The 140665-nt window shown below is 38.4% G+C and overlaps 13 protein-coding genes, 1 long non-coding RNA gene and 1 pseudogene across 16 annotated transcripts in view; 10 read left to right on the top strand and 5 right to left on the bottom strand.

Moving 5' to 3' along the window:
* Positions 1–941: 941 nt before the first annotated feature.
* On the top strand, positions 942–1971 carry LOC131790932 (uncharacterized). The gene has a single exon (XM_059108217.2). It carries the CDS (start codon positions 942–944, stop codon positions 1947–1949), a length of 1008 nt encoding a protein of 335 aa, XP_058964200.2. The 3' UTR covers positions 1950–1971.
* An 18238-nt stretch (positions 1972–20209) lies between these two features.
* On the bottom strand, positions 20210–21511 carry LOC131783050 (uncharacterized). The gene is made up of 3 exons (XM_066167340.1): positions 21368–21511; positions 20788–20841; positions 20210–20428 (listed from the first exon to the last, which is right to left on the bottom strand). Exons 1-3 carry the CDS (start codon positions 21509–21511, stop codon positions 20210–20212), a joined length of 417 nt encoding a protein of 138 aa, XP_066023437.1.
* A 4558-nt stretch (positions 21512–26069) lies between these two features.
* On the top strand, positions 26070–27666 carry LOC131783042 (uncharacterized). The gene is made up of 3 exons (XR_009340087.2): positions 26070–26393; positions 26644–26719; positions 27344–27666. It is a non-coding gene; the product is annotated as an uncharacterized lncRNA (long non-coding RNA).
* Positions 27667–28722: 1056 nt separating this feature from the next.
* LOC131783049 (uncharacterized) lies at positions 28723–30233 on the top strand (annotated as a pseudogene).
* Positions 30234–31136: 903 nt separating this feature from the next.
* LOC131783026 (uncharacterized protein C2orf81 homolog) lies at positions 31137–38738 on the top strand. Of its 2 annotated transcripts, XM_059099771.2 has the most exons (11): positions 31137–31442; positions 31798–31960; positions 32608–32677; positions 32854–32992; positions 34071–34203; positions 34444–34638; positions 35688–35792; positions 36589–36692; positions 37083–37311; positions 38064–38135; positions 38434–38738. In XM_059099771.2, the coding sequence occupies exons 1-11, from the start codon at positions 31336–31338 to the stop codon at positions 38608–38610; spliced, it is 1494 nt and encodes a 497-aa protein (XP_058955754.2). In that variant the 5' UTR covers positions 31137–31335; the 3' UTR covers positions 38611–38738. The 2 variants fall into 2 exon arrangements, with proteins under 2 accessions (XP_058955754.2, XP_058955756.2); XM_059099773.2 differs by lacking the exon at positions 35688–35792.
* A 2664-nt stretch (positions 38739–41402) lies between these two features.
* LOC131783020 (E3 ubiquitin-protein ligase TRIM71-like) lies at positions 41403–44768 on the top strand. Its single transcript, XM_066167243.1, has 2 exons — positions 41403–44408; positions 44672–44768. The coding sequence occupies exon 1, from the start codon at positions 41550–41552 to the stop codon at positions 43845–43847; it is 2298 nt and encodes a 765-aa protein (XP_066023340.1). The 5' UTR covers positions 41403–41549; the 3' UTR covers positions 43848–44408; positions 44672–44768.
* An 877-nt stretch (positions 44769–45645) lies between these two features.
* LOC131783021 (serine/threonine-protein phosphatase 2B catalytic subunit 2) lies at positions 45646–53481 on the top strand. The gene is made up of 12 exons (XM_059099763.2): positions 45646–45839; positions 45943–46143; positions 46267–46391; positions 46589–46700; positions 48073–48218; positions 48602–48741; positions 49219–49296; positions 49447–49541; positions 49634–49759; positions 50413–50569; positions 51295–51392; positions 51792–53481. Exons 1-12 carry the CDS (start codon positions 45791–45793, stop codon positions 51917–51919), a joined length of 1455 nt encoding a protein of 484 aa, XP_058955746.2. The 5' UTR covers positions 45646–45790; the 3' UTR covers positions 51920–53481.
* Positions 53482–54208: 727 nt separating this feature from the next.
* LOC131783019 (meckelin-like) lies at positions 54209–59980 on the bottom strand. Its single transcript, XM_059099761.2, has 4 exons — positions 58472–59980; positions 57047–57814; positions 56222–56480; positions 54209–55875 (listed from the first exon to the last, which is right to left on the bottom strand). The coding sequence occupies exons 1-4, from the start codon at positions 59978–59980 to the stop codon at positions 55445–55447; spliced, it is 2967 nt and encodes a 988-aa protein (XP_058955744.2). The 3' UTR covers positions 54209–55444.
* A 71-nt stretch (positions 59981–60051) lies between these two features.
* LOC131783028 (DNA-directed RNA polymerase III subunit RPC1) lies at positions 60052–83835 on the top strand. Its single transcript, XM_066167239.1, has 42 exons — positions 60052–60169; positions 61553–61688; positions 62101–62250; positions 62693–62852; positions 63486–63640; positions 63851–63904; positions 64455–64576; positions 65321–65420; positions 65911–65988; positions 66371–66508; positions 66719–66766; positions 67356–67459; positions 67944–67989; positions 68249–68344; positions 68921–69061; positions 70433–70502; positions 70868–70995; positions 71721–71856; positions 72164–72276; positions 72616–72667; positions 73123–73207; positions 73411–73498; positions 73655–73766; positions 74260–74373; positions 74562–74657; positions 74956–75017; positions 75472–75627; positions 76212–76333; positions 76508–76576; positions 77165–77190; positions 77461–77649; positions 78030–78181; positions 78314–78400; positions 80015–80083; positions 80499–80615; positions 80730–80838; positions 81050–81122; positions 81572–81671; positions 81764–81832; positions 82069–82132; positions 82415–82484; positions 82868–83835. The coding sequence occupies exons 1-42, from the start codon at positions 60126–60128 to the stop codon at positions 82959–82961; spliced, it is 4194 nt and encodes a 1397-aa protein (XP_066023336.1). The 5' UTR covers positions 60052–60125; the 3' UTR covers positions 82962–83835.
* A 2119-nt stretch (positions 83836–85954) lies between these two features.
* Positions 85955–86972, bottom strand: LOC131783040 (neurogenic differentiation factor 4). Its single transcript, XM_059099794.2, has 2 exons — positions 86434–86972; positions 85955–86275 (listed from the first exon to the last, which is right to left on the bottom strand). The coding sequence occupies exons 1-2, from the start codon at positions 86863–86865 to the stop codon at positions 86198–86200; spliced, it is 510 nt and encodes a 169-aa protein (XP_058955777.1). The 5' UTR covers positions 86866–86972; the 3' UTR covers positions 85955–86197.
* Positions 86973–94959: 7987 nt separating this feature from the next.
* On the top strand, positions 94960–97103 carry LOC131783039 (transcription factor ATOH8). The gene is made up of 2 exons (XM_059099792.2): positions 94960–95787; positions 96766–97103. Exons 1-2 carry the CDS (start codon positions 95015–95017, stop codon positions 96803–96805), a joined length of 813 nt encoding a protein of 270 aa, XP_058955775.2. The 5' UTR covers positions 94960–95014; the 3' UTR covers positions 96806–97103.
* A 652-nt stretch (positions 97104–97755) lies between these two features.
* Positions 97756–100061, bottom strand: LOC131783044 (transcription factor Atoh1-like). The gene is made up of 2 exons (XM_059099798.2): positions 99543–100061; positions 97756–98960 (listed from the first exon to the last, which is right to left on the bottom strand). Exons 1-2 carry the CDS (start codon positions 100036–100038, stop codon positions 98851–98853), a joined length of 606 nt encoding a protein of 201 aa, XP_058955781.2. The 5' UTR covers positions 100039–100061; the 3' UTR covers positions 97756–98850.
* A 12326-nt stretch (positions 100062–112387) lies between these two features.
* LOC131783029 (prolyl 4-hydroxylase subunit alpha-1-like) lies at positions 112388–125968 on the bottom strand. Of its 2 annotated transcripts, none has more exons than XM_059099777.2 (12): positions 125585–125968; positions 123615–123946; positions 123132–123183; positions 122347–122546; positions 121993–122163; positions 116889–116959; positions 115451–115550; positions 115215–115268; positions 114830–114892; positions 114389–114457; positions 113645–113741; positions 112388–113241 (listed from the first exon to the last, which is right to left on the bottom strand). In XM_059099777.2, the coding sequence occupies exons 1-12, from the start codon at positions 125928–125930 to the stop codon at positions 113171–113173; spliced, it is 1626 nt and encodes a 541-aa protein (XP_058955760.1). In that variant the 5' UTR covers positions 125931–125968; the 3' UTR covers positions 112388–113170. The 2 variants fall into 2 exon arrangements, with proteins under 2 accessions (XP_058955760.1, XP_058955761.1); XM_059099778.2 differs by lacking the exon at positions 116889–116959 and adding an exon at positions 120109–120179.
* Positions 125969–127151: 1183 nt separating this feature from the next.
* LOC131783038 (prolyl 4-hydroxylase subunit alpha-1) lies at positions 127152–136248 on the top strand. The gene is made up of 13 exons (XM_059099791.2): positions 127152–127721; positions 128417–128557; positions 129131–129321; positions 130015–130066; positions 130152–130318; positions 130583–130753; positions 131003–131073; positions 131417–131516; positions 134530–134580; positions 134779–134841; positions 135088–135156; positions 135243–135339; positions 135866–136248. Exons 1-13 carry the CDS (start codon positions 127373–127375, stop codon positions 135934–135936), a joined length of 1593 nt encoding a protein of 530 aa, XP_058955774.2. The 5' UTR covers positions 127152–127372; the 3' UTR covers positions 135937–136248.
* Positions 136249–137438: 1190 nt separating this feature from the next.
* The window catches only part of LOC131783037 (enkurin domain-containing protein 1), a 6854-nt gene continuing 3627 nt past the window's right edge, over positions 137439–140665 (top strand). The window contains exons 1-3 of the mRNA XM_059099790.2: positions 137439–137850; positions 138331–138500; positions 139551–139706. Of these exons, the coding sequence (XP_058955773.2) occupies positions 137643–137850; positions 138331–138500; positions 139551–139706 (534 nt within the window). The 5' untranslated portion in view covers positions 137439–137642. The remainder of the gene's footprint in view (positions 137851–138330; positions 138501–139550; positions 139707–140665) is intronic.

Below are 140665 nucleotides of genomic sequence, written 5' to 3' on the forward strand. Positions count from 1 at the left end.
TTCCTTTTTGCAAAGGAAACCGCTTTTTGGTGCTCTTTTAACCGTGTACCAAACTGACGTTTGGTCTGTCCGATGTATTCGTTGTCACAGTCATTGCAAGGAATAGAATAAATGGCGTCGGTTCGTTGTTCTTTCGTGACAGGATCCTTAGGTTTGGCGAAAATATGCCCCAAAGTCTGAAAAGGATATGTCGATGATGTTATTTCTGCGGTATCCGGAAATGAAGCGGAGCGACTCTTATCGCATTTGAATTCAGTAGAGACGTCGCGGACAAGCGAGTGGGTTTTGGTTAGGGTCGGGTTGGTTTACGACCCGACCCAAGCCTTCCTCGTTTTTCACTCCTGGCGAGTCGCGCGTGACGCGCCGTTTACTATTTCGTTCCATTTTATAAACTGAACTTCTGAAACAGGCTACTGGTTGAATCAAGAACCAAATAAAAGAAGGTTCTAGCCTGCAGAACAGAGGTGATTTTTTATTTTACTGCGTTTTCCAGGCGTGTAGGGGCAAAAGCGCGTCACGCGCGACTCGCTAAGTCGCGCTAGCCTCGTGCGCTCGTTCTGTAGGGCCTGGTTGGTCAAAACACGAGGTACCTACTACATCCACAGTATACAAGTAAAAGGCTATTTACACTTCTACAAGTGATACATCCATCTCGGTGATAATCTCAACTCGGATTCGTTTCCAGTCGTTTCCCTTGAATTTTTTATTATTTTCCCAAACCAAACTTGTGAGTCGCGCGAAAGTAAATATAGTTTCAACCGATATTTACATCATCCACTACTGCTAAAGAAAGCTTTCTGACTAGTATGCGTGATGGTCACTTTGCAAGTTGGGAGGACATCGTTTCTCGGTTCCAGACCCCTCTCCAAAAAAAAACAAACAGGTAGGTGACACGCGGAAGTGAAGCTGCATAATTGACGAACAAACTCACAGTAAACAAGATGGAGCTCCAGAATTTGAAAGTTGCCTGTGCGATTTTGATTTCTCTTCTTATAAGCCAGAATGTTATTGTCTTGGGGTTCAAAGTGATTCAAGACAGTGGCTGTAAAAAAGTTTTGCTACAGGCACCAAATCATATCGTAACTAAAAAGGGCAAACTTCGCAGTACAAAAGTCGCAGTAGGATACGAGGTCTGTGCAGAAATAGGCGATTACACTTATTACTGTCCAGGAGGTGAAATATGTTGCTCGCCCGGAAATCCAAAATCCAAATGCTGTCCGGCAGACCATCCTTTATGCCTACCTGAAGGATGTTGTCCAGAAGGATATCCAAAGGTGTGCGGTCGGTATTGCTGCGAGGAGGACAGCTTCTGCTGCAATGGCGAAAATTGCTGCTCGAGTGAAGAAGCTTGTTGCGGGGAAGACAAATGCTGTACGCAAAAGGCTCCTTGTTGTAAATACGGTGAGTCCAAAGAATGCTGCGACGAGAACCTTCAGGCGTGCTGTGATGGCTATGGATGTGTTGATCCGTGCGCGTCTCAGTTCGACGCTTTCGGATGTCAGTTGGCTGGTCGTTCACTTTCCTCCAATAGCATCTCTGGTGTTTGTAAATTTGGGAGAAAACTTTGGCGAATATTGCGACCTGACGAAGTTCCCAAAGTCGGACTTATAGCAAAAGATCCCCTTGAGTCTAAAAAGGTTAGATCACACGTTAACTGCGGAAGTCGGGAAGGGTACAAATCGCAGTTCATATCAACAACAGCGTCTTACGATGTTGCACTGCATTATAAGGCAGAAGGAGAGAAAAAAGGCTTGACCGGATTACGAATCGCCGAGATTGACCTTGACGATTTGCCTGAGACTTGCAAATTGGAGATAGTGGACTTAACAACTGCGGAAAACCGAGACAAATACTTAGGAAAAGCTGTTTGTAAGAATTTTGCTAAGGCTTCCTGTGAGGTGCTTCTTCAATGCGATATGCCAATCCCATGCCGTGTCGTTGATCCCTGAAGAGAAAACATCTTCGAAAGACTCTGGAGAACTGTGAGAACAATTTTAGCAGTTTTAGTTTGATTTTTTGCAAAAATTCTGCTTTTACTTTCATTCGTAAAAGTTTCTTTAAAAAATTGAACATTGGAGTATCAGAGTGCATTAGGTTAACATCAATTCTTTCAATGCGATCATCTTTTAGTTTTTCCGTCCTTCATGTAAGTGTCTTTCCTTGTCCAATTGTATTTCCTCTGTTGTTTTGCATTTCCTATTCCTTCTACTTCACAATAGCTTGTAATTATTTGTTCCTTTTAGCAACCACAATCAACCGTAATGTAAATAATTTTAAAGTGTTCATGTGCTGAAACCTGACTTTGTTGGCAGTCACAGGAGACATTTAGACATATCTTAGCTGCATGATGTACCTTAATTTTATTCTGCAGAGACATCAAAGGTAGAGATGAGGTAAGGGCACATGTGGTTGGGGTGCCTTACTGTGAGGCCAAAGAGCAGGAAAAAAGGGTGTAGACAAACTTTGGCAATTATTCTACAAACATTTGAAGTTTTCTTGTAACTATTGACCAATGCCCCAAATCTATGGTTGTAACAGATAACTGACATTCAGTTTGTCAGCTTGCTAGCATGTATACATAAACTGCACTTGCATTCATGAAAGCTATTTTTCTTCCCTCCCATCCTTCCTAGAATCTCATTTAGCTGGTCTTAGTATCTGTTCAAGTTTTCTTCCAAACAGTCTTCTGATTTTTTTTTAACTCTTTAACACCCAAGATCTGATTGTTAATTCTCTCCTTTAGCTGCTACACATTTCCTTGTAAATTGGCTGCGAGAATTTGGTGTTCAATCAAGGTAAAATCTTGTACCTGATGAGTTTGAGTATTCTTATTACCTGTGTGCTGAATAATGAATAGATATTATAGGAAGAATTAAGTTAAAGGGTTAATAACATGTTTGAGTATTATTTTATTTTTAGCTTATATATATATATTTCATGTAAGAATTGTGTAGTTGTGAAAATATTAGTAATATCAGTAATCTTTTAATAATGACAGCTTCGGTAATGTGGGGAGGTAAGTTTTAGCACTCTTGCTTTGAAGCAGTCATATTGTAAACAAAGAGTTGAAAACAGAGGGGCTAAACTTCAGAATACCCCGCAACTCTTGTCCGCCTCACTTACATGTGTCGGGAGGCTTCGAAGATCGAGGCATAACACAATAGACGCTATTCTTATTCAATGACATGTAAATGAGTTGCGGGGTATTCTGAAGTTGCTCCAACAGAGGTTATTCATTTTCAAGTACACAAATCTCAGCCTTGACCCTTAAGGAATTTGAAAGTTTCTCTTTTGTGATTCATGGAAGTACTTTAAACATCGACGTAAGAACTCAAAAAGATAATCAGGACCAAATCAAAAATCATACATTGCAGTATGTTTTGTTATGCAAACACAAATATAACAAAGCAATAATTACAATTTGAAAGAATAAGAAAGGAAAGTGGTTGAGAAACATGAAAATTACATTACTTTCTGAATAGGAATTATACATAAATGTAATGGGGCGGACGCTGACATAAATCAAATCAAACTTGAACAACGCCGGAACCTCCTTAAAGTCTATCAATCTCAACTGGTGTATTAATCACTGGAAAGTTCGTAAAAACTGAAATACAATAAATTAAAATAGGCTATTACCATGCAATAAACGCGAATCGAAATGTCCTAAACTCGAACGTGCAGGGCGTGTATGTAGATTAATCAAACAACACAAATATCTTAAGCGCAACAAAACTACCTTCGATTATACACGTTTCGGTTTGTAAATACAAAAGTAAATAAGATGACATACCTCTTTCCCCGCTCTATTATTCTAGTATATCGACAATCCTTCGATCTGGCTATGCTTGCGACTAACATGTGTCTCATGGCCGAATGAAACCTAATGCCGACAGTTCGAGGGTATGTCTCACAAAACAAAACAAAAGGGTATTGAACGTCACGCAAATCATAACCAAAAATAGCCTTCGTTACAATAAATAAATCAATTCCTATTTTCTCCAGCTTGATCCTTCTCTTAGTCTTTGTATTCTTCTTGTCTGCATCCTTTCTAATATGGTTAACAAACACGATGCGAGTGAATTGTCTCTTATTTCATAATAAATAAATGATTCAGAAGTGACACTAAGAGGAGGAAAGTTAAATATCAGTAATAATTACCTCATACTTTTTTTTTCTTCACTTTTTCGTTTTTCTTCTTTCATTTACTCTTCATTATTAACACTTTGTTGCCAACCACCTTGAATCTAAACATTTTATAATGGTTATAGTTTTTTTGTCATTCTGAGTAACCTTTTCCAATCCCTGTCCTACCATCATATTAATTAGTAAATATTTTCTTTTGTTCCTCCAAGAGGTCGATTTGGAATAAAAGACATAGGTCCAGTAAAAAAATTAGGTGTGGCAGTTGAGGAAGGGAATGAAATTGAACATGGTTTAGCTGTTTTGCCCAAGATGATGATATACTTTGATGATTACCTTGTTTTCAAGCTTTAATTGCAGAAGGGAATCAGAAGCTGGATGTATTTTTGCATAGTAAATGTTTAAGTTTAAATACGACTAAGAAAGGAATGTATGTCAAAATTCACATTTATATTAATTTTAGTATATACCACAGGTGAACAGAAATAGGGGACCAGGAGTGTTATTGAATCAAATCAATAACTGTGTTTAAGTCGAAGCGAACCGGATGGTGTGACTGGTGAAAGCCAAGAGGAAGATCTGCTGAAGTGTCAATATGCGCGCGCCATATTTCGATTGTGAAATCAGCTGTTCTCTTGATCTACAAATAAAAACTGCCTCTTTTGTCCGCGGACAAGCGAGTGGGTTTTGGTTAGGGTCGGGTTGGTTTACGACACGACTTAAGCCTTCCTCGTTTTTCACTCTTGGCGAGTCGCGCGTGACGCGCCGTTTACTATTTCGTTCTATTTTATCAACTGAACGTCTGAAACAGGCTACTGGTTGAATCAAGAACCAAAGAAAAGAAGATTCTAGCCTGCAGAACAAAGGTGATTTTTTATTTTACTGCGTTTTCCAGGCGTGTAGGGGCAAATGCGCGTCACGCGCGACTCGCTAAGCCCGCGCGCTTGCCTCGTGCGCTCGTTCTGTAGGGCCTGGTTGGTCAAAACACGAGGTACCTACTACATCCACAATATACATGTAAAAGGCTATTTACACTTCTTCAAGTGATACATCCATCTCGGTGATAATCTCAACTCAGATTCGTTTCCAGTCGTTTCCCTTGAATTTTTTATTATTTTCCCAAACCAAACTTGTGAGTCGCGCGAAAGTAAATATAGTTTCAACCGATATTTACATCATCCACTACTTCTAAAGAAGAAAACTTAAATGCCGTCATTAAAAGCATCAATCAGCAGTGCGGTATCATCTGCTACAAATATAGTGTGTATAGCATGCTCTGCAGCCTCGCTTCCAGCCTTTTGCCCGGCGCATAGTTGCCTCTAGCCACTAGCATCAATCACATCCCTCTTAACAACATTAATATTGTTTATCACACACTTTCCGATGATTTACCTCATTCATTCATAAGCAACATTCATCCTGTTGATTACACACTTTCCGATGATTCGACTCATGACCTACCTGACTCCCATTGGTGTCACTGCATCTTTTCCTTTATCCACGGCTCGCCACTAGAGGCCACTTTATGGTCATGGGATCGATGTACTGTGTATATCGAGTCTTGGTCATGGTGGCTGTTGCCTCGCTCAGCCTCAAGAATGACTGTTCAGCTACTTGCAGACGAGCATTCTTCTTAATCCATTTGCATCAATGCAACCCTAGAAGGACCGCCAGATCCCTTTGTTCGCCGAGCAGCTTACTGACCATATCGCCGTTGATCTATGAGTACACGGATTATGGAATCTCAGTTGTCATTCATAAGCCCAAAGAGTTTTGTGGCTAGTTTTGCTAGTTGTGGATTGAGATGTTTCTGTTTAATCTACGTCATATGCCTCGTCTTTTAGCGCAATCACACCACCGCCAGACGATTCGCTCAGGAAACGCAACATTGAGTTGATCTGGCCGTAATGCACGAGCTTAGCAAAAACCTTAGATCTGTCAGGGGAGTTCGATCACTTGAGTTTTCTAATACTATCTTGAATAATTCCCCCTGTAACGGCTTATCAATTCTGCCCTATTTCCAGTCCACTATAGGCACTTAGACAACGTATCTTGGTAGTCTTTTGTCTAGGACTTCGGGCTTGGCTTTTGGAGGCTCACCGCCATTAGTACAAGAGCGGCTTTCAGGGGTGCGCGCCTATTTTCCAAGCCGTTATTCTATTCATTAATATGCAACGTGTTACTTAATCGATGGAGTCCCTCCATATTTTCCCATACGGCACAAGAAATACATTCTTTCGCCAGGTTACGATCTCATTGTAACCCCGGTTAAAGAGTTTCTCCTATTTCCCGTGCAAATGATGGAAAACGTAACTTGACCTACGACCATCAAGTTAAACATCATGTAACTGAAATTGATCCAAGTTTCCAGAGTCTAAATCAAAGATTATGCCAACAGACAGTTAGTCCACTGAGGGTATACTTCGGGAAGCGGTGAGAGGAGTTAGGAATTTAGATGGATGGCATGTCTTTGCCGTTCCGTAGAATGGTTAATAGGATAGTTTCAATCTTGTCATACCTGGCGTGAAGTATACGTACATAATTTGCCTAATTTAGCCCTTTACACCCTAACATCAGTATGTATATTCTCCATACTGTTCTCTTCTTATTTCTTAAGGTGCTGACAAGAAGAATTTGTTTAACAATTTGAGAACACATTTAGTTGGTGATCATTTCCTTTATTTTCATAACCTTAATGTTTGATTCAGGGGAGATATTGTAAGGAGAAATTAGATTCTAGTCACTCTAAGAGGTCAAAGGGTCAAAACAAAAGCCTGTGAATCCTCCAAAGCTAGCTTCTTATAAACTCAGAGAGGTAACGCTCTCAGTATTGATTTCAAGCCTCGTCTAAATGACAAACCCTCACAACTGAACTGTTTTAATCTCAGACCAGTTGAGGTGTTATCAATCAATTACAGTCTTTACAAAGAAGAAGTATTAATTTTTGTCCCACAATGTAGTCACTGTATTCACTGTGCCGTATAAGCCACAACCTTTTTTACGATATCGGAAAGGAATGTTTTTCCGTTTTTCAAAATTATTACCGAATAGCTGACTTTTTTACATCGCCAGAGCACTGAGTTACTTTCATTGCAAATTTACAGAAGGGTCATCAGATGTACAAATGTATATAACTGTACATGTTTGCTCTCACAAAACTGGATTATTGTGTTCGACACTGTTTTCTCAGTTGCGAAGACACCAAAATCCTTAATTGAATGAAACAAATATGTATGTCTAATTGGAAAGGAGCTTGCGAATGCTCTTGATGGGATCTTGGAGCTGCAGCGCTCGTTTTTCCTAAAGAATTTTTCAGGTTCTAACGTAGTTGTAACTCCACCGTATTTTACTGCGGAGAAAACTTGCCAACGTTCAGAATGCTGACAAACCACGAAGGACGAGGCACCCACTGGAAGGTTGCTGGTCAAGTCCTCACAACTTTCCGAGAACACCTGTGGAAATGATATTAAAAGATCATCAGTATTGTTGGCAAACTATTGAAGTCTTTTCGTGCAAACCGTGAGAGGATTGAAATATCCAGAAGAATGTGCTCCCTAGTCCTAACAGATAAACAGAGGGGTCTACAGACTGTGTTTCAGTTCGTTTATCAGTTTGAAATGGGCTCTTCTTTGCAAAACTTCATCGGAGAACGATATGCTTCAATTTTTTATCATTAGCGAACAGAAAGAATTCATTCCTCATGAAGAGGAGACAATAAAGACAGCAATTTTTATTAGCTTTTCAATTTCCCCGAACTCAGGCCTTTCATAAACCTTCAAAGAATGTCTATGCTGTAATTCAAACAGACAAAAACAAATTAGTAGTAAAAGAAAAAAAAAAGCATTAAAAGAATTCAAATTTCAAAATAACATGTATTTTACATCATGATTACCAAAAGGAACGTGAGGTTTACAACTGAAGAGCTACGACTCAGTATCATAGCACAGTTTTGCTGTTCTTATTTAACTAATTTGTGTTCATTGAAAAAATTTCTTTACATTAACACTGGCATCTTAACATCAACCATGCTTACATAAGCCCCCCCGAAGTACAACGTTATCAAAGACAGAGGAAAGATTTTTAATGTAAAAATAGCATGCTGTTTGCCGTTGATATGTTAGGAGAAACTAAACGTCTTTCTTTTACCTTGCTCATGCATTATAAACCATAAGGCACGTTTAAACAAGAAAGATTTCCTCGAAAAGTTTCCCCGTGCAGTGTGAATGGAAAGAAAAGGGTGACATAAACATTTCTGAACGCGGAATAGTTTGTGAGGCACAAAATTTGCTTGCCAAGAAAAATTTGTCGTTAAAAAAAAACATTCCCCCCACAGGTTTTACAGGAAAAAGTTCTTGGCAAATTTCCTTTAACACCGCTAACGCAAGAGTTAAACCACGAACGAACTAGCACCGTGAGGAAGATAAATACACAATTTAGAAGGACTATCCTACGGGAGCCCTCCTAAAGCTCTTCACTACACTTTTGAGTCCCATAGCATTGACATTAAGGTAATCATCAGGCACCAGGCATGCTGCGTCACCCTGAAACTGAACTTCAGTAAAAACCTGCCAAGGCTCTTCTACCGTGATCACACAAGGCACCTTGAGGAAAACAATTCGTCAAATTCTCGCAGCTTGTCCTGAAGTCCTATAAAAAGAGCTTTATAAATAATTACTTTTACAGTGAGACAGATCAACAAATGACATCAGTTTGTAGCATTTAACCTATTGCGTAGCGTATGCTTGACACAAAGTAGCTACCGACCGCGAACTGAATTTGTTAGGTCTGAGGTAAAAAGTCTGTCTTGGGACTCATATTTTTTCCCCTCCCTTTTTCTTCATTTTCTTGTTCATGTTAATCTTCTTAAAAATATTAAATCTCGAATATAGAATAAATACTTCATACCCTTTTAATCCTCCATAGTCGGCATTTTCGAACAACTGTAGTTGTACTTTCTGCGATGAAATCAGGGGAAACGATTCTCCTGTTATTCCTGTTTATCCACTCAGTCAAACCGACAGCATCCCTATAACAAAACCTGTTTAAGCAGGTTCAGCGGTAACAGGCAATTGGCCACCATATGAGGCCCTGTAAATAACACTTACAGAAACTGCAAATTATTCCGTTCCCACATTTCCGTTTTGGAAAAAATTTTTGCTTAGTAGCAGAGACAAGCAAAATTAACATGGTCATCATAATGTGACAGATCCTAAGCACGCAAATAAACCGGAAGATTTAGAAAACCAGATGGAAATTACGCACGCTAATCAAAAAGATTAACTCGGGAAGTTTTTTTTTTGATGACTTTGGCCAATATCACCAGCCTGAAGCACTTTGTAGCTTTGTAGTGTTCAACATGTTGATATAAGTAAAGCGTTAAACGCTTTAGTTGCAGTGTAGTCAACTGAGCTGAATTTGAAGTAAGACTGTTTATCGCAACGATGTGAAGAATCGACCCATTTCTTAGTCCCCACTTTGTAAAAGAATGAAGTTTTCGCTTACTATACAAATGAACAGCACACTAGTTTTCGAGAGAGCTTTTATTTCCTGTGCGTATATCTGGTCAAAATCAACAGATTTAAAAGTCTAATAAATTAGAGTAATTCCGTTTAGGAAATGAACGAAGAAAAGAGAAGGAAATTAGATCAGAGTTGTCATTTAGTTCAAGAAACAAGGTAAACAAGCATTGTTAGAGATGCAAGAAGACAAAAAAACAAAGGAGAATGGGATGGGCAAGTTAAGCACAGATTGAAACGACAGACTTGAAAATTCAAGCTACGATTTGGAAGATTGTTGAATCAGCGCTTCTTTGATAAAACAGGCCGGGTATCACTCGCGCGTGCAATTTTGCATTTTGAATATCTACCTCGGTAATACACGAAACTTGCTGTTAAAAACAAAGCACTTTTCGTAAAAGAACAGCGGATGCACAGATACTAACTTCCTGCCTTTTTAAAGAAACAAAACGAGATGGTAAAGTAGTTTTGTTTTGACTACCCCGGATATGACGATCCACTTATATAGGCGCTAATTAATGGTGGTCACTGGTTTTTACGCATGACTGCAAACGTTCACCCTAATGGTGTAATTTCGTTGTTTTGATGTCGGTGCAGTGAGCTGGTTCCAGCTGAATGGGCAAAACTTATCAAACTTATATATTCCCCTTCATCGCAAACACTTAAATCGTGTTTTTAGCGATAGATAGCGTTTCTATTTTGTTTTAATGAACGAACGAAATGAACGGTTCATCCGTTTTGACCTTCTAGAGGATTCGTAACTTGTAACTGCCCTACAAGCACGTTACAAGCAAACTTCACTTTTAGGGAACGTGGCCGACAATAAAAACTGCATAGATCGCTCGTTGGTGTCAAGTCATTCCGCTTGATTTTCCTAATCTCTGCTAAAAGGCATTTTCCCGGACAAACTTAAAATCTCTAAAATTATTCCCATCTTCAAAGCAGAGGATCCTAACTTTTTTGTAAACTGCAGACCTATTTCTTTGTTGTCTAATTTTTCCAATTTTTCGAAAAAGTCATGTACAATCGCTTGGTAGAATTTGCCGAAAAACACGATATACTTTACCGCTGTCAGTTTGGATTTCGGAAAAATCACTCGACATCGCACGCACTAATTCATTTGGTAAATAAAATAGCTTCTGCAATCGACCAACACGAAACAACGGTGGGTGTTTTCCTAGATCTTTCCAAAGCATTTGACACTCTCGACCATCATATCTTGTTTGCGAAATTGGAGCACTATGGTATCCGTGACGTGGCTTTGCAGTGGTTCAAAAGCTACTTTTCTTGCCGCCATTCCGGGGTATTAGTTCGTGTAAAGTATTTTCATTAGACCGTCTGTTGATCAAGACATAGCGCCCCGATGTTGCGGGTTTTGATTTGTTAGCTTTAATTTTATAATACTCCACAGCGATTGATTTCAGCAACTTTATTCGTTGTGATTTAGCTGATATTCAACGCGTGTTGCGCTTCTCCGGTGATGTGGCACCACAGTTCATTCAGAAACTCAGAATTGCACTAACCTCTTTTATTTATTTTCATTGCTGATTAGTGAATTACATGCATGAATCGGGTAGATAAACGCTTTACATTTTATTCCCAGATGGCGCTTTTTCATCCCGCATTCAATATTATTACCTTGTTATGATACATTTATCTTTTATTAACGAAATACATTGTGAGAAGGAGCCTTTCTAAAACTCTTGAGAGGACATTCAAGCTGCATTTCTTTTGTGTTTTTGTATTCTCCTCCGGGTTTCAAAGTCACTGTGTCTCCTTGAAATTGGACCTCGGTGAAAACCTGCCAACGTTCTGAATGTTTATTCATCATAATTGACGAGGCTCCTTCCGGAAAGTGACTGCTCAGGTCATCACAGCTAGCCCAGAACGCCTGCGAAAACCATGAATTGATTTACAGATTAAATTTGTGACAGACGAGTTACCTATCATAAAAATGCCCGGCTACATTTCCAAAATTACTACCAAAACAAGGAAGGATACGGCGAGCGTTTTCTATATTTTTCGCCTTCTTGTGACACATGTTTATTTAACAGCGCATTGGATGAACAAAATAATTATTTCTCTTCAAATTCGTCGATTTGTCCGAACTTTTAAGTCGATCAACAGGAAATTTCTGGCGGTTCTTCAAGCTTTGTTTGCAGACGATGCTGTTGAGAGTGGTGGAAGGTGAATTCATTCAAGGGTTGATGTTCAAAATTGAGCTTTTCTTAAGTAATATTTTACGAAATTTGAGACTTTGTGAGACGATTTGAGTCTGTGTTAATTTTGTATTAAAATTTGTTCGAACTCATCTTTTAAAATCATCCACCGAACAATATCTTTATTATCACAAAGGTGTTCTCTTTCTTTTAGGGGCGGTGGAAAATTTTTCATCCTCGCTTATGGGTCAGTGATCCTGATATTTATTTTTTTATCTCATACATTTCTTTGTAATTATTTCTCCTTCATGTTTAAAGATGAAATATGATCGATGTCTCGGATTTCTGGTAGCGGGGCTTTTAAAACAGGAAAATAGGTTTGACTTATCTTTTAGCAAGGATCGAATCTCGGGACATATTGTTGTTAAAGTTTAGTAACAGTGCATTTTTTTACCTTTTTAGTTCCTCCATAATTTTGTTTTTCAAACAACTTCAAAGCGAGCTTCTTCTGCAATACGATGAAACAAATAATCACCGACAAAAACCGGAAGGTGAGAAGAACGGCTGAGATTCCTATAGCATGTAGACAAGTTTCTCTGAGGTGAAAATATAACAAGTCAAAATATTTAACAATCCTCATCTTTCGATCTAAAAAGCAAAAACGTACTTTGAAAACAATGAACATGAGTTCCATTCGGTTTGTTAGGATCAGTTTGCCCAGTTCCGCAATCAGAAAATGTGCTTTCAGTCGTTATTGCATTGATCTGCACGGGAAGAGGAATGCCATTTTTTGAAAGTACATATCTATTGGAGGAATGGTGCCTGTATTTTTCGGACTTACTTTCAACACTTTAATGAATTGGGACCCCACCCGCGAGGATCGTATTTTCACTTGAATAATTGTTAACTCGGCCAGCCGAAAAGGACACCTCTTTTGCGTTTTCCAGGCGAGCAGAGGCGAGCAATAGGTGAACGTAAGGTTGTCGTGGAAGCTATGGCTAACTGTTCTGATCAAATATGTTATCAGAGACAAACTTACCGGAGCTGTACGAAAACTTTTTACGGGTTTTTATGGGTTTCCCTCATAACGAACTTCAGTAAAAACTTGCCAAGGTCCTGAGTCTTGTTCTACTATGATTGACGCAACACCATTGGGAAAGTAGCGTGTTAAGTCGTCACAACTTGCGCTGAAATTCTGTCAAAAAAAATCGATATATTTCAATAGAGAAACATTTCTGGCTTTGATAAATCGTGCACACAATTTTTTTATGGTTTATCATTTGTTACAGGCATAAGCCAACCCTGGCGTCGGATGGATACATTAGATATGTAGATGATATGTTCTTCAAGCTTTATGTGCAACTAGTTATCTACTACTGTACCTTCCTATCCCCTCCAAAACTGGGATTACCGAACAAATGTAGTTTTGTTCCCTGCAATGTAAATTAAAAGGGAAACAGGAATTGAAGTGGTCGTTGAATTTGCATGAACGATCCTGATAGATCAAATATAACATCATCATGAAATGACCTGAGCAAGTCTCTTTAATTCATTCAAGTTTGATGTTTGGCGAAAATAATTGCCTTAGGTGGTGCAAGTACATTTTGTTTCCAAGGGAAACCTAGATAGATATGCGCGTTAATCCAATTCGATTAGGCTACATGTAAAATTAAACACTTATGCAGATTAATCCCAGAGATGTACAAGATTTGTAGTACATTTTAAAGGCATTGCGATCTGTCATCCATGACACTGAGAAACTTATTTTGGATCATCCAAAATTTCAATCACGGAAAACTTGTCTAAACTATAACCGGTTTAACCTGTGCTACGAACCATCCAATAAACAACTAAGATCATCGAAAAAAAAGCTATTGGATGCTAAGGATAGGCTTGAAAGGTCACCTATTCAGAGAGCTGTTTTCTTGTACTAAGGATTATAACGTGGATTTAATGACACCTTTTTACGTTGACGACTCTTTCATCCCTTGGTAAATGTATTTTGAATATGAATTCTTTTTTGAACTATTGAACATATATTTTGAGGACGTTGACCGCTTTTCCCGTTGAGCCAAGCTAGTCTCTCAATAATGCGGTTTTCAGTACTGGCAGGATATTATCAAGTTTGGCCTAGTTTAAATATGAAATCAGCCGTAGGAGTCTTGACATCTAAGACATCCAAGACATTCGAAGGAATTCTATCCTTCAGCTGAATGCTGATATTTTAAGAATGCTGATATTTTAATATTAATTTTTTTACTTTGGGGTAAATCAGCTGAAGCGGAGAGAAACGATATTACTTAAGCATCATTTCATAACAGAGATGCGTACGCCACTTGTATGCTTCACTCAGCTTACGTTTTGGAAGCCAATATCGATTTCCTCAAGCAGTCAAAAAAGGTAAAGTACTTGTTCTTGATGGTGACTGTCGTTAAAAAACGATTACACCATCATTTATATAATGGCTTCCGACAACAGTACTCGTAAGGACCACCCTCTCGTGGATGATTAAATGACAAATAATGTTTCGCCTGAGTTCAACCCATGTGTTGTTAGGAAGAAAATTTTGAAAACATTTGAAAATTGTAGGGTTTCAGCCAAATTATAGTGGAAAGGTCACTACTGGTTGGCCTTGTTCTCTTCTCAAAGTACTTGAATAACAAATGAAATCAAGGACAACCTATGGCCAACTTGTGGATAAACTAGTATAGAAATGAAACATGTTTGTCAACTTGCTGATAGCGGTCCTGTAGCATGTAAGGTTGCGTTATTAGTATGGAATATTTAACTCACTTTCCGACCATAAGTCCTTTAAAGTGGTTAACCAATTTGGGTTGGTATGTTCTTGGAGACTCGAACTCTTTCAGAAGATGTGTTATTTAATTGGAGAAGATCAATCATTTTGATCAAAACTTGCGTTGTAAAAATTAAAGTGACTGAAAGAACTCTAAAAAAGTCTCGAGGATTTTAGGTTTCAATTTGTGACTTACTCGAGTCACGGAGAAATCCAGAATGATGGTACTGAACCATCCAACCCCGCAGAATAGTAAACACATACCTCAGGCGTTCTACAAAACCAGTACAAAATAAAATCCCACGTTTATCAAATTTCTGGTTGCAAAATTCATCAAATTTAGTCGCTGCGATTCAAATCTTTCTTTGCCTACACGAGCCAAATCCCCCCCTTTTTTCCATTCCTCTGTCACGTTTCCCCCCACCCTCAATAAATGTTTGCATTTTGAACGCGATGATCTTTGTTTACAAGGTTTTCTCCCGCTTACATCTGATAATAAACCTCCTAAGTTTTCTGCCTCGGAACAATATACCACTAAAGAGAGGAAGAAGTCTCGCAGTAAATCTGATTTAACTTAACATCTTACTACTTCTTCTCCGCCATATTCTGTCTCCTCAAACAGCTGTACCTTCTCTTGTAAGTCACTCATCTCTGGAAAACAGAACGTAAACAATCTTTTAATCACAAAGGCAAGTATATTACTGCCGAGTCATACGGGTCTAAGTAATCCACACCGCCAGAGCTTATCCCAATTTCCTTAGAAGGAAGCCTCTATAGGAGTGTTAATACATCTATGGTACCCCCAATGGTAGGATATCTCACCAATTCGTTAATTTTTCAAGACTTTTTGCTGTACCAATTAAGTCTATAGAAACAACATAATGTGTGCACGAGGGACATAAATGAGAAACACAGATAAGTTGGGAAGACTTTACCTTGAATTTTCACTTCTCAACAGGTCGATGTAACTTCTTTGGCTTCTTGTCAGGTTTGAGGTTGTGGGAGTTTTAAATTTTCTCTCAGTAAGTTCCTCCACCGATTGCGCTCTCCGCAATTTATCACGTATAATGACGGTGATGAACGACTTCCAGATATGGTCATAAATCCAGAGACCTGTCACATCGTAAGAAAGAGTTCGAGTCTCCAAGAACATACCAACCCAAATTTTGGTTTTTCGTGTTATAAACATAACCACTTCAAAGGATTTATGGTCGAAAAGGGAGCCAAAGATTCCATACTAATAACGCAACCTTACATGCTACGGGACCACTACTAGCAAGTTGACAAACATGTTTCATTTCCATATTACTTTATCCACAAGTTGGCCATAGGTTTTCTTTGATTATGATTAAATTGTACAAAACCCCTTAACGTAAGATTTTCTCTCAGTATCTATTACTTACTCGATAAGCCTTTCGACAGTTTTAGGAAAGGATGATAGAGTTTTCTATAGTAACTTAAGCCGTCTTTTGTAGTACGTTTAAAGCTTTTTCTACGCCGTGATGCAATTGAATGGGCAAGACATATAAATTCCCTTTCATCGCAAACACTTGAATCGTGTCTTTAGCGATAGATAGCGTTTCTATATTATTTTAATGATTGTGAACTGTTGATCCGTTTTGAACCTGTAGAGGATTCGTAACTTGTAACTGCCATACAAACGCGTCACAAGCAAACTTTACTTTGCGTAATTCAAGATTGTATCGCCAGGGAACGCGGCCTACAATAAGAAGCAACAGAAAATACAAAAGAAAGAATAAAACACAAGAATAATTAGACAACAAAGAATTTCTAAAAAATTCGCGGAAGAATTTACTTCTCGTGGCTACAAATGGGTAGTTGGGTTCGTTTTTGTTGACATAACTTGGCTTGTGTTTATGTCAGTATCCGCCAGAGGTTTTGCTCTGTTCACGCAAGAGGATATCGGTCAGTCCAGGAAAGGGCTTGAACTTTATCACAAATTAAGTAATACTAGTAACAAAATACGACAGAAACTACAACTGGTAGGATTTTCATACGATAAGAAAAGCGCAAATGTTGTTCTGTGGAAAGACAAGGAATATGAGTACATCTCAAGCACATGGAATAAACGACAATGGGGAGCTCACCATTCTTCGCTTGTGACATGTCAACCGAAAGTAATGTTCAACAATCGTTTTCGGTGTGGGGAAAGGCTCCTTGATCAGCATTCCTTTTAGCTGAATTCGAACTGAATTCGTTAGGTCTGAGATAAAAAGTCTCTCCGGGAACTCACATGTTTCCCTTCCTTTTTTCCTCATTTTCTTCATGTTTATCTTTTTAAAGTTATTAAATCTCGAATATAGAATAAATACTTCATACCCTTTTAATCCTCCATAGTCGGCATTTTGGAACAACTGTAGTTGTGCTTTTTGCGATGAAATCAAAGGAAACGATTCTTCTGTTATTCCTGTTTATCCACTCAGTCACAAACCGATAGTCCTCAGCACCCCAATAACAAAACCTGTTTAAGCAGGTTCAGCGGTCACAGGCAATTAGCCACCCAATGAGGCCCTATAAATTATACTTACAAAAACTGCAAATTATTCCGTTCCAACATTTCCATTTTTGAAAAAAATTTACCCTTAGAAGCAGAGACAAGCAAAGTTAACATAGTCATCATAATCGCTGCGACGGATTCCAGGCACGCAAATTAACAGGAAGATTTAGAAAACCGGATGGAAATCACGCACGCTAAACAAAAAAATTAACTCAAGAGGTTTTTTTGACGACTTTGGCCAATATCACCAGCCTGAAGCACTTTGTAGATCTGTACTGTTCAACATATTGATATAACGCTTTAGTTGCAGTATAGTCAATTGAGATGAATTTGAAGTAAGACTGTTTATCGCAACGATGTGAAGAATCGAGCCATTTCCCAGTCGCCACGTTGTAAAGAATGAAGTTTTCGCTTACTATACAAATGAACTACACACCAATTTTCGAGAGAGCTGTTATTTTCTGTGCGTATGTCCGCTTAAAATCGACAGATTTTAAAAAGTCTAATAAATTAGAATAATTAACAATTGGTTCATACGTCAGCGTGCGTTCATCGAGATATGAAGCACGCGGGAAGTTTGGAGAGCACGAAAGATGCGTAAGAGTTGCTCGAGGCGTAGCTGAAAGCAACTCTAGCTTCTTCTTCATTGCAAACGCTTAAATCGTATTTTTAGCGATAGACAGGGTTCCTTTTTTGTTTTATTGATTGCGAACGGTTCATCCGTTTTGACCCTCTAGAGGATTCGTAGCTTGTAGTGAACTGCTATACAAGCGCGTCACAAGCAAACTTTACTTTGCGTAATAAAATATTTTATAGTCAGTTGCGGCCGATAATAAGAAGCGAAGACCGCTCATTTGTGCCGAGTCATTCCGCTTGATTTTCCTAATTGTAGCTTTCACTTCCTGCGTCTTTGCAAACTTTACGACTTCCTTAGTTAAGAAGTTATTCATCACATTGTTTGAAAGTAACATAATGTTTCCGGCGAACATTTAGATCGAGAGAGAGAGAGGAGCGAGTGTGGACACACTGCTCTAGAAAGTTTATCGTACAATTGCCAAAAGCTGCAATGTTGTAATAATGGAACAATCAAATGCAAAAATAAAAAGATGCTAGATTCTTTAATCGAGCTAGTGATATACAGGCATATGTGGACCTTAAAGAGAGGGAAAACAAGAATAATTCACACAACGCTATTGCTTATTGACCGATAAAGTAAAGCACAATCAACACTAGATTAAACACAAAAGTCATCTTGAATGAAAATAATTTGGTTTACGAAGGAAAAGAAATCACATTTGATCAGTAGTTTATGGATAACTTTATTCAGTTGGAATTAAATGCTACGAAATTAGTTTAACGTGAGTGGCATACAAGCTCTGAAGAGGCAACAAGAGACAAAAAGGAAAAAGGATGGAAAAGTTTAGCGCAGATTTAAATTGACAGGCTTGAAGATTTTAGTTCCTTTTTCAAAGGTTTTGAGTCATCACATATTTAGCAACACAAAGTTTCCCTCACCAAGTGCAATTTTGCATTTATAACATCTGCTTTAGAGATGTGTGACACTTCCTCTTAAAACGAAAGCGCTCTTCGCGAGAGAACTTCAGCGGAACACAAATGTGCATGGGTCCTTACTTCCTCACTTTTTATGGAAACAAATCGGAATTGTAAAGAAGATTGTTTTGATGCTTTTAAGACGCAGAAAACTATTTAACTTGCTGGAAAGAAGCACCAAATAATTGGAAAGTAGGCACAGCGTGCATTAACAGGCTCTCCAGGTTTGTTATATAATATATTATCCGTTTTTCGAACCCGTTAAGGAGATTTTTCCCTTACCTCCTCCGCGGCACGCACCCCTTTGTTGAGAACGATTGAGGCGCCTTTTCAGATCAATGCAATTCGTCTGATCTTGCGGACAAACACTATAACCTGGCCCTCTTCTGAAAGAAATATCGAAATACGTGCAAACATTCGTGCTTTTCAGTTAGAGTGGCTTTGTCAATTGATTAACAATGGCGCTGATAATCATTCGTATACATGACTAAGATTTCTGCGAAACGACTTCACTTTAGTTAAGATGGAAACTTAGAAATGAAGTTGCTATTATTACATCAATGTTTTGTTATAAACAAAATCCTGACTACAGTGCAATGTATACATCCAACTTACTGAATGTCTCTTTTCCTGTTTCAAATGAACGACTTATTAAAATTCGCTCCGTCACCATTCCTTGCAAATAACTTGATTTCGATCGTCATTTTCAGTTAATGATCAGTTTCCTGGAACTTCCAATTTTTATTTCCCTAAATTTCATCTTTCGACTGGACGAAACTGCATGAGATCATTTCACTTGTTCAAGCTTTACGCTCAGCAGAAGTTGAGTAGGATTTTTCATGGTTTGATTTGAATCAGTGCACATTTGGGAAACATTCTAGACTGAAAATTAATCAAAATGTATAATTTTCCGATATATTCATGACTTTATTTCATTGATAAGTTTAAGTCTAAATTTCTAACAATGCACTTTCAAATGAGTAAGAGAAAAATAATAATCGAATAGACCAACTGATCACACACGATGCTTTTTGTAAAAAAATGTTTTCATTTGCTGCGTCGCCAGAACACCAAACAATCTTCGTTACAAATTAGCTGACGAATAATCAGGTGGAAGAGAGAACAACTGTTTCCACAGTGTTTTTCAAGCCTTACAAGTCATTGTTGTATCGCTAAAGCACTAAAGTATTTTCATTTGACTGTCAGTTGATCAAGACATTGCGCCCCGATGTTGCGTTGTTAGCATTAACTTCATAATGCACCACAGCGATTGATTTCAGCACCTTTATTCGTTATGATCTAGCTGATAGTCAACTGAGTGTTACACTTCTTCGGTGATGCGGTACAACAATTCATTCAGAAACTCAGAATTACAGCCAGTAACTTTTTTTGTTTATTTTCATTGCTGATTAGTGGATTACATGCATGAATTGGGTAGATGTTTGTTCCCAGATGGCGCTTTTTCATCCTGCATTCAATACTGTTACCTTGTTATGATACCTTTATCTTAAATTTTACGGCAAAGAAATTAATTGTGATAAGGAGCCTTTCGAAAACTCTTGACGGGACATTCGAGCTGCATTGCTTCTGTGTTTCTGTATTCTCTTCCAGGTTCCAAAGTCATTGTGGCTCCTCGGAATTGGACCTCGGTGAAAACCTGCCAACGTTCTGAATGTTTATTCACTATAATTGACGAGGCTCCTTTTGGAAAGTCACTGCTCAAGTCATCAAAACTAGCCCAGAACACCTATAAAAATCATGACTTGATTTACAGATCATGTTTGTGACAGACTCGCAGTTTCCACAAACCAAAATGCCTGAACGAATAGGTCAACGTATCTTAATTTCTGTCTTTTTCATAGCTTAAGAATGCCAGACATGTTTTGACCTAACCAAAATTAGGTATGTACGCCGAGAACTGGAAATATTAATCACGCACGGCGTACATCTCTACCAAAAGGCTAGGCATAACTCTTCCGAAAACTTCATGTTAGAATTTGCTTCACAATCTTCTGAAACAGAAAATTAGGTTTGACTGATCTTTTATTAAGGATCGATTCTCGGGACATATTGTTGTTAAAATTTAAAAACAGCAAATTTTCTTACCTTTTTTGCTCCCCCACAATTTTCTTCTTCATACAGTTCCAAAGCGAGCTTCTTCTGCAGTACAATGGGACAAATAATAATCACCGACAAAAACCGGAAGGTGAGGAGAACGGCTGAGATTCCTATAGCATGTAGACAAGTTTCTCTGAGGTGAAAATATAACAGTTCAAAAGATTTAACAATAAGATTTAAAGCAAAAACGCACTTCGAAGACAATGAACATGAGTTCCATTGGGTTTGTTAGGATCAGTTTGCCCAGTTATGCAACCAGAAAAAGCTGCCTTAAGTCGTGATTGCATTAATCTGCACTGGAACAGGAATGCCATTTTTCATAGTTCATATCTATTGGAGGCACGAGTTCAAATCTCGCTTGTGCCTGTATTTTCAGCACTTTCATGAATTGCAACCCCTCCTGGGAGGATCGTATTTTCACTCGAATAATTGTTAACTTGGCCAGCCGAAAAGGACACCTCTTTTGCGTTTTCCAGGCGAGCGGAGGCGAGCGATAGGCGAACGTAAGGTTGTCGCGGAAGCTATGGCTAACTGTTCTAATCAAATATGTTATCAAAGACAAACTTACTGGAGCTTTAAGAAAACTTTTCACGGAATTTTCGAGCCTTAGCTCGTTGAGGTCCTCGTAGCTACCGGGGTACAAATATATTGAGTTTCCCTGATAGCGGACTCCAGTAAAAGCTTGCCAAGGTCCTGAATCTTGTTCTACCATTGATTGACGCAACACCATCGGCAAAGTAGTGTGTTAAGTCATCACAACTTGCGCTGAAATTCTGTCAAAAAAAATCAATATTTTTCAATAGAGAAACATTTCTGGCTTTGATAAATCATGCGCACAATGTTTTTATGGTTTATCACTTGTTACAGGCATAAACCAACCCTGGTGTCGGATGGATACATTAGGTATGTAGATGATATGTTCTTTAAGCTTTATATGAAACTATTTATCTGGGATTACCGAACAACTGTAGTTTTGTTCCCTGCAATTTCAATTAAAAGGGAAACAGGAATTGAAGTGGTCGTTGAATTTGCATGAACGATCCTGCTAGATCAAACATATAATCATCATGAAATGACCTGAGCAAGTTTCTTTATTTCATTCAACTTTGATATATGACGAAAATAATTGCCTTAAATGGTGCACGTACATTTTGTTTACAAGGGAAACCTAGATAGATATGTGTGTTATTCTTATTCGATAGACCCTTACCCAGATTAATCTCGAAAAGCGATGTAGAAGATCTCTAATAAATTTTAAAGGCATTGTGATTTGTCATCCAGGACACTTAGAAACTTATTTTGGATCAACCAAAACTTCAATCGCGGAAACTTGTCTAAATTATAACCGGTTTAACCTGTACTACGAACTATCCAATAAACAACTGAGATCATCATAAAAAAAAAACAACAAAAGCTATTGGATGCTTAGGATATCTATATTGATAAATGTGTTTTGAATGTGAATTCTTTTTTTGAGCTATTTTTACTATTGGTTATGTAAGAGGATAGTGTTAGGGTTACATTTGTCAAGTATCGCAAGCAAGCAAAGCTCTTAGTGGGCAAACTGAGAAAAGAAAACAAACTTCTGAATAAGTATTTCAGCATCGTTAATAACTTGGTTACGTTTTGAATTCCATATTTTTTTCCAGTAATTAACACATAAGAAATACGTGTCTATGCATGTTTATGAATTACCGGAACATTAAAATTGAAGGGACGAATTCACGGACGCTTAAGCTAATTTCTCTTATGATGCCGCCTAACAAAGACTCAAGAGGTTTGTTCTGATGATCTTAGCCAACACTGCCTGCTTTAGGACTTCCTAGTCTGTAATTTTGCAATAATAATTGGGTATATAAACAGGAATTTGCTGTAAGACCTTTGAACACACCCCCTACGGGGAACTGAGTCATCATCGTGCCACTTCTCGGAACAGAAAAATATCTAGTGATTGGGCGGAGCCTCAATAATCTTGACACTAGGGCTACATTTGTCAAGTATCGCAAGCAAGCAAAGCTCTTAATGGGCAAACTGAGAAAAGAAACAAACTTCCGAAAAAGTATTTCAGCATTATTAGTAACTTGGTTACTTTCTTTAATTCCATACTTTTTTTCGATAATTTACGCATATGAAATACATGTCAAGGCATGTTTATGAATTACCAGAACATTTTAAATTGAACGGATGAAGCCACGAACGCTTAGGATAATTTCTCTCATGATGCCGCTTAACCAAGACTCAAGAGGTTTGTTTTGATGATCTTGGCCAACACTGCCTGACTTAGGACTTCCTAGTCTGTAATTTTGTATTAATAATTGGAAATGTAAACAGGAATTTGCTGTAAGACCTTTGAACACACCCCCTGGAATAGAGCCATCATCGTACCACTTCTCGGAACAGATTGGGTGAAGCCTCTTTAATCTTGACATTTTGACAGGTCTCTGGATTTATGACCATATCTGGAAGTCGTTCATCACCGTCATTATACCTGATAAATTGAGAGCGCAACCCTCACAACCTCAAACCTGACAAGGAGCTAAAGAAGTTACATCGACTTGTTGAGAAGCGTAAATTCAAGGTAAAGTCTTCCCAACTAATCTGTGTTTCACATCTATATCCCCTATGCACACATTGTGTTATTTCTATAGAATTAAAAGGTAGAGCAAATGTCTTGAAAAGTAAACGAATTGGTGGGATATCCTACCATCCGGTTGGGGCCCCATAGAAGTATTAACACTCCAATAGAGGCTTCCTTCTAAGGAAATTGAGATAAGCTCTGGTCGGGTGTGGAATACTAAGATCCGTATGACTCGGCAGTAATATACTTGCCTTTGCGATTAAAAGATTGTTTATGTTCTGTTTTCCAGAGATGAGTGACTCAAAAGAGCAGGTATTGCTGTTTGAGCAGCCAGAATATGGTGGGGGAAAAGCGGTAAGATATTAAGTTAAATCAGATTTACTGCCAGATTTTTTTCCATAGAAAAGCTGGAAAAGCTGCGATTACCATGGTTGCGATTACCATGGTTACGATGGTTACCATGATCATTCTGGATTTCTCTGTGACTTGAGCTGAGTCACAAAGTAAGACCGAAAAATCCGCGAGACTTTTCTAGAGTTCTTTCAGTCACTTTAACCTTTAAAACGCAAGTTTTGATCAAAATAATTAATCTTCTCCTGTTAAACAACACATCTTTAGAAAGAGTTCAAGTCTCTAAGAACATACAGACCCAAATTTGGGTTTTTGGCGTTATAAACATAAGAAAGTGAGCCAAAGATTCCATACTAATAAAGCAACCTTTCATGCTACAAGACCACTACTAGCAAGTTGACAAACATGTTTCATTTCTACATTACTTTATCCGCAAGTTGGCCATAGGTTTTCTTTGATTATGATTAAATTGTACAAAACCCCTTTAGAAGTCTCTAAAAGGTAAAATTACCGATGAGATCTTGGGTCCATTTGGTTTCTCGCCATAGTTTCTTACCGAGGACAACCCGGACCTAACTGTTGCTCCAGTAAACCTTCCCAAAGGAGCGTCCTCCGTGAAGATCGGCTCTAACCAGAGGTCGTGGCGGGTGTTCACAGAAGTCAACTACCAAGGAGCTTCCACCGTTTTGCCCGCTGGGAAAGATTATCCAAGCCCGGAGAAAATTGGCCTTGCTGGCCCTATCAAGAGCATGCGTGTTCCATAAGCAATTCAGAAGAAGACAGCCTGGAAGTGTTTGAAGCAATCTAGCTATATTTAAGAAGTTAAAGTTAAGTTAAATTCAAGGTTGCAATTTTGTGTTTGACATAAGCTAAGCTGTCCACGGTCTAATAAAAGAATGTCATTCTTCAAGCTATGAGTCGTTTTTGTTCCATGTATGATTAACAGTGCCATTCAATGGAGTGTAATTCCGTGTTAGCAAAGACAAAGCGTCACCCAGATCAGAGGCATTTAAATAAACTAATTAGACAGAAATTAAATTGGTATGCTTCCCAGCCAGTCTTTGGAAGGAAGATTGAGTTTGGTAATCCACCCCGTCGCTTCCATGCATTATTTTCTCCATTTTTTCTGTCTAATCTCTCCTCTTTAGTCAAAGTTTGCGCGAAATTCTCACCCAAATGGAATATAAACTCACGAAAATGTTATGTTATCAATCTCAGCTCTGATACTGACAAGACTGAAAAATATAACGTTATATTGGGCACTTAACTTCGTAAAACAAGAGGCAACATATATTTGGAGGACGTTGACCGTTTTTCCCGTTGAGCCCAACAAGTCTCTCAATAATGTGGTTTTACTGGCAGGATATTTTCAAGCTTGGCCTAAATTAAATGTGAAATCAGCCGTTAGAGTCTTGACATCTAAGACATCCAGGACTTCAAAGACATCCAAAGGAATTCTATCCTTCAATGAATGCTGACATTTTTATACCATTATGATATTAATTTTTACCTAAGGGTAAATTAGCTGAAGTAGAGAGAAACGATACTACTAAAGCATCATTAGATAACATTACATGACATTACATAACAGAGATGCATGCGCCATTACTCAGCTAATGTTTTGGAAGCCAATATCGATTTCCTCAAGCGGTTAAAAAAAATTACTTGTTCTTGATGAGGACTATGTCGGGAAAAAATCGATTACACCATCATTTACATCATGGCTTCTGACAACAGTACTTGTAAGGACCACCCTCTCGTGGATGATTAATGACAAATAATGTTTCGCGTGGGTTCAACCCATGTACTGTTAGGAAGAATTTTTAAAAACATTTGAAAATTGTTAGGTTCCAGCCAAATTGTAGTGGAAAGGTCACTACTGGTTGGCCTTGCTCTCTTTTCTAAGTACATGAATAACAAATCAAAGAATATCTATGGCCAACTTTTGGATAAGTTAACGTGGAAATGAAACATGTTTGTCGATTTGCTATTAGTGGTCCTATAGCAGGTAAGGTTGCTTTATTAGTATGGAATATTTAGCTCACTTTTCGACCATAAGTCCTTTGAAGTGGTTTATTTAATTTATAACACGAAAAACCAAAATTTGGGTTGGTATGTTCTTAGAAACCTCTTGAGAATTTGTTAAGCGGCATCTTGAGAGAAATTAGGTTAAACGTCCGTGAACTTCATCCGTTCAATTTTAAATGCTGTGGTAATTCACAATCATGCCTAGACACGTATTTCATATGCATAAATTAACAAAAAGAAGTATGGAATTAAAAACGTAACCAAGTTATTAAAGATGCTGAAATACTAATTCAGAATTTTGTTTTTTTTCTCGGTGTGCCTATCAAGAGCTTTGCTTGCTTGTGATACTTGACAAATATAACGCTAATGTCAAGATTACAGAGGCTCCACCCAATCACCAGATATTTTTTTGTTCCGAAAAGTGGCAGGTCGATGGCTTGATTTCCGGCAGGGGGTGTGTTCAAAGGTCTTACAAAATTACCGAAAATGAAGTCCTAAGTTATGCGGTATTGGCAAGGTCATCAAAGCAAACCTCTTGAGTCTTAAGATTCAGAAGAATATGCAGACGTCAGAAGAGCTGTCACCATTGCACCACAAAGACACGGGAGGAACATTTGTCTATTCTAGTTGGGCACAGGTATTTCTTGATATATTTTTGTCTTTGGCCAAAGAGTATTTTTAAATTCCAGGAACAACGGTATGCCGAGTGCCGATTTTTAACAACTCTCTAGTCATAGTGGGAGAAGTCGCCCATATTTTCCCCCATTTCTTATTGCACAAGTGTCATTTACAGCTTTCCTTATAGAAATGGACACAAAGGACAAACATAGAATAAAGGAAGTTAAACTTAGTGATCGTATTGATTCTTTTCGTTCTGTCTCGCACAGCTTTCCGAAGAAAATGGCACAGGAATCCGTCAAGTTGATATTCTTTGAACGTGAAAACTACGGTGGAAATTACGTGGTATGGCCTTGTCAATTTAAATGCTTTTTTTTCGTTATCAGCTGTTTAACTGTTAACCTTTAAAAAATGATCCTTGTGGCAATATTTACAGATTTCTGAAATGGGTGCGTCCTACATTTTCCAATGAAATTCTTGTGACGTCCGGATCAAATCTGATCGAACATGATCGAACGCATTCGTTTAGATGTTTTTCCCAGGCCTACGATCCATTTGACCAGCTTCATACCTCGACTCGTGGCGCTGACCAAAAGGATTGTATCACATGAGTAAAGACTGTCACACTAATAGGTGCATGCTGATAGAGGGAAATTTGAAGTGAATTCTTACATCCGTTGCATATCTCTGCTGTGCTATGAGAGAGCTTTCAATATACCTCCCGACCTCGGGCGAGAATCTTCCTCACTTACTGTTAAGGTTTTATGGCTGTATCCCCCTAGAATAAGATTTTACAAGATTCTTAGGCTTAAGCTCGTCAAAAAAAAAAAAAGACTATCCGTACTCGTGACCAACAACTTCTCTCGAAGGCTTAACCCCTCAATCCCTAAGAGTGACTAGAATCTAATTTCTCATTACAATATCACCCCTGAATCAAACATTCAGATTTCTGTACAAATATCACTGCAGGAACTCAGTGAGGGCTCCAAAGACTTAACAAAGATGCTTCCGTGGGGAGGTTCGTCTATAATTGTACAGGAAGACGCCGGTCGATGGAGGGCTTTTACTCAAGTAACCTACCAGGGTGCATATGCTATTTTGGAGCCTGGTAAAAGATACAAGTCTCTTGAAGAAATGGGAGTAGGAAACCCTGTTAAAAGCTTTCGTAAAGAGTTTTGAGATGTCCTACAAGTATTTTGATTGTAAAAGTTTCAGCATATTTAGTTTGTTACTGATGTTTGTATACCTCTGAGTGCCTGAGAAGAAGAATAAATTCGCTTGTTTTTTCTGAATGACAGTATCATTGTGCTCTCTTTCCTCTCTCGCCACTATCACAACACTGTCTTGTTACTCAGCACTAGACTGATTCTCCCATTCCCTGTTTTGAAAGTATTAAGAGCGTATGAGTTAATTAGAGCTAACCTGAGATCATGATCTCTCTCCTTAGACGTCTTCTCCTTCGTCTTCCACTATCGCAGATAAAAATTCAGCAAGGTTGTATTGTTTATAACGATTAATCTACTGGGGCTTCTAGTGAATTTTTGATATGCTTTAATAGCTTTGTAAACAGTTTTAATAATCATGATTGTTCCTCAAGCTTTGTCCCCCAAATTGTTAAAAAAAAAAACAACGAAACACGAAACCTTACATAACGTTTGGCTAACTAGACAATTTGCGTTCGACGTTAGGAAAACGCATACTATTCGTGTGGCTTCTTTCTAGATGCTGTGCGATGTCATGGTTTGGGCGCCATCTTGGACAGGCTCATCACTCGCCTCGATTTCATGCGAGATCCCGCGGTGTTGATTCGCTTCTGTCACGATGCCATGAAATGATATGTTGATAAATTGGAATCAATTGTTCGCGTGAAATTTAACGTGGAATTCACTCGTCAGGCAGTGAGTTTTTCTATACGGTATTGTTATGATTACATGTGTTTTGATAAATACCAACTAGATCAGGATTTACACAGATGACATTTGACTAAACGACTTTGATTTACTACAAATCCGAACCGTGATCCACGGCACCATTCGTAGGTTTATATTATGCACTAGATTTTTTTACGCCAAGTCAAAAAGATAAATTTTTAAACTGGATCGAACGCACTTCACCAATCCATGATTATTGCGGGCTTAAGACGCCTAATCGGGGGACGGGTGGGTGAGTGCGGTTGACTTTGCTTGGACTGTTACAAACGAAATGCTTGATGGGTAATGAATGTTTGAAATGGCGGAGATACTCTTTGTTCTGCTTCTCGTTGGCGTAATGGGAATTTCCTATGCAGGAGGAGTTTTCTTCGTGAAAATAATCAAGACGAATACTCTTTAGCGATGTTGGTAAGTCTGTTTCTGTGCCTCCGTGTCGATATAAAAAATTATAATGATTATGCAACGAAATCGTCACAAACAGATAGCTTTAGTAAAATTCTGCCAACTTGGAGACTGCCAAGAGACTGGATGTCCAGAAAATTCTCAAACATGGTGTCCAAATAGAGTCGGATCTTTTGGTTAGACGGCCTTGCAAGAAGCTGCAAACGTAGGTCACTCGGCTTCGGTATCACTCCTTAATGCTTACAAGGTGACCGCGACCTCAATAATTCTTTAGGTTCCGAGGGAGAAACTGCGCCTCTCAAATGTATAATCAATAACGACGTGAAAATTATGAAGGTTTTGCTATTTTCGGGATGTGAGGTAGATGTGAGGTAGATGTGAGGAACACTGGGGGGCATTCTACTGTTCATGTAGCTGCCTGACTTCATTGATAATTTTGAGGCAGCAAGGTTGTTGTTGAGTTATACACTATCACATAGAGCGGCTTTTAAGCTAAGAGAAAAAGAAACGTTGTGTGGGGAGGGGTTACTTGTTACGTTGCCCATCAGAAACTCAGCCACCCCACCGCCATATAAACTTCGTACATCAAGCATTACAACTTCTCAGAAAATCCTAAAGTTGTATAATAAAATTGAGACAGAACTTGCTAATTAGATAAGCCTATTTTTTTGAGAGAATACTGTTAATGATCAGAGTCGTTTGTCATATCAGCATATTCCTGTCAGGTACCCTTTATTAGGGAATACTCTTAAAACATCAGACCTAGTCAATTGGGAATTGGTTTCTCTTGAAAATCATTTAAACAAATGGTAAGCACCATTTCTTGTCTTCCAGTCTGCAAAGAATGATGGAGAGGAAAGGTAACCCTCAGTTCAATGGTGGGTAAGAGAAGAAACACTTGTCTGTGGATTCGCACAGATGAACCAACCAGGAACTTTAGTAGGACCCTCCAGGGGGGAGTCTCTTAACAGGGAAACATACTCCAGAAGGATGGAGTTGTCATACATAAAAAGACCCCCTTCTCATCTCTCTCCCCCCTCTTAAGCTTTAAGGCCCATTTATTTTTGATTTGTTTTTATTATTGTTTAGCCAGGGGTAGTACTTCAGTAGTGGACTTCAGTAGTACTTCTTCTTGACAATGGAAATGATGTCTTGCTCACAGATGACCAGAGTTACACCTCATTGCACCTTTCTGCAGCATGGGAAAGTGCACCAACTGTTAACTTACTTCTTGCTGCTGGGTCAGATATTAATACATTGAACAGAAAGACAGCTGCTGATGTTGTCAGGCAGTCAGCAGAAGTCTACTTCATGCTATTGCTTGTCAAGCACCTTAGCTACAATACTTTTGCATTTCAGTATCAGGAAATTGCTCTCTTAGGATCCTGTTAAAAAGATCAGTTGGCCTCCAGTGTCCAAGTTTTTATCAAATTACATTGAAAATATTTTTCTGGTGTTTTTCTTTAATTCAGATTAGTGCTCAGATGCAGGTTTATATGTCAACATTGTTATTCTGTATGCAGTAGTGTGAGTTGTAAGAATTTTAGGTCTCTCACCTAAAGAACTTTTATAGATATCATAGCTACTGCTGATGTTGTATTTATAGTGCATTAATTTTTTTTAGAAGCAATTTACTTTGTGAAACACAGGCTTTAATGCTATTTGATAGATTTATTATGTATTTGTTTATTAAATATTTAAAATTCTGCAATAGATTGATTGTATCATGTTTGTTTAACTGTGAAGAGTGACTAACATTGAATTTCTCCTTAAAAATCATATTACCCCTGAATCAAACATGAAGGTCAGGAGAATAAAGGAAATGATCACTAAAGAAGCTCTTGATTGTTTAAAAAATTCTCTCTGAGAATTCAGAGGATTCTCTCTGAGAACAGTATGGAAAATATGCATACTGATATTGGGTGTAAATTCTATAGGGGTGTAAAGGGTCACGATAAAACAAGTGTCCTGTTTTGTTGTTTTTAATTCCTATTCTCCAAATAATTGCCTTCTTATAATCCCTTTTCTTAATCACCCATTTGTTATTATCATAGCTGCGAAACAAAAGTACCCCAAAATAGTGCTTCTCAAAATGTTAGAGTAAACTGAAAAATTTAGTAGTAGTGGCTCAATTCCCCAATTCCCCAATTCCCTCAATCAATTCCCTCCACTCAATTCCCTCATTTCCTCAAAGTAGCTCAATTCCCTGATTTTAATGAGTCAGGTCTGGTAAAGGGGAGCGAAATAGTACTATCTTACTGTAAATTTTAAGAATAACGAGCCGCTATCGTTGCTGACGGACTTCTTTGAGGACTTCTATGTTTGGAAATAGAACGCAAGAGACTGAGCTAAGAAGAGATACCAGCCCATTGATCATCCGCGGGACTGGGACGAGGGCATGAAAGCGCCATGGCAACGGGCTGCCTCAACTCGACGAAATCCGCCATTTTAGTTACGGAAAAGCAGAATGAACTTGCGATTCTACGAGAGTTACCGATGAGATCTCTGCTCTTCTAACTCTTTATGGCCGATAGAAACAAGTATTTAACCTTTCTTTCCGTTCTTATCCCTTGTTTTGGCCATTGATGCGAATCTAACTAATAGAAAACTTCGCCATCATTTGTAAACATGTCCAATAAAAGTCGTCAAGATAAAACAAAAACTCCTGCTCAAACGTCCGCTCCACCACCTACCAGCAATGATATTATACCGGGAAGATTTACAGAAGCTGACTGGTAAGAATTTATCTTGATAAATTGTGATGTTTCCTTCACCAATTTTCTTGTTGAAAGAGAGATACTTCTTTTTTTCTAATATGAAACACTCGGAAAGTGTAGAGGGCATGAAAGTTTAGACACCTTAGGAGTTGCTCGAATTGTAACTTAGAGCAGCTTCAGCCTAATGAGTATTTTCTAAACTTTGAAAGTGTTTTATATCGCAGTGAACGGGCAGCATATGCATGGAAAGATTATTTGGTAATATTTTCAATGCGGTACTTTACTTGACGTATAGTTTCTTACCAGATACCGATAGAATTCCTTCTCCAATTCCTCTGTGTGTCTAAACCAATTTTTTTATTTTAATGTTCAGGTATCATATGGTGGACCAGGAGGACGGGGAGGAATTTGTTGTTGATATAGTGAACGAAATTGTGGAATCCACCATGAAAGTCCTTCATGATCAGTATATCATCAGTCAAACATTGCCATATACTATACAAGAGTCTAAAAATTTACTTCTACAAATCATTGAGGTGTGTGTAGTAATGAGACTAAATATTATAATTATTTTGTGAAATTTTGCGCAGGTATATGGGTACAAATTTTAATACAGTGAACTTTGAATTTAGACATCAGGTTTGATAACCAGAAACCTCTATAAACCCACCCCCAGCCATTGTATTGTTTATAACGTTTATCTACTGGGGCTTCTAGTGAATTTTTGATATGGTTTAATAGCTTTGTCAACAGTTTTAATAATCATGATTGTTCCTCAAGCTTTGTCCCCCAAATTGTTAAAAAAAAAACAAAGAAACACGGTCACCCTATATGGTACTCCATACTTTTTGTAAGCTTTGAGTTGGAGGTGATCATAGACTGATTTTCTACAGAGTGTAAATTTTTTTTTTTTGTCAAAATAAGTTTTAACCACGATTTGTTGGTTGGAGTCGAAATTCCATCCAGTTGTATAACTGTTTAACATAGCCATCAGATTTCTAGTTTTTATATGTTACAAGTAGGAAGGGTGAAGCAAAGAAATTACACTGGTGGCTGAAATTTCAAGTGGAGTGGCTTAATAATAATGTTCCATATCGAATGACTGTAAGTTACCAACAGCTGGTTCTCAGCAGCATCCCTGGAATAAAAGCTAATTAGTATCTTTGAATTGCTTATTTTCTAGTGGCAATTTCTTGCCTGTGATGGGGGAGAGAACAACCCTGCTTGCGATGCAACATGGCTGGAGGAAGATGGTATTGTGTCTAACTGTTTGTTATAAATATTGAAGAGATGCCTTAATGCATATACTGAGTATGATGGTTTTTTTAGCATTAGATCTAGTTGTTTGTGAAAGCATTAGTTTTTTAGATGCGTTGTGTTTCTTTATATGGATTATCTTTTTTTTATAAATAAATATAATTTTATTCAGAACCTGTAACGCCTTTAACTGATTCATGGGCTCAGGGGTCAGTGCCAATCATGTTACGGCCATCGTCAGCATCATCAGTAACATCTATCCAATCAGATCAAGAGTCTGAGCTCTCATCCATTGCTGAAGAAAGGCCAGGGTAAGTTTTCATAAATATTTTACATACATTTCTGTATTGACTTGGTAGAGAATGTACTGAAATTTTTTATGCTTCAGCTTTTTGATAAGCTCTAGGTGGAGTTGTTAATTTATTGAATTACAGTCAAGTTGCCGAAGGACCAACTTGCCCATGTCAACTCTCCCACACTTAAAATTACTTTTCTATTGCCTTCTAAGTAGTGTTCATCACTTTGACGATCTTTCTCGGATCCATTTATTTTAAGTAGAATTCGTAGTTCATACAATTTATATGATTTTTATATATTCAAGTCATTTCTAAACCAAAGTGATACAACATTAGCAGTACCATTACAACAGTAGTAGATGCTGAGATCCAAATCCCTGAACATTTGCTGTGATTCTTTGGCTTATGATATAACACAACATACACAACAACAAGAAACTGTAACATATGAACTTTCTTACTGAAGAAATCCACATTGCCATAGTGTAATAAGTGTCAGAAAGATGTTGAAAAGCATCCATAGCATCTAAGTGTATGCATGTAATGACAAATGAATGAAGGGGTAAGTTTCTAAAGAAACTGTAGTGCTGCGTCGGTGGGAGAGTATAGCAGGTAATTTAGTGTTAACAACTGGATTGAAAACGTAAATTAGCCACCGTAAAGAGTAAAAAAGCTGACGTTTCGAGCGTTAGCCCTTCGAACGTTAGCCCTAACGCTCGAAACGTCAGCTTTTTTACTCTTTACGGTGGCTAATTTACGTTTACAACCCAGTTGTTAACACTAAATTACCTGCTATGCATGTAATGGTATGGCCATTTCCGAACACTTTGGTTCATATTGTTACAGCATACAGTTAATGAAACATTATAACAAATGAAACTTTAATTACTTTTTTATCATTCTGTAAGACTAATTCTGTGATGAGCTTATTGAAGTGATTTTATGTGTGGGAGAGTCAGTCTGTTGGTGAGTTGGTCAGATACAGTTATATTATTAGGCTTATTATGTTCTTTGTCCATCTTTACCTTGCGTTTAATCTCTTGATACCTGTTCAAGATGCACTCCAATCATTCATGTTTAATTTCCTAATTAGTGCCCCAGAACCACCATTTGAAGCTCTGGATGTGCCAGAGACTCCCTTGTCGATAAGTAGTCCAGCACAGCCTACACCAGCTACTGCAGAGAAGAGAAAGGAAAATAAACCTCAAGAGCTTTCAAAGAAGCAGGTATTTAACAATGAACAATTGGAATGATTATTATTGAAATCTTATTATAATTTTTATAATTTGTCTTATCTGATGTTTCTGTTGCTACCCATGTTAAATGTTCAGTTGTGTGCTTGCAAGGTACTGGAAAACTGTTGGACAAACCTAATGTAATGCTGGGAGGGGAGGGTGGTAATCATGGATTGACTTCCCCCTTCCCCCTCCTCTCCCATTCGATTCTAACTGATTCTCACTTTTAAGGTGCAAGGGAAGAAGAAAACATATTCACCATTCAGACCACACAAAGGAAAACTGCCTTCATTTTCTGGAGTAGATCTTACTCCCTTAACTGATGAGTACAGCTTAAGAACAGCAGAAAGATTACAGGAGGCCACAATAGGACACAGGGATACCACTGGATTAACTATGCTGTCATCTTCTACTTCTATTCTGAAGGTATGGGTTAAAAATTCCAGCATGTTATGTGATGAAAAAATATTTTATCTTTCATTATTCTCAATCCTTCTGTCATCCCTAATCATACCTGAAATCTAGAATATCATGGCTTCAAGAGAAATCATCTTTAATTTAGCCATTGATTTGTAGACTTGGATTATGACATGAAAATAATTCTGTAGTGATGGAATTCGTAACATTTCTAGAAAAGAATTTTATGATGGAAATCAAACTGAATTTTCTTTTGTAAAAAATTGCATACCTTTTATTTACTTTACAGTTTTGGGTGACTCTTTATAAGCTAACAAATCAACAAATAAATAGGAAAATAAAACTGGGAGCTTGTTGATTGTAATAACTTAACAATGAAATTATAGTAATATTCAGTTAGTGGGATTACTGTTGACAAAACTCATTTTAATGAACACCAGTTTTAAAATTCTCAATCCATGTTAATTATTAATTGCTTTGAAAGTATTTTATGCTTTAAAATCCCTGTCATCCTAAAAATTACATTATTTTCTATTTCTTACTTTCATTGACAAAATTAGCCTTTCAATTGGTCACCTTTGTTAAGTTAAACACTCTTCTGTTAACTAGGGATTAACCATTAATGATGGATGTTTTGTTAAACCACATCACACAGTATATTTAAGTTTGAGACATTTCCTTTTGAGGGTATAAAAGCCAATTGTTGTCCAGGCAAGAGTAATCCTGAAAATCAGGTATGTCTGTGACAAGGACAGAGGATTAGCAAACCTGAAGGAACTTAAGGATGTCAAGATATTGACTCTGATTGACTGGCTTCTGCAAACCTCAGTCACTAACAGTAACAAATGTTGTCCAGGACAACTCAACTGACCCATATAATTGCATTACATAATCAGTTATTACTCCTAGGTTAACAAAGATGCATGTTGATGTATGGATAGATAAACCTGTGTGGCCATAAACATCTCTAAATTCTCCCCTCTTTTGTTAAACTAAATATGCAGAGGCTTGAAAGGAGAATTTTTAATTTGACTAAATTTTGATTTTGGACCAAACAGTTTCCTTCAGAGAACAGTCGGTTGGAAGAATGTTACTTCTGGTCATCAACACCCTCTTCCTATTCTCAAAGTTGGAGAACTATTAGTAACTACTCTAAAAGTCAGGTAACACAGTCAGAAACATCTACTGTTTAAACTTGAATTAAAATGAAATAGTAAACGTCTGAAGACAATCCTAAAAAAAGCTTCCTTGAATTTTTTTAATCTACACTTTTTTAATGACAAGAATTAACTACGGAAAGTAGCTGCCTCAGAACATATTAATGAAAAATAAAAACAGTGTAAAAAATTATGTAAGTAATGAATAATGCACAACTTAGTTTTTCACATCATTGCTGAAAAATGATATCTACAGCATAAAATTTCTGTGTGAATTACCACACTCTGTTAGCACTCTGTACTGAGATTTTTAAAACTCTACTATGACTTGTCATCAACATCTCCCTCAGTCTTTAGAGTGGGTAGCACAAGTGATATCCTTCTCAGGTAGTCTTCACAGCTAAACTCATCAATTCACTGGAAGGGAGGCAGGGAGAGGAGAACCTTTTGCTTTTGAAACGTGCTCTCCTGTCTTCGTTCCTCTGACTCCTGTCACCTTCCACTTTTTGGAAAGCAGTGCAAATGAATGAATTATTTCCCTCATAGATTCCCTGCTTCCTACCTTTTTACTCTCTCTCTTTCTTCCCCCCCCCCCCCCACTTCCTCGAAATGTTGCCGTGAACAGTAGATCCATTGTTGCATCTTTGTACCTCTGTCCTGGTTAAAGTGGACGAAGGGGGGGAGTGTCTCTATCTTGCCTGAAAAAACGCCCCCTCCCCCAAAAATAAATGACGTCTGCCCTGCAGGTTACAATCACAATTGAACAGAAGTCATTTTTGCTATGTACGTTATCTCTGCACAGGCACAGTATGGCCGGCCACCAGGCATTAAAGATGTGCTCTATGATGAGAGGGGAAATGTAGTAGCCGTGATGAAGATTTCACCGGATAAGCTTCCATCGCACAGGTAAAATGTTTTACTTCGAGTTTTTTTCTTTGAGAGAGAGAGAGAGAGAGAGAGAGAGATCAGGCATCCCTGATTCCTGATTGAATACACTTGAGTGGCATATTTCATTTTATAAACGCATCCCCTTTCCCTCCCCCCTTTCCTTTCCTTTGGAGAACAACCTTTGGCACAAGGCCTGTCTGAATACTTTTTTTTCTAACAGAAGAGCCTAAAATTAATTTGAAGTAATTGGATGCAAACATCAAAGGTGTCGACAACAGAATACGGGGGTGTTGAAGTCTGACCCTCAATGGGTGGAGGGGGGGGGGAGGATTAGATATAATGCGCAAAGCTCCGAGAAATCCTTTAAAAACATATTACACTCAAGCCATTTACCCTTTTTCTCAACAGGGTTCGAACCAAATTTTCAGTAGTGGACGATGATAATGACATGCAGGTAGTGCGTTCTCGGACAAGACCTAGGAAATACGGCCAAAATCCCCGCAAGATGGAAGCAACGAAGGACTTAAAGGCTTCCAAAAATGCAAGTCTCAAACAAAATATCGATGCAAGTTCGATAAATAACGCATCATATCAGACGGAAAATGCTGGCTACATAACACCCTTACCACCTCCGTTGGTAAGCACTTGTCGGTGTTTGAATTCGATAAAGAAATGATTTTCTTGTCTTTGCACGAATTACATTACCTCGCTCTTCAGTTCTCCCTAAACAGGAGTGCATTTGACCAAAGTATTATCGGCCAATGAGAACTAAGGTTTAACCCTTTCACTCCCACAAGTGACCAAGACAGGATTTCTCCTTACAATAGTAATACAATATCAAGCAGGTAGGTGATGCGAATGAAGAAAAATATCATTTATGGGATTATTAGATGATCCAATACCAAATTCTCTGAATTAACATCATAAGAATTGTATGGAAGACAGTAAGGAGAATTAATTATTATATCTTGGGAGTGAAAGGGTTAAAATCGTAGGGAACCAATGAGAACGCAAAGTTAAAACAAGTGAACTTCCCGAAGTGCAGGAAACCTCGGAGTAACTGAGGCACGCGATTGGTAAATTTTCGAGTAGTTTTCACATCGCAAGACACAACCTTTGGGGCGAGCTTTGTGTATTTCATTTTGAATCGGGGCGTAAAACTGGAAGGTTTGGAATACTTGTGGGGAGCACAGATTTTTCGTAGCCCGCGCCTCTGACAAAACGACTGACAACTTTCTACAAGGCTTATAACCTTCCCGACCCCTCTAGGAAAGGTCAACGTCTGCCAGGAGCTTATATTTCTCTACTTGAAGGATTCACAAAGGAATCATTTGATTTAGCCATATTTATTTTCCACGTATTTATTTATTTATTTATTTATTTTGTTAGGTGGACGCTATGGACATATCTGCTGGTGTTCTCGTGAGGGAAGGGAACATTATTAGACGCGGGCCAAGACAGGTAAAGGGCGTTTTATCGAGCGTAATCCCGCTTTGAATCCCCTTAACGTGATTAGGGTCCCCAAAGTCTATTGGGATTAAAATCCTCGATCGAGTGTAATCCTGCTTTGTTTCCCGAAACCCGATCAAGGTCCCCGATGTGCATTGGGTATTAAGCGCTTTATCGAGCGTCATTCCATTTTGTATCCCGTAACCCGATCAAGCTCTCAAAAGTCTCAAGAGTGAAATAACAATGATAAGTTTCCCTATACAAAGACCACCAAGAACTATTAATCTTGATTTGCCTACTGATGTTTCAGATTCCACGTCGTGCGGAAAAGACTCCCTCCTCAGCTTGTCTGCAACCATTGGACAGCACCCGTACTGCGGGACGGGTCATTGATGACATTCTTACCCGCTCGTCTCCCGTGATCAGACCTCTTCATGCGACGGAACCCATTCCTCCGATAACTTCCCAGCCTCCCACTTATTCTTGATGTCGTTAACATTGTGTTCGATTTCTTTGCGTGTAGATATTGTAAGTCTGTACGAGACAAGGAAGTTAACGTTATCGTTTGTCATCGTAGTATGGCAAGACGACGGATTAAAAACGAAAAAACATTTATTTAACCTCTCAGATTGCTCATTCAATGTTGTAATTTGGAATTACTCCCTTTCAACCTCGGAGTCTAACCACCAAGCAGCAATTTTCATGAATTGCTGTTCAGAATAGTTGTGTTAAGTTTGCCTCATGATGTGATAAAGTTTGTGTCATGATGGAAGTTGCAGAGCCATACTTTAAAACTGTTTTTTTTCTTTATTCTTTTCGAGGTGAAGGATTTGTGCCTTATGAAAGCTTCTTTGGAAAACGTTCGTTAGTAATTGTTGATATTTCAATATTGTTAGTTGTGAATGATTGTCATTTGAAAATTTAAAAATTGGCTCCTTAGACATGAACGTGTTATGAGATGTATGTCTCTCAGATGTGGCACAAAAAAATTCCCATTTGTAAATACTTCATTAACATGCAGTATTTGTAAATATAATTTGTATCAATTTTTTAACGCTTGTGGACTTCATTTCACTATTTGTTGTAAAAAGAGTTCTATAAGGTTCTTTTCAATCTGTATTTGGAGTGGACGTGACGTAAAGAGGACCTTTTTTACGAAAGAGGCAAAAGAGCCAAAGGAGTCATCATCGTGATATGCCCAGCCTGCATAGCGAGCGTTTTTGCGCTCTTTGTAACATTCAGAGGTAGGCCGAGAAACGGAGGGGTAAGGCCGCGAGAAACTTGGGACGAAATAATTCCAAGCCCCACTCGTTTTCGTGGCTCAGCGGTCATCGTTTTCATAGTGAACGTAAGCAAGCCTTAAGTTAAGCAGGCTATGATAGCTTAGATTACCACTCCTTGAAGAATTTATTCGATTAAGTCGTAGACCAGTATTCCATTTTTTATTCTCGCCCGAAAATTATTTCCAAAAACCCTGTTAGTTTGCCTGTAGTTTTCGTTCATACATGTACTCCCAAAACCTCAACATATCAAACCCATGGGGTACAAATAGTCTTAACATGAATATAGTGACCACGCCCACTTCAACGCCCCACTCAAATCGAGTGTAATTTTCGAATGTTTTACCATCGTGTGGATTCTCTACGGAAAAAGCACTCAATGTACCTCTGAAATATTAAACTATAATATTGTGGCTTTCTATTTCGCTAATTTTCTAACCTGAAGGTAAAGTTTTTCCCTCGTCATTTTTACCTTTTCTCCAAGCGGTTGCGTGAAATTAACAAGGCGTTTTTGATCAAAACACGACCGAGCGAAGGGTCTCGGGCGATATCTCTTTTACGCAGGCGCATTTTAAAAATGTACCGCCAGAATCAAAAAGAGGAACTAATTTCCTTTGTTTTGATATGTAAAGTGTCGAAGAAAAAGCAGATTTACTCTCGTCAAATGGCGTTTCAAAACAGCTGTATCTTCCTCCTTTTGATTTTTTCCTGTTTTATAAGCGTGAAAGCAGTAGGAGAGGGATCGGGATACTCAGAAAGCGCTTCGGGAATAAATCTGCCATCGTTTACTTACAAGATAAACAAGTAAGATTTGTGAAGTTCGTTGAAGTATGAAGTCTAAATAAATGCCTTTTTTAAGCTTGTTTGCTGGATTTTTCGTAAACTTCCCTGATTAATTTTTCGTTTCAGCTTACTAATCCATACTATTTCAAAGCAATGCAAAGACGAAGACGGAGAACCATGAGTCGGTCCTCTCAACAATCGTAAACAAAGTGTTTGAGCAATCAGGTATACGAGGAGTAATAATCAATAGCTGCATATCAGAAGTATTCAGAAGGAAAATATTCTGTCTTCAGAAAGCTGTCAAGAAAGCTAGTAATCGTAGTGGAAGGCAATTAAATGCACTTCTTAGCAAGTTGGAAACGGGCCGACGGTATCGATCTAATATCATATCGATCTCAATATCATACAGTTTTGTATCTTTCTTCCGTGGATTCGCCTTTCTAACGGGGGTGTATGTTGAGTATTCATTGCAAAAATCGCTTTGTTTTTTCTATTTCCCTCTTTGGTCTGTTCGCAACGGAGAGCATGCGCATTACGTGGGGTTAGTGGTTGCGTACACCTGGAACCGAGAAAAACAAATGTTCGTCGCACTGGGGAAAGAGTTTGAAATGAAACTGACATCAATTCAAAAAACAATTCGCCGGCTTTCAGTTTATTTTAATGTGAATTTCAAAACATCAAAACCGAAAAGGTACCCCCTGCTTAGCAAATTTCCACGAATAACTATTTTTTATCAAGAATGTAAAGTAAGTGCATTGTTTGCTGTTTTGAAAATTTACTTTTTGGGAATATAAATTAAATTAAAGGTTAAATTTCTACAATCACAACGAGAAAAACAAGAGAAAAGGCAGATTGAAAACTTCGCTCACAGTTGTTGCATAAAGTTGCCGTAGGGCTGTGCTTAACGAGATTTGACAGCTTTGAATGTTTTGTTGGTAAAACATGCGAAGGTAGTTTATGATCATTTGAAAATAAAATATTGCCTTAAAACGGAGAGCTCTAACCCTTCGACAAATTGTTTGTAAAAAAGAGTGACTTTTAAGTCACTAAAACAGTTACGGATGATTAAGTCACTTAATGAAAGAGTTATTGTATTCTTTGCAAAGTTTCGCCAACTTGTCAAAGAGAGTCCTTTTGTTTTTACTGTCAAAAAAACAAAATTTCAATATAGTTGACACTTGTCACGGATGATTCGACAAACAAGCGTCGAATTTGTTTAATCCCTTCTTTGATTAGCTCTTAAAATATTTTTAAGGTTTGAAACCGATAACGTTGAGATCGCTTCTAAACTGGAATCGATAAACTTGTCGAGAACTCTGTGAACCGAATAGGGAGCGGTTGTAAAAATTCAGGATCATCAGTGATGGCGAAGCCGCAACGCATGAAGGTAAAATTCGCCGACGAAATGCCGAATTCCAGCGATTTGGTCTGTCCTGGTTGTCGGAAAAGATTCGTGTCACCATTATTGCTTCCTTGTCTTCATACGTTGTGCAAAAAGTGCATTGATGGTGAAAAGATTTCGCCAAGAAATGGAAGCTTACCAAGTTGTTTAGTATGTTCAAAGGTACTGGATGTGCGCGGTGAGTTTCCTATCAATTTTGTCGTTAACAACCTGGTCAATAAGGCAGCCGTACAAGATCACACTCCGCTGGAATTTGTCTGTGATAGCTGTGAAGCCGAAGGAGAAAGCGTTACGACACGATGCAATGATTGTTTCCTATTCCTGTGCGAATTTTGTTCTACAGCACATCGCCGAATGAGTGCTACTAAAACGCATACTTTACAGTCAGTAGAGGAGCTTAGGGGACAAATTTTTAAAGGAAATTATGTCCAAAGACAATCCTCCTGTTCCATCCACGTGAAAGAGCGATTACTTTATTTCTGTCAAACTTGCTCACAAATTGTTTGTCGATTATGCTCGCTCGCTGAACACGAGCAACATGAATGTCGCAGAATCACTGATACCACAAAAACGTTCAAAATTAACATGGTAAATCTTGCCGAGCAGTTGAAAGGAAAGCAGAAACACATCACTGAGCAAATATCTCTTATTCAAGAAGATATTTCGACGGTTGAAAACAAGAAGAAGCAGATTCGACTCAGTATTGAAGAATATTTTCAGAAACTGATCGAAGCGATGAAAGATCGCATGTGTGAACTTGTAAATGAGGTCGAAGCTCATTGTTGCACCAAGTTAGAGGCTTTGTTTTCAAAACAAAAGATACTACAACAGACTGTGACACATGCAAACAGCTGTTGTATGTTCACCGATTCCGCCGTAAAACAAGGCACTGATGTAGAAATATTAAGCATCGGCCAGATTGTTACTCAGCGTTTAACCTCTCTTATCGACGAAGTTGAACGGAAATCTACTACATATCATCCTGGAAATGAAATGCGCGCCTCGCTTGAATTTGTGGCAGAGAGCGAGAAAATTACTAATGATATAAACCATTTAGGTCACGTAAAAATGCAGTCCTCGAGTACGCCTTGCGAGCCTGCATTATGCATTTTGTCTCCCGCCAAAGAGACCCAACAAGTGATGACTGGGGAAGTCAATCGGATGTCTTTGACTTCTGTCAATCAACAAGGAAAAAGACAGCAACGAGGAGGGGATAAAGTGAAGCTGTCATTCTCATTGGCTCGTTCAAGGGTGACGCCAGACAACGCCGGGTTTAAATATGGTTGCCAGGACAACAAAGATGGGACGTACTCCTTAGCTTACGTCATCAACAAACCAGACACCTACTGGCTGCATGTTAGTATAAATGGGAGTCCTGTGGCGGATAGTCCTGTCACAGTCACAGTGAGACCAAGAGACTGGATTGGCAGTCAGCTTATTTTAAAGAGCGAAGACTGTGGAGGATTTTCTCACCCGTACAGTGTGATCGCTGACTCCCACGACCATCTTTTGGTAGCAGATTCTCATAATCACAGAGTTAAAATTCTTTCTTTGAATGGAGAGGTGCTCAAATCATTTGGATCTCAGGGAATGATCGAAGGGCAATTTAACTTCCCGTACTGCTTGGCGCTAAATCGGCGAGGAAACCTAATAATTGTTTCTGATAGTCAAAACCATCGTGTGCAGATTGTCACACCATCGGGTAGACTCGTGAAATGCTTCGGAGGGTTCGGCGATGAAATTGGAAAGTTTAAAAATCCGCTTGGTGTCGCTATTGACTCGGATGACGTCATCTACGTGGCCGACTCCGGTAACAGCAGGATTCAAATATTTTCCCGTGAGGGAATCCCTAGGGGGATGATTGTGTCTAAGGAAATGTCATGCCCGTGGGGTTTGGCTGTAAGCAAAGACAGTCATATTGTAGTGACAGACTATAATAATCACCGGGTGTGTGTATTTAACAAGGACGGTTCAGTCGCCCTCCAGTTTGGCTCTCGGGGGAATGCCGACGGGTTACTGAACAATCCGGCGGGTATTACCGTAGATGACCAGGGTCAATATGTCGTTGCGGATCGAAGTAACCACCGGGTGCAGATGTTTCATCCAAATGGAACTTTTGCCACTAAATTTGGTGGAAAAGGTCAGGGGGATGGATTAATGATGTTCCCTGCAGGAGTTGCTGTGGACAAAAAAGGTCATCTTTATGTCGCGGACACGTTCAATGATCGCATCCAGGTGTTCTCATTGGCAGCAGTATAAGAAATATATCGGATCCATATGTTAGGCGGCGAGCAGGCTCTCATTATCAGCGCTTCAGCTCGAGCGTTTTTCGCCCGCGGAAAAGTTTGAAGTCTTGAGCACTGGCACGAGCCGGCGAGAGGTCTGCAACATGCGAGGAGTCCAACAATCATCAGTTAGTTACACCCCGTGGAAACCTCTCCCCAACTCGTCTCCAATCTTTCCGCGGACGGAGAAACGCTCGTCCTACTGCGCTTATGATAAGAGATAATTCAATAAAACATAACTCTTCTTCACAAAAAATACAAAAATGAATTCCTAAGTTTCTGCGCCGACGCATCTCAGTAAGGGGGTTCAGCGGGCGTCCCGGTGCGATTCAGTTCAGTTTCTCATTTTTCTATTTTTTTCTGACATAATTTGTATATTCAGTTATATTATATGACAAGTTAGTCCTGAAGTAAATCAGAACGTTCTGATTGGTTCTTAGCTGGTAGGGATTTTGCCATACGGACTGTTTCCACGGAGACGGTCCTAAGCCATGTGTTTTCGTTCATGCAAGCGGGCAAATTCAAAGTAAAGAAGGTAATTTATTGTTAACAACTGGGTTGAAAACGTAAATTAGCCACCGTAAAGGGTAAAAAAGCTGACGTTTCGAGCGTTAGCCCTTCGTCGGAGCGACGCTCCGACGAAGGGCTAACGCTCGAAACGTCAGCTTTTTTACCCTTTACGGTGGCTAATTTACGTTTTCAACCCAGTTGTTAACAATAAATTACCTGCTATACTCTCCCACCGACGCAGCACCACAGTTTCTTTAGAAACTTACCCCTTTATTCAAAGTAAAGAAGTTTGGTCCAAGTGCTGTATAGTGAACTATTTACTAACTTTGCTTGCTCGAGTGGTACTGAGGAATATTGGCTCTTGGTTGTTTTAGTACGGACCTCGTTACGTTATGCCCGGTCCGTACTTTCAGTACGGCCCTCGCGTACGTTTAGTAAGAAGTTAATGTCCTCCATTATAATCCAACAATTGTTATGCGTGCTCTCGATTGGACCAAACGCATCATGTGATTGAATATGCCATGGCTAAAAAAATTGGGAATATCTTGTGATATACTCCAAATGATATCCTCCAATATTCCCCTGTAGCTCATCGTTTTCTTAGAGCTTGGTCCTCAGGAAAACTGTTCGTTTCTCGTAACAGGTCTACATAATGTTCGCGGACAAATATCCGAGCATATTTTCGCGAGACCAATGTTTCTCATATTACCAACCCCAAAGAAGGTTAATTTTATTGGCGTGAAATTGGTGTTTAATATTTCTTTGGTTTATTTACACGTTATGGTAATATAGGGAACGAGTACCCCTGACAACAAGAAGCAAACGAGTTCCTCAGATCTTATTACACGCCAGCGAAAACCACGATTTTCAAAGTCACCAATGGCTCTGCTTTGTGTGGTACCCTAAATTTAGCATTTAAATCGTTGTACGCGAAATAACCTGTGAAAATTATTTCTTGACTCTCAGGAAAAACGGCGATCATTTTTTTCCTTGCGCGGTTGCTGGTCATTGTCAGGTCGGGACAAGATGATCAATATTTGCGGCGTCTTAATTAAGACGCCCGCCGTTTCGCTGAGAACAAAGCTTCATTAGAATCAACGAGAAAAATTTCGCAATTTTATATTTCTAGTTTTGCACTCCTTTGCAAATCGGATTTTTATCAAATTTGATGCAAGGAAAGTTTTTTTGGTAAATTTTATTCAAAAGGGTGAGGCTTCAGCATGAAAATGAGGCCAGAGCGCGCAGCCGCCGTAAGCAACTTGCTGCATTTGTTGTTTATGTGTCGCTTCAGTGAAGGCCGCAGCTGAGAGAGACGAAGGTGACAGGCGAAATCTGGTTCCATCTTGGTGTGAATGATCGCAGCTACCGGCCGTTACTCTCAGTCGTATATTTTAGGGTCTTTGGAAGATGGCAAGCCAAGATGGGAAGTTGCCAACGTCGGATAGAGTACTCAAAAGTAAGCTTCCAGAAAATCGCTGATCTTGCCAACCGTTGCTTCGATAGCCGCCATTTTGCCTTGGTAATACATGTTTTTTAATTCTTCTTCTTTCTTATTATAGCTGTTCCTATGCCACCGATCGAACGCCTCGCGATCAGCGATGTTTTCGACTCGAATGGAAAACCAAAAGCCGATGTGTTGAAGAGTCATTTCTTAAAAGAGGGAAGAGTAGAAGAAGAGGTTGCTCTTAAAATCATACAGGATACCACGGAACTTTTACAAAGAGAGCCTACGATGCTGGATGTCGAAGCACCTATAACAGGTAGGCAAATTAGCCGTTTGTATTTTGCCGGTATTGACTCAAAGATCTGGAGCAGGTCGCACGCGTAGATAAGAGTTCGAGAAGTAACCATCGCTGTTTTATTTGTCTTTCCATCTTCTGTAGTTTGTGGTGATATTCACGGTCAGTTTTACGATTTAATCAAATTATTCGAAGTCGGAGGGTCACCAAGTTCGACAAGATACTTATTTCTTGGAGATTACGTGGACAGAGGGTATTTTTCAATCGAGGTAAGCGTATTACCTTCTAAAACTGTTACGTTATCAGCTTGATTTTGAAACGCTTAAGTACACTTTCCCTTCGTTGTTCGTAACAAAACATAAGGTTATCCTGCATTAGACAAGGCCTGCCTCCGTTTTATCGCCTTAGAGATATAAAACGCTATCAATCTGTATTTAATATCATTTTTCCGTTGTTTCTTCTGCAGTGTGTTTTATACCTATGGGCGTTAAAACTCCTTTATCCCAATACTCTCTTTATGCTCCGTGGAAATCACGAATGTCGTCACTTAACAGAATACTTCACCTTCAAAACAGAATGTAAGTGTCTTTGTTCTGATGTAGAGAAGCTTAAAATTCCCTTTAATTCCCATTTTAAGATTTCTTATTGCACGATCTGTAACCAACCGAGGCTTGCAATCGATCAAAACGACGACGCCTTCCAGAACCCCGCACAAGAGTAATTATTTTATCGAACAATCAATCGTCGTTCCAAGGTAGAGCTTCCTTTGAAGAAATTTCAAGTGTCATTTGTGAACAAATTCACGCCGCCTGTTTCTGTTCTGTTCTATATTTATTCTTGGTCAGGTCGCCGTGGAACTTTGAACCTTTCTTGAGATTTTTGCTTTACATAGACCCGTTGGATTTTCATGAATAAATCATTAAGTTGCGCTTTTAAAATTTACATCTTTATTGTGGCCAGCGATGGTTAAGTGCGAAGTAACATTAAAAAGATCCTTTTTTTCCACGAATTTAGATGTCAAGCAAAGGGCGAGAAATCTCAGTTTACCCGTTTGTTATTGATATTTTGATGTCACGAAATATTTCCTCGCACGAATTCGAGATTTTTCATCGGAGTACCTAGCTGGAGTGCTTCTTTGTTGTTCCTCACTGTTCACCTTTTGTAGTAGTATATTGACTCTGCCATCATTTTATATTTTTCTTCCTTAAAATTTTTCCTTGGCAAGAATTTGCAACTATGAACTTTGCAGGGTATGATTATGACAGTATTTAATCAGACGGGATGCGTGAATTTTTCTGTTGATTGAAAAACAGGTGTTAAATTGAAACATTGTTTATCACATATCTAGCTTGGGACAGCTTGAAGTATCACAACAACAATTCTGCTCAGCAGTACCTTCTTTGTGGAGGCGAACGTGACCCAAATTGAGGTTAAATTCGTTTTAATCACAATGGATGCAATTCATTCAGTGGTCTTCACAAGGTTCTTCCGAGAGAACTCTTAAATAATATCAATGATAAGGAATATTTATGCAGGGTAGCCCTTCATAACATAAGTGCTGTTATCAAAGGGATCCTGTTCAGATAAATATAAATGAAAACTTAAAATGTGATGATAACTTTGTAACTTATGCCAAAACAGCTGAGGCAAACCTACATCCATTAACTACGCTTTACAAAACATTCACAACAAAAGTTCCTTACCTGAAACTTACTGTTATTCTACTTGGTCGTTAAGGTAAAGAGTTAGGGATGAAGTAACTAAAAATAAATAAAAAATAAATCTGACAAGCTGTCATATTAAAGCCTGTTAGTTTCTTGAATGTAATTAAACTTGAACAAGTTTGATATCTTGAAAATTTCACCCCAAATTTTTGACAAAATGATTTCTTTCTGGCATTCTGTGTTCCACATATTTTATGTTTAACTTTGAAACACTATCTTCTTACAGGCAAGATCAAATACACAGAAAAAGTGTATGATGCTTGCATGCAGTCATTTGATTGTCTTCCTTTGGCTGCTCTGATGAACAGACAATTTCTCTGTGTGCATGGTGGATTGTCCCCAGAGATCTATAGCCTAGATGACATAAGAAAGGTGAGAGCATAGCTAGATTTATTAGTAATTCTCATTACTGTCTGTCGTACAATTCTAATGAGGTTAGTTTGGAGAATTTGGTTTTGGATCAACCATTCATTCCCCAATATTGAAATTGTTCATTATTCTCATCACTTGTGTGCTTAATATTGTTTTGATATTGTAAGACAAATTCTGTCCTGGTTGCTCATGGGAGTTAAAGGGTTAAATATACTGATCTTTCAAGTTCTGTTGGAAGTTAGTCCTTGGTATCCTCAGTTTGATGCAACAATATTATTCTGTTTTGAATCAAGAGCTCATTCAAGGGTTAATTGAGCATCAGGGAAAGCTTTTTGTGTCATGAGTAGCAGTGGAATGTATTAACAGAAATGAACTCTTTGCAGATTGATAGATTCACCGAGCCCCCAGCCTTTGGTCCAATGTGTGATCTTCTGTGGTCTGATCCTTTGGAAGATTACGGCAATGAGAAAAACAGCGAGCATTACAGTCACAACACAGTCAGAGGGTGTTCATACTTCTACAGGTAATTTGTTCTGCTTCAATAAATGGGTAGAAGATCCTTTTAATTGAAGAGCTTGTAGTAATTTTTTTTGTCTTTTTAACCATGATCTTCAACTCTTGCATGCTCAAGTTCCATCTAAAATTATAAAGTGAGGCCTGATGGAGGTTTTATCATAGCATTATTCTGTTGGGAAGTACAGTACTTCTGCACTTGAAACAAAGACTCAGTGTAAACATTACAGGAATGCAACCATACCATAAGCTTAATGACCTGACCTGAGTAATTTTTGATATGTGTAATTGGGTATTTGACATATCACAGAGAGTTTGATAACAGAATAGATGTTCACATGATTTAGATTTTGTTTGAGGACCAAAGTGTTAAGATTCCTTGTGGGCTAGTCATTGAATAGACCAGGAGCATTTCTGTTGTTTCTTTTTCTGTTGAACTTTGTATCGCAAACCTCTCATTGTTATTGTGTTTGTGCTTTATTTATAGTTACCAGGCAACCTGCGATTTCCTCCAAAAGAATAACTTGCTTTCAATAATCAGAGCACATGAAGCACAGGATGCTGGGTAAGTAACAGGAGTTGTCATCTCCCTGAGTTTTGTCATTGTCCTCTCTAGCATTATTTATTATTCCAGAAGATATTTATGTGACTAAGGACTAGTCACAAGAATCCTTTAACATTTCAAATTGCTAATCAAACATATTGGAACATTCAGGTACCGAATGTACAGGAAAAGTCAAGAAACTGGGTTTCCATCTCTCATCACAATTTTTTCAGCTCCCAATTATCTGGATGTCTACAATAACAAAGGTTTGTAAGACGATAACAGGTGAACTTCAAGTTAAGAAACTGTTTGCCATACTTTTCCATGAATATGAATTTATTGACTTGTTTATTTTCAGCCGCGGTATTGAAATATGAAAATAATGTGATGAATATCCGACAGTTCAACTGTTCTCCTCATCCTTACTGGCTTCCAAATTTTATGGATGTTTTTACATGGTCTTTGCCGTTTGTTGGTGAGAAAGGTGAGTCTTATGTTGCCGAAATTTTTACACTTGTTGATGATGCATTGTCATTACTTTCACATTGCTTCTCTTCACTCTGTGGGATGAATGGATTTTGGTGAACTGTCAGTGAACTTTAAAAAATGCTTGTAGGTATCTGCTGTGGAGTAGCATCCCAACTGGGGTGGTAGATAGAACCTGAAAGGGTTGTCACTAAGTGTTGGCTGCCAGGAAAATTTTGGTGGACAATAAAGCAGTGATCATAGGCTGGACTTTTTGCTATAAAGCTATGCACTCACAGTTGTACAATATCAAATACTATAGTTTCAGTGAAAAGTTTGAAATTTTTGTCTTATGAACTGGAGTGTTAGGAACCACAAGCACAATAGTTGAATTAAGAGATTGTTTTGAACACTTGTTTACTGTGACTGGTTTCCCTTTATTGCATCTACCATTTTGTAAACAGGACGCTTAGTAGCCTTGCATTCAAAACATTGCAAAAGACAGTTCAACTGAATTTTCAGCCACCAGCTTAATTTCATAGCTACAACCTTACCTCTAACCATTTCATGCTATGAAAATTGGGTTAAACTCCAGAATTGTGAGTCAGAAATGATCTAAGAGGTTACATAACCTTAAGCTGTGTTTCTTACCTCCTCTTGTTTTGTTTTCAGTCACCGAAATGCTTGTGAATATTCTTAATATTTGCACTGATGAAGAACTTGAAGGAGAGGAAGATGAAGAACAAAGTGAAGCCATCAAAAGGAAAGAAGTTATACGCAGCAAAATACGAGCCATTGGTAAAATGGCAAGAGTGTTCACTGTGCTCAGGTACTTTAGTGAAACACTTGGTTTACTTTTTGACCAAATGTTCCCAACAGCTTTTGAATTTGTAAAGGTAATATCATGATTCTGACTGCAATGTGGTGTCGATAAGTGCAAGTAGTGCTAATTACACCAAATTGCATGAGAAATCATGTTATTGCTGGTTAAAAATGTACATGAAAAAATATCACAGAAAGTTAAGACAAACATGCCCAATTTGTAATATGCACTCATGTTACAACTTTGCACTCATGTTACATAAGAATGCACACATTTTCAGCCAATCAAAAGCACTTTTTTATTTTCATGTTTATTAAAATAATAAGAGAATTCATACGATGTATACTTGCATTTCTCCTATTGCTTAATGTTTTTGTTTTTTTTTTCGGTTTGGTGCACTGTTTTGGATCATCTCCAAGGGACTATTTTGTGGTTTATGCATTTTGAAAAAATTGGCAGAAACTGTATTAGTTAATTGTTTGCAATGTGTTATAGGGTGATGGCAAACTGTCAGGGGGGTGGTAAATGCAACTTGTGATGGATTTGAATTCCATCCAGGGGATCCAGGGTTAATCACTTTGTCCATCTGAAACAATGGATTGAAGTAGTGGGTATTTATGAGCCTTCCAGTACTAAGACTTACATGTAAGAAGATAGCTATGCACCTTGTAGCTATTCATTTCTTGGTATCTTGTAGCTCATTATGTTAATCAGCTGTATTTGTGTTTTAGAGAGGAAAGTGAGAGTGTAGTGCAACTGAAAGGACTCACTCCTTCAGGACACTTGCCTGTTGGACTTCTGTCTGGTGGCAAACAAGGGCTTCAGAGTGGTAAGCTGTGTTAAATTTCCTTCTTTAAATTTGGTTCAAATTTTTAACATAACATGTGCTGAACCTGAAAAAGCTCATTTTTGAACCACATACATTGTTGTAGCTCTGATAGTTTTATATTTGGGTTGATCTGCTGCTCTGTCAAACTGGCCTTTTTTCATGGGACAGTTAAGAGTGAGCTGGACTTTTTATGGTGTGATGCGAATTTGGGCAATGTGTTGATGTATCAGCTAATATAAAGAGGTCTTTGACTGGCCAAAAAGACAATCTAGATGCAAGGTCTGTTGAACTTTAACATATTCCAACAGAATATGTTATCCTTAAGGAAAAAGGATCACTCTGAATGCATGTTTACGATGCCCCTGAGCATTTTTTTCTTTTTTATAATCTTTTCTTTAGCTTTACAAGGGCAAGTATTTAGCCCCAATCACAAAATCAGTGGCTTTGCTGAAGCCAAGGGACTTGACCAGGTGAATGAAAGAATGCCACCCAGGAAGGACTTACCAGTACAACCAGGGACAAAGTGATACCACAGACAGACCAAACATTCCCAAACCTTGGAGACTCATCATCAACCATTAGTATTGTAGTATAATATTATTATTACCTATGTGAATATCTGTATAAAATAGTAAAATCTGCTTTACAAAAAGCTCACTAATAAACAATGTTTGGATGTAATATTTAAGTAAAATTTGTGTTGCAATGATAACTAGGTTAGCCCCTTCCTTTTCGTGCTGGCATTTTCTGCTAGGTTGGCTCAGCATAGAAAGTGATAAAGAACTATGGAGCTCTGTTCTGTGGTATTCCTGTCTTTTGGGATGTCCCAGTGGCTAGTATGTAATCATTTCTGCTCCAATCATTCATACAAACTCCAAGGCTATGATTTCCTGGTATATAATTATACAGTGTATAAATCATATCTATTGTAGGTAGGATGTGGAGATGACTTCGTTCAATTTTGTTTTTTATTTCATTTTAAGGTGGCTATATTTTCACCTACTCAGCCTCAAGACCATAATACTGATTCTCTTCCCACATTTCTGTACAAAAACTATCTCATGCTGTAAGAATTTGTGGTAAATCAGACAATATCCCCTTGTTGCTTATAAAATAAGTTTGCCATTATAGTGTCCTAGAATGTAAAATTTATTGAGAAATTGTGGGTTTTGATTGTAATTTTTTGTATTTATATGCTTTGAAATTTGTCTTCTGGAAAGGAGAATTTTTTCCACCACTAGTTTTAAATCTTTACAAGGCAATATTCACGTGGCTGTTATATGGAAAAGAAATGCTGCTCATGGAGATATGTGTGACAGTAGTGGTGAGTGTGGCCCCCCTGTCTATAAAGGGAGAAACTTTGTTTTGATCTCATAAGCCAGGTACCTCTATCAACTCTTTAACTACCAAGATCTGATTGTCAATTCTCCCTCCCAGCTGTAACAAATTTCCTTGTGAATTAGTTTTGAGAATTTGGTGTTAGATCAAGAGAACTTCACTTGGAGCCTGACAAATCGGAGTATTTTCATTATCTGTTTGTTAGGTTATGTACAGATATTTTAGGGAGAGGTTACATGTTCATCATCTCTGGGAATTAAAAAGCTAAGTGACTAGTCAAGACTTTTATTTATGGAAAATCCTCCAACAGTTTGCTACTCGCAGTTTCTTTGATCACATCGTCCATATAATTTTGAGATTTGTTGGATACTTGTATAAAAAAGAAATGACACTTTGTTTCCAGATATAATCATAAATAAGTGATTTCAGAGCTTAAATTGAAATCTCAATCATCATCCCTGAAATTAAGCTTCAAGACAGTATGGAAACAGCTGCCCACTATTTAGCAAATACAATTTTCCACGTCAAGTCCTCCTGTGTATTATGTTTTTAATCGTGGAAGAGTAAATATGTTTTGTGAATGTTATGCCTGATGGGAGACGATCTATGCTTACTTATATAAAGCTTTATGGCCCAAAAAATAGTTGTAATGGAATTATGTAATGTAGGCGTAGACATTTTATTTATGATTTTAAAGCGAAGTAAAACTATAAGTAACTGGTTTGAATTAAATATCTTATGATGAAGAAAATATTGTTATTACATCCATAATTGACTGTATCCTTCTCTAAGTTGTTGATGTCAGAGGGCGATGTCAGAAACTTCATTTAATCACGATGGTATCAGGAACGAACCGTCGAGGACCATGAAGCGAGACACTGACAAATGTCACGTTGTATTTAAGCGAGCGAACTGAGTAAAAGCGGAACGAAAATGATAATAAGCGTACACCATCCTATGCGTGCTTTGATGAAGAGTAGCTCTTAAAAATGGTAGATGCATTTGATCGATTATTTTTACTTGCGCTCATTTCACTTTCACTAAAGTCTTCGCCACTTTCCCACTTTTAGGGCCCAACCTAGGGGCATTGGTAGAATCTTAAGAGGTGGGGGGGGGGGTCGTCGTCTACACCGGCAGTGCAAGAATTCGAGGGCAAACCAAGATGGTTTTCAAATTACGAATGTGAATAATTTCGTTGGTTACGTGCCCAAAGCCTCACCCCCACCCTGACGGTGCTCTTGACGATCAACTTTAACGTTACGTAAGGCTCCAGTTAGGCATTGAATGGACAACGGTGTTAGAAACAGTTTGGAACTAGGATTCACCTTTATCGCTCACTGTCAAAGGTCTCTTTCAAGGTCTCACTGTCAAAGGTCTCACTGTCAAAGGTCTCACTGTCAAAGGTCTCACTGTCAAAGGTCTCTTTTTTTTTTTCTCCTGAAACACCCCCATGTTGAAACAGCAATCACAACTTAACATTTAATTTAATATTTCAACCGGGAACCCGATAGGCTCCTGTTTCAACTAATTTCTTTTATTTTTTGAATCTAGACTTAAGCTTAATTACTTGTTGCACAAGAAACTGCGTTACGTAAGTCTAAGAGCGAACGAATAAACAATGAATGGCCAATGATATGAGGCCTTTAATGGTGATAACACGATATAAGAGAGAAAACCGAAATTCTGATGTAATTCCACGAGGATTTCCGGAAAATGACACACGTTTTCCTTTGACCCCCATGAGTGACTGGCATCTAATTTCACCTAGCAATGACAACCCCGCATCACACATATGAGGTCATGAAAAAAAAAATGATTACCAGTTAAAGAAACCCTTGGTTGTTAAGTAACTTCTAGTCAGCAACTTAAGAAAAGTGTAGAGAACAGTAGGGAAAATATGCATGCTGATATAAGTAAACGATTAACTGAATTCGTTTGACGTGTTTTCGACAGCATTTCAAAATATAAAAACTTTTTTCAACGACTAGCAATACTAAGCAAGCATACCATGAAAGAAGGCCAAGGACTACCCAGACTAAAAACTATTCCTTTTTTCGTTACGTTTAAAACTATCTTAGTGGATTTCAATTGCTCTGTCAGTGGTCAAGAAATCTTCTATACTACGGCTAGATAGATCGACAGCTTCGATTGAACTTTCCCGAGAGTAACCTTCCTCTACATCTGCGTGGTAAATTTGCTTCCTTCTTTGAAACGGGTTTGCGTGTTAGAAAAATACAACAATTCTCGCAAAATTGTTCAACTCACGATCTCAACACTGGCAAGCAATCGAATTAAGTTCCAAACAAGGCTAATTTTCAACTGAGTGTATAGAGTAATCCAGAATTATTTTAGTTCTGTTTTAGTTCGCTCGTGATCGGTCAGGAAAAATCGCGCTACGTTATCAACCAATTCGATGCAAAACTAAAAGCAATAAAGACTAACTTGACGCCCACGTTTTCTCGCGCTTTGGGCGGTTAAACAACTTAGAGCTCTTAATGGCTGTTGGAGGCATTTTTCCTGTCTTCTGTTTGGTCGTTGTGTTTTATTTTTAAGACACTCAATCGAAAAGCACTCTAAAAGCGATCACGATTTGCTTATTCTCTTATTTGACAATTTACGTTCTATTCTAATTTTCATCGCTTTACGATGCTACCTCTGCTCGCATCTGCCGATGTCGATGCTTTGGTTTCAGTGTTTTACGAAACTTAGTCACACTAAATCAGAAACCTTTCATCTACAAGTGTCTTTCTTGTCAGATTTTTCCTCCCGAATGTATTTCTGGCAATTGTTAAGCCTTTACTGAAAAGATAGGCCATTACCCCAGCAAAAACAAAATTCGGGTATATCAAATCCATGGCGGCGAACACCAACAAGTCGAAGAACATCAGTGTCCACTCATTGCCATAGAAAAGAATCGAGTTAAACGATCTGCCATCGTCGTTGTAAAAAATAGCCTTGTCTGGAGGAGGGACTTCTTTTAACTCCATGTTTAAGATCCTTTCAAAAAGGAGCTTGTCCCTTACCAGGTAATCAAGGTCCTTCAGTGAGTGATCGATGAAAGCAGAGAGAAAGCGGTTTAGCGTGTTGTAGGCTTGCAAGCGCTTCTCCACTGCCACAGGGAGGCGACTTGGGCGACCATCTTGACCTAAAGAAGAGACGAAACACGTGTTAAAACCAAGCGAAAAAACCTATCACAGGTTCTGCTGATTCCAATATACCAAATCCTCCTTGTCGTCTTCGTTCTCAATTCCCTTTCATTTTAATCCTTATCCCAGGAGTAGCTCTTTCCAGTTAAAATTCTCTATCCCCGGGGCAGTCTCTGTCGTGTTCGCTCTCTACCCATATTAATTCCTATCCCAGGATCACTTCTTTGTATTTTCAATCCCCGTTCATTTAAGACCTAATCCCAGGGGTAACTGTCACGAACTTTTGCTCCCCCCTTATTTACCTCCCCTATCCCAGGGGTAATTAACCAGACGGCAAGTACTAACCCATGGGAGTATTAGGCATGTTTCTCCTCTGCTGCTGAACATTTCCTTCACGAAGTGGTCGGATAATTTCTTCATACTGTTCACGGAACTTTGCTGGTACCTCCATTTCAAATGTCTGCCGCTCTGTGTTGGGTTCCAAGCCTCTTCTCCCGCACAAGTCATCTTCTTCTCTCTTCAGCTGTTCGTTCATCTGCCACATGTTTGTGTCTGCGCGGCCATGAACAGAGCGACCATGAATGTAGTAACCATACCGAGTATTCTGCAAGAAAAGATTGTAACCTTAGGAGTTATGAACAGCATTTACAATTAATCTTTTAAGGGTGTGATTCAAGGTTGAATTGTTCTGAAACAAAAAATTTGCCAATACATAATAGATAGAATTTGGACCAAAAAAAAACTTTTTAGATGCATTTTCCTGAGAAGTTTACCCATAAGCCTTCTCTTCTCGTGACTAACTCAGTTTAACTGTTAGTCCAAACCTATCCAATGTGACTTGTTGACATTAAGCACAGGGTCCCCACTGTTGAAACTACCTTGTTGTTAACCCTTTAACTCCCAAGATCTGACTGTTAATTCTCCCCTCCAGCTGCTACACATTTCCTTGTAAATCAGTTACAAGAATTTGGTGTTAGATCAAGATAACACCTCCTTGATACGTTTGATAATTCTCTTCCTGTTTGCTGGATAATGTATGGACATTATGTGGAGACATTCGCGTTAAACACACCTCTGAGAGTAAAAGGGTTAAGAGCAAAAAGAGGATGTGACAAAATGTTTTCCTTGATTCTATGCTAAATTCATGATCATGTTACTAATTGCACAAACCTCTAAGACAAAGATGCTCACGTTACTCATTGAGCACAGGTCGATAAAGTCACCAAGAGAATCTCCAAAGAATCGCTCATAGATGAATGCAAAGAAGAACCACTGGACAGCCTCCACAGCTAGGAACAACATTGACAAAACTGCAAATCGTAACACTTTGCTGAACTCTCCAACATATTCAGTTGTGTAGTCTGCCGAGAAGTTACTCTGTGGGTCTGTTGTTGCCAAATACTCAAATCCAAAAACCTTCAGGAAAAACAGCACGACGAAAATCTGTAACTCTGGGTTGATTTTGCGAATGGTTTGGATTTCATTCCACTCGTTTGCAATGAATAGAGTTCTCCAAATGCTGACAGGGGCATCCAAGCCCCCTCCCTCACCTCCCTGAGTAGGTTGGTTGACTCTCCCCTGTGGTCGTTCCCAGTCGATAAAAAAAATTTCAAATGAGATTTGTGACCACAGCATATGAAGCACATCAATAATTTTGAACACAATGACAACCACCACAACTTTGAGGAACAAACCCTCCTGACTTTGTGTGGGCAGAAGTTGAGACACTGTCTTTTGTCGTTTGAAAAAAATTAGAAATGACATAGACAACCCAAAGGCAACCCAAAACAACATGGTGGAGAATGTACTGAAACAAAACAGGATAAACTTTAAGAAGGAGGCTGCATCAACTTCAATGCGGCCCTGTCGTCTCCTCCATGCCGAGACTTTGATGAAGGCCAAAATGGCAGCTAGGGCAGACAGGCATCCAATAGCTATCTGTCAACAAAAGATCAAGAAAAAAATTTCAGTGGAATATATACAGAAGGAGTATCATTATGTTCAAAATAGCATCAGTATGCATATTCTCCATCCTATTTGTCTTGCACTTCCTTAGGCACTGAGGTTGTTAAACAATCAAGAGCCTCCTTAGTTGGTGATCATTCTCTTCATTCATGTGACCTTAATTTTTGATTCAGGGGTGATATTGTAGGAAGAAATTAGATACTAGACATGGGTCATGGACACTCCCCTTCCCCCCCTTTGCTATCCTTAAAAGGACAGCAAAGGGGGGGGGGGGAGAGGGGAGTGTCCTGATCCTTTTTCATGCCCAAATTTTAGAGATTAATCCAAGCATCAAGTTATAAATTTAAGGGTAAACTTCAAATCTCTCTTCTTGCATAAAAGATTTCAGAGAAATCTTGAGGTTTTCACAGGTCACATATATTGCAAGAGACAGATAATGCCTCACACTGGTAAATAAATTCACCACAAAGAATCTTCCCTTTCTGTAAAATTCACCAAATTCTTGTAACTGATTTATAAGAAAATGTGTCATAGCTAGAGGGGAGAATTAACAATCAGATCATGGAACGTCACTTGTAAACCCTTTGCCATTCTCCCTTAATTGGAGGAATCGTGACATTAGTAACTTACCTCAGTGTCCTTCTTAATTTTTGTCAAATCCATTTCATAAGTGACTGCAAATGACATTTCTATGCTGCTTTTGGCTTTATCTTTTACCTCTAATGGTTCGTATCTTATTCTCAACATGGGGGGATATATTTCTCCATCAGACGATCGCAGCCTAATGTTCACCTCTATCTTTGAGGAATAACGGATGAACTCTAGTTCTTTGGATTCAGGTCGAATCCCAATCTTATTATCGACAACAAAGAACCTCCTTGTCAGTTGCCATTTGGTTCTGTCACTGTTCTCATTCACTTTTTCATTGCCACTTACATAATTTTCCATGAGTACTGGCACAGGGTAAATCTTGTCACCAAGGACAATAAACATGTCATACAGAAACATTGACATGTTTTCCAGATCATCAACTGGAACTGAACATGATGACTTGTAAGTTGTGGCAAATTTTGATGCTGAAGCCATTTTTGAGGGTCTATCTTTGCAGATCTGTATAGAATCTAAGCCGTTTTCATAACCAACAAAGAATCCATTCAGTGTGTAAACCACAAGGAGAAATTTAATATCTTCATTTCGTTCAAATGTTTTTGTTATCTCTTTTTTGTCTAGGATATCTGGAGCCTCACCAGCATTTTTTTTATTGTAGAAAAGCCAAGGCATATATGCAGGCCAATCGGAATTACCATTAACAGGGTTACCGACAGGAGTATCGACAAGTGTCTCGTATCGGTCGCAAACTTCACCAGTGTAATCGTGCAAAACACAGAGGTTTCCAAATAGCTGACACGCTGTAAAGTTTGAGTATTTCTTACAAAGAGCTTCAGCAGCACGTAGATTTCTCTCATAATAAGACGACTCGATTGGATTATCCTCGTCTACATATGTTACTTTGTATAAGTTGTTCTTCTCTTCGATCAGATCTGAGTCCTGGAAACATATACCACCCACAACTGTGAAACCTGAGTTTTTCTCGCCGTTAACGCACTCCTGACGAACTGTCGCATTATTATCCAACAAAAAGCTAGAATGGTAGCGTCTACAAGCTTTTTCCTCCGCTCCGCTCGGTTTTGTATCTTCTGTACATGTTACGCATTGCCTCGTAGACAACCTCACTCCATTTGCACCACGATCTCTGGCAAAAGAGTTTTCAGGGCAAATACAAGTGCCTGTATTCCCAATAAAACCACCCGTCGAATTGTTTTGACATCTGATGCAAAAACTTCCATCAAGGGAACTTGTCTCGTTTAAAGAGCCACCGCATTTGACGCATTTAATGTCCTTACTTGGACCACCATTATTTAACACAATCTTGTAACCACTCTTGCAGCTGCAAGATATGTAATCCTGACTTGGCTTCTGGCCAGAGCCACAATCTTCACAACTCAGCGACGAGTACTGAAAGTACTTATTTTTATCCGTGCAACCTTGGGGATCGACATAGGTCATCTCATAGTTAATACTCAGAGACAAAACACACCATAACAACACAACAAACAATATCGCTAACACGCGCGCCATTTTGAAAATTATGCACACCGCTTGAACTGTACTGTGTGAATCCGCTGGTATCTCCAAATCGCAGCGATTTTTCCAATATGGCGGAATAAAAAAAGACGTTTCAAAGAATCTTCGTAAAAACTGTTACAACTTTTATTCCTCCATCATGGTGAAAGAGCAGTTTAAAGAATCTGGAGTCACCAAGAAGATGTAAGAATTTGTACTTTGTCTGTGTGTTTAGGAGCGGTATTTGTGGTTAAAGCAGTATGTATGTAATGTTTGTACGAGAACTTACAACAGTTTTTTTTTCACGGCTAAAATTTGCGGCTTGGATCGTTAATTGCTCCAGTAATATGGATGAATTATTCTACGTTTCTTTTTTATGCTGCCTCTCTGGTCTACTGATGTTTTAACGTTTTATGTGGTGTGCACGTAATGTGCACGTGTGTTGTTTAATAGTGCAACAACGGCCAGCACTCGCAGTACCAACTAGCGTCAGCTCACCACTTTCTTCTTTCCATCACCCCATAATGCCTCCAAACTAGCTAGAGCTACGTAGAGAAAAATACTAGTTTTAAATTCAAGGAGAGATTAAGGAAATAGGGATCTGCAAACAGTGCAGGGAAAGCTGTTTAAATGCAGAAGGGGGAGGGGAGAGTAACCTGTAATAGACCAGCACCTCTTCCAGGGCAAATAGCATTATGTACAAGGGTGCAGCAAGGGGGGGGGGGGGGGGTCTAATGTTCTTGTCAAACCTCCCTTTGTAAGCCTTCTTTAAGCAAACAGCCTAGAATATTCTGGTTGTGAAAACTAGTGAATACCCTCTGTTTGACAAAGAGTGACCCCCTTTTGAAAAACTCCTGGCTATGTCCCTGATAAACCATGGTGACTGAGGATTGTATATGTTAAATATATGTTAATTGGTGTGTGTGTAGACTTCACAATAATGATTCCAATCTGCTTAAGAAGAGGTATTTTTATTAACTCTTCTCCCAGAATTTATTAACATGTAACTTCTCCCTTTGATATGCACACATTATGCAAGAAATGAGTAGTGAGAATACTCAAAATTATCACATAAAAGTTGTTAATGCAATCGATTGCCAAATTTTGTCGCTAATTTATAAGAAATGTGTAACAGCTTAAGAGAGGAGAATTAACAATCAGTTCTTGAGAGATAAAGGGTTAAAGCAGGTAATTTAGTGTTTACAACTGAGTTGAAAACGTAAATTAGCCACTGTAAAGGGTAAAAAAACTGACGTTTCAAGCGTTAGCCCTTCATCAGGGCAATTGACAAAGGGCTAATGCTCAAAACGTCAGTTTTTTTAGCCTTTACTGTGGCTAATTTACGTTTTCAACTCAGTTGTTAAAACTAAATTAGTTGCCATACTCTCCCACCGATGCAGCACCACAGTTTCTTTAGAAACTTACCCCTTTATTTAAAGGGTTAAAGCCTACGCACATGAGGCAGTGAACTGTAAAGGAAAAAGCATAACATTTAAGAATCCATGTTGTATGTTGTGTTGAGGTCTAAGCAAGAATTAAATCTAGTTTCATTTTGTGACTAAACATATTTTCTACCTCTGTTTACAGAAGCCATGTCAACTTCGGACTGTTTTCACCAGAACAAATGCACCAATATGCACATATTCATTGTGTCAGCAAAAACCTGTACAATCAGGATCAAAGCCGTACCCCTGTCCCTTTTGGGGTGCTAGATTCACACATGGTAACAAAACAGTTGCCTTTTTCACTGTTGTCTGTTTACCACCTTTTTTAAATAATTAGCTGAATTATATATTGGGTACTTTGATTGTTTAATACTTGTGATCTGTTGGAGCACAGATGCATTGGTGAGGTCACCATAAAAAACTTTTGTATCTTTTATTAAATGAAACAAATAGGTTCCATTTTGCTGTGCATATGTGACAAGAATATCAATGACATGCTGCTGCACCTTGGGTGCCACTTTTTTTCTCTTAACACAATTTGATGTCATCTTTGATTTATTGATGACTGAATAGTTGTACAGCAATATGGAATCTATTGGTTGAGAAAATAATTGAGTGTGTCCTTTCAAAGACAATATTTCATGGGAGATTAAATGAAGCTAATTTATTTGATATTGTGTGTAATGATAGGGCACAAGCACTAAAGATCGGAGCTGTGAGACATGTGGCAAACCATTGGCTGATTGTGTAGGTCACTATGGTTACCTTGATCTGGAACTTCCAATCTTTCATGTTGGATTCTTTAGGTCAACAATTGTCATTTTGCAAAGCATTTGTAAGGTAAGTCTTTTTGGATATGGGATCGCGAGATTTTTACATGCAGAGATATAGCAAATAAAGAGCTGGAGAATCAATCCCATTTACCCTATAAAATGTCATGTAATTTTAGGGGAGGGCTAGTCTGCTGAACTTTGTGTAAACTGGAATGAGACTGGCCTCACTGGGGCCATTGTGCTGTGTTCTTGGGCAAGCTAATTAACTTTGATCATGCCACTGTCTGCTAAGGAGAACAAATGGTACCAATGATGGTCTGGGGAACCTGATGAAATACTTGGGGCTGGCTGCAGTAGACTAGCATTTCATCCTGGGGCTCAGGGAGAACAATTCTCTTAATGGCTTTGTTCTAAGTAAGGTTTATTATTAATGGGTCATTACATCTGTAAGATGTTTTGTTAACCTATAAGTCACTGCTTTATGGTAAATAGTTTTTCCTTTCACTTAGACATGTGCCAGAGTACTGTTACCACCTCAAGAAAAGAAACAATTTCTTGATCAACTAAGCAGATCAGGTGTCTCATCTTTAATGAGGAAGAGCTTAAAGAAGAAGATTGTGGAAAAGTGCAAAAAGATTTCTCATTGTCCATACTGTGAGGCATTAAATGGTAACTCACTTTTGGATATCTTTTATACAAATCCTTTTAACTAAACTGTGTGTGTTTGTGCACCAGGGGTATTTCTGGCCACAACCAGATGAGAGAAAATTGTCTTCCTTTCAGCAAGAGGCTTCTAAATGACTGGTCTTCACTGTTCTTTTCCTATTCTTTCATCCTTGTTATTGAATGATATTTTGTGTGTGAAAGTATATCTCAATGTAGCTATGCTGTGCATGTGTTTGGGAAAAGGGAATGTGGGAGAAGTTGTTGTCAGTTTCATTGTGTAGTGGTAAGGTTTTGGTAACATTAAGTGCTAAGGACTAACATTACTTTCACTCCTCGTGGATGGGTGGCCAGAAAAAATGGAAATGAAGTTATCACAAATATTGTATATCCTTGGATAAGGGCCCAGATGCTCACTTAAAATTTCAGCTATAAGGAAGGGCACCTATCAGAAAAAGGGCTCTTAATTAGGGGGGTACTTGTTAAGAAACTATCAACCTCTACTGATTGGCTGTAGTTGAAACTAAAAAAGGTTTCCCTTGTATCTTTGCTATTTAATAAAGTGAGGAAGGTGGTGAAAGGGAGGTGCTCATTTGAGAAAACTTTCAATCAGTTTCTTTGTTTTGTTTTTTTTTTCAGGTTTTGTACGAAAGAGCGGAATGATGAAAATTGTGCATGAAAAGTACAAATCAGCCAGGAAGTACATTGATCCTGTTATCTCAGAGTTTCAAGCATCCTTTGGCTCGGCCATTGAATACAACAAAGAACTGGAAAGTTTGTTGAGCAGAGCACAGGTTTGTATGAAACAATTAATGGCAACCTGAGTCCTGTTTCCAAATTTGAAGGTTCGTGTGCAAAGGCTTGTTTAATTGCAGTTACAGAATTGTTTTAGACTAAAAATTCAATCTCATATTGCTGGAAAATATGAAAAGATGGAAAATGATTATGGTAGTTTTTATGGAGCAAATTTATGGTGATTTTGTATTTCTTTCCTCATTCAACAGGAAGTACTGAATCCATTAAGGGTTATCACCTTATTTGAACAAATCCCTGATCAGGTTAGTGTAAAAGTGATTGTCATTTGATTTTGATAAAAATAAAGTCAATGAAAGGAACCTATATGAGAGATCAGTTCAAAGTGGAAATGTGACAAGGAGCACTTTTGAAGTGATTACCATACAATGGTAAAAAAGGCTTCAACATTAGTTACTCAGCCTGTTTAGAGAATGCTTATTTTGTCAGGGATTACCATTTGGCATAAGCCCCACTAGGGCCCCACTGAAAACAGCTGTAGCAAGTTGGGTTCCCCTGTTAAATATTGATATTATTATTATTATTATTATTATTACTTTTCTTGCTTCATTCCCCTCCCTCCTCATCCTCCCTTTCTCCCATATTGTGGGTAAGTATTCTATCTGATTACTCAACCTTATGTTGTGCCAAGAGATGATCTGTTGTTCAGTTGCCATGGTGATCTCTTTACCATTTAGGGGACTGCTGCTTGCCTCCCATTCTCCTTATGCAGCACCTAGCCTCTGATAGATAGAAACATAGATACTTTTTTATCATTGTTTTATATTACTGCTGTATTTTCTTTATCATCTCCAGGACTGCCCTTTATTAATGATGAAACCTGAGCTGGGTAGACCAGAGAATCTTATTGTGACACGCTTGCTGGTTCCACCTGTATGCATCAGACCATCTGTAATCAGTGATCTACAGAGTGGGAGGTGTGTAATTCAGTGATGCAATTGGTTACCTGATGGCTATTATTAATTTGCGAGGCAACAGATTGAGCTTTCTCAGTGGTGCTTTATCGGTCAGGGTCTTTGTGCTTGGTTCTTGAAAGTTTCTCTTTGCTGGAAATGTGGTGACCTAGCAGATACATTGACTCTCAATTGAATGACTTCAGTTGCAGCTGTGGCTGCTTTATTGTGACTTGTTCTTGTGAAAATTACTGGACTCGTGCATTGCCTCTCTCTACCCAGGAGTTTAAATTGGTGCTGACAAACTGTCAGGGAAAGTTGATTTAATAGCGAAGAGTAATCTGCAGTGGAATAGCATTCCATCAAGGAAGAGAAGCTATACTTTGTGTTACGTAATGCAAAGGAAACTTGGAGGAACAAACTGTACAGAAACAAAATGAATTGGAGGGGGGTGGATGGAGAGTGTGGTTAACAGTGATATACAAACATCACCTCAAGGAGAAAGTAGCCATTCTTCTTGTCACTAAATATAAGTGAAAAATGGGGTGAACTTGGCTAGTATTACCTAACCTTAACTAATGATTCCTATGAATTGTCATGGAAAAGAATAAAATTGAGGGTGCAAGTGAAGTGTCAGGGAATCCTGTTACAATTTTGGTTGGTATTTGTAATCTGTGAAAGACTAGCACTCCATTAAATATTCTTTTAATTAGCTTTTGTATGTGACCAAAAAATAATCATGTCAATTTTTTTCCTTGTCACTGATAGCAATGAAGATGATCTGACCATGAAGCTCACAGAAATCATTTTCCTCAACGATGTTATTAGTAAACACAGAGCAACAGGGGCTAAAGTACAGATGATTATGGTAAGTGTGGAGTCATTTTTGGCTCAAATGATTGCACTGGGGAGCTATCAGTTCTGACTGTATATCACTTATATTAACCCTCTAACCTCTAAGAGTGACTAGCAGCCAATTTCTCCCTATAATGTCACCCCTAAATTGCATGCAAAGGTCAGGAGAATAGAGGAAATGATCACCAAGTAAAGGAGCTCTTGATTGTTTAACAAATTCTCCTTGTTAGCTCCTAAGGAAATGTATAGAGAACAGTATGGAGAATATGCATACTGATGTTAGAGTGTAAAGGGTTAAATAGCCAGCACAGGCTACCTGTGGAAGCAAAGGTTAACTGTAAGATTCTTCTTATAAATTACATACAAGATCTTGAATAGAAAACCTACTGGATATGTGGACTCAATTGCCTGACTTATTTTATATTTAGATGTGGGAAATATTATTTTATTACTTTACACACTTCTTACTTAGAACCATAGATATTTGTTGTTTATATCCATAGGAAGACTGGGATTTTCTCCAGCTTCAATGTGCTTTGTACATTAACAGTGAAATGTCAGGAATTCCTCTGAGTATGCAGGTGGGTGTGGGTTTGATTTTATATTTTCTACTACGAAGATTTCTTAGTTTTAAAGGTAGTAAGTACATCAGTCAGCCATTCAGTTGGGTTTTTATTAATTGAGTTAAGTTACTAGTTTTAAGTGAGATGGTCTGTTGGATGGTCATTCTGGCGGTTAGTATGTGGGTTGGTTAGACACTCCTGTAGTTCTTTTCTAAGTCATGTTTATCATCAGTTGGTCTTTAGTCAGTCAGTCAGTCAATCATTTGGTCAGTCTCTCAGTCAGTCAGTCAGTCAGTCAGTCCGTCAGTCCGTCACTTTAACCATCGAACAGGTTACGTAGCAAGTAGTTTTCAGAGATCTACCTCATAATATATTTCTGTTTTATACCATATTTCATTAGCCCAAGAAAGGCTCCAGAGGATTTGTGCAAAGACTAAAGGGGAAACAAGGTCGGTTTCGTGGGAATCTGTCTGGCAAGAGAGTGGACTACTCCGGACGCACGGTCATCTCACCCGATCCTAATCTTCACATTGATCAAGTAAATATTAAAATAAGTTAGAAGTTGATACTGTTTATGTTTAAGGTGTTATTTCATCACAAGGCAGAGTCCATCTCTTGCAACGTTTGACGTTTGTTTCTTTCTGAAGTTTCAGTTTTAGAATCTGTCAAAAAGCTAGGTTAGGCCCCTACAGGTAACTTCGGTTATATTGATTGAGGAAAGAATGTTATTTCATTTTTATTTGTTTAGGTAGCAGTTCCAGTACATGTGGCAAAGGTTCTCACTTACCCCGAACGAGTAAGTATTGTGTTCTATCTTCACTTACCCCGAACGAGTAAGTATTGCATTTTATCTCCAAAGCTATCTGAGATTTTTCCTTACTTTGCTCTGTGATTGGTCCAGAAATCTCGCACAACTTTCTAACCAATCAGATACAAAATTAAACCCAATCACGGCTTGGTCTCCCTTGTTTTCCCGCGCTTCAGGCAGTTTCCCTGTTTTTATTTTGAGTTCTCATTGGTTCTTAAAGATATTTTCCTTTTCTGATTGGCTGTTGTGATTGCTTTGGTTTTGGTTTTAATATGCTCAATCGAAAAGCTCTCTATTACAGCTCACTTTGATTGTTGTAAATAAAAGTTGTTCAAAAATGCTTAAAGAACTGGAAACTCAAAAGACTAGGTCCTGTTGGGTTTTAATTTTGCTCAGAGTGAAGGACAGGAAACCAGTGCAATTCTGGATTACTTTTTGACGTTCAGTTGAAAATTGTTCTATTTCCTTATCGTCCGTGTAACGCCAGTCACATAAGCTGGGAAATGTAGGATTGTTTTTGCAGTTAGTCAAGATCTTCATATGTGTTTTTCTGCAAAGTTTTGTATTATTCTCACAGGTGACAGAGGCCAACATACAACTGATGAAGCAGCTGATATTGAATGGAGCTGATAAACATCCAGGAGCCAACTTCATTCAGCAACGGCAAACAAACATCAGAAAGTTAGCTGATTCTATCTTAATTTGTCTCATTGTGTAGCATGTAAGCAGGCTTTCGATTGCGCTGCAACAGGAGCGGCCAAGCTCGCGATTTTCGAGCCGGCGAGCAATTCGAGTGTGCGAGAAGACGGCGTGGTACGGTTGTACCAGACCTCTCACAGAACTCTCGCACGCTCGCTTCGCGTGCTGGCTCGTGGATTAAATCATGGATTAAAGAATTGGTTTCTATGAGCTGCCAAAAGCGGTTCTTTTAAGCTAATTGACACTTCCACACTTTTGTGTTTGCATTTTTAAATCTCCCTCGGCTCTTATCCGTTCTCGCTTTATAGACAATGGTCTTGGAGAACGTAAAGGGAAAAAGGACAAGGCTTTTCTACAATGTCCATCGGGAGCCACGTCTCTCCTCTTTAAGTAGCCTGGGACCCACATTTAGTACATAGTAAATGGTTACTGACTGCTAACGTATTTTTCTTTTCTTTTCGTCCAGATTTCTCAAGTATGGCAATAGAAAACAGATCATTAAGGAATTGAAGGTAACCAAGTTTTCAAATCTGATATCCTTCTGTACTTTTAGCTCAAATAGAAGGAAACTTTAAAAAAATAGTTCTTAACGTAGTTTGGTTTTAGCTTTGTATCTGATGGGTCGAGACCTGGGTACTAGTTTTCTCGACCGATCACAGAGCGAAGTGAAGCGAAAGCAATGCGATGCCAGGTTACTTCCAATACTCAGTTTTGAAATTTGTCTCAGGATAAGGTAAATATTTCATGTTGTAATTTTGTTGTCTTCTTCAGTATGGAGATATCGTTGAAAGGCATCTTATGGATGGAGATGTAGTACTGTTCAACAGACAGCCCTCACTTCACAAGCTTAGCATCATGGCTCATCAGGTTTGTTAAGTGATGAAACCGTAACTTCCCCTCTCATTTCTTTTTAATCAGTTTGGTAGAGACGTTTTAAACAACGCATTCGGCTCAAGTGCATCTCCGTCTTAGCCTGATTTTTTTTTTCAGAAAATTGGTGCTTGCCGACTTTTTATTTCTTCCACGACTAAAAAACAAACAAACGAAAAAGCATCTGCACTATTTGTAACAAGTACCTCTGACGGTGCCTCAGGAAAACTTGACGAATTATTGGGAGTTTCTTGTGAGAGGTTGCGGTCATATTCAGGAGGTCATAAAGCACTCTAGGTTGTTATATGATGGTTGAGGTTTTGCAGGAAGAGGCTTACAGACTTGAAAGACTGAACCTTTTATGACCCACCACTCGAAGAATTAACTATGTTATCAACTTGGAAAGGCACATGGGCAAAAAAAAAAACCCAAACAAAAAAAAAGAACGAACAAACCTCAATGGGCATAACTGAAAATAAGCTAGCTTAAGATCTGGTTGGTTTTGGATGCTGATTTTGACTGAGGTATTCCGCTTAGTTACATGGTGATTCTGTGTTTTCTCTTTCCTTGTAGGCGGTGGTGAGACCTCACCGAACATTCCGTTTCAATGAATGTGTATGCACCCCTTACAATGCAGACTTTGACGGCGATGAAATGAATCTTCATTTGCCACAGACAGAGGAAGCGAAAGCTGAAGCGCTGACACTTATGGGGGTAGATGCAATAAATACATATATAAATCTTAGAACTTAATGTAACGCACGTATACAGGATGTTATAGAGACCATCTGAAAGTAAATTCCTGGGTCACGGCAGGGAAAGGGGTTGGGGTTACAGGCGACAAAAGTTTAGAAGAGGGGGAAAGCCACACTAAAAATTTCGAGAAGCGAAGTGCAGACATGCGGCCGAGGTGTTAAATGAAATGATTTTGATGAATGAGCTAAATCAGGGACACGTGCTTTGTGGAAAAACCGAACGAGAGAGTGATGACATAGGTTCACATAGGAGCTATCGAAACCAGTGTTCAAAATCGGAATCTAGCATCTAAAATCAGACACTTGAGTTTAAAATCAGACACTGTAAAGTTTAAAATCAGACACCAGTGTCTAAAATAATAATAATAATAATAATAATAATGAACGTTCTTTAATACGCATTTAAGAATCTCAATGCGCTTACAATTTTTACTAAGGTTGAGATCGGACGTCAGCATAATCAGGCGCCTCTGGCAGCCGCTTTAGTCCATGTAACGACCTCACCTTTTCCCCCCCATCCCACCCCAGGGGAGGACATCCATCACACAGTAATCTCGTGCGTGGGAAATTAACGTCTCCTACCCCTAACCCTGCAGGAGACGGGACCTCCATTTATTCGTCCCTATCCGAGAAGACTAGAATATCTAACCATTTCTTGATGTTGAGAAAGGAAGCATATTCTTCTCAGTTAATTTTAAGACCCTGAGTGTTGGTCCGGCCGGTATTGAACTCTCGACCTCCCGCACAGCAGTCCGGCGCTCTCCCAATTGAGCTAACCAGGCGGCGGTTTAGATGGTGATTCAGACGGCAATCAGACAGTAGAATCTAAAATCGGACACTAGTGTCTAAAATCAGACACTGGTGTCCAAAATCAGACGTAAGTGTCGAAAATCTGACGCTAGCGTCACAAATTTGACACTGATGTCCAAAGTCTGACGCAAGTATCTCAAGGTAAAGTCAGATAGCAATGTCCAAAATCAGGCATTTATGTCCAAAATTGGAACCTTGCTTCCAAAATCGGACGCTCTTGTCCCAAATCGAGTATAAACGTTCCAAATCAGATAAGAGGGTCCGAAATTGGACGTAAGCGTCTGATATCGGATGGAAAAGGCATGTGCACAGATTTTTATGGTTACATGAGTTTGAAATCCTCATGAAGACTCTACCTACATTTTGCTTTGACAAGAACCTAAGCATAGGTAGATCCGCCTTCTTTTTTAAAGAATTTGTTTAATATGGTCAAAGGCGCCATCGCCTTGATTTTGTTCGCTAAAATTTCCTAAGACCAGAGAATTCATCAACTGATAAAGTTTTTTTCTTTGTTCCTCAGGTCAAATCGAATTTAGTAACACCACGGAATGGAGAACCTCTCATAGCCGCTATACAGGATTTTATCACAGGTGCGAAAATTCAATAATAGTTGTAGAGTAAATCTTCCAACACGGTTTCTGTTTTATCTCTTTACGATGCAGGAATTCAGGGGCGAAGGAACAAAGCTGCTTTACGCGCGCTCAGTCAACTACGTCAGTTATACTTTTCCCTAGACAAAGAATAAGTCGCTCGGGACGCTGAGATCTCGAAACCCATGGGATGTTCGGGTTCCATCGGGTCACTCGAGTCACTCTGGATCAACGAGTTGTATAGCAAAGGAAGCCAACGCTGGTTGGAGCCCGAATTCTTGATTTATCTACCACAACAGAATTTTATCGGTGACTGCTTGGAAAACTCATTCATTGTCTACCTTTTAATTTCCGTGCTGTTCCAGGGGCTTATCTGCTGACACAGAAAGATGTTTTTCTTGATCGGAGCCACATCTCGCAGCTGTTGGCTTACATCCTGGCTGGGAAAGACGTGAATATCAGAATCGATCTCCCGCGTCCAGTTATACTTAAGGTGAGACTGTTGTTAACGAGTTGGGTTGTGTTTTTTGAACGAAAAGTAAGAAAGCACACTGTGACCAGAGAGGTTTCCCCAACAAATATGTCGTATCTTTTTCGTCTTTCCTTTTTCGAGTGGTAGTGACAAGCTTTTCCTCGACAATTCCTGTGGTCCAAATGCCAACATGCCAGTTTTCGAACAGGGAGACTTGTCAGAAAAAACTTGTTAAAGACGAGATTTGCTAAAGTAAATGCCGTGACATGAACACGAGCCATGGAAATATTATAGGGAAATTCTAGGGAAGCAAATGCGCTTGACAAGAAAACAATGTCACCTGTCGTTTTTAATGTGGTCTCCGCCTCGCAGTCGTTCTTTGGGATGTCACACAACGCTTCAGGGAGCATTGTGTGATGTATTCTTAGTTCTAAAGTACAAGTTACTTATAGGGGTGTACGAGTATAAATAAAGTGGTGAAGAGTGAGTAAATAAGAAGTCTGAAATACTACTTAGTTGTTTATCGACTGTTAATAGAAGTTGGAGTTAAAATTTTCCCCAGTGAAGGGTTAGCAACCTAAACGGTGGCTTTTCAAAATTAAATGCGGCAGTTTATCTTTATTTATCAACATCTAGTTGAAGACAAGCGACGCATTTCACTTGCTTACTGACACAGCACTACATGTTTATTAGAAATTCACTACTTTGTTATTAAGATGCGTGTTTTGAATTTGTTTATTTGGCAGCCAGTGAAACTTTGGACTGGAAAACAGGTGTTTAATGTCATACTAAGACCGAATATGGACATGCCAATCAAAATGAACCTTCGCACAAAAGGAAAACAGTACACGAGCGGAGAGGATCTTTGTTTTAAAGACTCTTGTAAGTAAAGTAGTTTTTTTAAATGCAAGGAGGGGGGGAGGGAGGAATGGGTGGGGCTGGGTCACGTGAGATGGATAACAATGCTTCTCTCAGCGCCTCTCTCCATCCAGGAGTAGGAATGGGTACCAACGGACTGTCAGAGAAACTTGACTTGATCTGTAGTGAACTGACTCTCCATCAATGGCAAAATTCCTCGTCACTTCACGCTGAAGGAAATCGGAGAAGCTCAGGCAGTTATTGGATTCAGTCTCGTCTGAGAATTTGTCCAAAAGCGTGAATTTAGCATATGTTTCTTTTTCATGGACAGATGTGGTCATTCACAACAGTGAGTTGATGTGTGGTGCATTGGATAAAGCTGTGCTGGGTTCTGGCTCTAAGAACAGTATCTTCTATGTGCTCCTCAGAGACTTCGGTGGTCAGGTAACTACAGTATTTTCTTTTACTACTGTTGCTTAGCAGCAAGGGGCCGTTTATTATCTATTCCCTTGGGTTGGGGGGGGGGGGTGCGTTGCGATAATATTCACTTGATCTCCCCCAAGGATCTGTAGTATTCTAGTGATCCCCCTTATTCACCCCTCCTAGTCCCCCATTTATATTGTGTTAGCGACGACTGACTCTCTTCCCCCCACCTCCCCGTTCTCCAGACTGAATGAAGAATTCGCTAATTGTATTGCTAGAATGGAAACCGTCTCGATGTGACGAGAGAAGAAAATGAAAGGGAGAAGGTTTGGAGAGTTAATATTCTGATGTTCTTTACAGGCTGCCGCAGATGCTATGTGGAGAGTGGCAAGGGTTTGTCCATTCTTTCTGAGTGAGTAGTAGATGAACATAACAAGGCTGCTGAATAACCATCAACATTTGCCAGTTAAACGTGACGCTTTCCTTTTGCACGCGACACCATAATTACTTTGTTAAATGTCAAACGATGACACAAAAGGTGTTGTTTTGTCAATTCGTGGATCAGGGATGGACGCTATAAGAGTACAAGCCTTCTATCGCTGTGGCTCCGGTTCGACTCCCATAATTTATTTCCCTTCTTCCCTTCCCTTCCTTCCTCCTTCCAAATCCAAAATTGAACGTTCCAATCCGACCTGAAATTAGTGAGCAGAGAGCCCGCGTGGGTTTGTTACAAAAAAAATCTCTCCTAACATAACTCCTTTTGGCTCAAGTTAATGTCAACACTGATATATGAAACCTCTGCGCGTCATATTGGGATAATCTTTTAGAGAAAAATAATGAAAATGTGCTGATGTAATTTTTTTATAGGTAACAGAGGGTTTTCTATTGGTATTGGTGACGTCACGCCTGGCCACGGACTTCTGCAGGCAAAGGATGAACTTCTCGATAACGGGTATGTGTATTATAACTTTCAAACTTGTCTTTCTTCTGCGCCATAAAAAAGGGCTGAAGAAGACCAACGGTATCCTTGAACCATCATTCGAAATCCCATCATGATGGCCAAGCTCCATTCAAGTATCCCATAGTGAACTTTCCGCTATATGCATCCAACCCGCTCTTACAATTTTTTTTTTGTAATTTGGTATGGTTTTTTAGTTATTCCAAGTGTGACAGCTTCATTCAGGATTTTAAAGAAGGCAAGTTGCAAACACAGCCAGGGTGTAGCGCAGACGATACTCTTGAGGTGTGTGATGATAAAAACGAACTTGATCGATGAATGATGTACGCCGCAACTGTGTGCCCGATCTAAAATGGCTACCATTTAGTCACCTACTACAACCAAATCATCATCCTTAAGGACAATTTTATCTTTTGTTTTTGTGGTGTGTACTCTTGTTAGGCTGTTATTCTGAAAGAGCTTTCTGTCATAAGAGATCACGCTGGAAAAGCTTGTCTACGCGAGCTGCACAAGACCAACAGTCCTCTAACAATGGCAGTATGTGGTTCAAAAGGTTTGTATAAGCTATCCACTGTCACCTCGTAAGAAAATTCAGTATGATCAGAGTCATGGATTAATAAACTTATGGGTTTCACTAAAAGCTAGTTGCTGGCGGTCTACCGCTGCCCATAAGACCTCTTACCGTGGATTGTTTAGCCTGAGTGCACACTCTCGTGTTTGGGCATCGCTTCACTACAGTGGCCTATGGGTAAAGTTATCGAAACCTTGAAACTGTTAAGCTAATAAATGAAATCGCGTGCATGACAGTATTGGTCAGCCGCTTTCATTTGAATTATGGCACACAAGGCCTGTTGTCGACAGACTGCAACTTTTGCGGCTTAATGAACAGAATTAAATGAAAGACTGCTCAGTGGCGTAGTTTGAATACTCACATTTCAGTTTTTTTCACTCCTGTTATTTTGTGCTTATTATTTCATAAAGAGACACTAATCGTTCTTACTTTTTTAAACATGTTTTTGTGATCAATTTTTTTATTCTGTTTTCAGGATCGTTCATCAATATTTCACAAATGATCGCCTGTGTTGGTCAGCAGGCCATCTCAGGCAAGAGAATCCCAAATGGATTTGAGGACAGAGCTTTACCTCACTTCAAACGACATTGTAAGAAATGTTTTAGCTTTGCCAGAATGATTACGATCTGTAAAAAGCGAGCCAACAAAAATAATGGACAAACAAAATACTGAACAACACAGACTGCAAACGAACATAAAAAGAAAATATATCTTTTTTTTTTTTTGATTTTGATTCTTTTTTTTTACACTATCCATTTTCCGTTCTTTACATCACAGCCAAGTCTCCGGCTGCCAAAGGATTTGTCAAAAATAGCTTCTACTCCGGCCTTACTCCCACAGAATTCTTCTTTCACACCATGGCTGGCAGAGAAGGTATTGAAAGCGAAATTTTGCTAATTTTTTTCTTGAAGTTTTGGTGACTTCAGCAAAAGTCTTGGTCCTCATAATATTTATAAAAAAATGTCGAAGACCTGCAGCTCTGATGGATCATAATGTCATCGGAAAGAAAAGAAAACAGTTTTTTTTTATTTTGGCCAATATGGTATCAATGTAATTATTGTTATCGATATCTTTTTATTGTCCTTGTCATTGTCAGTCTCATTGTTATTTTCATGCCTGTCCTAGAATTTGTGGAGGTAGTACAGATATATAGATATTTCTTTCATTGTAGGACTTGTGGATACTGCCGTTAAAACTGCTGAAACTGGATACATGCAAAGACGACTTGTTAAGGTACAAAATAACGAAAAACAAATCAACAACAAGGAAGTTTGATTTGAAAATCGTGGTAAGCGTGTTGGACTCTGCATTAAATGCGTCGGGGCCCAGGCCCTGTGTCGTGTTCCGGGGAAGTAAGTTCTTTTCTCACGTTTTCCCCGTACTTCCGGGTATATTTATAAATGGGAGACAGAAATTTGCCAGGGAACTTGACGAAATGTTGGGAGGAGGGAGAGGGGGTCGAGGGGAAACCAGGAGTGGATTAGCATCCCTCTGATTTAGGACGAGTTTCAATCAGTTAGTCACTTCTTGCTAAAGAAATCCACATGAGCTTAGTCAGTATGAGTCACTCAGCTTAGAAGACTTTACCATTTTGATTACTTGTCGTTACAGTTTAATACCTTGTGGTTGAGAGAGAAAATTGTTATCACTAAAAGAACAACAATTCTCGTTTTGGGCATATTTTTAGTCGTTGGAAGATCTCGCCACGCAGTATGACTTGACAGTAAGAAATTCAGTCGGGGACATTGTGCAGTTCATGTACGGTGGAGATGGACTGGATCCCACTGACATGGAGGGAAAGGATAAACCGCTGGACTATACGCGCGTGTTCAGTCACGTTCAGGTGAGTATAAAAAAACCGGCTTTTGATTGCATGCATTGTCCATCAGTTAAGTCCTTTATCATAGATTGTGGGGAGTTACAATTCTTCGAAAAATCAAAATATCAACAGAAAGTTTCGATAGCGGGCATTTTATGCAAAACATTTCGTGTGACAAAGCGTTAACTCTGTCAAATTTAGCGTGGTCCGAATGGACTGAGCGTCTTGTTATTGAAATCATAATAATTGTAAACGTAATTCTACTTATAATGAATGCACACTCTGTCTTATCCAAAATGAAACTCAGCAACATATATCAAAGTACCACAATTCACAGGATAACGAAAAGATATGCTTTTTGGTCTTATGGAACAACAGATAGACAACCATATCTTAGTTCAGCTCATATTGTAAATTTTTCTGTGGTGGTCCCTTAAGAATTTGAATTTTCTGTAGTCTAATCCAAAACGATCCTGATAAAGGAGTGTTTTGTTAATTTTCTTTACACACCTGCCATCAAAATGTTTTAGTATATTTCAAGACCAGCTAGTTTGGTAAGTGAGGTTGACTCATGTGCTCAAGTATTCTTCGTCTTGTTTTGTTATTAGTGTTCATTCCCTATGAAAGACGAAGAACCTCTCAGTTCAAAAGAGATTCTCCAAGTGGCTTTACCAGTTTTAGACGGCTCGGACTTTAAACACTGTGGCACGGAATTCACGAAGGATTTAAGGTAGCTCCGTAAATCTTACAATCGAACAGGATGGGCCGTGGGTCATCATTCAAATTAAGTGCTCACATAATTCGTCAGAGCTGGTGGCTTTGCAACATCTTTCTTTGTTCTGGTTGTTATTACTGAAGTTTTTTGTTTTTACGATACTCAGTCAGTTTTTTGTGTCTTCCACAGAACATTTGTTGAAGACATTGCCAAGAGAGTTGAGAAAAGACATCTGCAGCTATCTCCCTCCCAAATGAGGTAAGAAACTGTAGCTTCTCTGCAGTTTTAAATCTATGGCGAAGACGTTTCTTTTTAGGAGTGCTTACAACTTAGCTTAGCGAATTGATAACTAAGATAGAGTATTAATTTTTTTCATATTAAGGATTGTTATTTTCTTTTAATATTGCACTTACTCTGATTTTTTTTCTTTAGATAATATAAATTGTTTAAGAATTTGATAAATTCATACTGTAAACTATTCAATATTTGTAAAGCGCCACTGGATTTTTAGTAGAAGTGGTGGTATGAAAATCCAATATTATTATATTATTATATTGATTTCTCAAAAATAGCAATGAACAGACGCTTGCCCCGTTTGAATTTTATCATCCTTTACTGAACTTCCGAGATCAGATTCGTGACTCTCTTTTCCTATAAAAATGCCCGGGTAAATTAGTTAAAAGAGCTTATTTTTATATCAGGATAACTTCCTTAAGCTGATCAATTTGCCTGTTCCGATAGCCAGTTAGCTTGGTGATAAACGTATCATGTTTAAAGCGATGTTATAAGCTGATCAATTCTGGAAGTGATTTGGTAAATTCGTGTTTGTTCTCGTCTTTCCCCTAGTGCTTCTGAAACAAGTCGATCCAACGGTATGTATTTTTTACGTCCTTGTAGAAGTTTTTAAAGCCAATTATAAATAACCCAGAAAATATTTTGAGGTCGCGAGTTTTCAAGGGAGAGTCAGAAGTTAAGATGTTCGTGTGTGAGAAACGGTGGTCTGGTAGCCAACGCGCCCTACTTTAGATTTAGGGATCTGGGTTCTAGCTCTAGCCAGGACAGTGTTGTGTTGTTGAACAGGTAGATCTTCTACTCTCACAGTGGGATGGGAGATACGTCAAACTATTTCTATTTCCTTTCAGTGTTTTCATGGGTAGACCGCTGCACCAAGTCACAGCTGACGCACTTCCTGAACCTTTGCAAGGAAAAATACTCAAGAGCTAAGATTGAACCGAGCACTGCAGTGGGAGCCCTGTGTGCTCAGAGTATTGGGGAGCCTGGTACGCAGATGACTCTGAAAACATTTCACTTCGCTGGGGTAGCTTCAATGAGTATCCTTTTATTCGTTTCAGAATGGTTTTTAAGAGTTACAGCATGGTTTGTTACAGTACTCCCAGTGCTTCCAGAAGAGTTTATTTTGTAAACACTACTTTTTATAGTTTTCGAAATAATAAATTAGTGCTCTTAGAAAATCTCTGTCGTAAAATCTTGATTGATGAAAGACCAATTTGTTCAGAAATGATCAAGTAAGCTGTTACTTCTTTAATAACTTTTTATACAGTTATTCTAAGTGTACGTACATTTATAGAATACTGTTAACTCTTTAGCAACAAGTTTGCCCCCGCAGAGTAGGTCTTTTAGCACTCTTTGTCTTGATTCTTGTGAATATTTTCTGTGTCGTACAATACCTTTGTTACCTTAACTAAATCAGACATCACTCTTGGTGTTCCTCGTATCAAGGAGATCATTAACGCGTCCCGATTCATTAGCACACCAATTATCTCTGCTCCTCTGATGAATGACAAAAATGCTGACGAGGCCCGTGGGGTTAAGGGTCGCATCGAGAAAACACTACTTGGGGAGGTATGGGTTATGATCTATTGTGTGTCGTCGTACAACGCTGTTGTTTGATAAGGCTGAGCTAAAATAATTTAAAGTCGAAATAAAATCTTTCGACGCTCAATATTCAATTTCATAACTTGTTTTACCTGACAGGTTTCAGAGTTCATCGAGGAAGTGTTTCTACCCAACAGCTGTTTTATTCTTGTCAAACTGGCCATGGACAGGATTAAATTACTCAAGGTAATGAAAATTCGGTGGTATGAATGAATTTTTGCCCTAGTTATGTTAAGCAGGTTAGCACCAGTTGGTGATAATTGTACTTCGGAACACAAGCTTAAATAAATCAGAGGAAATCATGTCACAGTGTTAACTCTTTAACTCCCAGTAGTGATTGACATCTAACTTCTCCCTGTATTGTCCTTACATCATCCAGCAAACAGGTAATGAGAGTACTCAAACTTATCAAATAGAAGTTGTTGTCTTGATCTAACACCAAATTCTTGTCACTTATTTAAAAGGAAATATGTAGGAGCTAAAGGGGAGAATTGACTATCAGATCTGGGAGTTAAAAGGTTAAAGGCGTAACGTGTGGCTGTAACGCGGGGAAACTAACATAGTGAGACTTGGAAAGTAAAATGCATTAGGCAAAATTGCTTCAAACCTTGTGAGCCCCGGATATTCGTCACCTTAGCCCTAGGCTTAACCGCTGGGATATCGGGGGCTCAATTGGTTTGAAGGAATGTTACGTAGTGTTGTTCATGGAAAGCGCGGAAAACTATAGGGAGGAAGAAAGTGTGGGAAAATTAAGAAACGGGTGGCAAAAACGCGGGAAAGTATTTGTGATCAAAAGTTAAAGCTGTATAGGAGGCAAAAAACGCAGAAATAACATTATGTGGGATCGTAAAAACGCGGGAAATTACAATGTGTATTCAAAGAGCGTTAGAATGCTCGAAAACATTGAGTGGATGAAAGAACGGGAAAAGGAAGACATTAGAGGCAAGCGTGGAAAAACCTGGCGTAGGTGAAAAAGGCGGGAAAATTGGAAACGGCTGGAAAGGGCGGGAAAACACATAACAGTTGTGTCAAAACGGTCGAGAAAGCTGGGTAACGCGTAGGAGGCTGCAGGTGGCAAATAGCTGCAAAAAAGAAAAATTAAACAATGGGAAACGTGCTCTAAAATATGTTACGACGCAAAGGCTAAGTACAGCAGTATGTGCAATTATGTGGGATGTGGAGCAGTATGTGCAACCTTTAAGAAGAATTTATACGAATATTTATAGCCCTAGAAAAGTCGGGAAGTGGCAAACGAGAAGCCGTATGACCAGCGGAGGTGATTGGCGCTTAATACGGCGGAAAGCGATAGAAATATTAGAAGTGAATTGTATTCTGTCTTACAGAATGTTTTAGGCATTTTATTCATATTACGCATTTGGTTGTCACGATTGAACGACCTGCAGCAGGTGGGAAACCCTGCGGGGAAGCATGAAACTAACAAAAGATACCTGCCATGGAACGTGTTATTCGGAAATTCGTAAAAGCGGGATACTTTAAACGAGTAGCAAGCGCGAGAAACTTCAAGGGCGGGAAAATTTTCAGAACATTGAGCGCAGGAAAACTTTGTCGGATAATAATCGTCAAGATCCATTAAACTGATAGTAAAAAATCGAAAAATTTGACGGGTGGTAAACACTGTAAGCTTTTTTACATTTGTTAAAGACAGAAATACGGGAAAAATTGTGTCGGATGACAATTTCGGGTGAACATTGCGTTGATGGTGAGTGCGGGAAAGATATAATAGGCTATTTCCTTATTGCAGAGAACTTATTGTATAACGTGTTTGTTTTCACCTATCAGCTCGAAGTAGATGTTGATTCCATAAGGTTTGCAATTTGCAATACAAGAAAGCTGAAATTAAAACCTCAGGTATGAATGACCTTGGGGCTTTTATGTGTGATATACCAAGTAAGGTTTTTCACTAAGATTAACGAGCCTTCTTAGTCACTAGTTTCTTAACCATTTAAACCAGTTAGATATGTGCAATTATGATAACGTTGAAAATAGCTACATCTGTTGGAAAATTTTTTTGGGGAAGTTTTGTTATTTCCATTGTACCCAAGGTATTATCCGGTTCTCTGAAACCGAAATCAATAGGGGACTGAAAACAGGGATCAAAAGCACAGCGAAACCAGGGGCTGAAACCAGGGGCTGAAGACAGAGACTGAAAACAGGGACTGAAAACAGGGACTGAACACAGGGACTGAACACAGGGACTGAACACAGGGACTGAGGAACGGCCAAAGATTGTGATCTGCTGTGATAAACTTAATTTTCTTTGCAGCAAGTGACCGCTCTTAGCAAATCAGAGCTGTGTATTTATCCCAGTGAAAGCAGCAAGTCTTCCCTTCATTATACAATGCAACAGCTAAAATCTGATCTTCCCAACGTACTCATTAAGGTAACAATGAGTTTACAAACATTTTGAATTTTTTGAAGTTAATTTTGCTTTTTTTTTCCTTCACAGCTGACATTATGATCTTAATTTTGATTATTTTACTCTGCATTTTATTAGGGACATAAAAATGTTAACCGCGCCATCATCCATGTTGACGAAGCTCAGGGAGACACTTACAAGCTGTTAGTGGAAGGAGATGATTTGCTCTCTGTTATGTCCACAGTTGGTTAGTTCTGAGACATTCTTTGTCATACGAAATTTGTGTCAGAGCAAATTCCAGTTTTATACTGAGAGTTCTCTGTATTACCTTGGTTTTGATCGTCTGTCCTGCAATTGGTCTAGAAAACTCGGGACAATCCTTTAACCAATCAGATTTGTAGTAAATCGTAAAACAAACACGCCTCGAGTGATTGTTCTCTCTTTTTTTCTGTCTATAGGTGTTAAAGGCACAGCCGCCACTTCCAACAACACAGCTGAAGTAGAAAAAGTTCTTGGAATCGAAGCTGCCAGGCATGCACAGTAGTTCCTTTGAATATCTGCGGTAGTGCAAATAAATTTCGCACGCTGTACGGGATTCGGGAATCTCATTGTTTTTTGCAAGAGCGTTGACGACCTATAACGCACGATTTTCAGTATTTCTTTTTTTTCTCTCTCTAATAAATGCCCTTAAAGAATCCCATGTGTTCGGTCTTGAGATACCAACCTGCAAAATGCTCTGCATATGGACGCTTGGGGTGGGGTGGGTGGGTGGAAATTGGGACTTAAACCTAGTTGCTGTACGTCTTTGAATACTCTTACTTCCTGACTCAAATGATATCATTGATGTTGGTTTTGGTGTCTGACAGTTTTCCGAAACTGGTAAATTTAGGAAAAACTCTTAGCAATGTTGATTTTTTTGTTTTTAAATTGTTAATATTTTGACTCTGTGTCGTGACGTACCTCTCTTTCTCTGTTACTAGGGCAACGATAATGAACGAAATCAATGTGACCATGAAGAGTCATGGGATGAGTATCGACACTCGTCACGTGATGTTACTTGCGGACCTCATGACTTTTAAGGTGAGTGGAAATCTCTGGAGTTTTTTTTTGTTCTCATGATGGAAAAATGCATTTTTTGTCCATCTCCAATGCCATTTATTTCCTTCTACTAGGGAGAAGTACTTGGTATTACAAGGTTTGGTCTGGCAAAGATGAAGGAAAGTGTCCTGATGCTTGCATCTGTAAGTCATCTTCTTACATTGGGTTTGTCTACGTTATGGGGGGGGGGATTCCAATGACATTGGATGGGGAGGGATGGAGTACTTTTTATCAGAGGAGAGGGGAAATGTATTCGATGCCTCCTCTTTCGCTACACTGCGAAAGCCACGAAGGATAGGATAGCCATCTGACCATAGTAAAATGAGCGCAGCTGATTTCTCAGCTGTTCTATTTTGATATTTTATTCTTTCCGTTGTAGTTTGAAAAGACTTCGGATCATTTGTTTGACGCAGCTCTGCACGGTCAGACAGACTCCATTGATGGTGAGTGCAAGATAGCATACCTCATGTTATAACACCAAAAAGGTTTCACGTCTCAGGCGTGTTGTGATCCAGAAATCTTGAAGCCTTCGCAGGGTTTCATATGTTAACAAAAATATTGGAAAATTTACAATCCCAAGCGCATGATTTACCCAAGCGCGTGATATCATGATATGACACGCGATACGGGGCACGTATTATGCCTAGCACGTGGTATGGTGCACGTGGCTCGTGATATCGTTAGCACGTAATATCTTCGTTTGTTTGGTTTTCCTTGCCTTGCAGGTGTCAGCGAGTGTATTATTATGGGAATTCCTATGAGTATTGGTACAGGAATGTTCAAACTCCTTCACAAATATCCTTTTACGTGCTTGATGTTTTTGACGTTTTTGTCGAAGCTTCCATACTTCCAGTGATCTTTATATCAATTCTCATGAGTACTCTGGTGTTAACGTCTGTTTACTCCATCAGGAAACATTTATTGCTCTGTGAAAAAAAAGCTTGACTTTCAGCACTATTGTACTTCTTGGTATTAATTGAGAACAGATCCTTTGACCTTAGTTTAATATTAAATGATAACAATAAAAACACTTATGGAGCGCTGTGTCCACCAATCGTTCAGAGCGCCGTACAACAATGGTTAAACTACAAATACAAAAGCTAATAGCTGTTATAATGAAGTTAACTGAACTAGTTTAGACGAACTATTTCATGGTTTATCCTTAATATTATTTGTACGCCAGAAAAAACAGGTCCACCGAGCCGGAGAAACTTAATTTTTGACAACCCTGCATTTCATTTGCCGGAATCTGCCATGGACGTGGTGAGGTAGCAAAAGGAATGAAAACGAACTTTGCACTTATATTTGAACTGATTGCGGTTATAAAGTTGTATATACAATTAAGAGCAATGTAATTAGTCTCAAGACTGTTCTTATCGACAATTCATCCCCAAAAACATTCCTTGAAAGATCCTTAATAGGCCCATGTCACAATGTGAAATTATTAGCAAAGTTAGCTCTTACACCAAAGTCCAAATTCCAGATACCTATATAAAAATCTGCTTTCTTACATAATGATGGGGAGCCTTGATCGTCAGAATAAAAAAAATGCATATGTTTAGAAAGAACGTGATTGATTATCATCGTTTTGTGTGATTCTGGCGTAGTATGTAACCCTTTACACCCTCACATCAGTATGCATTTTCTCCATACTGTTCTGCATACCTTTCCTGAGGTGCTGATGAGGAGAATTTGTCTAACAATCAAGAGCATCTTTCGTTGGTGATCATTTCTTTTATTCTTGTGACCTTCGTGTTTGATTCAGGGGTGATATTGTAAGGAGAAGTAAGATGCTCGTCACTCTTGGGGGCAAAAAGGTTCCTCCCCTTCAATCGAAGATCTATTTAATTTAGACTTTCGTCTTGAAATACAATCCCCTTTTTGCACGACTGCTCGCTCTGACATGTCAAGAATGATTATAACATTGACTTCTATTGAACCCAAATGACATTGATTGTCGATGATTTATTACTAAACGAAGATAGAGGACCCCATTATCTGAGCGGAGCCTGGGTGAAAAGAAACAATGCTGTGGCCAAGTTCACTTGAAAACAAGCTGACATTTGTTAGTAAAGCTGCAGATAATTATTTTTGTGTGTTTATATATTTTTATACAACTACAAACCGATACAAGTTAACGAAAATTTCAACATGTTTTTTTAAGTTGTTTATCAAAACAAATAATTGATGTTAGCAAAGTTTTTCATCCAATAAGTTGATAATTATCAGCCCTAGCCGAGACTGTTAATTAATAAAAGCGTCTGCATAGGAATAGCTCTTGTTGCATACGTGTGGACGTGATGAACGCGTAAATTTTCAAGCGCCGAAATCGCATGCTTTCCACATTTTCTAAAGTTTTTTTTTTTGACAGAACCTGATTTTCCAGTGTATGGCCGTTGCGTGAAAGATCCGAAAAAAAAAACGGAAACCAGCGACGGCAGAATTTCGATGCGGGTTGTTAAACGCGGTTGGCGCTCAAATTCAGCACGTGTATATTTCAACTACTTTATTGAGAGAGACATTGATCCCACGTGGAGATAATTACAACAGTAATTTGCAGACATCAAAGTCCTTGCTATGGAACCCTTAATGCAAAATAACGCCTTGATTTCTCACGCGTGTGGATGATATTGTACATCCGAACTTACACTGTGCCTTCCCACCCTTCTGGGAGCCTTGATATGTTGTTTTATTTCCCTAGGCGCCAGCTAATCTATTGATAAGTGACAGGTATTTTGTTTTGTTCGTACCATCTTCAAATTGACGTGTTAAAGAGTTGGCTTGAAACAAGTGAAAATTTGCATTCGCTTGGAGGTGTGGGTTACTTTTCACTTGTTCCTATTAGTGAATTATTATTGCTCTAAAATCATCAGCGCTGTTTTGAGCGATGTCAATTAAAAAAAGGCATAAAATAGATGACGAAAATTCAGTTGATTATGAAATTTTAGTTTGTGGAAAAGATGCATGTTAAAATGAAGGTTGTGTTTTCTACTTTGATGTTGAGCTCTTAAAAAGAAATTTAGCCGGCGTTGCATAGTTCTAAGATATTCTATACAGTCGCGTGAAATCCAGATTGATTTTGTTTTGAATGTCAGTTTTAAAAATAATAGTAAGGTTTTACAGTTGGCTTCCTTCAATTTTTTTTTAATGTTCATTGAATTGACAACAACATGCGGAAATTCTGTTTTAAACCAAAATGCTGCGGTCACTTTCTTAATGAACTATAAAACTGTGTTTGGATTTCAGTTTTCAACCTGAAATAATTTTGTTGCTGTTGAAATTCACACCAGACAATCAAATCACAGCAGAAACTTGAATTAACTCATAGGATCTGTTTTATTCCGTACTATTAATGCAAAGTTGCTAAGGAACAGAGTAAAGAATGAAGTTTCGTTAAATAAGTGGACATTGTTTTGTGTATCCCATTACTTTACCACGTGGTTTTAATTCGTGGACGCACGAAAAGTAAACTAATTTTCAAAAATTGTAGAGGTTAGTTCTGTTTCACTTTATCTTTAAAACTTGTTCGTAAAGATTGCACTCCTGTATTTTGCAACCTGTCTTTATTTATGCATTTAGTTTTCGGAGCAGCATCTTGAATCAAACTGTGATCGCAGGTCCTATATTGTTTAAGATACTGGTGATTAATTCATAGCCGACCCTAAAAACAACTCTTGGTTTGAATTGTTATTCTTGAAAACTGCCGCCTATTTCGAAATGTGCAATTTGGCATAAAAATTTATCATGATTTCTGTTGATGTATCAGCCGCCTTTTTGGCCATTGAGCCATATTTCGTGTTACTTGAACGTAACAATTCATAATCCTACACGTGGTCCAGAGACAAAGGGCGGTTAATTTAAGCAGTTTTAAAATTTAGGTGCTTTGATAAGCCTTTTCAATTGTCGCTTGCAACGAACCGCTTACAAAAAAATTTATGTTTTCATGATTTCCCCGCGAATTTAGTGAATAGGTACCTTCGATAAAGCCGTGGAGTTTACATGGGGGAATCTTGTGGTATTGTACACGAATTAACCAACAAACCAAGTCTACTTATGTTACAACACAATTACCGGTCAGTTCTGTTTGTTTTGGTCGGTGGGATTCGGTGTGGCAACTGTTTGCGAGACTTATCGCGCGCAAAAACGAGATGGGGGAAGAAACAGGTTGAACTGTCTGTTTCTTGTGCGTGGCTAGAAGGACATTAAAAAAAGCACGGATGCGTTTAAAAACTAACACGAAATCCACTACAGCTTGTTTAAAGACAATTTTTCATAATTGAATCTATTCCAGTAATATATTGACTCGGCTACAGCTGTACAGAATAATAAAGATACTTTCATTAATACAAGCTGTTGCATTTTACTTAGAGTCAACGGCAGTAGTATAAAAGAATTTAAAAATTCCATCCAACTTTTGAGTCTTTTTATTTTCATAGAAAAAGAGATAAAAACTTACGCGGTATCTACAAATTTGATTTTTACACAGATATAAAGTTATATAATTTTCATTAATCGTGAGCAAAGTCTTGGAAGCCTTTCAGGTATACGTCCAGCTCTGAGCTTTTAATACCATAGTGATCTCCCATCTGCGAAACGACAAGAAGAGGAAATTAGACCTCGCATTTCATCTCAATGGAATGTGCTAAATCGAGAAGTTCTTGTGACAAAGTACGTTTTGACTTAACTAATGAACTCCAAGCGGGAAAAATCATTTTTTCGGATTGTAACTGCGTAGTGAGTTTACCTGAAATTGATCCAGAGTTTTTGGGACGACAATGGTGACCGCTTGGTCGTGCATTAGAACGCTAGGAGTTCCGCTTCGATTTGGTGTGATGGATGCTGCAACTTCCACTTGTGGAAGCTGCCCCGCTAACATCGCTGCAGACTGAGATCCTTTCAAATAACAACTTAACATGGCTATGTAGTCGATAGCCATACGTAGTACTTCAATTTTGGAAAGTTTCTGTGGGTTTTGATCAACACACGGGACCTTCTTCCGTAAAAGTTCCAAAGCGTTGTTCAAAACATGTCGCCGTTTTCGTTCTCTGGCGCTTGCTTTCAACCGTCTACTTCGATCCAGCTGTGCCCATTTCCGATATCTTGAATTATCTGCCGCATTCACTTCCTTACTTGAGGGAACAAGCTGGTCGCTTGCGTTATTTTCTTCTTTTGTCATACTTTTTTGCTGCACAAATGCTCCGCTTCACAGATGCTTTCTTTTCTTCCCGGTTCTAGTGGCTGGACCCTTCTCCTCTCACTGGCTCCTTGCCTATTGTTGCCTGTAACTCATCTTTCTTAGACTTTTCTTTGCAGCACGCGTGTATGAGACGTCTTTTACATAACAATACGTGCACACGCTTGCCGCCATGCGCGTGCTCCGCCACAAAGCTTTTGTTGCGGTGTCAGTCACCCGAAATTGATGTATATTCTGACACTGAATAGGTTCAGTGGATTTATATCTCGCAATTACATCCATTTGAAGCTTTGATATGATTTTAAGCAAGCGAGCAGAAGTACTGGAATAAACAACACACAATTGAAGAAACGCTTCGTTAAAATTACATTCGCTGTGAATGATTCGCTACTTTTTGTTAAATCAGTAATTGATGTAAACTGGCACGAATTCGAGTCATTTGATAACTTAATTTAGTTTAACCGTTTAGTGGAAACAAAAGATGAGCCGAAACAGTATCTTTTTCCCTGAGTGTGGCCTAAGATTTTCCCGACTCTCGTTATTTCCCTCGAAGTTTATCAATGCTATCAAGTGAGGGACTTTGAAATAAACCTGTTAAAAGGAGTCCTGAATTTGTTTGAAACTTTTGCCATGTCATTGATTGATCAGAATACTGCCTTTATTTTCAACTATTTGGGCCTGTTTTGCTACTAAAACAATCGCTGTTTAGTAGTTCTTAAACAGGTCTTAATTAGAAAAACATTAGTTCCTCGCGATATTTAGTAAGAGAAGTTGTATTAAAAGTGTTGGAGAATTATTAATCCTTTGCGGAAGTTAAAAATATGTAGGGAAGTCTTAGCACGAGGTGCCCGGAAGAATTAGCAACTCTCAGCTTTATATTCTGTAAAATTTCTTTGTTCGAATACGCTTTGTGCGGGCTTCTCAAAATTAACAGCTAGTAAACCCCACGTGTTTCAATGACAAGCTAGCCATGATCTGGGTTAATCAACTGATAACACTGTTTACTTAAAAAATCGGCATTTTTGTGATATTGATATTAATTCGCCTTATACTTTTATCGCGTTTTGACTGAACACGCCATGAACATCAATAAATTACTGATTAACTATTGTTAATTGTCAGCATTTCAATTTTCTGTTCAATGTTTAATGCAATGTTTAACGCGTATGTGATGTGCATTCGAAAAACTCAGAAATAAATGAAGAACATTATCGTGTGGATGATGTGGTCTTGATTTAAGGCCAAATATTCAAGAGTCGCCTTTAGAGAAATACTTGATCGTTGGTTCAGAGACTTCGTTTTTGAAAGAAATAATGGTAAAGTTTTCTTGTCTCTGTGGATTAAAACTTTGTTTTGGTTTTAGAGGCCATTATTGTATATTTTAGGTTTGTGATTACCTTGGCGCTCCGCAGTCGTCGAGGTCCCGAAGCGTATGGGTGATCGTAAGTTTTTCACATGTACATGAAGGCTTTGAGAACTAATTGAAAGTGATAAAATTGTTCACGTGCCTGTCACTTGGTAATTTTCACATGCATATGAAATTTTCAAGATAACTTATTGTGGACATTGTAGGAAGGAAGTGATAGGATTTAGCCGTTATCATTGCCTGGGTACATGCACAGATGGCCTCTTGTCGAGTTTAAAGTTGAGTTCCCGTTGACTTCCCACATGTTGGGAAGACAATTCGCGCAAAAGCTCTGCTCAGACTGTTTCTCGACCTTTAAAGTTTTTCTTAGATTTATAATTGCGAGGTTAGCTTTCCTTTGACTTGAGTGAATTTCTTTATTCCAAGACAAAGTGTACCATTGTCTGTTCCAGAAGTACTCCGGCACAGAGCTATGATAAATAATGGTAATTGAACCTCGTGTCGGGCAATTTTGTTCTGAAATCATACTTGCGATTTCAGCCCAAATTGCACTCAACTCAGTTCAATTACCACTTTATTACATCCATTTTGAAATCGCCCAACTACAGGACTTAGTTCAATTATTTTATTGATGCAGTACTAAGCCGGTCTGAAATTAAATTCATGTCCCTTTTTTAGGGGGGAAAAAGTAAGAGTTTTGGAAACAAAAGTTGCAAAATTTGCCACATGATACTCTTTGTCTTTCGTTTTCTTGCAATTTGATTGGTTACTTTAAACAAGCCTTAAAATCTGATTGGTTGTTTTTTTTTTAGTGTAGCCTCATTGGCTGGGAAAAAGATGTGATTTAAAGCAAAAAATGGTGCGATTCGTGAATAAATCTCATCAATTAGAGCCAATCAGATTACAGGGACCACCAGTGATTTCAAAATGGGTGTAATAAATAGTACAATTGCTTCCCGTGAACCTAAATCATCAGACCATTTGGTTTTGATTTTCGCACTTTTTTGGTTTTTCAGTCTGGTTTTCGTGTCATCGTGGAACTTTTACCTTGAGAAATTTTATTTTGCCTCGATATGATGGTGTTTCAGTGGAAACATCTTTTGCGAGCTCAAAACAGATTTCTCACTTCTAATGTCCGACAAAAAGGGGGCTTCATTAAGTTGCCTATACGAATTAGCCTGCACAACAAAAAATAGAAACGTATCTTTGTTTCATTTCTGAGGCTGCTATTCTTTCTTTTTTCTGCTGACTGAAGGTTGAAAGAATTTGCTTTCATGTAACATTCTTGAATTAGGCACTGAGTTTTTGACTTTGAAATAAGACTGATGTTCTGATAAATATGCCTCTTAATTAGGACTCTATTATGACTGTGTCGATATTTTTTGCGTGAGTTTTATCGTATTGCCGCATAACTTTGTCAGACTTTGCAGGGGTTGAATGAATTTCAGTTGTGACTTTCATCATATTTTGATTTCCACTGATGAACATGCACACACAAAATTATGTTTCTTTACAAGATATGATCTTGTATTTTTTCGTAATATTTTTCTTAAACTCCGCTATTTGCAGTCATAATAATCCTGATCAAAAGATTTTCGTTTAAAAAAGTATGTATTCTTCCCGCCAGCCATGTTCAGGAGAACTACGTTTTCTATCCCACGTTGCCAATTTATTTTGCCCGGTGTAAAGCTGCCTTCGACATTCCTGTCATCATTGTTTTCTCGTGCAGTATACCCTCTCATTTCGAGTTTTCGTAAGCCTTTTCAGATATGTGTTTCAAATTTGCGACAGCAAGGAAAGTGGAACACAGCTAGAGCTTTGGTTGTTTTCACCCTGGAAACGTTTGAAAAGATTTATGTTCACGTTTAAAGTCGAAGGAAATGTCCAGTCCCCACTGTAGCGATCACCGGCGGCCCAACGGTTAAATGAAGCATATTTGGGCATGTACCTCCAAAATGTGTAAATAACAGTGACCTTCGTTTGTTCGAAAATTTCCTTTTTAAGATGTTTTCCGTCCACATTAGAATTTAAAGTTAGCTTTTTCAAATGTATCCTCTTTGAAGGGTGTTTTTGTTAGTGTTTTCGAAAAGCTTCAGTTTTCAGTATTCCATGTAGCCGCCAATCCATCAACCACCTCCAAAGTTTTTATTTAAGCTAGCACGAAAAAACTTCATATTTTGATTTCGAATCAGTGATCGTTTAGAAAACGCTAAGAAATGATTTGATTGTTACATAACTCCAAGAAATTCCTCGATTGTTACATAACGTTTTTGTCAGCCAAGATATATTTCTATTTTCCGCATTACAAAGAACCCAGCTGTCATTTAAGTCGGATGTAATTGCCCAACAGAATAACTGACGTACTTGTCGCACCTGAAAACATGACAACCTTTTGATCAGTTACCTTGGTAACATGGTTCAACAATCTATTTCTATGTCTAACTGTGTGCCTGTTGACGTTGGTCTTTTTCTCCGAAGGTAATGTCAACAACCTGTTTGTTTTTTAAGTGCATTTCAGGCTCATTCCATAACATGTTATTAGGTTTACCAAAGAAATTTCTGATCAATTCATGGCAATTTCTGTCATTATTTGCATCAGGTGTCATCTGTCTTATTATGACATTCCGTGACGATCACATTTCAACATTTGCCATTCAATGCAATGTTAAAAACATTGATTTATACTTGCCATGGTTACTAGCCGTTAAAGCCGGTTATTCGTCACTTTATATTATTTTTGCTGATCAAAGACCCCTTTAAAAAAAAAAAGCAGAAAAACATTCTGTCTCTGTGACCTCACCCTGTATGGAAAAAAACACTCTCCCCTTGATTTCAGGACTTTGGTCTGTTGCACTATCGTTTGAGTTTGCTGAAATTCTTCGCAAACTATAATACAACTACGCCTTCAAACTCCCCGCCCTCCCTTCTCTGGCAAGCTGCCCCCACACAAACGCGATTAGCTTACCAGATCTTGGGAAGGGGAGAAGTTTTGTTTGTTGGCAATCATTGTGTTGTCGTGAAAAGGTTTGGTAACCAAGATAACAATACAAACATGTTGTGTTTCCCTTGGCAAAGAGAAAACACGGTAACCAAAACAAGGTATGTTCTTACGTTCTTATGTGTCAGCCACTCAATAAATACTACCCAATTATTTGCCAACCGAAGATCAATCTTACTCAGGTCCTCAGAATCAAGGAATTTTTTAGTGCAATAAGTCGACAGTCGAAGAAAGACTAGAATGGGTTCTGTCGTTTCACAGCTAAATCAGCATTCTAAGAAAAGACAGGCACTGAGGCAACTACGAAAAAATATGCGGCATGTTCAAAAGTTCAACGTAAAGAACTTGACAGGGAGAATTCCTCCTCGATGTCCGATGGTAGTAATGAAGGAGATGGGAAAGGAATTGCGAAGACTTTATCCAGATGGATCGAATTGATGAGGAGCTATACTTTACGAGCCCCATTTTGTGACTAAAGCAGCCTGAAGACGACTAGAAGTTCGTTTAGACCGTGGAAATGAACTGATAAACTTTATAAACATGCCACACAAAGATGTAAAGTCGGATTGGTTAAACTGATGACGAAAAATGTACGTTTCTGATATCATGTTTATTAAAAGCACTAGTCACTTTGATGTTCAATTTGTCATCGTAGTGAATTGTTGCCTCCGTTATTTTGCTTTACACGGAATAAGAAGTCGACTTTAGAATTCAATTTAACACAATGACTACCAGTTTTTGTCGATCATATCATCTTAGTTTGATAAGATAGAAAAACGCTGAAGAGGCAATAGTAAACCAAGAAGGAACAACGAGGGCAAACGATGGAAAACACTGGAAAGAATTAAAAACGACGAACGTATAAAATGTAGATTAATTCTTAGACTAAAGTATAAAACCTGTTCCTACCTTAAAAATTATGAATTCATTTCTTTCCAGTTTTACCAAAGTGGCTAAGTGTCACGTATTTTGGAAATAGCCGAACTAGAGAGTAAAAATCGATTTTCCTCCCAATCCTTGTTAGCGTGGAAACTTGCGCGCTAATCGTTAACCTCTTTCGATCCAGACCTCTCGCGTTCGCAAGCCAAGTACTAAGATACAAGTTGTTTAATGGTTACGACATGTACCCTCTGACGCGAACCTTATGTTTTCATTGCTGGAATTTTTGTCTTTAATTGAACTGTTGAACGATTTTCATGACTGAAAGTTAACTGAGATTGCAGCGAACGATGTCAGTGTTTTTTTTTCTCTTCTTCATTGTCAGATTGTGGCTCCACGTGGGAATGAAATTTATCCCGCAGGGTTTGAAACGACTTGACCCAAGTTAAAAACTGTTAAACTGCAACTGACCAATGCTTACAATGCATCGTTTGTATTTATCAGTTTTTTTTTTTTGTTATAAAAAAATGTATGTTCTGTTTAGTATAAATAATCAAAGAATTGTTTTGTTTTTATACTCATTGCTCCATAATTTGTCAAAAAACTGAAAGAAGAAAAACTCACGCTCCCCTGTCATCAAGTTAGATGGCAACGTAACTTTTTACTCATGTCCTTATTTTCTACTCTGAGTTCTCATAGCTTCTTGTGATGTCCACCCTTTTGATAGAGCTTTTTGATTGATAGTTTTTAGAGAAATAATTTTTTCACGCTCGGTCCCATTCTCCTAGGTTGGTTGCAAATCGGTCACGAGAGGGCCTTCTCCATTCTTGTAATAGCTATCACATTTCCAGTTTTTCACGTTTGTAACGATGTTTTTGTAACTTACCTTCCAAATGGGAAACGTCGCCCCATTCTACGCCAGTTATGACTCTCTCAGCTCGAAAGTAAACGAGAAGACCTGGGCACTAGTCAACTGTCACATAACACGTGCGGTCAAAGCCTTCCCTTTGCGCATGCTTACTAACGCAATTTAAAGATCTTTAAACGCAACCTGTCAGAACAAAATTGTCATGAGCAGTTTCGGAATTGCTGTGTGGACTAGGCGTCGTAGAATTTGATATATACAGGCAAGCCAAACATTAAAAGAATCGAACTAGCAATATGTATCCGCCGTTTATTTATTTGAGGACGAAAGAACTCGAGAAGGCCTTTATTTCCAGTAACCGGGGTTCTTTTAAGCGGACAGTGGACACTTCTTCTTTGGTAGCACTGCTTCTAAAACATATCGGATAATGCAGGATTGTTTTGTTTTTGCTTATCTTCGCTCTGTGATTGGTCCAGAAAACTCGTTAAGCCAATAATAATTGAAGACCGACATTTTTTGGTTTTCACACTGTATGCTTCTCTCGTTGTTTTAAATTCATATATTTTCAATTCGGATTAATTTTTACCACTGTTTCATTTCTTATTAGTCCGATATCCGTCGCTGTTTATCAAGTAATGTTCTCTTCCTAACACCCAATTATAGACAAAAACGAAAAAAACAGAAGAGCACGCATTTGAAGAGCAGTAGAATTGTTTGTCTCTCAGCCGGCAAATTACAACGATTTAAAACTTTTAGAATATTCTATACAGTACAGTATATATTCTATACAGTTTGGTTATCGACAATTTCTCCAATACTCTTGTTCGCTAAACTGGAATCAAATGGCACGCGGGGAGTCTGGCTTGAAAACTGATAGCTAATACAGTAAACATAGCTATGATGTTTATCCCGGCGATGAACATTGCGAAGTTTATGAAAGGAATCGCTTTTTATGCTTGTCGTCCGATGAGACAACTCAGTGATAATTTATTTGACCCAATGTTTATTCAGCGTGCCGGTTTTGTCAAATAAAAACGAACGCGAATTTGAATTCTTTATTTACAAGGCTTGTTACGCTCGGATCGTTTTGAGCCTAGATCTTTCAGGCTATTATTATTGTGCTAAATCGTCGTCGAACTTTTTAAAACATCGTTGTGTTGCTACGCTAATAGGGCTAACACTAGTCTTACTTTTCTTTCGTGAATATTGGGGAGATGTAAGAATTTCTGTCCATTTGAGAAGCTTGCGACAAATTTCGAAACTACCTATGATATGATAATGCTGGAAGTTGTCTTTTTAAAATGTATGTTTCCAATATTTCGGCAAACATCCGATTTTCAATGGATGTTGGGAAAATATTGGAACTTTTAAATGGTATCAGAAAATTAGCACGATATTTTTTCTTGCATTTTCGTATCTGTGATCCATAAAAATTGATACAAGACAGCCGCAGACAGTTGAAGATATCGATCACTCAAGGCAGTTTTTAAAATACGCCCTTCCATTCTTTGATCATCATTGATGCAAATGGCTTATTTGTAAAACAATTGGTGGTTGCTTTCGGACAAATTCAGACCAGAAAAAGAGTCACAAAAACACAGCACCTGCCCGTAGACTTGGCACAAAGCTCGATCCAACAAAAGAAATTTACTTCGAATTCAGAACACGAAAAAGAAAGCTTTCCGAAACATTAAGCTATCTTTAATTTGGCAAGGAATACCGGTTTGAAAAGGATGCATTGCTTCGTAATGAATTCAGCCCATTTTAGAAAGGTTTTTATTCTCAAAAGACGCCATTAGTGGAAAGTAATAATGCAATTAACAAACAAAATTTTCACTGTCACCACACCTGTTATGCGCAGCGAAAAAAAGCCATTTGTATGCGGCGAGAAATGACATTTGATGTGTCACGCTTGCTTTCGGTCAACAATCGTTTAGAGCTGATTGTGAATGAGTGTTTGCCAAGCTCGATGATAAACAATCTCGGAACTCTTTGTCTTTTGGTGGCAGGTGGTGTTTAAAAAATGCTAATAGAAAATGACAGATCTTCGGATGTTAGAAGCACAAGAAAACATCGCACTGTGAGGCAAGCAAAAGGAAACCAGGTGTTTCAAGTGAGAAGCATACTCGCTAGTAAGCAGCGAGGCGATCGACTCATCCTCCTATTCACTTCCAAAACTCGATCATCGCAGTGCTTCGTCGGCGAAAGCCCTGAAAACGTTATCAATTACCACGAAAAGCCGCAAATTAAGGGCACCAGGCGCAAAAATCTCTCTTCTCCAGCTTCCATGTGTGAAATTACGGCGATAAATACGGTATATGCACAGTCCATGGGATCTCTTAACTACAATTCAAGTATTGCGAAAGAAGCAACCAGCGATGGACCTGCGGAGCCGAAAACACTAACAGCGACTCAAGAAGAAGAAAGTGAAGAAAACGTGGCAAGCGGCAAAAAGAAGAGGGGACAGAGTGTTAAAAAATCCCGCTCTAAGCTCAAAAAGGTATTGTCTTGGCGTCAGTCAAACAGATCACGTCGATTGATTGCGAATGCAAGAGAGCGCTCTAGAATTCATATTATGAGTGAGGCTTTCGAAGGATTGAGGCGAGCTGTGCCCAGCTATTCAAGTGATCAGAAGCTTTCCAAGCTCGCAATATTGAGGTTGGCAACGAGCTATATCTCGGCATTGTCTTATTTGGCAGAGAACGATACATCTACGAAATCACTTAAACATTTTGCCGAGTGCGTTGATAAATGTACTCAAGCATTGCAAACGGAAGGCCGAACAAGACGAAAAGAGTGAGTATCAGAAAACGTTTTTCTTCCAATGCAAGAATATATTTTTTCATTTTCGGGTTTCCTTTAACGATGTTTTCCTTTTTGTGGCCTTTTAAACCTATTAATTATATTAAAAAGTACCGAATCGCCGCAAAACATATTTGCAAGTGAAAAGCGTAATTTATAAATAGATTATAACTTGTAGAAAATATACCAAAATTGATCTCATTTTCTCTTTCATAATTCTCTTTCCATGGCGCCTCGCAGGAAAAAAAAACACGGCTCAATTACTGTGATGTTTTTATGGTTGCCCTATAAAAATATCCAAGGCACTTTTAACGCTAGGCTTTCCGGGGTCTTTGTACTCTTATTTAGATTTTTATTAAACGTTAAAAGGGCTTTTACAAGTAAAAATTGTAATCAAAGCCGGCGGGAAGGTTTAAATCTCATCAGGCCTTTTAATGCTTTTCATCTATTGATCTCGAAACGCCAAAAAACCAGAATCGAATTCGCTAACGAACACCTGGACTTAAGTTGAAGTAAACTTCTACGTTGTTGTATATTAAAACTCTGGCTTTAACCAATGAAATTGTCGCAAAAGTTGCAACAAAAGAGCACTAATTACAACACTGCACCTGCTTTGCAAACACATTGGAGAAAATCATTCTGATGAGAGATAAATCCATGCGGTGGAAAACAGGAACTTCAAAATGGAACCTTGTTTTTTGCTTGAGAACCTTCCAATTAAATTTCGCAGAAGCGACGAGAAAATTCACTGAATTTATTCGTTGTTTACATTTTACCGGTAGCAGGTTTTTTAAAAGGTTTAGCCGGATTTAGGTGTTAAATAGACTCCTGTTTCCAAGAAAAAGGTGCAATTTACGAGTGTAATAATTGAAATCTCGAGTGATGTGCAGGAACAGAAAAAGTAGTGTGCGCTAGTAACATTTAAAACAAATAGAAATATATGTTCACTTAACGTCATATTTTATTTTACAGGGCGAAAAAGACAGTCAATGAAGACATAATTACAGACTGACGTGGGCAACCAAAAAATACATAAATAATTATAATTCGGTCCAAGTTTCATCAACCCCCCCCCCCCCCGCGGTGACAGTCAAAAGAAAACAAAAGAAAAGTGAAACAAGAGTTTTAAATTAAATCATTATAACAAGTCAAAACCAATGAATTATCTTAGTCCGTATCAATAGCTTACTTGCAAAAAAGGAAAAAAAGCAAATTATATTTATTTTACCTGTAAATATTCAAGTTACATAAAGCGGATTTCTGTAAGATCGAACAAGTTGTGGGAAAGTTAGATATTAAAATAATATTTGGTTGAAGATGTGTGCAATATAGTCATTCTTTTCAGAAAAGGTCTTTTAGTACTCCACTAGAATACCAAATATTCTCAGTCCTGTTTAAGTTGTATTGTTTCCGTCTCTCGGACGGAAACAGTACGCGCACGCCTTAACTATGCGACCGATACTATGCTCAGATAAAGGCATAGAATATACTTCGGAAACCAGAAGCCGAGAAAACTAGAAAGTGAACTGACAATGGAATGATTAATATCTTATTTCATGGTTTTATAAATAGTACCAGCGGAAATTGTGCTCATTTCTCGTAGGTTTTTTTCGCCTCTACGTGGCTCGGAGCAAGATACTTAGCAACTCGCAAAATATCTGCGCAAATTATATGTTAAACATATTGTCCATATATCAAAAATAGTCCCTTGCACAAGTCGTTATAGACCTCGAGAGACCACGTGATATTCTTTTACCACACGCGACTATCACTTGATAGACTTAGTAATGAACTTTACTCCCAGTCGACGCGGTAAGAAGTGGAAGAAAGTCCACCTTCTCCTTTTGATCGATTATCGTTTCCTGTTGCTTGGTAGCCTTTCAGTTTTTTGCTCTCTTTCCAAAAATAACGACTGAAGAAGAACTTCGAACGAATATAGATAGAACTGATGATGTTTCTGTTAACAGTGTTTTATTTCAGACATTGACAAGGTTTACTCAAGATCTAATAAACTTTATCATCCGTTGTCAAAGCGTCTTTTTTCCTCATGGGTCACCAAGCATTTGCTTTTACAAATGATTATAAGGGCAGTAATGTTGATGCAAGGATCAGTTCCATAATTCGCAAGACTTTCTAAAGTTAGTTATCTATGACCTTTAATTAAGGAGAAAATTCATATTGAACACTGAAATAAAGCCAGATTCTCAACTTTCTAACTTCCTTATACCCTCAGTTCAAGTGAAAAGTGTGTTATAAAAACTTCACATAAAATTTCTAAGACCACATGCAACTTTGAACTGAAGGCTAAACACAACTTTAACGCAGTGGCAATGATATCAAGGAGATAGTTTAGTGATCTCTCCAACGAAGCAAAATATGATGAATTTTTAAAGTCAATAGAAATAATTGGTTATTACTTGACAACTCATTTGTTACCTGATCTAATGCGTAACTTATGAACTTAGTAATTCTGTTTCTAGATACGACCTTCTTTACTGTAAAATCTCTTTCTTGCATTCTCGCAGTGTGCATCACATTGGACGTAAAGTTTCTAGTTAACCTTGAAAATCAATGGAATCTAAATGCTGAACTTCTGTATGACTCGTGAATTCGGCTGGAAAATTTCCCGTAAAGCTCCGCTACAAAAGATCAAGTTTCTCTTTGTCTTGATTTCCACGTTATTAAGAATAACGAAAATGAAGCCTTTCGGTTGAAACTCTTTGCAATAGCAGCAAACAACTTCGGCAGCTTATTACAAACTTACTATTCCTTTGAGCAAATAAGATTTTGCAAGCAAAGAAGACATGAATGTAAAATATTTAACCCTTACACCGTTTCTACGGAGCTAAAAAAGCTACGAGCATGTCGTCAACTCGAAATGAATTGGCAGGATATTCTTGGCATTTCACCTGGATAACTCTTTTCCCACTTTCTACCCCACTGCTTATTTCTGTAAAGCCTATTCTTTAACCAAACCTTCCTCTAAGCCTCTAGATTGTTGAAGGTCTGTCGTGAATGTAACAGAAGTACAAACTGAATTCATCACTGAAGGATCTGTCATGATGTCAGACTTGTGTTAGTAATTGAGTAAACCTCCAGAGCTTCGGTGAGAGAAAGCTCTTCGCAGTGAGGGCCGACAAATTCTTCCAGAGTACCACACCAAAAACCTGAAAATTAAAAATTCTCAGGGTCGGTAAACGTCGCTAAATGTTGCAAAAGTCAAACAACTCGTTGCAAATTGCTCATCAATGAACAGTGCATATATTGACCAGATCGATTACGTTTAGAGGGTTTTTTTTTTATCGGAAGATCGTGCACCATTTATGAAGTAAGCCGACTTAGAAGTATCCACCACAGGAAATATATGTGTTTTAAGACCACTCAGACTTCAAAACTAAAGAGAATGTGTTGATATGTAATTTTAAAAAGCCGTTTTATCGTGTTTACGTTTCATAGCGTAGCCGGTGTGTGAACGGTGGAGCACACAATTTCCTTTGCCGGATTGAAGTGGATTACTCCAAGAGTTGAAGTTCCTTTCTACGTTAAAACTGTTTGCTCGCGGTAACACCAAATTACACAACTTTTCTATGCTGGAGACTCATTTACCCCCTTGAAGCTCGCAAATTATCGTTTTACCCCAAGGGTAGGTGATAAATTTGCCACCTTTTCAAACGAATCGGCATTAAACTGTTGGCGAACGCAAGCTTAATTGTGTACACTTAAATTACGTAAAGTTTACGTTTACTTACTTTCATTAGAGAAAATTCCCTCGGGAGAACCTTGTGAATCAAGCTCTGCACTGCTGGCGTTTGAAGAAGTTTCCTCATCACTTAAACGTTGTCGTTTGCTCGTGGCGTCTTCGTCTTTTTCGCTTTCATCGCCCGAATCCTGTTCCAAGATGTTCTCGAGGACATTTATGTAGTGAATAGCTAGTCTCAAAGTGGCAATCTTGGAGAGTTTTTCTTCTCCATCGTAGCTTTCCTTTGGTATAACGTTTCTTAGCTCTTCAAATGCTCTGTTCAATTTATGCATTCGATTTCTCTCTCTCACCGTAGCGCAATCCCGACTTGACCTCAAATGTGGGTACTTTCGTAACCGCGCCGAATCTCGAAAGCAGTCGCTGCATATTTCATCTCCATCCTCCTCAAAATTGGCCAATTCTGCGAGCTTATTCCGGGCCTCGCGGGACTTATGACGAAGGTGGTAGCGTTTCTTCCCATTTTCGTTTCTTGTAGAAGCTTCCATCGCTGTTTTGTAATCAAACTCTCTTTCACTGTCCTCATATATGACTTGACTTGGCTTTTCTTGCATTCTTGAAGTTCTGCAAGCTCCACCCCTCCAATCAGACCTTATTAAAGAGTTCCGATGCATGTCCTTCATGAACGTCATCTGTCATCATTTCAACCAATCAACGCTGAGCTTTTGCGGTGCGAGGCCAATTTCTTGACCTCCGATTACGGCCGCAACAGTGCGAAGTTTTTTGGAAGACGACCAAAAAATATATCTGTTTTGACGGACCGCCAGGGCCGATACTTAATATTTGACAGATTAACGCGTCCTTGTACAGCTCTCTCACTTCTACAAAGAGGTCTTTGCAAGAGTTTTTTTCAACGACGGAAAGCTGTCAAGGATGATTTATTAGTTTTTAATTATTGCATGACAGGATAACATTGTCGAGACTAAGACTATTGACTTAGCTAAATCATTTACCAACCTTTGTTCTAAATTTAAAACATGATTGTGATGTCGAAATCTGACCTCGCGCCAGATTTCCTTGACAAAATCAAGAGGGTTTTTCCTTTAATTGTGCGAATACACCAACGTGGAAGAACTTTTACCATAACTGGGCCTGATACTGAAAAATATCACTAAGCGAGTCAATAACTGAATTAAACAAAACCCCCCAGTCATCAAATCTTTCTCGATAACAACCGTATTTACTTGAAGGATCTAACACATAAAAAATTATTCCATAATGTTTTCCATGTGCTTGAAAATACGCAAATATGCAGCTCGGAAGGTGGGTAAATACACTGTGATAACATGCTCTGGCAATTAACGAGGTTCATTGTTTCAATCAAATTGACACAGTGTACCCGCAGATTGTCGATTACCTACAGAACGTTCAAGTCCAAAGGGGTCCGTAATTGGGGAGGCGGTGCTTCATATTTATTCTGCCTCCTCGGAAATGCTCCTTCTGTGCCGCTGAACGAATCTTCTCGATGCTCCACTTAGCTTAAGCGGCCTTCAAAATGATTTTATCTCATCCTACTTGACTTTTTCGATTTACTTTCGATAATATGTCACTCGGAAATATGTCTTTTCGCTGATCCGCGAGGAAGCTTGGCGGAAATTCTTCAGGAGAATCAACCCAATTGCACTAGTTAGTATGTTCTAGTGATTGACAATCTCGAGTGTCTGGTTGGAAATTTTTTATCAAATTTCCGGCAGAATTATTTTGACGGTTTTGAGGTTTTGGTTATGTATGTAACTTGGCGATCGGTGATAAATGTTGATTGTTAGATAGTGAAGGATATAAACCAATTCTGAGATTTGTCTTAACAATTACTGAAAGTAAATACATTAGGGCCGATTTTATACAGATAATCGCGAGAAAATTATTCCGTTTTGCAGCATTTTATTTCCATTTTCGTAAACACCAGGAGACAAAAGAGTCATTCTTGCTTGGCTTTTACAGGGACGTCGACGTTTTTTTCATTTGTAAACAAAGGGTTGCGTCGGCTAAATTGGATCATTACCAGCACCGTTCATGAGTATGAAGTCAGCGTTATCCGTTGAACAGGTTACATAGGATACAAAACATCTACAAGTATTTATTGCTGCTCATGAGTTATCGTCATGAAAATTACTCTAAGGGTTCTCTCGACGCTTTCATTTTCGTTAGACACAGGAAAGGAAACTTATCAAACAATATCAACGCTTTTCCGAGCAGAAAGGTGATTAGAAGACAGAAAAATATCACCTTTCGGCATATCGTTTGATTTGACAGCAAATTCTCTAAGCTATTATTGTAGGACAGATGTGTAGAGAATTAATACCTGGATCTAAGGAATGATCCTAATGAAAGGGTGAAAGTACCTTTCTTTGTTTGTCCTGCTCGCAGCTGTTGTTCGGTCTCGTTATGCTTGAAGAAGACCTAACAACGGCTTCGTGGGACACTACATAAAATTAAAATTGTGTGTGCCTTTCTAAAAATTATTATTCCTATGATCGACGTTGTCACGACACAAGAACGTGATTCATTTGGTGGACAGTTTTAGCACAGACTGACCACTTCGTGAGTGTGATGACATGTAAAGACGTACGACACAAATATAGAATATGTATGACTCTCCCGGAATAAATCACTGAAAAGGCGTTTTAAACGGCTCAGAGAGGAAAAAAACACTAGTAACTTTCGGTGTCTTAATGTTTGTTTTCACTTAACTGAGATTTTCAGACACAATGCTTTAAAAATTTTATCAATCAGTGCTTTATTTGTAGCCACTGTACAATGTATCTTTCTGTAATATGTCTTACATGTCAACATACTCTCAAGGGTGGTCCGTCTGTGCTAATATAAACGTTCACGGTCAAGTATGTATCTTACCAACGTCCCAGAGAACAATAGTTAATAAAAAAAGCGTTCAAAATTTTTACAATCATGTTGTGCCCTTCGCAGCCGTTGGTTGGTCTCCTTCACACGTAACGAGACCAGAAGACGACTCTGAGAAGGACTAACAATAAATGTAACTTTCACTCTCTTGAAGAATTTAGAGTCAAATCAAACGATGTGCTTTAACATTTCCAGGGTGGTCCACTTGTGATCCAATCGGCGAATACCAAGACGAAGTTATTTTCAACTTAGTCTCGGTTTAGACACTAAACTTGTTATGAAACGAAAACCTTGAATTAATGATAGGCGAAAAATTCTGATCCAATTAGGAGAAGCTCTTTTAATCTGAAGAGGCTCGGCTCTTCTTTACGGGAGGCTTGGCTGGGAATTTCGACTTTGGAATGGCTTTGATTCAGACGCCGAACCTATCATGTGCCAAGCGGATCATTCTTTGAAAATTATCGACTGCCTTACATTTAGTCTATTTTAAACCCTGCACAGCTGCTGGGTATTGAAACACAGCCGATGTTTTTGCCTACTATTGCTGAAAAACTCCTAAACGATGTCAGATACCGATGTCCTGCAACAGGACGGCAGAAATAGTTTGACGTCTGACGCAATAGGCGTAGTTTCTTTATCATTTTAGTCGGCTCAAATTAAATTAACTTTGACGGGGAGAAAATAATAGTAATTATTTTCTCTTGCTTCGACTGATGTTAAAAAAGGGGCTACATAGTCCGGCTGAGGGACAGCATTTCTATCGTTTAAGCGGATATCTGCGTCGGGTAAAAATACCGACAGTGTGGAAGAAAAAAAAAATTAATTTGGGTACGATAGAATTACACCAAAGTGGGTAAAAAAAACTTAGAAGGAGCAAAACTGGTCGAGGATGGCTAAGATTGACACAGTTTACAAAAAACTACTTATCTACTTATCTTGTTTTATCGTTTTTTATTTGTTTGCAAAGTTGATCTTTGAGGCTGGTTTACGGATGGTGGCCTGTACAAACAATGACAAAGCCAGACCACGATACTGGGAGCCATCTTCCATACTCGATGCGAGAAATGCTTGAGGTCTTTCACGTCCCTACCAACCAAAGTGCAGGAGATGGGACCTACGGTTTATCGTACGAGAAGACTAAAATATCTAACCATTCGCAGATGTCATAGCAAAGGCAACACGTTCTCCTCAGTTGTTTTAAAGACCTTGAGTGTTGATCCTGCCTCGACCTCTCGTCAATAACGTCTTTCACCAAGTTTCCTCTGAAGGTATAAACCTTTCAATGAATTTAAGGTGATGAGGATAAAGGAAATGATCACCAAATTGAAAGGGTTTTAAATCGAGAGTATGCATTTGCAACTGTGTTATTTCGCCTATGATCCAACAAGAATAATCTTTCAAATCAGTGAAACTTTCAAGCGAATGACGATTGAAATTGATATCGCACTAGTTTTGTTACATTACCGTGATTGGTCGAAAAAAGACTCGCGCCTCCCTTTTAACCAATCAGATCACTTGATTTTTCCCGCCCTGATCATTAGATCAGCTCTCATTGTCCACTGGTGATTTATTCCTTTCCTCTGATTGGTTGTTGTCTATTGTTGTCAGTCACTTGTCTGTCCATGATCTCTTAAAGCCACCATGCGGCTGGCTGGCGTGGGAGCTTTCAACATTTTGTGACGCAGATATGGATCAAGTATGAAAAAGAATTTAGCGATCGTTACAATCAAAACGTGTGTACCTTTGAATCTATCAACGCTGAACCCTCAGAATCGAATCAAAAGATTGGGTATTAAGATAATAGACCAGCACATTGCAAACACGGTGCATTTCCTATACGTATTCTTTCTTAATTATTTTTCTCTGCGGTTCTGAACACTTCGAGAAACTTGGATGAGAGATGCGCGTAATCTTTTCACGATACGAATAAAGGTTATAACAATTACAAGAAGAGCCGCCACGTTCAACGATATAGACAGGCTTGCAAAACGCAAGATATCAAACTGTTATTGCTTCTCATTTTTTTAAGGAGGTCGTATTGATCAAAATTGTGACAATATGGATGTTCTCCTAGTATATCAAAGGTGACAGCGGCTGAGGCCAAAACCATCACGAGAATCCAACACACGAGAGTAATCTTTTTGACACTGTGTCGCGTCATGCGCTGATCTAAAGGGCGTGTTACACAATCTTGTCTGCTTATCTCCTTCAGTGATAACGTGAGTACGTTTAATATCATGCAGACATACACTACCGGAACAATTATGAAAGAAAACAATACGTACATACGTGTAAATCTTAAAACCGTGCCTGTCACGGCGACAAATACCCAACCATCTAAACTCATCAGTGAAGTAAGAAAGCAATATAAAGAAAGATTTACAAACAGGACTTGTGGGACTTTATAAAGATCTTTGCGTTTCCAACACAGAACGCATGCGCGTCTATTGCCAAAAGCACCTGCCAGAGAACCAATTGTTAACAGCGAAATGTCAACAATAATTAGTGCTTGACTGATAGGTGAGGCCTGATGGTTTTCCATCCACGATTGTTCATTTTCATTCTTTGGCCGTGGGTGGAGAGGCAATGACTTTGAAATCCACCTGTCGAGCGAAGGGAAAGGATAAATCAATCTCGTTTTGAGTTCTTTTTTTTCGAATCAAACTCTGACACCATGTAAACGAGCTGTAAAATTTAGGGGAAAATTCAGTATAATTGAGAAAGTAAGAACAGCTTCAACTCACAATTAATTTAAATAAAATTTTTTGTCAGCTGTTGGCACTACTTTATTCAAGATGACTTCGCAAAATATTGTAAACACCAGGGAAAAACAAATGACAAATATTTTTTCCTTCGTGCTCGATCTTAGGACTCTCTTCGAACACGTAATCCTTCGTTTGAGTTTGTCACAGGAAAACAGTGCTGACGCATGATGTTGTGGCACGCAATTGGTTTGGTAAAATCAGAAAAGAAAGCCTGAAGCAATTTTCAATCGCAAATATTCCGGAACTGCTTTGATTTTGCTTTTCTTCGTTATGTCATTGGTCCAGAAAAATTGCACCAATTTCCGACCAATCAGATTCAAACCTAAAATCGCCACATGGTCATTTGCGTTTTCCCGCGCTCCAGGCAGTTTGTTTGTTTTTACTTTCAGTTCTCATTAGTCCCCGGTAATATTTTCTTTGCTATGATTGGTTGATGTGATTGCTGATTTTGGCTTAACGATACGAGAAGTGCTCTATGCCGTTATATATGTGTCATTTGTTGTAATTTGGTTTCTGTGGTGTCAATGATCTCAAGAGTAGATATTTTCCAAGTAAATGACTGTCTAATTTCATCGTAGAACGGTTTTCTTCCGGCAGTTAAGTGGTACAGAACTGATTGGCACGAACGATCCAAAGATTGTTTGATTTGCATTGCAAATATTTCCAGGCTCAAACTCATTTTGTATTCTTCACAATTTTTCAGGATCTTCACACGTGGAGCTTACAGCTTAGTCGAGGCTTCTTGGTTCAAAGCTTCTTACTTTAATTTTCGTTTTTTGGGAGCGGAAAAATAGTCGACTGTCGTGTGTCAGACAGTTCTAGCACCAGATGGTTAAAGCTGACATATTGGTAAATCTTAACATCGGATTTGGTGTGGAACATCCGTCGCACGCACGTTGACTATGGCAAGTAACATCAAGCAAACACAGTTCAGCCATGATTTGGCGGCATTATTTAAACTGGTGTAAGTTATTTACTTTCATTTCCCTGTACTTTGATAGAAGTTAGCAAAAAATATTGATTTAAATGAGGGAGCTTTCAGGTAATTTTAGATATGATAATGACGACTATCGCGTTCTTACAAGCACGAAACTTTCAACGAAATTGACAGCTTGGTTTTGCTTCCAACAGCAAGAAAATTTAAAGCTTTTTACATGCATTATCCAGTGATACGTGTTAACTACTAAGGTAATTTATAATTAACAGCTGATTCAGATCGACTACTACTTTAAATCTTTTGAAACACTGATCTATCTTTAAATTTTGAACACATGTAGTACAGGATTGTTTCTTGGCAAGATTTCCGTAAAACTCCATACTTCATTATCATGCGAAAACGATTCATTACCTTTGGGACTAGAAGACCGCTCATGATATATTTATCGCCTTGGAAGATATCGTTGGGGGAATTATGGTTGTGTCATCATATTATTTACCTAATTTTACCTTCATAGGGTTCTGTAATGATCCCTGTCAATGACAGTCTCCATGGGGTTAACCTTTAGCCGCAAAACGACCAAAACACTTAGCCGTTAGGCGTAAACATTGACTGATGTTAACCGTTAACTGCAAAAAAAATTAAGCATAAAAATTTTTCTGGTGACCACATCGGAAAGATATTAACTGTTAAGCCTAAGTTGGCCGTCAATTTTAAACGTAAGCCGTAGAAGTCATCACCCCACTGAGGCACTCCTCAGTCTTTAGTATTCTCCTTTGAACTCTACGACGATTGATCCTCTCCAGTTCCACAATATGATCCCTCAGACAGTAGATGATAACTGGTGCATAGGGCTTTATTTTATGAGTCATGCTGAAATCTTTTCCGGCTCAGTTAAAGTTCCGTGAAAAAGGAAGCGAAATATTTCCCAGCTCAGTTAAAGTTTTGCAAAAAGGAAAGCGAAAATTTTCCCGGCTCAGTTAAATTTTGTGAAAAAGAAAGAAAAATCTTTCTCGATCACAATCGATACCAATCGCCTAAGAGGGGATCGGAGGATTTTGGTTGTGTTGCGACACAATTTACCTGCTCCACCCATGAGAGGGTCTCAGTGTTTCGGTGGATGTTGAAAATTTTGCCATTTTACCGCCGACTGTTAACTTAATTCCTTTGTGATTAAATGAAAGAAATTACGGTTTGTTTTCTTTTGCGACATACTGTTAACATTTGTCAATATTTACGCCCATCGCGTGAAATTTTTGACCTGTTTACCGCTAACGGTTAACCCTATTGAGACCCCCTCCCAGAGGGCTCTGTAATGTTCCTATGAACCCCCTTCCCCCCCCCCCCCCCACTCTTAGGCAGTTAATTGGCAGTTAATTTAAGCGTTCCCCTGAAACCCAAATTCGCTCTTGGAAAATCTCAAACTAGTCTGGAATTTAAAGGTCTCCATTTTGTTTCGGGGTAAAATTGAAAGCAGTTATCGAATAAAAAAAAATTGTGTAGGCACAGTTGGGGTTAAATAAAGTGTACATTACACCCTTTATCCAGTGACGTCATGATCCATAACAGTCGATGAAGCCCAAATGAACATTGTTTTCCATGACAATCAGACATGGTTTGATGCTACTCTGGTTTAAAGATTTAATGAATGTAACCGAGAAGTTACAATTCATAGACCCTATGAATTGTAACTTCTCGTCTCAGTATCCTAATGTAGTTATGTCTAAGAGTATACTTGAGATTTCTGACGATTTTTGTTATCCAAGTTAATCATTTAGTTTAAGCGGTTGAATGGAAGACAGTTGACATGTGGCAATGCCAGTGGAGGATATCTCGGCTATTAACCCCTAACTTCTTAGATCTGATTGTTAATTCTCCCTTCTAGCTGCTTCACAATTCCTTGCAAATTTTAGTCACGGGAATTTGTTGTTGGATCTAGATAAAAACTTCTACCCGTTAAGTTCTCATTATCTCATTGCTGGATAGCGCATGGGCCTGATCCTGGGGAGAATTTACATGTTAACCACCTTTAGGAGTTGAAGAAAAAAAAACCAGCGTAGAACAGCTAGCAATGAGCTTATTTTTAGAGTATACAAGATGTGTAATCTCTTGAGAATACTCAACATATGTTCAAAACAAATTTTCCTTTTAATTGCAGGTTTGAAGGATGATGCCGCACGACCGGGGAAAAAAACATACTGACTGACTTAAAAATAAAGTTTATAATACGCTTCCTAAATATATATCGAGAAAGGAGAGAACTCGAAGTCTTGAAATTAGAGCAATAGTCGTGTAGAAAACAAAGTTACTGATGAGGCAGTTTGCGCTTTTAAAAGGGCTGACCAAAGTTTTTTTTAATAATTGCCTGGAAGGGAACATTCTATGAACTTGAAAATTAATATTTTCACTAAAAAACGTTCAAGTCTTATAGAAAAAAGTCTACGTTTTCATATTGTTTTCATAAGTCTTTTGGCGGGAAAATACTACGGAAAAAAAAGTCTGCGCTTTTGTTATGTGTCTGGTGTTGATCGAAAAAATATACTGAGTCTTTTGGCGGGAAAAACATATCGCACTGCGCAATTGGTTTTCTCCCATTAAAAGTCAAGTATATTTCTTGTTTTAACATAAGATTCTGTTCAAATTCGCAGCAAGTTTTTTCCTCTCGGCAACCCTCCATACGCAAAATTTGTTAAAAGAGCCTATATTTTGACTTGTTTCCAGGCCCTTTTAAAAGCGCAAATTTTTGTTCTATAATTGTAAGATATTAAGAAGAAACAGAGACAGCGGTTGAAGTTAAGTCTTTATTTGGTTTGCATCGCATACAATTGTTTAGTAACAATTTCAAATGTTTACAACAGTTGATAAACATCATGCAAAAAAAGTTAGATAAATCATGTCAGATAGATGAATACATGAGAAATAACGTGTTTAATTGGCAAGGCATATCTGTTTAAGTCTGATCAACAAGAAAAATGAATAAGATTGTTGGCAAGATTTTAAAAATCTTTGTTTCAAAAAAATTGATGATATGAACTACGCATTAATTGCCTACGTGAAATAATTACATTGGAATCGAGTGGAAAAAATATAGCCAAAAAGCTAGGACTCCTATTACGTAGAAGGTTAGAAGATTGTTTTGATGGGAAACCACGACACCATTGTGCGACACGAGCAATTGACCCTGGCCTGTAATAACCTTTAAAAAGTTAACTAGCCAATTTAAACCTACGTTCAAAAGAGAAAAATGTGTCTAGTTTCCTAACAAATTAGCCGAGCGTCCTTTTTGAAAAAAACTCGAAAGAATTAAGATTTTTGCTGTTTATGTCAAAAAGATTTGCAATTTGACGATCTTACTGGCTTTTAAAATCCAAACTGTTGAGCATCGTCTAATGAAATGGAAAATTCTGTTCAATTCTAGCCAGATTTATCTAAGTGTCTCGTCTCGCAATAACTGAAAAAATTTTCCACAGAAAGTCGTGAGGATCTACTGGGAACGTAATTAACAGCCCCCAATTACATTTGTTACCTTGAAAGTCAATTCCATCTTGTCTTTACAAATTAACTACATTCTGTAAGTTCTTCTTCTTCTTCTTCTCTCTGGGTACAGCTGCCTCCACATCACAGGGAAGTATTATAGGCCCTGCAAATAGATAAGAACATAACATAGTGAACCTCTCAAGAAAACGTTGCCATATGTAGACCGTGGATTACTTGTAAACTTGCTGATAAGGCTAAGTGTTTAAACTCTGCGTTTGATAAAATATCTACTCGTATGGTATCATATCGGTGACCTATTTAGAGTGCTTCGTCCATTTCATTGATTCCTCTATGTTTTGCCTCCTTTTTCTTGCCAGCAAGGTCACGATTGACTTCATTTTCATGTTAGGCTCAAGAACCCAACCTTAGTAATGTCAACTCATTTTCGTGAGGTCAACAGTAACTCAACCTAAATTTCTCCAGGTACAATTTATAGGTACGTGCACAAAAAAGATAGAACACTGATTGTTTTACAGGGAAATAACGTATGAGAGCAGGGAAATATTTTAAAACAATATATTAGCAACGTGCAAGTTAAATTAAATTTTGATAGATCAACAAAAAGCTAAAAAAGATGGCTAATACTGAACTTCACCGATTAGCGAGCAAATCTTACATCAAAATTGACAACCTGCGATTGAAGCGGCCTCAAGTCACATACAGTTGGAATTAGGCCCTAACGACTTATAGATTACACACTCGCACTATTCATCTTGAAAAAGGCTCTTTGAAATCGTTAAAATAATTAGCAGAAATGTTTCCGCTAAAAATTTTCACCCTATTTTACGCACGACAAGAGAAGTTTGTTTGGATTTTACTGGAAACTGAAATAATAATAAAAAAGCAGAACAGCAACCACTTTGTTTGTCTGTTTGATTGATTAATTCTTTGAAAGAGCCGATCACTTCCTTTACATTCCAATCATTCTTTGTCGGTGACAAAGTACCACGACAGAATTTCAACGGTGGCGTGAGAATTTATTTGCATCATGCTTATTTCCATACAATTAATTTGTTCACTCCTCCACCAAAATATTTCATTGTATCATCCATTATGCTATTTGGACGCCCGTGACTTAAATCTATAATGTTAAATTTGGTTCATTTAAAAATTAATCTGCCACATAACTAGTGTTTGTCTACACACGACTAGGTAAAATTTCCGCACAGCCCCATACTACATTATGCATTCAGTTCTTGGATGGTGCAAACATTTTGCTGCTTAACTCTTGATTGCTCTACACAGTTACATTGAAATTTCAACTGGTTTAAGAAAGCCAACATGATACTTGGCTCGATATATTTTTCCTACTAGCACTGACAAAAAAAACCATTGCCTCGGAGGCAAAAGCCACATGTACATATAATGAGTCTATTTTGAACGAATCAGATACGGAAGCCCACCTTTACGTAGTTGCTTTCGTTTCCAGTCTATCCAGTGTTGTGGTTTACTCGGACGTTTTCTTGTAGTAGCTTATCTACAAGAAACACAAATATCAATTTAATTTCTCCTTGTTCAAGTTGCTTTGACAGACATAGTTGTTAAATGAATTAAATCGGGTCTAACACAGTAGAGCGAAAAAACCCTCTACACTAGAACAGCTCTGGTGTTGTCTGCTTCGTAACCACCTTTAAGCATCTTTTACCTCTTTTCACTCACAAGTTTCCTTACCATAATTTATTTTGGAACTTCTACTTCGGTTTGCCTGGTTATCAGCGAGAGAGGAAAGATTTCCGGAACACCATATTATTTTAAAACAATATCGTAGTCCTAAAGGCAATCCATTGTCCCCTGCCATTGTTTTCTTTATCCAAGGACTGTATTTATAATAAAGTATAGGGCTGTACGGAAATCATGCCGGAATTTTTGTCTTAAACAAAATTTACCCTGTAAGGGCTGACGAATACAACTTACCGGTAAATATGCTGCAACATTTTTCTCTAATAATATTTCTGTCGTTTCTCTAAACGAGAATCTTAGTGCAGTGAAACTTGTTGAGAATATCTCTTCAAACACTTCCTTTATCATAAAGAATTCTTTCGACCCCATTCAGCGCGTTAAGAAACATCTGAAAAGTTGAATTCATGCCCACTCTTACCGTGTGCTCTTTGGCGAGAAAGACATCTTGGAGTGTGCTTTCCATAACAAGTCCTCTAGCACGGGCCCTTATGCTTTGCCTCTAGTCGCGTATGGAGGTTACTCTTGGTAAGTTGACGAGTTTTCCGGATCGGATGTGAATCTGCTCAGACCACGTGGAAGCAGAAAATGTAAATAAGATGAAAGTTCCGCACGTGCAAATCACTGTAGCCTCACCCTGGAAACGAGGTCGATGTACATTAACATAGCGAAGGTTGTGCTTCGAGAGTGGAATTTCACAGTTGATACAGTTTTCTAAGGGACCCGATTTTAATGCAAGTTTTTTAATTGATTGAAAATTAATGGGAAGGAAAGAGGAAATGTAGTTTTAGAAAAAACGAAGGAACGTGTATAGGACTAAGAAAGCATCGGGGAATGGAGGGAACTTGAAGATTTTATATCCATCCTGCGTCGTGGCGCTCAGGTTGTTGTAGCCTATATTACAACTAACTTTTGCACATGTGTTATTCACAGAGCATTCAGCCATGTTTGATTGATCGAGGCTCATCTTAAACCCAGTCCTCGCTCGGTATGCAACTTTTCTCACGACCGCAGGAGACTTGGTTATATGATTACTTAAACTAAAAACACCTGAGAACAAAAAGCAATATACAAAATTTATTTCCGTTCGATGAAAATTTGAGACTTGATGAGAAACTGTGAGAAAATAATTAAACTCTTAGGATTTATCAAGATTATAAACTTTATTATTATCATTAATATCATAAAAAGAATTTTTTCTTGCAGCCTTTCTCTATTCATTTCTTTCAGTATCCACAGTCCTCTCTCTTCTTTGTACAAACCAAAAGACTGGGTCCAAACGCTAACGCTTGGTGCAGTCATCCACGTGACACGCGCTTATGTTAAAATCTTTCACCCTTAAATTCTCACGCCATAATAGATACTAAGGCTCTCAGAGAAAATCATTATATTCTACGGAACACTGACAAAGCAGCTCCTCTTCAGTCTTTAAAAAGTTTTGGGAGCGAACAGTTTAAATTAACGACGACATACCACACAAAAAAATAAAAATGAAAATAAATAAGTAACTTAGAAGGCAAAATAAACCAGTGGTTTACTTTTCTAACAAAATACAGGACTTAAGTAGTAAGCTTTGAAAGGATTATTCACAAATATCCATTCACGTTAGCAAACGAACAAAAAGTTTTCCAGCCAAAACTTCAAAAAGACGAATTTGGTTTCAAACGCTGTTATTTTGAGTTAAATTAGTGACACTAAGGGGCATGGAAAGTCGAAGCGTTAGTATCACTGGCGCTGGCGTTTTTATATGAAGAATAAATGTATATAAAATCTGTATTAATATTAGTAACTTCTATTTGGTTAATTTAAGCAGCTATTCTGAGCCCGCTGCTCCAGTCAGCAGTGTCATTCATGTCGGGACAGAGCACAACGCCGTCGGAATTCCTGACCTCGCTCATGGATCCACTTGTTTGCCACTGAAACGTAAAGATACGACAGTTATTTCATGGCGAGACTTAAGTTTTGGTAAAAAACTTGGATTAAATCGCGTCAAATCATAAACCATTCCTTTTCGTGCGCGAAATCGAGTAACTCGTAAGCACTGCGATGTTTGGTAAGCAATGGTACTCAAAACCAAACACACACAACACTAGCAGCAATCATGATTTAGTAACTTGCACTTTCCCGCACTTAAGTCAGTCTTATTTTTCAGCAACGCTCATTGGTTCCTTGTCGTATTTACCTTGATTATGATTGGCTGTTGCATTTACAATAACTACAGTGTTACGACACACAATCAAAAAGCGCTCTCCTGACATAATTATATTCAATACTACATCTTTGTGCGATGAAACATTTACTTAGAATATTGCCTCTCACCCCATTTACTGCCAACCAATACTGGACAGCCAGCATGTCTTGTGCTGTCATCTCCATCTCCACTGCGCTTCAAGTTCCACCAGAAAGCAGCGTCTCCCTGTTGGTAAAATTTAGAAGAGAGCATTTACTGCGAGGTCAAAAACTTATACAAAGATTTTAAAAAATCTAAAAGTATTTTTAAAAAATATGACAAATATGTAGGGGTGGGCGAGGTGCACTCCTACGCTGGGTCAGCATCGAGTGCGGGACCAACAGAAATACTACCAAGACGCTAGATGCTATGAAAACCGGAATAACTCCCACCCCCCTTCCCCCTGAAGTAATGGTGGAGAAGGAGAAAGCAAAGGATTTAACTTCAGGTTGCAAACGTATCCGTATAAAGGCCCAGCCAACGCACGCAACATTTCAACACAACATTCTGCAACATTATTGCGCGCAACGTACGGCATACTCTTGGCCTCCCTGTTACAACATGTTGCAACAAGTTGGATGGTATTGGATCAAGTTTGAAAATGGTCAAATTTTTTTTGCAACATTTTTGGATGTTGCAAGATGATGCACGCGTTTGGCCAGCCCCTTCACAACTTCTCACAATACGATCCAACAGTGTTGTAAGATGTTGCGTTGAAATGTTGTGTGCGTTTGCTGGGCCCTTCAATACAAAAAAAGTTGCGCACACGACAACTTCAAAATACACCTCTCTCCATCTTTCGTAACAGTTTAGACTATCAACATTTCCCTGACCTGGCTGGGAAATAAAGTTGTGCCAACTTGTGTAAACACCGTACCGCCACCAGCTTCGACATTACTCATCTGGAAAGAAAAAAAAACCAAACAAACAAATAATAAATGTAAAGCACGATGAAGTATGTCCAGCAATGAACGATCAGGGCAATTCTCAATTGAGAATCGAAAGTAATCCGAGATTGCGTTAGTTTTCCTTACTTAGCTCTGCGATTGGTCCAGAAAACTTGTATCCCTCTTTCAACCAATCAGGTGCAAACTAAGACCAATCGCGACTTGGTCGCCCGTGTTTTCCCGCGCTTTAGGCAGTTTGGTTGCTTTAACTTTTAGTTCTCATTGGCTCGTAAAGTTATTTTCCTTCATTGATTAGCTACTGTGATAACTTTGCTTTTGTTTTACGACACTCAATCGAAAAGCACTCTAAAAGGACTGGTGACTTACGTAAGCCAAGAAGGTGGCGATTCTGTTTCCCGTGCCAAGAGATGTAAACTTGTCTTCATTATTCTGTAAAATAATAGACATAGAAACGATGTATCCATGAATAACAAAAAAGATATCCAGTCATTTGGTTAGTCAGTTCTTCCGTTTGTCTGTCAAACAGTTTTAAAAACGCTGAGTAAGTCCGTCGTCCGATCCACCATCCTTCCGTCTGCGAGTCCAGTTCTACGTTAGGGAGTTTAAGTGACAAAGAATACGGATCAATGTCAGTATCTAAGCAAGCACGCACCTTCCCCTCCTTCACTTGTTATCAGTTGACTGTTATTGGGTCAAGGGAGGGGTAAGTGTGCAGTTACTCTCATACAGACATAAATAAACGAATACTTACCCGTGCAAAATCGTAGTGCGGTTCATAATGACCAGCAATACCATAGTTTACAATCTGCAAGAAAAACATTCATAAAGCAAGTAAAAAGAATGGGTCTCTAAATCAAACTAGATCTAGAAGTTATTTTTCCCAATGACATCTGTATGCTTGACTTGGGATGAGTATCCTAATGGGAGCATTTTACTGATAATGGCAATGGTTCCTAAATTCAATTCTACGTAATAGGCTGCACATACCTGTAGTTCTTCAGCTGTGTCCATCGTTAAGCCTGTTACATCTTCAATGCGCAAACTCACTCGTCTTATAAGTTCGTGGTCAGTGTCTTTCAACCAGCCACTTATAAAATGTAAAAAAGTAAAAAATAACAAACAAAAGTAAATAAACAGAAAATAGACTGGAAGGAAAAATGTAAACTCACGTTGAGCAAGGCAACAAACCGATGAAAAAAGCAAAGAGATTCAAATTAAACTAAAGAAACAAATTCTTTTAACAGAGTATCCTTAGTTTCAAAGTTTCCACAAGTTTTAAAGTTTCGATTTTCGATGAAGTTCAAAGTTTTCATCCCTCTATTGGACAGATAACGAGGAAAAGAATCTCGAACGGCCTTGAAACTGTAGTACTGTCAATGAAATGTCATTCAAACGATAATGGTTATTTAAACTAAAGGCTTCCTATGTACATCGTGTTAAGGGAACACGCTGGTTTAAAGAAATATTTCAATTTTTGATCAACAGAATTTCAGTTATAAGTTAAAATAATCAGCTATAAAATCACAGCGACGTAAGTTTAGCTTAATTAGTGTGGATTTAATTGTTTCTCTTTAGAGTCAAGCGTTAAACTTTGGTTAGGGAGAAGCCTGCAAGTTAGGAGGTTGAAATATCGATTGAGAAAATTTTTACACTAGTAATCCAACGAGATCGGTCGTTTATGTGGTTCATTCAAGAGAGACAGCTGTTGTCTAACTGCTATGTAAGAAAAATTATAAAGCATTACGTTTCTAAATAACACGCAAACAAGGAGGTTACTTTTGAAAGTAAAAGAGTCCGTCAAATAAAGGAAACAATCAAATTAGTGTCAGTAATGACTTAGTAAGCGATGAAGTTTTACACCTCCATGAGTCTTGACGGTTAAATACATTATTGAAATACAAACTACTTGTTTCATTTTCCTAACTCTGGCGCATTTTTTATTTTTTATTACGCGGTCACTCGCGGAGAATGGCGGAGTGACGGCTTATTACAAGTTGACAGTTTAATACAAGTTCCATTGAATAAGAGGTACTATGAGACACGATGATAAAACACCATTTTATGCCATAAATGCCATTTGATTTACAAACACTCGCTCAAAAATACTACTAACATTGATTATTTTGAGATAAAGATGGAATAAATTTTACTCGAAAGATTATTCTTAGTTCTATTTGAGTAGCTGTGCTCTAAGTGAACGTTCAAAACAGGTGGAAAACAGTACAACAAACAGGTCGTTGAGACTCAGTAAAGGGTGGCCACGACCGTTAAATATAGTACTAAACGGGAAAGAAAAAACGACACTTTGAAAACCGACCGCTTAATACAGGGTGACTGCTTTAAGAATACGGTGCCGCTTAATACAGGATCGACTGATCATACGAATGTGTTCTAAAGCTGTCCCCAAAAAGTAGCAAGAACCAACCTTTTGCTTATGCGGTAGGACGCAAATTCAAGGTTTCCCGTGACTGGATGTTGAATTGTCGCACGACGAAGCTGTTTGGAAACGTTTACAGATAAAACAAGTTAGTTAGATTATTGTAGTGAGTGATTTCCAAATGAGAATCGACAGTAATGACAAGCTGGTCAAGTTTCCCCTAATACACCTTCTAATTGGCCTAGAATTGGCGTCACCTCCTACGTCTATCATATGCAAACCCAACCCAGCAGAGAATCCGCCAAATTTGTTTCCCGCGCTTAGCGCTGATTACGCATAATCACACACTTGACACTGGTTGGGTGTTTTCCCGCACTTTACGTTCATTGCATGTTTTGCCGCGCTTGACACTGTTTATATGTTTTCCCGCGCTTAGAGTTGAGTGCATCTCTTCCCGCGCTTGACGCCGGTTACAAGCTTTCTCGCGTTTGACGCCGGTTAAATGTTTCCCGCGCTTGGCGATGATTTTTCGTTCACCCGCTCCTCTCAATGGTTCCTTATTTTTTCCTGCTTCACGTTGGTTGCGCGTTGCTCGCGCTAAGTGCGGCGTGATGCAAATTTTCTCTCCTGTCTTTCTTCCCCCCTTCTCCACCCACTAATTGGTTTTTTCAATTGTGTTGGCCTTTGGCCTTTGTAATTTTGCTCTTTTTTTGGCTACAGCACAGTCGCCCTTACAATTTAAAATGTTCTCCAGAGTTCACCAACAAACTTAATGGTTTAAAACTGATGAAAAAAAAGTTCTGATTCTTGATAAACTTATAAAGTTTAAAGAAAAAATAATTACCAGAAGAGCTCGAGAGCCACCTTCAATTTACAGAACAGTAACTGAACAGAACTTAAATACAAAACACCTCCAAAATAAACAACTGATATTTTTGTCCTCTATTGACCAAGTTTTTCTCGCCACGTTAAACACACCGTGCTTCAGAAATCGCTTCTCCTCGCGCTGCGCTGGTCGCACATGAATATAGTTAACTGCAGAGCTCACATATAGCTCCCTGAGGTTTAGTTGAAGAAGCACACGATTGCAAAGTCAGAAGGTCTGGGTTTCAATACCTTGTGGGAGACCGCGATTTTTTCGAAACAAAAAAAATAACTGCTTTCTCTATTTAAACTGAAGAGTGTTTCTTGTTAGAGTACTCTGTTAGATCATTGGGCACAGCCTTGTAAGTGATTGAAAAGAACAAATCTACTTGTAATTCGTTGTCGTGCAGTATTTTAGGGCTGCCAGTCCATACTTAAGAACAGTTACCCATCAACAATGGAAAAAAAATAAGCTGGCTCATACATACTAGTGACACAGACGCGTGCATGCTTATGTGCATATCTACGCAACTTAAACGCGCATTCGCTTATATTTACACGCCCATACGCCGACACTCATACGCGTATTATGTGCGTATTTTGATCAACGTATTTTTCAGCGTTATTGAAGGAACATGGGTTGGAAGTAATGAAAAATTGAAAGTAATCTGCATAATCTGAAAGGTCATGAACACGAAAAATCAATATACTGTGAGCACTGGATGAAACTACAGCTATATATACCTCACTTTAACTCATTACGAACGGCTTCTCTGAAAATACATTTTTCTAGTCCAATATTTTGTTAAAATAAACACGATTAAAAAAGGTATTCGACATCTATGAGAAATTCAGTTAAATCCACACTTGATTTGCAGCCGTTACAAAAAGAAAAAATTTCTTTCGACACCCATGTTGAAATAAAGGTGTCTACTATATGGCTGGCTAAAATTTGGGATCAATGTCAATATCTGAGCACCTGTGTACCTACCCCTCCCCTAACCCAAAATTACCTACCTCCCCCCAAGCCCAAAATTAACCCTTAACTTGTTATCATTGACTGGGTTAGAGGAGGGGTAAGTGTACAATTGTTCAGATACTGATTTTCATCCAAAATTTGAACACGCTGTCCACAAACCTCTTACTAACTCTATCTTCAGTTGTCTCTAACGTTCCATCATCAAGAGTTACTGTTGCACGTTCAAACTACACAATTTGGACAAAATGCAATTAAAAGCAAGAAGTTGTGGTTGCAGTACAAAAGCCAGTTTTATCCCGACAGGAAAAGTTATCAGTCTTGGAATAAAGACAAGTCTTATAACGGACGACTGGTTAAAAAGCAATAATTTTTATAGGGCCACACCCTGGGTGAAGACCTGGTTAAACGCGATTTATTTTACTAAGCACCTAATTTTTGGAATGCTTTAAAATATCTGGGTCAATCTGTCACGTTGAATTTGAAAAACACATCATGGAAAGAATCTCAATAATTTTAGCTGGTATGCATTGTAAAACAAAGTAAGATAATTATTTCAAGAAAAAGAACTGCTTTCCACGCACTGATAGAAATGACCTATGCTCAGTTACTCCACTCTGAATGACCTCACACCATAACATCAATAAGCATATTCTCCATACTATTCCCTACAGATTTTCTGAGGTGTTGACAAGGAGAATATGATTAACAATCAAGAACTCCTCAAGTTGGTGATCATTTCCTATATTCTCGTGACTTTCGTTTGTAGGGAGAAATTAGATGATGATGACTCGTAAAGATTAAAGGGTTTAATTTTAAGAACCACGCTCTTTAGCATAAATGACTGTACATGTACTTCCGCCTCACGTAAAAATAACTGCTCCATAGCTTTTATCTGAAGTTCAACATTAACACACCAGAGTCAAATCCATCCTACACAGCTCAACAAGCAGTATCACATCAAACGAACGATTCTTATGATCTGAGTATAATGACGTCCAGTTTTTTTGCTAGATTCCAAATTCAAGCATTCCTTTGAAATCAACTACGACCACCTAACTCGATGCTGGATATTTTATCCACAATGAATCATTTGACTGACATTTGAATGACAGTTCTGAAGTTTCAAAGGATGGCCATTTTGCTCAGTGACACAACCCATGCAATTTATGTTACCTTTTTTCAATAGGATAATAACAAAAGTATGAGCATGTATTAGCGGAACACTCTGAATAATTTCCTAATTAACTTCCTTAAAAGTTAATTTTGTGATGCTGATGATCTAATGATGTCAGTTGTAGCCCAGCATTTTGAACGTAAAACTTGTGGAAAACAGGTAAATTGAAGATAAGTGTAAGATACTCATGTACATATTTAGTAACAAGTGTAAAAAGTTGTTTTTGATTACCAAACAACAGCATGAATTACCTCTTGCTCACTCTATATTTAGCATGTTCTAGCAAACCAGTTTTGGAGCTTCTAACAGTGGCACGACGGAGCTGATCATATGAAATTCAATAACACAATCATTTATGATGTAGTAAACCTGTATGGTGTGACTGTCTGAGAGAAGATAGTCCTGAAAGAAGATTGTTTCTTGTCTACAATTATAATAAAACAGTATCTGATATTTCAAAAACCTTAGCATTCATCATCAGTGAAGGTTACATCCACCCTGTATGAAGAAATGCTTGTCTGTCGAACATTACTAAAGGTCATTTTCAATTCAGTGTCATTAGAAATCCATGATTGCTTTTGTTCAGCTATACTTCATTCTGTGGTTGGTTCAGAAAAGTTGCACCAAGTTCTCAAATAATCAGATGCCCACCTAAAACCAATCCTGCCTTGGCCACCTGCATTTTCCTACATTTAAAGTACTTTGGTTATTTCAGTTTAAGTTCTCATTGGCTCTTAAAGATATTTTCCTTTCTTCTCGTTGGCTCGTGATTACTTTGTTTTTGGTTTTTATGACACTTATTTGGAAAGCACTTTGTATTGTTTGTGGAAGCTGGTTGGTCAGTTTTCCAGTGAGATTGACGACTGCATGTATATCTTAATTAACTAGCAGTCATTGCTGTTGAAACTTAGGAAAGAAGGAAGGACTCTACTACACAGATATCAACAACAAGTGCAATCAGCATAATGTTAGTAGTAATAATACTGATGTGGCAGCTATTATCAGCCTTACACTGTACTAGATTATAGAAAAAAATGTTTCTGGTAGAGGTAATATTTCAACATTAACTGAAAGCACCATTTCATATGATTTGTATATTCAACTAGTGGAAGAAATGTGTGAAAAATTGATCCTCGAAATAAAACTGTCCAAAAAAAAATCTGCAGAAAGTCAAGCCCTGTGTTTTTGCAGAGGTGCACAAAAAGACAAATTGTTTTTTCCCAACAAAATTTTTCTGAAGGAACGTCGAGGTCACCCAAGAGCCATGGTGTATAACAAAACTTAAGCATAAAAATTGAACCTTTAAACCTTCCAAAAATTAACAAGACTCCTGAACTGTTCATCAAAAATTTGAACTGGCTGATCAACATGTGCAACATTGGCCTCAAGGGAAATGACAGAAGAGAGATAAGCTGATAATTACTGATGCTTCCAAAAGGTCAACAGCAAGTTCTGAAAAAACATTCCTTCAAACTTTTGCAAGGTGCTAAACCAATCTTGTAAGAAAAGTTTTATTTGAATGAGAAAAAATATCATTTTCAATTCAAAGGCCTCACCCCTACTCTCATTTAAACATGAGGGCTGAGAAGCAGCTTGGAAATGGCCCACGAAGAAGCCTTGTCCTTATGATTTGAGGCAAGATTGTTCATAACCCAACTGACACTAATCCTGATACTGCCACAAATTAAAATTGTACCTACTTGTGCTGATAACAGTTACATGACTGTATAATTAATCAGCCAGAGGCCTTCCCTAACAGTCTATATGCCTTCCTTTTTACCCATTAAGATTGTGTGTTTGACAAATTTATTATTTCAAAAAGCGGATTTAAGTTTTGGACAAGAACTAATGAAAATCACAAAGCATAATTTAGAAATTTAGAATGTGTCTTAAATAGGCTACTAGCTTAAAAAAAATTGAGCATTTCATGAACCAATGCTGATAAAATTCCCATTTTCTCCTCTGTTTCAAATATACTTTTATCTCCTTTACTCAAAAACTACTCTGAATTTTCCTTTACAACATTGAATTACATGCAGATTAGAATACTGCACTGAGCTGTTGTTTCTTTCATATTAAAATAGATTCAATTACAAATAAAAAAAGAACTATTACGAAAAACTTTGGTACATTACCCTTGGCGCGGCCAACTCTTTTATCTTGTTCATCTCTGGCACTGTTAGGATTTGGCGCATTATTATAATTTCTGGCTTTAAAAACACTCTTTCAAACTTTGCCGGCCTGATTCTTAATCTTGGTGTACCACTGTAGTACCAGCACAACATTTTACTTTGTTCCCATGCAGTCTATGAAATAGAAAATTAGAAAGTTAAATTAGGAGTTGGGAGATACTATCTATGCAAACTTGCAATGCTCTTAAGACAAACAGTTTGTGTATAATCCTTCTGTCAATACTCCTTGCTCTAAGTGTTATTGGCATATTGGCAACGCTAGGACAAAAGTCATTGTTGTTCTTCAAATCTACTCACCAAATTTCTAACTTCTCCCCTGCAGAGTTTTTCATAGTTTTGGAAGGAGGATGTTCGGTGCCAGTTGTCACGCTCACTCCTTGGTTTTACTTTAGTGTCAGTGATAATCCCAGTATCCCCTCGGCGACCAGTCTGTTTGTACATCTTCACTTCTTCTCCAAAGAAAGCAACATTCCCTTGTGCTCGTTCATGCAAGGGATCTATAAAAAGATTAAAAAATACACTAGAAAAATGATAAAAAATTATTCACTTTAACTTTCATTCATGATCTGTGTTTCAAATAGTTATTTTGAATCAATTTAAACATCATAAAGAAAATGTCTTCGATCATGGAATTGTCTTTAATTTAAACATAGCAACATCTTGAATATAGATGTAGTGGTTTTCTAACGTAGAGTAACTCCAAGACTTGAGAATTAACCAAAAAGAAACACTTATGGTTTAGAATGGAGATGATTGCCATGTATTGCACATGCATGAAAAGCTTAACAGGCCATTTTACAGTTGTGTACTTAGTTGCCAAGCCTTTGATTTGGAGTGAGGCTGAAGGTGACCTTGTTGTGATAGAGACCAGTATCCAATTAGCATGATAACAAAGTAATTTGCATTTGAAAAGCAGCAAGGTTTGTATCATAACAAGGTCACCCTTACCCTCATTCCTGTTCAAAGGCTTGGCAACCAAGCACACAACTGTAAAATGGACTATTAGGCTATATATTTCAAGACAGGAATTAAACTTTGCTTGAATCCCATAGATGTAGTCAGAGTGTGGTAGTGTAACTCACCAAGCTCTACCATCTTCTTGGAGTACTCTAATGCCTTCCTCATGTTACCTCGCTGAAACATGCACAGACAAAGCTGTCAGCAAATTGTGCCAAGGTTGCAAACTTACAGAAAATAAATAGATGAATTTATTGTGAAATTCAGAAAACAATTCACACTTTGATTTGATACCCACAACTCCATTGTGTACTGCCCAATCATAACTGTTACAATAAAGGTGGAGAAATGCCAGCATACATAAAAACTACAAAATGATTGGGGCTATTGTTGATATTTGTTGTTCATTTTTCCAATCTCTGATAACTCTTACAACAAAATAAGGTGACATAAACATTTCTGGCATTCATAGCTTTCCTAGATCCACAGGTAATAGCTCTGCAAATGAAACATCACTTTGCATCTAAAAAGACCATGAAAGATTTAGGTAAGTTTATGCTTACTTGAGCATAGTAGACTCAATAAATCATATTTAGCAGGTTGTGTACCTTGTAATTTGAGTACGCAAGGTGATCGTAGATGTCAAAGAGATTAACTCCCTCTAAATCATCCTGTTGCTTAATGTATTGTTTCAGTGATTCCTCCATCCATGATCTTGTGTAAAACATATCGCCATTCACATAAGCATGTCGTCCAATATCATAAACCTCACCAACTGTCATTTTGGGTGATGGGACAGCGTCTGTCAGCTTGCCTTCTGTAAATGATGATGGTTGAAGTTGGTAGGTGTCTTGAAGTCGCAGGAGGGCAGTGATTGCTCCTTCATAATCTTCTTTCGATGAAAGTGCCTCTTTATGCTTGGTTATGGCATCACTGACAGCTGCCAGACATAGAAGAGTAATAAGCATTTTAATTTCTCACACTAATTTTTACATAAATCATGTTAATTGGTGATCAAGGATTATTTCCATCTAATTTGATCCCTTCACCCTAAGAGTGACTAGCATCTAATTTCTACTGATGGTTTCGACACTAATTCAAACCTTAAGGACATGAAAATGAAGAAAATTATTGCCAACTAAAGAAATTGTTGACTGTTTAAAATATTCTCCCTTCAGTACCATAGGAAATATATAGAAAAGAGTATAGAGAATATGTACATTGATGCTAGCATCAATGTAGAATATAGCTGACCCTCCACACAAGGTACACCCTTAACCCTTTAACTCCCTGAAGTGATTAACTTAAAAATTCTCCCTACAATATCCTTAACATTATTCAGCAAACAGGTGATGAGAATATTCAAACTTATCAGGTAGAAGCTGCTTTCTTGATCTGGCACCAAGGTCTCATAACTAATTTACAAGGAAATGTGTAGCAGCTAGAGGGGAGAATTAACAATTAGATCTTGGGAATTAAAGGGTTAAAATATCAATACATTATCAAGCAGGCTAGTGATGAGAATAAACAAAAATATCAATATTAGGAGATTATTAGTTGATCCAATAACAAATTCTCCATGCTAACACCTTAAGAACTATATCACTGACAGGAAGGAGAATTACTAATGACACGTGGGGGTGGAAAGGTTAAAACTATACGTGGAAACATTCATAGCCAAATGGTGAGCACATTTAACTCTGCATCGAGTCATCCAGGTTTTGTCCTTGACTGGGTCAGTGTTTGGGTTCTTAAGCAGGAGGCACTATTATCACTGAACCCCTCTCTACTCAGGAGTAAAGTGTATAAATTAGTACCAACCAACTATGCAATTCATAAATATGTGCAATACTGAGGAGGGAAATGGACCAGCTTTGATTCCAGGGGAGTGGCAATACTCCTTATCATTTCATGTTACTGAAGACCCCCTTCCCACCCACTCCCCCCCCCCCCCCAATAAAAAGGCATTTGCCTCAAAATTGTTATTGAAAGTTTTCATTTCAAGAACACACAAACAAAAGTTTAAATATTGCTTACAAAATATAGAAATAAATTAGATCACAGCATTAATTAACTTTTGAATAAAAAATACCATGTGATTGGACCCTATTTGATCAAAAGCCCAAAGATGTTCTAATAGATATTATAATTACCATTTAAGCAAAATTGTGAATCAAGAAATTGATAATTTGCATATACAAATAGCTTGGAATAAGAATATTTTCATGTTTCTATCACAAGGAAGTTTTGATGATTGTGTAAAGTCATACTACTCCAAAAGAAATAAATAAATCTAATATCATACTTTATGAAAAATTTAACAAAGTTTCTCATAACAAAGAGCACTGAATTGTCCCAATCTTATTTTCGATTGAATCACTATTTAGAATTTAGCGATAATGGATGTATATATATTTTTTATTGACATCAGCTGCATCGCGATTCAAATGAGAAACACCTACAGCTGTTTCTTAAGACACACGTTAATGGTTTGACAATTCACGATATCAAACAATTGCTCTCTTAGAACTGACGATCGTCTGATCATTAGACATTTAATATAAGACACACAACTTACCCTCAGAATTATCGATTTGAATCAATTTCTCTGCTTCAGGCCAATCTTTATATAATCTCCTGATCTGGAGATAAGAATTTACAGGATGTCCTAAATACCTTGGTACATCTTCTCCTACCAGATTGTGTGCGGAATCCACTCGAGCGAGAAACTTCTTCAATTTGGTTATCCTTTCTTGTTCTAAATTCACGTATTGTTCTAAAGTAAATCTTAATTCTCGTTCTCTATACACCAACTGTTCTAGATCGACTAAGGCCGTAAAAAGCTCGCCCCGAGCTCTGCTAAAAATCAGGACTGAGGTAAGTAGTAGCAATGGAAACCTAAGATACAACAGAAATGCGGCCATTTCCCAGCCTTTGCCACGGCGGAAGGTTGACCCGTGTGAGAATTACTGGAATGGCGAAGCCAATATTCTAATGAGAATTGAAATATTGATCTATCTGTCAAAATAAACAAACACCACTTAACTCGACAAAACCGCTGAACTTACATCAGCCCGTTGACTTACGGTCAACTTAATTTAAATTAGTCTGATCATCATGGATTGTGCTCGAAATGTTTCAATTTTCATCAAAAACTACCCCGAGATCTATTACCGAAATTTTATTTTCTTCTTACTGGCGTGACCACGGAGCAGCAAACCTGCCAAAATAACACAACGTTTCTTTCATTAGCAAACAATCAATAATTGATCTCGTTAAGTCCTCAGAGTCAGTTAGAGCGCCTGACAAAACGCACGTTTCAGTATCAAGTTGATAATTTCCATGTTCATGAAAAGTGTTTTCGAAATTTCTAACGTGGGTTTCGTTAAGTCGCCGATAGACTTATTGGGAAATCAAATCCTTAAATTTGTAGAGTTTTAATCAAAATAAAAGTAGCTGATTTATTTTAAAAATTTGAAAAGTCTGAAATGCGCAATGCACAGTGTCCAATAAGCTTTTCCAAAATATATTTATCTTGATTTGCAACTGTAGTTTAAAGATCTGGTAGGACGCCTTTGGTCACTGTGGTAATCATTCCAGCTGCAGAAAATTTCTTTTGTCTTTGCAAAATAGCAGACCGTTTGACTGACGTGGAGCATTGAAAGAAGGAAACTAATTTCGCCAAGAAAAAATAAGACAGAAAAAAAACAATAATAATTTTGAAAAAGAAAGCATTTTGCGACACCACAGCTTTCTTCTTCAGGTTTTGTACTGCTCGCCTCAGGTTTCCCTCGGACATTTCCACCCGTCTAACAGCAAAAAATCTCAAACTGAAAAACATATCTGTGCGCGGTTTACTCAGCTGAATAATACCATTAGTTGAATAAATCTTCCTTATAGTGTCTTTAAACAGCTTGAATGTTAAATGTCTCCGGCAAGAAAGTTCCACAAAACCTTCAAAATCTTGCTCGTGTCCAGATTCCTCTCTCCTTCCTAAACAATTGGAAGACCGGTCTGACACCTGTTAAAGAATTCACTGAGATTCTTTTCAGGAAGCTACGTATACACGGTGGAAGAAACGGGAGAAACGGATAAACATGACGAGAAATGAAACGAAATACTCATTTCTTCCTTATTGTTCCTAGAGAAAAGCCAAATTATCGAGCAATTTTTAGGGGGCCAAAAAAATTCCTGCTCAAAGCGATCGTTCACATCTGCTTCCAAGTCTTTCAGGTGTGACACAGAAAATTTCACCCGATAAATAATTAATAATTTGAAAACTTATCCTCGCGAAATTGGCGAGTGCAATCTCACAGGTCACATGTATTGCACTAACTGAAGATTTCAGTGACTCAGCGAGGAGAAAATGGACACTCGATGCTGGTTTATAATTTTTATACTATCGCAATTTCACAGTCTGTATCGTCGAAAATTCTTTGCCAACGGAGATAGCTTTGCTTCTATAGCGCAAATGAAACAAATCGTCGATTTGGAGATGAGGTTAGGTCAAAGCCTGGAGAGATTTGTCGAGTTAGAGAAGAGTCGATTGGAAAAAGTAAAGCAATTTTCTAAAAGTGTCAAGGAAGCCATGAATCAAGTTCAATTAGAAGGACCAAAATCTCTCGAGAATCCTGCGACATCTTATGCTGTGATCAAAAGATTTGCGAACGGATGGACGGAGCTTGGAAATTTTTTAGAGAAGGACTATTCCAGCGGTAAGGATAATCGTTACACGATAAGATCTAATTGCTTCTCTGTTAAGTTTCAACGGGAAAACATTGTTTGGGTTGGTAGTTTTGGGTTAGATTTAGGTCGTCATGACCAAACGAGACTAACCTGAATTTCAACTGAAAAGGAATTGCAAATTTTCATTTCTCTCCGTCTCTGATTTTAGCAGGAAGAGCTGCGGTCGCATTGTTTATACTAACAAACAATAAATACAAATCGTGATACAAGCACGCGGCGGACAAATCAGAAAACTTCAACGATATAATTAAAGCAATCAGAAAAAATATTCTGAATCGTTTAAGGCCTTTGTAAGAGACTTTTTGTTTTCTTGACAAGACCATCATTTATCAGATCAGATTTCGGCGTTTTTTTATTAATAAGTTTTTAGTTGCGGTCTGATAGTTATCAGCTTTGAATATTTGTTGTTCAAAGCCGATATCCTGCCGTGAAAATTCAGTCTTATCCATCAATGTAAAGCAAATCAATGCGGAAATGAAATGAATCAATGAGAGTAGAAGGGCGGCGACTGACGACGTTTACTTAGCGCACTCTGTCATTGGGGTAAGGAGACTTACGTCACCATCTCAATAAATGTAGTGACCAGTTTGAAGATCGCTAGAATCCATGAGTGTACCTTGCGATTGAAGTAGCAAAGCTTTGACCTATCACATCTCTACCACAGATTTACAACATCTACTGAAGTCAAACAAATGGCAGTTTCCAACTCACAATGAAGATCTTCTGGGTGCCATGGCGGCTATGTTTCGGCTCCAAGATACCTATAATATATCTGCAGTTGACATGGCTGATAATAACATAATAGGTGAGCGACGTAGAGGCCTTTCACAAATTAATGAATTGATTTTGTGGATCAATGTCAGTATCTTAGCCACTGCGCACTTACCTCTCCCCTAACACGACATCAACCGTTATTTGTTATCAGTTGACTGTTTTGGGTCAGGGGTACACAGTTATTCAGTTATTGACATCGATCTACTTTTGTGTTTTCTCCAAGAGACCAGGTGAACTGATACTTAGTGCTCTGACTCCGTCGAACTTCAGCAGAATTTCATTTTTTTTTGTTCTTGAGCAAGACACTAAACTCTCTCCACGTACATGTAAATAGTATAAAATACTGGAGAACTGACAAGGAACCTTAGTGACTTGCCGGAGGGAAGGTTGGATGGGGTCTCGATGGACTAAGATCCCATCGTTGCAGGTGGGGCAGCAATGCCTGAAGTCGCCTCAAGCCACACCCTGATAAGGATGGGTCCCGGGAAGCATATGAAAGTTTTAAGGGTTTTACTCTCTCTCCTCTGCACGATTCACTATCGATTCTGCTACAGTTCAGCAGCATTTTATCACACCAGGTTTTCTTTCATGTATCATCTTCTAGGTTGCGGAGCCGCTCCAAAGCTTTTAGCCGAAGACTGTTTCGATCTTGGAACTGTGGCGTATCAAGCCGGTCGATACACACAGGCAAGAGACTGGCTTAGATTAGCAGAAACGTTCATACGTGAAGGAAGACATGATGGGGCAGTGAATCGAACTGAAGTGTTAGAATACCTGGCATGGATCGAATACGTTGTAAGTTCATTTAACTCAACATTTTCTCTGTAATATTTTGGTGATATCAAGCTTTACGTAAGAGTTAGAACAAGAGCAGTTATCCTCTCTTATATATATATACTTAAGGAATTGATCATTATTCATCACCTTGGGGGGGGGGGGGGGGGAAGAGAGGAAATTTTGGATGATTTATCATAAAATTTATCTGATCCCAATATCCTCATGCCCCCCACCCCACCCCCCTCATTGGCAGAAAATTTTTTCATACCCCGCTTTTTTTAGTCTGTTGGCGACCACTGCTTCTTCCATCGTTCCCTCTGTAATCCATCTGATCCACAAAAATCTCCCCCCCCCCCCGCAGGTGATAGATAGCAACGGATCCCTTACTGAAAAGGAGCGAAAAGTATAACCTACAGTCAGTTTTCACTTTAGCACTCTCAACCTTGTTTTTAGGTTTTTGACTGCTAAGAGGTCCAAAGAGATTCCTTTTGCATTTCAGAGTATTTGTTTTCAAAACATCTCTTCCAGGAATACCTTTAAATTGTTGTTTATTTGGGAGAGATGGTTGCAGAGAAACAGGAAACTTACGTGTTGTGGTTATGTACCCAGACCATCTGTATCAACCTGTTAATATCTGACCTCACCTAAGAAATTCGACTACAAAGAAACTAAATTGATGTTTGGTTTTTTTGTTTATTTATTTTTATACAGAAAGGAAATCCCGAGCGAGCCCTCAATCTTACCTTGGAAATACTGCAATTTGGTAAGTCTTGAACAATTTTGGAGCTCACGAGTGAATTTTTTTATTACTATTTTCATTTTTAAATCTTTCACGCATTTTCGCTTAGTTCCTCATAACAAACAGGCGAAAGAAAATGTCATGCACTACAGGGAGATGGTGGAACAAGGAACACGTGATACACATGACCAAATAAAGGCAAAAGAGGAAGAAATCAACACGAAGACTTTCAAAACTGGGAAGTACGCGACTTTGTGCAGGGGTGATACAAGTCAGGTACCTGTCATTTTGGGTTTATGTCGCAGAATTAGAAAGTTTTTTTTAGACACACTCGGAATTCACTCTATATCTCTCTTCATCACATCTAAGCTGCCGGGTCAACATCACTGAGGCTATACGTGATGGGAAGTAGGCCAGTAGGAATATTTTTCGCCATAATTTTTTTATCTTTGGGAAAACAAATCTCCTCTTAGATGTTAAACACCTTTGCTTGAACGTCTCTAGGCACTCCTCCTTAGATTGTGTCGTTTCTTAACTTAGAATACTCCTCAAGGAGATTTTCAATGCTGGTATCACGGAAAGAAGAGTCCATTACTCGTACTTAGACCAATCAAAGTGGAAATGGTTTGGCGCAAGCCTGAGTTGTTAATCTTCAGAAATCTTTTAAGTACGAAAGAAGCTGAAAGAATCAAAGAGGTAGCCACACCCAAGGTACGTTACGTAAGAGTAGTTCTATTGCTACATCATTCTTTTTATACAATATTATACCGGTTTATCGCCGGATTGAGATGTGAAAATCTGATAAAAGTAATAAATTTGAATACAGATAAATCAATACAGCCTTTGATTGATACAAATACACAGTTGCAAACTACTCCAAATGATCGGGTGAAGCAACACAGTCATCTCTCCTTTATACATAGGTGACTCACAAATTACTTGTTTCTCTTAAATTTGCAGCTTGAAAGAGCCACTGTGTTTAACAGACAAACAGGAAAGCTAGAAAACGCGGATTATAGAGTAAGCAAAAGGTAGCCATTTCTGAATGAGGAAATGACTTACATTACGTAGTCTGATCTTTGTCACACAACGACAATGATCATCAATAAGAATCGTTCAAATATCGGATGCTAAATCGACTGTTATCCATTTAAAAGGCCTCTGTGCGCTCAGGTTAAGTTCTTAGATTCGAGAGGTATGATTTAACAGGGAAAACCTCATTGCTCATCAAACAAATATGAACAATTCCTGATCTCTTGTGATCACTTATTGAAGCCGATCTGGAAGTCTCTCAGGCAGAAAGAACTAGCGGAGTTATATAAAGTCAGGAAGCGATGGGCTCCTGATAAAGTCCAATGTTTTTTGTAATAACAGTGCTTGGCTGGAAAGTTGGGACGATGAAGTCGTTGCAACAGTTAATAGAAGAATTGGTGCCGCAACAGGTCTGGAAATGGACACAGCGGAACCATTACAGGTATCAACCCCAGTGTTATGTGAGAGATACGAACCCCCTGAAAACTGTTCGCAAGATAAAATTAGGTGTCTAATTAGTAGGGATATCCCGAGAAACTCGACGAAAAATATCAATTTCCAATTTCTCTGATGATTAACTTGATATATATATTTGAAGATTGGTACTTAGGTTTGTGTTGTATTGTACTTAGGTTTGTGTTGTATTGTACTTAGGTTTGTGTTAGTATTGTACTTAGGTTTGTGTTAGTATTGTACTTAGGTTTGTGTTGTATTGAACTTAGGTTTGTGTTAGTATTGTACTTAGGTTTGTGTTAGTATTGTACTTAGGTTTGTGTTGTATTGTACTTAGGTTTGTGTTGTATTGAACTTAGGTTTGTGTTAGTATTGTACTTAGGTTTGTGTTAGTATTGTACTTAGGTTTGTGTTAGTATTGTACTTAGGTTTGTGTTGTATTGTACTTAGGTTTGTGTTAGTCTTGTACTTAGGTTTGTGTTAGTATTGTACTTAGGTTTGTGTTAGTATTGTACTTAGGTTTGTGTTAGTATTGTACTTAGGTTTGTGTTGTATTGTACTTAGGTTTGTGTTAGTCTTGTACTTAGGTTTGTGTTAGTATTGTACTTAGGTTTGTGTTAGTATTGTACTTAGGTTTGTGTTGTATTGTACTTAGGTTTGTGTTAGTATTGTACTTAGGTTTGTGTTAGTATTGTACTTAGGTTTGTGTTAGTATTGTACTTAGGTTTGTGTTAGTATTGTACTTAGGTTTGTGTTGTATTGTACTTAGGTTTGTGTCAGCATTTAAGGATGAACTGGGAACACTGAAGGGCGCAAAGGCTCAATTGTTTGTTAAACCCGGAGCTGTACCCAAATTTCATAAGTCTAGACCAGTGCCACATGCAATTAAGGGGGTTATTGAGCAAGAGCTTGATCGACTAGAGAATATGGGAGTGTTAGAGAAAGTTCGTTTAGTGAAACCAGATGGGGGCGTAAGGATTTGTGGGGACTACAAAGTGACAGTTAACTCGACTTTGGAGGTAGACCAACATCCGCTTCCAAATCCAGAGGAGTTATTCGTTGCTTTGAGCGACGGAGAAAAATTTACGAAGCTACATTTATCGCGCGACTATCAGCAAACATTGCTGGAAGAAAACTCGAGGGAGTTTTTAACAATCAATACCCACAAGGGACTATATAGACCTACTAGACTACCTTTTAGCGTTTCCAGCGCGAGTGCAATTTTCCAGTCTAAGATTGAGCAAGTATTGCAAGCAATACCAATGGTTGTTTGCCGAGTGGATGATATTTTAATATCAGGCAAAAACGATCAAGAGCACATCAGTAATCTCAACGAGGTGTTGACGAGGCTGAAAAACGCAGGCTTAAGATTGAAGCTAGGCAAATGTAAATTCATGCAACCATCAGTTGAGTATCTAGGATAAGGAGTCGATGCAAGCGGGTTGCACGCGATTGAGAAGAAAGTTCAGGCAATTGGTGACGCGCCAGCTCCTGAAAATCAGCAGCAACTTCGATCATTTCTTGGGATGGTTAACTACTATTCAAAATTCATAAGCAATTATTCAATGGTAACGCATCCATTGAATGAACTATTGCGTGACGGGATTAAATGGAAGTGGTCGAAATCGGAAGAGGACGCATTCGCAAAGCTTAAAGAGAAATTAGCGAAAGCCCCAGTTTTGGTGCATTATCAGAATAATTTGCTTCTTAAGATACTGACGCATCGCAATATGGTGTAGGAGCGGTAATTTCACACGTGTTTCCGAACGGCGAGGAGAAACCAATCGCATTCGCTTCGCGCACGTTGAACAAGAGTGAGAGAAATTATGCGCAAATCGAGAAGGAAGCCCTTAGTATAATCTCTGGAATTAAGACATTTCATCAATATCTATACGGACGCAAATTTTTGTTGGTAACCGATCACAAGCCTTTAGTGACGTTGCTAGGTCCGAAAAGCGGTATTCCAACTCTAGCTGCCGCGAGACTGCAGAGATGGGCAATCTTGTTGTCGGCATATCAGTACGAGATCGAGTATCGTTCAACGCTGAAACACGCGAACGCAGACTGTTTAAGCCGATTGCCGTTGCCCGTTGGAAGCAAATCAGAGGAATTCGATGAAGTTAAGTTGATAAATTCCTTACAAATTGGATCTTTGCCATTAACCGCGGGTCATATTCGAAAGGCTACATGTGCGGATCCTGTGTTGTCCAGAGTAGAGTATACAATGACAGGATAGGCCGATGACGGAAATCCGACTATTCAAACGTATTATCAGAGACGGAATGAACTCACTGTAGAAGACGGTTGATTGTTGTGGGGAATTCGTGTTATAATTCCGGGTTCGTTGCGAGAACGAGTTTTGCAGGAGTTGCATGAAGGACATCCTGGAAATGTGCGAATGAAGTCACTCGCACGACTCCATGTTTGGTGGCCCAAATTAGATCAATCAATCGCTTCCGTTGTTCGCGATTGCGCTAAGTGCCAATCAAATCGCAAATCGCACCACTGCATCCGTGGGATTGGCCAGACACGCCCTGGCAGAGAATTCACATCGATTTCGCCGGTCCATTCGTGAATAAGATGTTTCTTGTAGTGGTCGATAGTCACTCCAAATGGCTAGAAGAGGAAATAATGCCTAGCGTGAACAGTGAGTCAACGATCGAGACACTGAGAAATATGTTTGCTCGATACGGTGTACCGATGCAATTAGTGAGCGACAATAGTCCACAGTTTACTTTGCGAGAATTCGCAGATTTTATGAAACAAAATGGAATAAAACACACGCTGAAGGAAGTTCGTCAATAACGCAGAGCTTGGCGAGATTTCTATATTATTGTAAGTATATCCTGTAAGTAGGGAGTTGAATAAAAAAGTTAAATGAAGCAACTTGCCTCGTGTAGTTTTAGTCGTTAAGAACACGACACTTTGACCGACTTATTCCTTATACATGTCGACCTTCTACGCGATTGTAGATAATGATATGCTTCGTTTTATTCATTTAGATTGCAAATTACGGAATGGCAGGACAGTACGAATTTCATCATGACTTTGGAGTAAGTACTGATCACCATAATATTTAATAACAAATAAAAAAAAAGAGAAGTTTTTTCTCGTACAGCCTAAAGTTGAAGAGAGTCTAGACATTTCGACACTAGACTACAAAGGTCTTCAGGGGATAAGGTACAAGAAGATTCTCAAAATGAACACTGAAAATAAGTCTTTGTCTGCTTGCTTCCTATTTTTTTCTCCAGGATCCAGGTTCGCCTTTGGACTTGTCACCGAATGGAAATCGCGTCGCTACTGTGCTCATTTATGTAAGAATCTATTCTTATTTCAAAATGAAATTCACGTTCTCCGTCACCTTATTTTTCAGTATTACCTTAAATTGCGTATCTCATATGCATGAACAACTGTTGAACGAGTCGTCGACATTTCGAACGCTACACTACTGATCTTTTCTAGACGAAGAAGAAGGATTTCAATGACTTCTAACGTAAGAATATTAAACTTCCTGGCCTTATTTTCATCCTTTTTTCCTTTTCAACTTTCTTGAAATGCAGTTGAATGACGTCAGCAGGGGAGGTTACACAGTTTTTACGCGAGCGAAGACTTATATCAGCCCGACAATGGTGAGGAATTAAACACGAACGACAATTTTATCCTTAAAAGAAATCTTTCATCTCTTTGCAAGTAATTTGTACCTGTTGGCTTATAGGGAGACGCAGCGTTTTGGTATAATCTTAAACGTTCAGGAGAGGGAGATTATGAAACGGAGCATGCAGCTTGTCCAGTCCTCTGTGGAAATAAATGGGGTGAGTCTTTAGGGGCACTGGTGCCAGGTACCTAATTCTAGATTGGGTGGTTTTAAGTCCGTAAGCGGTTCCAAGTAGTTTGGGCTTCTTGTAAATGACGGCCGGTTTCAAAGAACTGTTCTAAAGAAATAGTTTGAAAAAGAGACAAGTGACAGGTAAACGCATAAAATTGTCTGAAAGTATGAGAAAATGATTATCATTATCCCAGCCGAACTTCCTTTTAACTGTTCCCTAATCTTCCCCAAAGTGCACAGCGAGATTTATTCAAAGAGGTCAAAACCTGAGGGTGAAACCCACTCACCACTTTCAGCTCACCCAAAAAAAAACTCACCCCCACCCCTACCCCCTCCTCCCACGTTCACCCCTCAAATCTTCTCAGTCCACTCCTATCCAGTAACACTCAGTTCTTGGACAACATGGTCTTCCTTGTGATTCTTAAAGACTCTATGTTAATCTGGGTATATAATTCTGATCAAAATATGTTTTGGTTGTCTAATAGCGATGTTTTTCCTCGTTTCCTCTTTAGTGGCCAACAAATGGTTACATATTCGAGGACAAGAATTCCGCCGCAAATGCAGTCTTAACTCCAAAGAATGAGGAAAAACTCGGATTACAACTGAAGCTTGGTTTTCGTGGTGGTCCTTTTTGAATCCCGACCCATTTGGTCTAAATGACTTTCTGTCGTAGGAAGTGAATTGCATGAGGAAATAAGCAAATTGAAATCACGGATAAGTTCTCATTGGTCCATACATCAAGAAATTGCCACTCGGTAACTAAATGAGTGAAACAAAACAAGCTTATGACTTCCGCTGGATTAATTAAATCAGCACGTGCACGTAAATCCAAAATCACTTACTTATTTAATACGGCCACAGTGACATATATTGTAAATGATATCACTGTTTTTAAAAGCACGAATAAAGTTTGATAAAATATAAAAAACAACTCCTCCTTAAGGATCGCTTTCGATAATTTAGTTGTTTTTACTATTTTTTACCTTTTATTTATTTTTTTTTTCAATTTCCTCTTCTATTTGATTTTTTCCTTTATTCCATTCCCGAAGCATGCAGAAAGAATGGCGACTGTTGTACCCCGAATGCTGCATGTGATCAATCGGAGCAACCGCGCACTTACCCCTTCCGTAACCCAACAAGAAAACCTGACTGGATATCAGTTGACTGTTGTTGGGTTACAGGCATTGATCCGAACACTCTACCGAACTAAAGCATAACGGCGGATTCAAAGCGTTCGCAAAGATAAAAGGAGGCTCTGAAAGAAGAACTAGCTCCTGCTATAACAGTTTTAACTACCCCACGGCACTTTTGATTTCAGATAAGAGGACTGGATTTTGGGTCCGCATAGGATGACAAACCCCGTCACGTACGATAAAAAGCTAACAATTATGATTTTTTTCCTATTAAATTACTTCACCATTACTACTAGGAAACGATCAGCGATAAGTAATCAGACATTCCCGTCCTTCTATAAAGCGCGAAAAGCTGCGTTCGGCCGCGGCACTTGTTTCAGCCGACTGTGGCACGCGGCGTTCAGTCTGCGGGCGCCGACGGTAATCTTGTCTCTTGGGTCGGCGCGTATTGTGCCGGCCGCCGTCTAGCTTCTAGTAACACTGCGTACACGTGTCGCTGCATGAAATGTCGAATATAAGGAGGCGGAATGGAGCATTATGCATTACGCACGTGTACTTTAGGGAAAACTGTAAATCATTTCGCACCTTGAAGAGGCTTGAAATAAAACATTAAAATTTGACGGAACCGAACTCTAATTTTTTAGTCAATATCTAACTTTAATCCCTTTTTTAATCAGTTGAGGGACATCTTCAAAAACACCTCTCGATATTCCTTTTTTGAAGAAAAGATTTCGAACTGAGTCGTGTGGTTCTAGATCTAGAGGAAAGAAAGAAACAAAAACTGGCACGAAAAGGTCTTTAAATTCAGCAGTGACAAACCATTGGCCATCCTGCTTGTTCACCAATGAGGGGGCACTGGGGATAAGTGTACAAGACAGTAATCTCTATGAACAGCGGTCACATGGCAACGTTTCGCAGCATTCTGGGAATGCTTTAGAGTTGTTTAGCATACCAACGGAAAATAGCTGAAGGAAGTGATCTTGTATTGTCTTAGGGCCGCAAAAATCTTGTTAAATTCATCGCGATCTCTCGTAAAAAGATTTTAAAACGGAAACAAAGCAATGACACATCGAAATGAAGCGATGATCTTTCGTGATCAGCGTGCTGATGATTGATATTAGACACAGAAAGAAAGGAAGTCGAGTTTTCGAGAACTATGTTATCGACTTGGACGATACCTACAGATCCAGGTTTTGATACAAGAAGACCTACAAACGAAGATCGATACAGTCCAGTGTACGCTGAAAGGCTACCAAAGGCTAGAGTAAAGCCTGAAGCACTTTCAAATGCGATAAAAAACCAGGGAACCCTAGCGCAGTTGTTTAATCCTTCGGCAAGACCTTACTCCGTCGGATCAAGACCAGGTGAATTTTAAGCTTACAATAATTTCATTAATCACGCCAGTTTAAAGGTGTGATCAGCATAGACTCGTTTAAGTATCACCTCCACATATAAACCAGTGTAAATTCATGCCCAAGCAAAACTTTATTGTGTGCAGAAAAGTAGTCATCTATCTTAGTTTCCTGCTTTCTTTGATGATTAATGCAGCTCTTGCCTGTATAGTGTTTATTACAATATTCAGTGAACGCTTGTGAATCAGTTTAGTTATTTCCTGATGTGCTTCGTGCTTCTGACAATCGTTTGTGGCAAAAGTGAGTTCTTGGACATTGTGTCCTAGTATTCAGGCCCTAACAAATTTTTGGCTGATAATAGATCGAAAAATACTACAGAATTACAAGCTTTCGATTAACACATGTCATGTTTCTGATGTGTTATTGAAAAATTTACAGGTGCTCTGAATTGTTTGATCTTTTATAAATGCATACTTTCATCTCTGTTCTTAGCTTCAGCGCAAAACAAGAATTTTGCAAAAGAAAATGTCCATCGAATTAAAGAAATACAGAAAGCAAATCGTGAAAAACAGCGAGGGTCTACCCCAAGTGAACCAGTGAAGGCTGTTTATAAACCAGGAAAGTTTGATTCTGTTGAATCCAAGGTGGCCCTAGAAATTAAGGTGTGTAGAATATTGCTTCATGGTTTTATGGTTTGAACCTTTTTTGAATGAATGGCTTGTTGATACCATAGGCATATCCACATGAGGTTTTAATTCTTTCAATCCCCAAGATCTCTTTAGACATTTTTAGAAATTTTCTCGTTACTGCCTGTCATACAATTCTTATTATGTTACTTTAGAGAATTTTGTATTGGGTCAACTGATAATCCCCCAATTGTTATTTTCTTTACTCTCATCACTTGTCTGCTTGATATTATACTGTAATTTATTGTAAGCAGAAATTACATCTCAGTCTCTTATGGAAGTTATAGGGTCAATAGATTTTTAAGAGGCATCAGCATGTACCTAACTTGGAAAAGAGAGCTGTGAGGAATAAAACAAAAATCAATAGTACAGATGAAGTAGAAAGTAAAAGTACAGCAAGTAGAACAAAAAGTATTAATCAACTTTAAATTCCCAAGGTAGCTATATATAGCAATTCATGGAAGGGTGCCACCTCTTGGTCTGTTCAAAAGGTTGATAAAGTTATCCATTGAATAGATCTCTATATGTTAGATATTGCAGTATGTTTTGGTAACAATTATCTTACCATTGAATAATATTATCTACCCATAGATGTTAACTGAGCCCAAACAAACTCACCAATATTTGTTCCACTCCCAACATGTCGCTTTGTAACTTATTTGGTAATGGTGCCCAACTAGTATCTGGGAGGCAGGATTCATAGCCTGAATTTTTTCAGGCTTTTCTGCAATGGAAATGTTCTTTTCTTACTTTCCTCCCCCTTGTGAGGATCATGTCTTTTGCCTAAATCCATTACTAGTAAAATTAAGCATTCAATTCCACTAAAAATTGGGAAATGGCTGCTGCAAGAACTTTTTCCATGGTATTTTAATAACTCTATTGTTTATAATCAGCACTTGGGGTCAAACAAGGTGAAAGTAGCCCACCAAAGATGGCAGACCAGCCAGAAGTTTTGATTGGCTGGTAGCTTTTATCAACAGTTCTGTCATATTTGTATTTGTTTCTTTTCTTTTATTTCTGGTTTAGGCAGCCCCACCGCCTCTAAAGCGTTCCAACTCTGCCACATTTCTGCGAGCTGGCTCAAGGAATGGTCCCCCAGTCAAGGACCGCCCAACTTCTTGTGAACCAGTGGTACCTCGTGAAATGAAACTGACTGTTCCCAAAGCAACCATAGCTAAAGAGGTAAGTTCTACATCTGTGTTTACAACATAATTCAGAGTTTCTAAAGCTGGTGTCTAGGCCCTTTGCTCAAAATGTCAGTTTTCCAAACTTTTTACATTGACCAATTTACATTAACCCTTTAACTAAAGGGATCTGACTGTTAATTCTCCCCTCTACCTGCTACACATTTCCATGTAAATTAATTATGAGAACTTGGTGTTAGATCAAGATAACAACTTCTACCTGATTAGTTTGAATATTCTCATTACCTGTTTGCTGGATAAAGTAAGGATATTATGGGGAGAAGTTTCATGTTGATCACTTCTGGGAGTTTAAGGGTTAACAACTCAGGTGATAAAACCAAACTATCCACTTATACCCCTAACCCTTCCACTCCCAGATCAAATTTGTAACTCTCCTTACTATCAACCATACAATTCTTGTAATGTTAGTTCAGAGAATTTAGTATTGAATCAACTAATTATCCCACAAATTGATACTTTTCTTTATTCTCATCACTTATCTGGTTGATATTGTATTGATATTGTAAGGAGAAATTCTGTCTTGGTCACTCATGGGAGTTAAAGGGTTAAAGGATGCAGCCCCACAGTTTCTTTAGAAACTAATGCTTCTTTAGTTCTCCCTTTCACTGGCATAATATCAGAATCAAACTTTCCTCCCTGAACACAATACATGTTTTTGTTAGTTACCTCAATGAAGTTAGCATTATATATTATTACCTCCAGGGATAATCTGTCTGTTTGGTAATGTATGAAAATATTGTAAAGAGAATTCTAATTATTAAATGATCACTTATGGGTATGAAAGAGTGAATATACATGTATTTGTTTGGAGCTTCAGGCATTATTAGGCTGAAAAGTTGCTTATTACCCTGCAAGGGGTTCGTCAAGCCCTCTTCCTTGTTTCTTCCTCGTGAGAGACAACTGTTGTGCTCTCGGAACAATGATACAACTTTAGAC

The sequence above is a fragment of the Pocillopora verrucosa genome, chromosome 5 (genome assembly GCF_036669915.1).
Source record: "Pocillopora verrucosa isolate sample1 chromosome 5, ASM3666991v2, whole genome shotgun sequence".
In the NCBI taxonomy this organism is placed as follows: Eukaryota; Metazoa; Cnidaria; class Anthozoa; order Scleractinia; family Pocilloporidae; genus Pocillopora; species Pocillopora verrucosa.

Coding starts and splice junctions, on each gene's coding strand:
- LOC131790932 (XM_059108217.2), top strand. CDS start 942: ATGGAGCTCCAGAATTTGAAAGTTGCCTGTGCGATTTTGATTTCTCTT.
- LOC131783050 (XM_066167340.1), bottom strand. CDS start 21,511: ATGGTAGAACAAGATTCAGGACCTTGGCAAGCTTTTACTGGAGTCCGC. Junction 20,842..21,367: donor AAAGTTTTCTTAAAGCTCCA/GTAAGTTTGTCT, acceptor ATTGTACTGCAG/AAGAAGCTCGCTTTGGAACT. Junction 20,429..20,787: donor ATTGTGGGGGAGCAAAAAAG/GTAAGAAAATTT, acceptor TGATTTTTATAG/GTGTTCTGGGCTAGTTTTGA.
- LOC131783026 (XM_059099771.2), top strand. CDS start 31,336: ATGTCCAATAAAAGTCGTCAAGATAAAACAAAAACTCCTGCTCAAACG. Junction 31,961..32,607: donor TACTTCTACAAATCATTGAG/GTGTGTGTAGTA, acceptor CTTATTTTCTAG/TGGCAATTTCTTGCCTGTGA. Junction 32,993..34,070: donor ATTGCTGAAGAAAGGCCAGG/GTAAGTTTTCAT, acceptor TTTCCTAATTAG/TGCCCCAGAACCACCATTTG.
- LOC131783020 (XM_066167243.1), top strand. CDS start 41,550: ATGGCGAAGCCGCAACGCATGAAGGTAAAATTCGCCGACGAAATGCCG.
- LOC131783021 (XM_059099763.2), top strand. CDS start 45,791: ATGGCAAGCCAAGATGGGAAGTTGCCAACGTCGGATAGAGTACTCAAA. Junction 48,742..49,218: donor GGGTGTTCATACTTCTACAG/GTAATTTGTTCT, acceptor CTTTATTTATAG/TTACCAGGCAACCTGCGATT. Junction 49,297..49,446: donor CATGAAGCACAGGATGCTGG/GTAAGTAACAGG, acceptor TGGAACATTCAG/GTACCGAATGTACAGGAAAA.
- LOC131783019 (XM_059099761.2), bottom strand. CDS start 59,980: ATGGCGCGCGTGTTAGCGATATTGTTTGTTGTGTTGTTATGGTGTGTT. Junction 57,815..58,471: donor AAATTAAGAAGGACACTGAG/GTAAGTTACTAA, acceptor TTTTGTTGACAG/ATAGCTATTGGATGCCTGTC. Junction 55,876..56,221: donor CATGCCTAATACTCCCATGG/GTTAGTACTTGC, acceptor TCTCTTCTTTAG/GTCAAGATGGTCGCCCAAGT.
- LOC131783028 (XM_066167239.1), top strand. CDS start 60,126: ATGGTGAAAGAGCAGTTTAAAGAATCTGGAGTCACCAAGAAGAT. Junction 69,062..70,432: donor AAGCGCTGACACTTATGGGG/GTAGATGCAATA, acceptor TTTGTTCCTCAG/GTCAAATCGAATTTAGTAAC. Junction 81,123..81,571: donor CTTGGAATCGAAGCTGCCAG/GCATGCACAGTA, acceptor CTCTGTTACTAG/GGCAACGATAATGAACGAAA.
- LOC131783040 (XM_059099794.2), bottom strand. CDS start 86,865: ATGACAAAAGAAGAAAATAACGCAAGCGACCAGCTTGTTCCCTCAAGT. Junction 86,276..86,433: donor AAACTCTGGATCAATTTCAG/GTAAACTCACTA, acceptor GTCGTTTCGCAG/ATGGGAGATCACTATGGTAT.
- LOC131783039 (XM_059099792.2), top strand. CDS start 95,015: ATGCTAATAGAAAATGACAGATCTTCGGATGTTAGAAGCACAAGAAAA. Junction 95,788..96,765: donor GGCCGAACAAGACGAAAAGA/GTGAGTATCAGA, acceptor TTTATTTTACAG/GGCGAAAAAGACAGTCAATG.
- LOC131783044 (XM_059099798.2), bottom strand. CDS start 100,038: ATGGAAGCTTCTACAAGAAACGAAAATGGGAAGAAACGCTACCACCTT. Junction 98,961..99,542: donor GGGAATTTTCTCTAATGAAA/GTAAGTAAACGT, acceptor TTTAATTTTCAG/GTTTTTGGTGTGGTACTCTG.
- LOC131783029 (XM_059099777.2), bottom strand. CDS start 125,930: ATGGCCGCATTTCTGTTGTATCTTAGGTTTCCATTGCTACTACTTACC. Junction 123,184..123,614: donor TTGCGTACTCAAATTACAAG/GTACACAACCTG, acceptor TGCATGTTTCAG/CGAGGTAACATGAGGAAGGC. Junction 113,242..113,644: donor ATTGGTTGGCAGTAAATGGG/GTGAGAGGCAAT, acceptor TTTACGTTTCAG/TGGCAAACAAGTGGATCCAT.
- LOC131783038 (XM_059099791.2), top strand. CDS start 127,373: ATGGACACTCGATGCTGGTTTATAATTTTTATACTATCGCAATTTCAC. Junction 127,722..128,416: donor AGAGAAGGACTATTCCAGCG/GTAAGGATAATC, acceptor TCTCTACCACAG/ATTTACAACATCTACTGAAG. Junction 130,319..130,582: donor GCAGGGGTGATACAAGTCAG/GTACCTGTCATT, acceptor TTCTTAACTTAG/AATACTCCTCAAGGAGATTT.